At 45.7% G+C, this 134,836-nt stretch overlaps 3 long non-coding RNA genes across 3 annotated transcripts; all 3 read left to right on the top strand.

Moving 5' to 3' along the window:
• The first annotated feature begins 27,436 nt into the window (after positions 1-27,436).
• On the top strand, positions 27,437-33,815 carry LOC142765296 (uncharacterized). The gene is made up of 3 exons (XR_012884153.1): positions 27,437-27,612; positions 30,340-30,595; positions 33,171-33,815. It is a non-coding gene; the product is annotated as an uncharacterized LOC142765296 (long non-coding RNA).
• Positions 33,816-56,412: 22,597 nt separating this feature from the next.
• On the top strand, positions 56,413-70,472 carry LOC142764792 (uncharacterized). The gene is made up of 2 exons (XR_012883888.1): positions 56,413-56,598; positions 70,234-70,472. It is a non-coding gene; the product is annotated as an uncharacterized LOC142764792 (long non-coding RNA).
• A 902-nt stretch (positions 70,473-71,374) lies between these two features.
• On the top strand, positions 71,375-93,483 carry LOC142764791 (uncharacterized). Its single transcript, XR_012883887.1, has 2 exons — positions 71,375-71,622; positions 93,365-93,483. It is a non-coding gene; the product is annotated as an uncharacterized LOC142764791 (long non-coding RNA).
• The last annotated feature ends 41,353 nt before the right edge of the window (positions 93,484-134,836 follow it).

Genomic DNA, 134,836 nt, shown 5'->3' with positions numbered 1-134,836 from the left:
GAGAGTCCACGAAGTGAAAGCCGTCATGGTGGCTTGCCGGCTGCCACGCGAGGGTTGGGGTGACGCTCGCGTATGCAGCGGGCTACGATGAGTCTGCCGGCGTCTGCGGCAGAGACGAAATCACTCACCGAATTCTGGTGTCGTGAGCGGCCTTGGCAGCGCGGTCAGTGGCCTCATTGCCAGGTATGCCCACATGAGAGGGAACCCAATGTAGGAAGAGCTCGCAACCAAGCTGCCGGACGGCATGGAGCTTTTGGGCGAGTCCACGAGCTAGTAGTGTGCCGTTATGTTCGCGGGAGATTAAGTCCAGGGCCGTACGGGAGTCACATACGATGGCAGCAGAACGAACCGTCGTCATCTCCTGAAGCAGATCATGGCATGGCCAATATCGTTAGTTTCGTTTTTGTTGCTCGTCATTTGAGCAATAAGGGAACGGCTGGAATACGCATGCTTTTTTTATTGCCCAAAGCAAATACGCGATTGCACTTCCTGACTGCTAAATATCTGTAGCAATTCGTGCAGTCCTCCATCCCGCGGTAAAAGCAGTCCCGTTGCTCTGAAAACGAAGAAATACGTGACACGGGCACCCAGCAATTCTTGATCTTGAAAAATTGAATTGCTGCACAAACTTGAAGAAAAAAACAAGAGAGACAGGAAAGAGTGCAGTTTCCTGCACTCTTTCCTGTCTCTCTTGTTTTTTTCTTCAAGTTTGTGCAGCAATTCAATTTTTCAAGTATGAACCAACTAGTCTGCAAAAAAGTATTGCTTCAACATAATTCTTGATCGTATGGTGTCCGCTATCTCTTTCTTAAAACCGACGATGGCACGCACGTTTGTTGTAAGCATATATACTTTTCCCTCCGCTAATAAAATCTTGGTGGACAGAATGGTAAATTTGTCGGGCGACACGCAGTCTACTTTTTTCAGCGCTTTATTGACTTGCGGTAGTCCGACAGGCTTGTTTCCACGTTGTAATATAGCGACCAAGGCACCTGTGGGAAAAGCAATCATGCCCTTGGCGAAGCTGTGGCAATCGCTTGTGTTTTGCGTTTCCGAAATTCTTTTGGCAGCTTTTGGCATTTCTTGATATTACTACTTAATTAATGCTCTTAATTACACTATCTTGAACATTGATAGTGTATTTCACAATAATGCCACGTTCCATTTCCCAAGTTTTGTTATCGAAACGCCACACAATTCTCGGCGCAAACCGCGCCTGCAGGTTTCGAGAAGGTTCCGGACTGTAGTAGATCATTTCGATAAGATCACGCCCATTGTGTGAACGCTACAGATAGTTCTGGAACCTACGCCACCGCCAGCGCTAACGCTAGAACATTCGACGGCAAGGGTATAAATGCCGACGCGCTTCGCCGCTTGTCAGTTGTTGTTCGAAGGCCGACGCTGCGTTCGCCGCTATCAGTCCGAGACTGCTATCTGTGCAAGACTGCTGCTGTAATTAGACTTTCCCTTTATCGGACACAGGTTCGCCCAAATAAACAGGTAAATCCCAACACGAAGTTTCCTGTCTTCGGCCACGTCACGACCCCGTGACATCTCGTGGAGGTTCATGTACCGTTCATGTACCGAAAGCCCCTGTCAAGCCGTGAACCCAGCCCCCGTCGCGGAGAAGACACCGACGCCAACCAAGAGCAGGGAACGAGCCGCCGACAGCAAGGTCTCCCACCGGTGTACGGCCTTTTACAAGACAAGGCGCGGAAGACCAAGACCATGACCTCGACTGCAGCGACAATGACAACCGCAGCGTCCCCGCCCGCGATCGTCATTCATCAACCCAGGGAACCACCAACGTTCTATGGCTCATAGTTTGAAGACCCGGAAACCTGGCTAGAAACATACGACCGTGTGGCCGCCCTCAACCACTGGGACAACGAAGAAAAGCTCCGTCGTGTGTACTTCTACCTGGAAGACACCGCAAGGACCTGGCTAGAGAATCGGGAGTCCACGCTCGGAACGTGGGATATCTTCTGCGGCGCATTTCTGCAAACGTTCGCGAGCGTCGCTCGCAAAGAGAGGGCCACTGCTCTACTCGAGACCCTGGTTCAGCTACCAAATGAAAAGGTTGGAATTTTCACAGAAGAGATGGCCCGCCTATTCCGTCACGCTGATCCAGAAATGCCTGAGGAAAAGAAAGTTCGTTTCCTCATGCGAGGGGTCAAACAGGAGCTCTTCGCGGGACTAATGAGAAATCCACCGAACACCGTCCATGAGTTTGTATCCGAGGCGACAACCATCGAAAAAACGCTGGACATGCGCACCAGACAGTATAATCGTCGCCTGACTCCAGAATGCGCTGCTGCTCAAGCCAGTGACTCCGACGACCTGCGTGAAACGATCCGAGCGATCGTGCGGGAAGAGCTGCGCAAACTGTTGCCTTCGGCGCAGCCTCAAGTGGATTCGATCGCCGACATTGTCCGAGAAGAAGTCCGGCAATCGCTTCGGATTCCCGAAACACCACCACCCGAGCCAGAAACTATGAGCTACGCCGCTGCAGTGCGCCACAACGCTCCTCCCCGTCCACGCCAAAACGCTGCCCCGTCGCACTTCCGTCGCCAGACGCCACCGCCGCCACCACCCCCACCGACGTCCTACCGTTCCCCAGCGGGCCAGCGCAGTGCACCGAGGAAGACGGACGTTTGGCGTGCACCTGACAACCGCCCACTCTGCTACCACTGCGGCGAGGCCGGGCACACATACCGCCGTTGCCAGTACCGACAGATGGGACTGAGTGGCTTCGCCGTCAATGCACCGCGTCCACAGCCAAGAGATCGGCCACGTGACATCGCCGACTACCTGGCAGGAACTCAATGGACACCACGAAGTCCTTCCCGTTCGCCGTCGCCCAGCCGCCGCATGTCACCGCACCTCCGGCAGTACTCTGGCGCAACGCAGGGCCGGTCTCCTAGCCCGTATCCGGGAAACTAAGGGCAGCAACCGATGGAGGTGCGGTTGCTGTGCGACGAACTACCGAAGATCCTCTGACGACGACGCCGCCGCGACGGAGCTTTGTGAACACAACACCAACCAGGCAAAGCCCTGAAGGCAAAAGCTCATTTACCGAAGGTGGCCGGACGACGCAACATGGAAGCAGCGGAACAAGCCGACGCAGCCGTGACCCTACGCCACGCCCTAACTGTAATGCGAGACGGCGAACTAGTGACCTCGACGTTCTTATCGACGGCCACAGTGTGACTGCTCTCGTCGATACTGGAGCCGACTATTCTGTCGTCAGTGGGTCATTCGCCGCAAAGTTAAAGAAAGTTAGGACAGCTTGGAAAGGCCCTGAAATCCACACAGCCGGAGGTCATCTCGTAACGCCTGCAGGAATCTGCACAGCGAGAGTCACCATTAACGGCCGTATTTATCTTACAGACTTCGTAGTCCCACAGCGTTGCTCGAGAGATGTCATCCTTGGCATGGACTTCTTATGCCTCCATGGTGCTGTCCTCAACCTAAAAACAAGGTCGATAACGTTATCCACAGAAGAAGCACTACCGCCGCGCACGCCGTCAGCACACCATGCCTTGAATGTGCTGGAAGAACAAGTCACAATTCCGCCTCGCTCAAGCGTCATTATTTCAGTCAGCACTCCTAAATCACCTGGCTTGGAAGGCGTCGTTGAAGGCTGTCAGCATTTGTTGGTCACCCGAAATATTTGCGTCGCAAGAGGAGTTGCAGAGCTGCGGGGAGGCAAAGCAACGGTTATGCTCACGAATTTCAGCAATGAGTACAAACATGTGAACAAAGGAACAACGGTCGCACACATCGAAGAAATTGTCGAAGGCACCAGTGCTTTCGCCCTCGCCGATTCTGCGGAACCTGCTCAGAGGAACCAAGCTCCTCCCATAGCTTTCGACGTCAATCCCAGACTTCCGAACGATAAGCAAGAACAGCTCAAGGCCCTGCTCCTGCAATACAAAGATTGCTTTTCGTCGTCATCGAAAATTCGGCAGACCCCAATCACGAAACATCGAATCATGACCGAAGAAAATGCCAGACCACTCCGCCAGAGTCCGTACAGGGTTCCGACGCGAGAACGTGAGGCCATGAAGAGACAAGTTGATTAAATGCTGCGAGATGACATTATCCAGCCGTCCAAGAGTCCGTGGGCATCCCCCGTGGTGTTAGTTTAGAAAAAGGATAGGACCCTACGTTTCTGCGTCGATTATCGCCGCCTGAACAAAATCACAAGAAAGGACGTGTATCCTCTCCCACGAATAGACGATGCACTTGATCGGCTCTATAACGCCAAGTACTTCTCGTCAATGGACCTTAAGACTGGCTACTGGCAAATCGAAGTCGACGAAAGAGACCGAGAGAAGACGGCGTTTATAACACCGGACGACCTCTTCGAGTTTAAGGTGATGCCCTTCGGCCTTTGCTCAGCGCCTGCAACTTTTCAACGCGTTATGGATACAGTACTGGCAGTATTGATGTGGCAGACTTGCCTTGTGTACTTGGACGACGTCGTCGTGTTTTCCTCGAGTTTCGACGAGCATCTTCAGCGCCTTGAAGCTGTACTTCAAGCCATCAAGACGTCCGGACTGACACTGAAGCTGGAAAAGTGCAGATTTGCGTATCAGGAGCTCTTGTTTCTGGGGCACGTTATCAGCAAGTCTGGAGTTCGTCCCGATCCACGGAAAACAGCCGCCATCGCCGAATTCCCGCCGCCCACTGACAAGAAGGCCGTGCGCCGATTTCTGGGCCTGTGCGCCTATTATAGCGGGTCGTGAAAAACTTCGCCCGCATCGCCGATCCTCTCACTAACCTTACCAAGGCCGACGCGGAGTTCAAGTGGGAAACGCCACAGGAACACGCTTTCCAGGAGCTTAAACATCGCCTCCAGACGCCTCCATTTTTTGCCCATTTCGACGAATTTGCCCAAACAGAAATACATACTGACGCAAGCAGCATAGGTCTTGGCGCCGTTCTTGTGCAGAAGGCTGACGGACTTGAAAGGGTTATTAGTTACGCCAGCCGGTCGCTATCCAAAGCAGAAGCAAATTATTGCACAACAGAAAAGGAGTGCCTCGCCATCATCTGGGCTACGTCGAAATTTCGGCCCTACCTTTACGGCAGGCCCTTCAAAGTTGTGAGCGACCACCACGCCTTGTGTTGGCTAGCCACCTTGAAGGACCCTTCAGGTCGCCTCGCACGATGGAGCCTGAGACTTCAAGAATATGACGTTACTGTCATTTACAAGTCTGGCAAAAAACACTCCGACGCTGACTGTCTCTCTCGTGCGCCTGTCGACCAACCGCTACCCGACGACCCAGATGACGATTACTTCTTGGGAACGATAACCACCGACGACTTCCCTGAACGACAGCGGGCCGACCCGGAGCTTAAGGCCCTAATAGAATACCTCGAAGGCAGGACCACCGAAGTCCCGAAGGTATTCAACGCGCACTTGCGTCGTTCTTTCTACAAAACGGTCTTCTACAAAAGAAAAACTTTTCACCGCTTCGCGCTAGGTACCTCCTTGTGGTGCCTTCAGCTCTGCGAATAGAACTCCTGCAGGCCCTGCACGATGATCCGATGGCAGGGCACCTCGGTGTTTCCCGCACGCTCGCGAGGATACAAGAAAGGTACTACTGGCCACGTCTTACCACCGACGTCACTCGTTATGTGAGAACATGCCGGGACTGTCAGCGACGCAAGACACCGCCGACTAGGCCAGCGGGACTTCTGCAGCCAATTGATCCACCTTGCCGACCTTTCCAGCAGATTGGTATGGACCTACTGGGGCCGTTCCCGACGTCGGCTTTCGGAAACAAGTGGATCGTGGTAGCTACCGACTACCTCACCCGCTACGCCGAGACAAAAGCCCTGCCAAAAGGCAGTGCATCCGAGGTAGCTAAGTTCTTCGTCGAAAATATCGTCCTACGTCACGGCGCCCCGGAGGTCCTTATCACCGACAGAGGAACGGCATTCACTGCCGACTTAACAAAAGCGATCTTGGCATACAGCCAAACAAACCACCACCAGACGACAGCGTACCACCCACAGACCAACGGCCTCACCGAGCGGCTTAACAAGACGATCGCCGACATGCTGTCTATGTACGTCGATGTCGAACACAAGACGTGGGACGCCATTCTTCCGTATGTGACCTTCGCATACAACACGGCGGTGCAGGAGACGACGCAGATATCTCCATACAAATTGGTCTACGGAAGGAGCCCGGCAATGACGCTCGATGCCATGTTACCCAACGTCACCGACGAAGAAAACCTCGATGTGAGCGAGTACCTTCAACGCGCCGAAGAAGCCCGACAACTTGCGCGTCTCCGTATCAAGAATCAACAGACGACCGACAGCCACCGTTACAACCTTCGACGACGCTTCGTGGAATACCAGCCCGGTGAACGTGTTTGGGTGTGGACGCCGATACGCCGACGTGGACTAAGTGAAAAGCTTCTGCGATGGTACTTCGGACCGTACAAAGTGGTTCGACGTCTCGACCCACTTGATTACGAGGTTGTCCCCGACGGCATCTCGAACTCTCAACGACGCCGATCGCGACCTGAAGTCGCCCATGTCGCACGCCTCAAGCCGTTTCATGCACGTTAACAAACTGAAACAGTGTGTTTTGTAATATTGTTGTATTGTAATTTATTCATTGTACTTTCTTGCATTATTATTGTACCTTCATCTTTAGTTAAAGCATCGGGACGATGCCTTTTTTTCAGAGGTGGGCTATGCCTCGTTCCATTTCCCAAGTTTTGTTATCGAAACACCACACGATTCTCTGCGCAAACCGCGCCTGCAGGTTTCGAGAAGGTTTCGGACTGTAGTAGATCATTTCGATAAGATCACGCCCATTGTGCGAACGGTACAGATAGTTCTGGAACCTACGCCACCGCCAGCGCTAACGCTAGAACATTCGACGGCAAGGGTATAAATGCCGACGTGCTTCGCCGCTTGTCAGTTGTTGTTCGAAGGCCGACGCTGCGTTCGCCGCTATCAGTCCGAGACTGCTATCTGTGCAAGACTGCTGCTGTAATTAGACTTTCCCTTTATCGGGCACAGGTTCGCCCAAATAAACAGTTAAATCCCAACACGAAGTTTCCTGTCTTCGGCCACGTCACGACCCCGTGACAATACTTTCACGACTGCTTGCCTCGTTTTAGACAGCTAATGAACATGCAATTTCGAAAGTGGTCACGCCACAAGACATCCACGAAGGCATCAAAAGCGGGCCCTTAAATTGTTTCGCACTCAAATTTCACTTATTGCATATCTGCCGCAGAAATCACTTCTGTTTCTCCCAGTTATTAACTACACACGATCGCCCTATTGAAGACATGTGCAGTTTTCCGCTATCTACGAAACGATGCAAGATGGCTGTTCAGAAACACTATATCACGCTCTAACAATCGTTGCCGTTTTGACACCTACAGCGGCATGTCAAAATCAAACGCTACCATGCTGTTTTTAGGTGCACTAATTTCAAGCCTGACATGCAGGCCACACAATGAACTGAATGAATCACGCCAAAGAGATCCTAGACATCTCTCAACTCACAGTGTCATGTACCCACTGTCAATGATACTATGATACGGCGGTGAAGAATATCACAGAAAAGCTTTTCTGAAAAACAAATGCCTTGAAATTAATCCCTATGTACATGCGCTCCCTTACAGCGTAGCTGTTAGGAATTTTCCAAAAGGCATGCGCAGCCACGCAGCTTTTTACTATAATAGAAAGCCCACAACGTGCTTTTGCTTGTAGCACACGAGCGGCTGTCCTTGTGAATTCCGATAATGAAATGCTACTGCGATATCGATTATATGCACACACTCCACATATTCGGTGGGATTGTGCCATCGCAACGATCGCCGTGTCCTATGTATACAATGTATACGTATATGTTGGTTATATATTGATGATTTCACGTTAGGTCGAACAAAAGATCCTGGTCGAAATCTTGAATTTTTTTTTACATTTTTTGTAGTTTTGCGTGATCAGTGGAAAGAGGAAAAACGCAATTGGCTTTGCTGTACAAAATTTCTTTCGAAGCACACAGATCAATAATGATGGAGAGGTATATAGCCAAATATACCTTCTCTGCTACTTTTTTCGAGTTTAGCGATGAATTACATAAAATATAATAAAGCTACGTGATTCACAATTGTTCGACTACACAAAGGTGTACTGGCGCTTGCGTTCACTTATGTTACGATTGTCTGCGTAGAGGATATTTTTATAAAAGGTCGGATATTTGACCTAAACAACGTTTTTCTACCTTGAATAAAGGCCTTCATTTTACTAAGCACCAATTGCAGCCCGGTGAAAAGTTTACATCGTTTTCCACATATTTGTTACAGAACTGCCAAAGCTTACAATAATAACACTTTGCAGTAAAAAGATATACTTGCGCTAACTTCGAGGAAAGAGCAAGGAAGGAACCCTTCTGACGACAATGAAAAAACAAATTTTTGTGATTTTTATACTTTCACCACCTATTCCACTGCGCATGAGCTTTAACAATCAACAAAAAACATGTTCCATTATGTGGTTTCGCTTGCAGTTACGGTCCGTCAAAACAAGCCCTTGTGCAAGGATAGGCAACAGTAGATCTCACTTTCTGCCCACTAACTCTAGAATGCAGGCCTGTACTTCAGCCTATTATAAGGCAAGTAGCACTGGAATAGCTGTATATTGCACTGAGGATGCCGATATCGAAATGATTTGGTTATGGAAGCGGTCATGAGTGTGGTATTTTCGATAAAGCAAGCGCACACAGCCCATGCTCTTGTGCGAAGAGGGTCCGTGGAATAAGGCCTTTGCGCAAGACTGCTCACCATTTCTGAGTCTGAAGATTGCATGAAATTTGTGATCACCTACGACTTTTCAATTTGGCTTGATATTGTATAAAAGTAATTATGTCTCGCCACTGCAAATCAGCAGTCATAAAGACTGTAGTGAAAGATTGCAAGTTAGTGTGGTACGCGGGGGTTCACCCAGGCCCTGCGCCATCAAGCTTTGTCATCATCATCATAATCATCCTCATCATCAGCCCGACTATGCCTGCATTTCACACCTAGCGGGCAGAAAGTCCGATCTACCGTTGCCTATACTTGCGCAGGCGCATTTTTTACGGGCCGTAACTGCAAGCTAAACCATATAAAGCCACATGGTTTTATTGATTGTGAAAGCTGGTGTGCAGTAAAATAGGTGGAGAAAGTATAAAAATATCAAAAATTGTTTGTTAATCGTCGTCAGAAGTGTCTCATGCATGCCGTTTATTATGTTAGCACGATCATATCTTTATAATAAAAAGTGCTATTATTATACGCTTTGACTGTTCAATATATATAGGCATATTGAAAAAAATTGATGCGGATTTTCACCGCTCTGCCATAGGCGCTTTGTGACATAAAGGCCTGCAAACTGGGCAAAAAAACGTTTTTATGTCATTTTTGAGAATTTTCATAAAGATATACAAAATGAAGACAATCTCAATATATTTGAACGTAAGCACCAGTACGCCTAAATGTACACAAACAAGTTTGAGGCACGTGTTAATAATATATTTGGGATAACTCATAACCAAATGAAAAAAAAAAGCAGCAGAGCAGGTAAGCGGCACTCCACATCTCCTTTAATATTGATTCACTTTGCTCCGAAAAAAATTTTTTATAAGAAAACCAAATTCCAGATCTCTTCTTTCCACAGATTATTCAAGAATATAAAAATTTGTGAAAGAAATTTAGGAGGTGCTTTCTTGCTTTCTCAGATCTTACGTAAATCTCACACACACACACACACACACACACACACACACACACACACACACACACACACACACACACACACACACACATATATATATATATATATATATATATATATATATATATATATATATATATATATATGTGTGTGTGTGTGTGTGTGTGTGTGTGTGTGTGTGTGCGTGTGTGTGTGTGTGTGTGTGTGTGTGCGTGTGTGTGTGTGTGTGTGCGTGTGTGTGTGATCTATCAGACAATAGTGCCAAGTAAAGTATAAGGGAATTTATTAAACCGAACTGTAATGTAAATGTATGTGAAGAAAAAAAGTGGGGGAAAAGATAACTTGCCCGTGGGCACGATCCAAACCTGCGTCTTTCCAATAACTTGTTTGATCTCGACCAACTGAGCTACCAGGACGGTTCTCCCCTAACTAACCCCCCACTCCCATGTTTAATTCACATATATACCCAATAAAAAGGCTGGAGGGATAGCCGCGTAGAAAAATGCGTTTCCACTATGACAGAAGCGACCACTCGGGAGTGTCAGCGAGGTTCGAAGTATTATTCTATGCCACTAGAGTGCAGACCATACCGAGACTCGCCATCCACCAGTGAAACTATCGGTTGCCGGACAAGTCGTACGAGACACAAAGAACACAAGCGTGGATCAGCGCAGTTGAAAGAATGAAGTAAGTTTTAACTGTGTCTCACCTTCCGTTTAGATTAGAAGTTGCTTGAAATCATTTGTTTCGACCACATGATTCAGAACGTAACATGGCGCATCCATGTTACGACTGCAGTAATGATAACTTACTGTCTCCCGGCACTCTTAAAGTCATGTTACGGTTGTATGTGGAAAAAACTTTGTGTGTGTATTTCTTGTGGTTGTGAGACGTAGCATGATAGTTCAACAGCTGCGTCTTGCATAAGTCATACCGCGGTTAGCGTTGCGTTGTTGGTTCTTATCCACTGAACTACGCACACTGTTATAGCTTCGTCGCCTGCAATTCACGCATCGGGAAGGCTGCATCATCGCGCTAGAGCGAACGTCTGTGCAGTTTTAGCAAACTTTGACGTCGCCTTGCTGGATTGTTCTATATTTGTCACTTCATTGGGAGGGTGTTTCTTCGAGCAGCTGAATCAAACTGGCACAAATTACATTCGATGATATGCGGTATTCTTTCAAGCGTGCCGCGTGTGTGCGTGTTGCGCTCCGTTAAGTTCTTCCAGTGTGCATTTACGTGTACGCTAATTCCACGAGCTATTCATGCACCCTACATCACAACGTGCCTGAAATTCGGCACCTTTCTTGCTGAGCCGTGTTCGCGCAGCAGGCCTAATACAACTGTACAGTCGATTTTCTGATAAAATGGGAGTGCAAGGACGACGCAAGAATCGAAAAAAAACACAAAAAAACGAGGATAGCAATTCAACTTGCTTGTCAGCGGTGAAAGCTTAGCTAGCTGTATCGCGGCCATGTCAACGGATGATGATCCATAGGTACGGACAACATGACTCTGACCTTATCAGGCTTCTTGGTGCTATGACCGTGTCATCTTTGTCTCATTTTGCACGCCACGATTTTTTGTTCGAGACAGTCCGCGTTTGCTACTGCCAGCATGCACGTCTAAACAATCATGTTTTTTCATTCCCAACAATGTAAAACATTGACCGCGTGCGCTGCTTCATTTCGCACTGCGTATAGACCATTAGGTATATACATCGTATGAGAGAAGCAAGCTTGCCTCGACCTATCGTACTCGGTAATGCCATGACCTTGGGAAATATATTTCGTGTTAAGTAGAGAGTCGTTGTCTTGTCTTGTCTTGTCTTTTCTCCGTTGTCATCTGTTTCATAACGTAACGTGAACAACGAAGTTCTCTGATTTCATTACGTTCGCTTTTCGGAGTGCCTGTTAGGCTGAGACTTTTTTTTTTCGAGTGGTGCGTGGTGCTCCAAGTGTAGCGCGGGAGCCTTGTAAATGCACGGGCGCTAGCGGGTGAGCGGTGAAAACAAAGGAACATAAGTAACGCAGAACTCGATTTTAATTTTCTGCGAGAGATGGCACTGCCTGTTCATAGCCGTCGCGCCACCAAGCATTGCGTTGGGTCCCCTTATTCGGTGCGTGTTATCAATTGATGTCCAAAGAGGGAAAGAGAGCGAGTGGCAGGAGTGAGCGCGTGGGCACTGCTGTGCCCCTAGAAGACTACGATCAAACGAGAGCGCGTGCCAAATACAGCCCCTAGAACTTCAAAGTGGCGACACTCTCCTCCATGCACAAGTTTTCCTGCTCAATTCTCCTTCTATTTCTATTCTCTCATGGCTGGTATAGTGCACATGGCACACTGAACACTCCTTTGGCTATGTGTAGCCGCATTAAAGTCAATGTGTGTGCTTTTTTATTCGGCTTCTTCAAGAAAAAATTAAAACTGAAATAGAAAACGATGTTGAATAAAAAGCGGCCGCGATAAAAAAAGTGTCTCAGAGAGAGCACAGTGATAAGTATATTTTGTCATACTTTTCGACAAATACAAGCGGAAGCGTTTTGAAAAGTGAGTACCAAGTAGGGGCCAGACAGTGCACCTATGTCTCCGGTTGGGCTGTTCGTAACGTGGAGGCGTCTTGAGCGCCTACAATGTAAGCAGCATGCAGTTTGAACTGAACGTTTTTTCGTTGACTGCTATCATAAAGAATAGATTAATTTTTTTCTGTTCACTGCGATCCTGTTGAGCTCAAAGAAAGTAGCCAAGAAATATTGTGGCCGCTTATGCAATGCATTTGCCGAATGGAGTGGGCCTGCCACCATTTTTACAGCACTGATGTGAGAAATTCATGTGTGACTTAAAGACAATCTGTAGCGTAGGTACGTTGATGACACTTTCACCATTCCGAAGAGGTTTTCATGAGGCACTGAACATCGTACAAATTCCCCGCAGGGGCGTCTGTGTGAGCAGGCGTTTGATGTGTAGCGACACCACGGACCGAGCTAAAGGGCGGGGGGGGGGTCTCGATTTCTTTCCATGCCTAGCGGTGCGTGTCTGAGCCGTGTCCGGGGAAAGGGGAATCCTGGGGGTTGAGTCGACGCCGGGTCATTCGACCTTTAAGGACCCCTGGCAGAGGCAACACACCCCTTTGGCCCCGCCTTCACGCGGACAGCACTCCTGGGCTCACCCACCCAGGGGATATCGGCAGATGCCTTTTCCTTTCTCTCTGTCTCTACATCTTCATCTTTATCTCGCACTTTTTATCTGTCCTGCCTTCAACTCTCTTCTGTTTACTTCCAAACTTCTTGGTGACTCGGGTTAACCCCTTGCAAATAGCCAACCTTGGCCTAGGCGCATTGGGTTATAGTAGCGTTGTACGGCTGGTGTCTGGAGGTTTTAGCAACCGCAAAGTAGTAGCATCCCCTCGTTGGACTCCTTGGTGGGTGGCCACAAACGCTTCTGAAGAAAATTAAACGGGCACACATAAAGCCTTTCCCCTGATTGTACCGCCTTAAAGCGCGTACGCACCGAATACTTTGGCTTTTTCCACCAATCAAACGAAAACTTTCTCTATTTTCACGTTATACATAGTGATAAAAGTGGCAAGCAAGCCATAACTGTATCCCTCTTTCTAGTGGCCTGGTGTCTTACAAAAACTCTTGGGCCCGGGTACAAAGGTACCAAAAGGGACAGCGGAGACCTCCTCCTTCAAGTTCGAGAAAAAGAATAGTTTGAGAAGCTACACAATCTTTGGCGTCACTCCGATCACTGTAACACCACACAGATCAATGAACACAACTTGTGTAGTAGTATCTGATGCTGATTTGCTTGACCTGACTGAAGTGGAACTTCTGGAGGGGTCGAAGAGTCAGAATGTGACCAATGTAAAACGGATTAGTCATAATGTACAAAGAATTGGTCACAATGTTTCCTTCCAGTAATCTGCCAGAAACTATTCAAACTGGGTACTCGAAGACTTAGATCAGGCCTTACATACCAAACCCTCGTCGTTGCTTCCAACGCCAGAAGTACGGCCACGGCTCCAAAAGCTGTCGTGGTCACCCTATTTGTGCACAATGTTGAGTCCTAGGCCACGTGTCTGAAAACTACAAACAACCGCCACACTGTGTAAACTGTGAAGGAAACCATGCCGCATATTCACGCCCCGGCGCATAGTGGAAGAAAGAAAAACAGAGAATAACACCGAAGGTTAAAGAGAACATTTATATGAAGAAAGCAAGGAAAAGGGTCTCGCCATTTTACGGCCCAAAATTAGCTGATGCGGTGCGTCAAGGGGCACCGCCGCACTGGCCCTAGTCACTCCTTCAGCCCGTGCATACCGAGCTGGTGGTTGTGCAACCTGCCCTCAAGGCGGCTGTCCAGACTACACCACCTACTCCGGAACAGAGACCGGAGAATCCAGGTCTCAAGGCCTCAGGTCTCAAGGAGAATCCTCAGGTCTCAAGGCCTCACCTCACCAGGCGAGGCCCGAAATTGTAACTACCAGCTCGCACGTGCGGGTGTTCAGTGCTTCTCAAAAGGCAATGGATACATCAGTACCCTTGGTGCCGAAAGAGTAGCGTGGCTTTTTGGAGCGCGCCCGGTGACGGCTCTGTTACATGAACTCAAACTCTCCACCTAAACAGCCACTCGCTTTTCGTACAAGCAGCACTACTTTACATTCACCATCAGCACTCAAATTATACAATGGAACGTCAGAAGACTTCTCAAAACCTTGACGACGTCCAAGAACTTTTACACGAACACTCACCAAAAGCACTGGCGCCGACGTTGCTTTTGGAAACTTACGTCGAGTATTTCTTCAGTTAGTGCAGATTACAGTGATTGCCCGGGACGACACAGCGTCAGCGGTGTGTCTGGCTCTGCCGGACATTTCTTTGACGCAAGACTTCTTTATTGAACTTCCTTGCTTTCCTGCGGTCCGGATTGCACTCGACATGACGGCGCTGCCAGCGGTATTAACGTTCGGTTGCGAGCGGATATGCAGCTGGCAACGATGAAAGCACCGTGACAGCGAAGCACTACAAAAGCACAAACCACCATTCAACCACTTTGGGATCTGGTGCCGACATGGCTGCCGGAAACTTACGTCGAGTATTTCTTCAGTTGATGCAGATTACAGCGATTGCCCGGGACACCACAGCATCAGCGGTGTGTCCGGCTCTGCCGGACATTTCTGTGACGCAAGACTTCTTCATTGAACTTCCTTGCTTTCCTGCGGTATAAACGTTTGGTTGCGAGCGGATATGCAGCTGGAAACGATGGAAGCACCGTGAGCGCGAAGGACTACAAAAGCACATCCACCATTCAACCACTTTGTGATCTGGCGCCGACATGGCTGCCGGAAAGTGACGTCGAGTATTTTTTCAGGTTAGTTATTTTTACCTCCCTGTATACGGTAGGCCATATAAGAAATCGGCGCCAGATCCCATTGCTGTTCTTTGTTCGGTACTTTGCTACCTGTCGGCCTCACACGCGAATGCTGTAGCGTGTGGTCATATGATGAAAACGACTTTGCTGTTATCTGGGAATATAGAGCAAAACCAAGGCCCTCTACCACCGCAACAGGAAAAGCAGATATTCGACAGTATCTTGACATTACCATCAATGCATATCTTTCAGTCTGCCATTCTTGATGAACTGAGCTCTATCCGAGCTAACCACGAGGCGTTTCAACAAAAAATAACAGAAGAAACACATTCAGTGCGAAAACAGCAACAGGCGCCTGAGCATCGAGTGGCAGATGTAAATGATAGATCAACGCGTTTAGAAAATAACACCCCCGTAGGTAACACGGGCAAAAAAGAAATGAGCAACTTGCAGCTCAATGTGGAGTGCTTGCGCGTGCATGTCAGGCTATGAAAGATTGTCTGGATGACCTCGAAAGTAGGAATCGTCGAAATAACTTGGTATTTTATGGTTGCCCAGATAATGAGAATTAAACGTGGGCACAATCAGAGGAAAAAGTTATTTCTTTTTGTTCTAGTGACTTACAGCTTAAAATTGCCCCTGACGCAATTGAATGAAGTCACAGATTAGGCCAATATTCGGCGGCGAAGAAAAGGCCCGTCATAGTGACGTTTCTATCTTTTAAAGAAAAAGAACGTGTGCTGAAGTCTTCTGCCAAGCTAAAGGGAACCAACGTTGGAATTAGTGAAGACTATTCACCCAAAGTCAGGCCAGAGAGGCGAAAATTGATACAATACGATAAAGGAAAGGGCGGAGATTTTAAGCTTCGTTTCAATAAGTTCTTCATCAATGACCAAATATTCCTGTATAACAGTGCTGGAGATAGAGTTGTGCCTAGTCGTAGATACCAATCACCTCGAAATGCCGTTTTACTGACAAAAGATTTGAGAAAAAATGAACTAACGTGCATTGCAGTTAATCGTCGCAGTTTGAAAAACAAAATAACAGAATTTCTTTCGTTACTAGACATGACTAAACCACACATAGTTTTTGGCATGAACTCTTGGCTCGATACCACCATCGCAGATCATGAATTCTTTCCGTTGACTTATGCAGTATAACGAAGAGCCGCACGGCGCACGGAGGTGGTGTATTCTTAATGATCCATAACAGTATCAGTAGCGTTCCTATTCATGGTGTTAGTGACTTGTGTGAATGTGTGTGGTGTAAGGTTATACTGAGTGGTGGCTCAACTGTGGCTGTTGGTTCCTTCTACAGGCCTCCTAGTAATACAACACCCGAATTTTGATTTACTTTAAGCAATATTTTGTCAACCCTAAATACAACATACATAATGGTTGCCGGTGATTTTAACCTACCTGATGTTGTATGGTCCTCATTCAAACCGATAAATCACAGTGAGTCACTGCTACATCGAGCTATTCAAGAAATCATGAATGCCCATCAGTTATATCAGCTTGTGACAGCCCCCACGAGAGAGTGCAGTACTACTGCAAACGTATTAGACCTGTTTTTTTTTGCAATGATCAAACGCTCGCTTCCTCTGTTTTAACAATACCAGATATTAGTGATCACGAAGTTGTCCTTGTTAAAATGTGCTTAGCTGTAGCTCAACAACAAGCTTCGGGGCCCAGAAAGGTGTTTTTATATGAAAAAGGAGACTACGCTTCTATTTCAACAAAACTAGACGCTTGTTTACCTGAGTTTCAAGAACTATGCTCGTGTTCTGACTTGAATGGCTTGTGAAATGAGCTAAAAACAAAACTGTTATCTCAAACTCAAACTTTTGTACCATCGCAAGTCATAGCCAAACAACGAAATGATAAACCATGGCTAAACAAGGAACTCCGAGTGATCATAAACAAAAGGGACCGTCTTTCTCGCAAATATTGTCACACGTCAGACCTTGAAACATACAAACAGATGAAACTTAGGAAAGGATGAAACTTAGAGATCTTAGGAAAGCAGAGAGAGCATATTTGAGTGATCTGAGTATTAAGGTGAAACGTTACCAAAAACTCGTCTGGAAATACGTTAAAAGAAAGACGAAGGTTCCTGGCGGTATCTCTCATATAAACGATGGTACTAAATACTTGTCAGGCGGTACAAGTAAAGCTGAATGCTTTAACCGGAACTTTCAGTCTGTGTTTTCAGTTCCATCAGCGGTTAACACTACAATGTTCAACACAGTAACGTTATCGGAAATGGCAGAGTTTGAAATTTCAGAACAAGGTATTGCATATCTTTTAAAAAACCTTTGTGCAAACTCGGAATCAAGGCCAGATCAAATCTCAAACTTCATTTTAAAGAACTGTGCCCTTTCAATAAGCCCATTTCTTACAGCTGTGTTCAGAAATTCTTTATCGCAGGGTGCATTACCTGATGACTGGAAACGAGCAAATGTAACTCATTTTTTCAAGAGTGGTGACAAGTCAAGTACTTGCAACTATCGGCCCATTTCGTTAACGTGTGTGTGCTGTAAGACGCTTGAGCACATTATATACTCGAACTTGGCAAAGCATCTTCAGTCTAACAATTTTTTCTGTCCAAGACAGCATGGTTTCCGGAAAGGGTTTTCCTGCGATATGCAACTCGTAGAATATACACATGACATTGCCGCAACGTTAAATTCCAATAGCCAAATTGATTGCATTTTTTAGACTTTTGCAAGGCTTTTGACACTGTTACACACTCGCTCCTTTTACTGAAATTATCGTGTCTCAATATATCTGCTAACACACTGGCATAGCTACAAGCTTATTTCTCATGCAGGAAACAATGCACCATCACCGATAGCGCGTCGTCGTCGCATGCAGACGTCATTTCAGGAGTGCCACAAGGCTCCGTCCTGGGGCCGCTTCTCATTTTTATTTATATCAATGATCTTGCTGAATGCCTGGACAGTCAAGTGAGGTTGTACGCAGATGACTGCTACATATATCGTGAAATGAAGTGCACTCAAGATTCCGAACAACTGCAGAAAGGCATTGACTCAGTATTAGCATGGTGCAGTATGTGGAAAATGCAGCTTAACGTGTCAAAGTGCTGTGTCGTTAGGTTTACCAAGAAAAATCAGCCTTTTATCACAAATTACTTCATGGAAAGGATACCATTATTCATGATAAATGAATACAAGTATCTTGGCGTTGTCATCAACAGCACACTATCGTGGAATGATCATGTTCGCATGGTATCAGCTGAAGCCAGTCACGTGCAAAACTTCGTACGCCGCAATTTTAGAACTGCTCGCTCTGTTCTCAAACAAGTTCTTTACGTGTCAAATGTACCCCAGACTTTAGAATAAGCTTGCACTGCATGGGACCCGGCCACAAAGTTAAATATTGATGCATTGGAGCGCATTCAGAAACGTGCCGCCCGGTTTGTGACGGGTAATTACGACTTCACCAGAAGGTCAAGCGAAATTGTTAGCTCATTCGGTTGGCCGTTACTCTCTTCAAGGCGTAAGTATATCAGGCTATGTCTTTTCTACAAACTAATAAACGACAAAACTAGGATCGATGAAAAACAAACACATCAGACCACCAAGATACATCTCATCACGACGGGACCATCCTTTGAAAGTGTGTGAATATATGTGCCGAACATCAACGTATGCAAATACTTTTTTTCCCTAAAACTATTCACGAATGGAACGGTCTTCCAAAAAACATTGTGACTGCCCCTTCCACAGCGTTTCCTTCTCGTTTAAAGGAGTATTTGGTCGCACAATGATATTGTATGCTGTGATTTAGGTATTTTTCAATTGTTTTTATTTTTTGAGTGCCGTGCATTTCAACTTGTCCCCACTGATTTAAATGTACTTTGAATTTGTAAACCCTCCTATAACAATGCCCCCAGAGGGCGCTGTAGGTATATGTATAGATGAATATGTATAAATAAATAAGCACTGGGTGTGGAAGAAACACACCTAAATTCAAAACACACCAAATTTCTTCGTAAATACGTTATTTTCCGAAAGGACCAAGATGACGCCATAACATCATTCGGAGGTGTTGCCATTATAGTGAATCAAGGGATTGCGCAGACACTTTCAACACCAATCATCTCTTGAGGCTGTGGCTGTTCGCGCTGTGCTTTTTGACAAACTGATCACAATTTGCACTCTTTACGTACCTCCGAGCTATCAGCTTCAAAAACTCGCCTTGCAGTCCTTATTAGATGAACTTCCAGAACCTTTTGTGCTCCTAGGAGACTTAGTTGCGCATAGTAGGCTATGGTGCGACTCTCGTTGCGATATTTCCGGAGCCCTCCACTACGGCGTCTCTCATAATCATATGGTGGTTTTGGGACGTTAAACCCCACAAATCAATCAATCAAATCGACTCTCGTTGTGATGCGCGTGGTTGACTGATTGAACAGATCTTTCTTTCGTCAAGCGCATGTCTCCGGAATCGTAAAGAACCAACCTTTTTTAATTTCGCTAAGAATACATGGTCCTCTATAGACCTAAGCATACGATCTCCGCCTCTTGTGCCTCTACTCTAGTGGAAAGTCATCAGTATTCCCTATGTAAGTGACCACTTCCCGTAGTTTTGAGCACAACTACAGCAACTAAGTGCCCAGCACGGGTTCCCGAATTGCTTATAAACAGAGCCGACTGGGAACAGTTTTATACCAACGCTCGTGTAGGTTGGAGTTACAAATGTGCTTTGAGCATTGATGTTGCGGCTAACTACTTAACAGCGTTGTTGATTGATGCTGCAACAAAATGCATCCCACAAACAAATGAACACCCTTGAAAACGACGTGCGCCGAGGTGAAACTCTACGTGCCGAAACGCGCGCAAACAGCAAAACAGAGCATGTAGGTTGGTTCGGAACTCACCAACAGCCAAAAATCTTTATAGCTTTAAGAAAGTAAAGTCTCAAGGCTGGAGAGCGTGTCAACAGGCCAGAAGAGAAAGCTGGCAGAAGTTTTTGTCAGGGATCAATTCATACACACAGGAGGCTAAAGTCTGGAACATGATTTGTAGGGTAGCAGGAAGACAAGTGCACACACTCTCACTTGTAAACACACAGGGTGACACCTTGGAAGATCAGGCGAACTTTGTCGGTGCACATTTTGAACGGGTGTCCCGCTCGTCACACTATACTGACGCTTTCCAAAAATGAACAACAAAAATAGAAAAGCAGAAACTCGAACACAAATGTACTGGGTACGAGGTATATAACAAATCTTTAAGTTAAGCTGAGCACCAAACATCTCGAAACTCCTGCAGTAATTCTGCCCCAGGTTCTGTCCGTGTGTTGTCTGAAATGTTAAAAAAAAAACCTATCGATTGAAATACAAAAAACCTTACTCTGTTTATACACTGCTATCTGGTTTTTCGGCGCTATCCCTACTTCCTCGAAAGAAGCTTTTATTATTCCGCATTTGAAAGAGGGCAAGGGCCCTTCTTCAGCTTCGATTTATAATCATATTGCACTTACAAGCTGCTTGTGCAAAGACTTCAGAAATATGATAAACTGCTGACTTGTACATTTTCTTGAAACAAACAATTTACTCGACCTTTTTCAGGGCGGGTTTCAAGAGGGTAGATGCACCACAGACCATCTTGTTCATATCGAGGCACAGATAGAGACGCTTTCGTCCATAAACAATATTTTCTCTCAGTGTTCCTCAATATTGAAAAGGCTTACCATACAACATGGCACTTTCTTTGGAATATTCAGAGACTTGTCCCATCTTGGCGTGCGTCGAAGAATGCTTAACATAATCGAAAGTTAGTTGCGAAACCGGACATTTCGTGTCAGAGTGAGCAGCGTTCTTTCCCAAACATTTGCTCTACAAACAGGAGCGCCGCAAGCTGGTGTACTTAGATGCACACTTTATATTATCAAAATGAAATCTTCGCGCTTGCCTATCCCCCGAAATATGTTTTACTGAGATATATTGACGACGTCTAGTTTGGTTTTAAGGCTTGTAGTCTGGCCATGTGTGAGCGGCAGGTTCACTTGTTCTGAACAAAGTTTCGAATTGAGCAGAAGAAAACTGGTTCCGTCTGAATGCTCAGAAAATCACGCGTGTCTTGTTTTCCAGGACTAGAGGCCTTCCTTCCAAACCTGATATTCAACTGCATGGGCAACGTCGTGTTGTTAATACTGAACTTAAATCCTTAGGCATATTATGCAACAATGAGCTAAGCTTCATACCACAAAAAGTATTTAAAAGCTAGTGCATAAGAGCTATAAATGTTCTAAATGTGTTGTCAAGCACTACATGAGAAAGTGAAAAGAAGTGTTTAATGAATTTGTATGAAAGCCTCATACGTACCCTTCTAGACTATGGGGCAGTAGCATATCAGTCTGAGTCACGTACTGCCCTTAAAATGCTTTATCCTGTCCATCATCTAGGCATCCGCCTCTCTACGGGTACTTTTCGCACTAGCCCCGTAGAGAGTCTGTACGTAGAATTGAACGAACGGTCGCTTCACCTACAGAGATGTTACATGTATTTTAAATATTATCTTAATGTAAACGCAGACAAGAATGACCCATCACATTCCAAAATTAATGACCTGCAAGTCTTGCTGTGTTTGAAAAACGGTCTTCTATGAGACAGCCCTACTCACTCCGTGTGAAGGGCCTAGTGAAGGAAACTGGTCTGCCAATTAACACCGCTTGATCGCTCCCGCAGTATGCCTGCCACCGTGGCAGTGGCAGGCGTTGAATTGCGACGTGTTTTTCTTGGAGGTTACGAAGCACGCACCAATAACACATATCTAGACATACTTCCTTGAACTAAAACCTAAATACATAAGTACTGAGTTCTTTACGAATGCTTCAGAGTCTAACGTTTCTGTCTCGTACGCAGCCGTCGGCCCATACTTGTCGGAAGCTGGCGTTCTGCACTCTGATACAAGCGTTTTAACCGGTGAAGCTTAAGCGATACTTGCGGCTGGTAAACAAAATAAATAAATAAAACTACAGAAGGCAATAATATAGACAGATTCCCTAAGCGTAGTAAACGCTCTGACAACACCTAAAAAGCACAAAAAACCCTGTCCTTGTCTCGCTCAATCCAGTCTTATGCACAGTGTACTCATCTATGCAGCATGTTATAGATTGCTGCGTGCCGGGACACCGCGAAACACAAAACAACGTTCTGGTGGACTAGCTAGCTAGATCGGCCAACAAAAACGCTAGCAATAAATACATCAATACCAGTTTCGGCACTCGACTTGAAAGTCACCTGAGCTTTCGAAAACGAAAGCTCAGGGGTTATTTGAAGAGCACATGGGACACACACACAGGTAATAAATTGCATGTCCTCGAGCCGCAACTTGGTCATTGGCCGCCAGGATTAAAATCACGCCACACAGAAGTAATTCTGACAAGCTTAGGAACAGGACATACACACACAACACATTCATTTCTTTCGTCTGGGGGCTATTCACCCTTGCCTGACAGATGTGGAGAAACACTCACCGTACTTCACATTCTAACCCAGTGTAAAGCATTAGGCACGCTGAGAATACAACGCTTTCCGTTACCCTACCGACAACAGACACCACTTCACCCTGCAATGTTCTTTGGTAGGGAACCACTTTTCGCACATAAATCGTTGTTGGCATTTTTCAGAGACGTCCGTACTTTTCACGTCACATACCCGGTCATTCCTTAGCACGACCTCTCCAGAGAGGGCTTTGCTGTGGTGGCTACACTAAACAAAGCAGTTGCCTCATGACCCTTAGACGCAAGGGTGTGAACGATCGAGGCACTTGTGCTAATGCCATACATATCTACCCTAGTTTTTATTATCACAAACTTTTATCATACATTAACACCACACACTTTTCATGGAACGGTCGTTTTATTACTTCTCTGTTTTACCTGCCTTAGAGAGAGGAAGTTTAAGGCCCTTATACAGCCGCTTATCACAGTCATTGTCCATTTTTCTTGTTACATAAATTAGCGCTCTTTGTCGATGAAATGGCCCTTACGCCACAAAACATCAAACGTCATCATCAACATCGTACATATTGCCAATATGTTTGCTGGAAAGTCGAGAAACAGAATGACTTGCCTTTTTTTGGATATACTTCTACGCAGGGCTGGCGATGGCAGGGTATAAACAGTGTACTGCAAGCAAGGTGACACCGGAGCTTTTCGTCTTTCCACTCGCATCACCCGACCTAGCACAAACGGTCCGTCGTGAAGATTTTCTTGTCCAGTTGCGACACTGTGTGTTCCGATCAGCACTTGTGGCGACATGAGATGGAAAATGTAGTCGGTGCCTTGAAACAAACGGATTATTCTAGGACGTTTTTCAATGCCACCAGAAACGCATGCGAAGGAGTGTGCCACGAGAAAACACATCTATTGTTTCCAATTGGTATGGTCAGCTTGTGTGAGAATTCGTTAAAAAAACTTCACCTTCTGGGCGTTCAAACTGTTTTCAAGCGTCACTGTACCTTGGGAAACACGTCCACTAAGCCCAAAGACAACACCCCCGATGATCAAAGCGGGGTCGTTTACAAGGTACTCCATCCTGACTGCGACGCCACATATATATCGGCGAAACAGGCAGGAATTGGCCAACGAAGCTCAAATAAACCAGGACCAACGTCGCCAAAAGCACTGGTGCCACAAATTTCAAGACCGAACTCGTCAAACACTGCTAGACAAAGGGACATGCCTTCGACTCAGTAATGCTGTCACAAACAGAGCGCTCAAGAAAGCGCGCGCCTCTAAATTCTAGCGACGGCGAACATTCGCACTGTTTATAGACTGTCGCGCTGCCTAGCGGAATTCATGAGCGTCCTCACAAGGATGATCAGTAGGCAGACGCTCCCAATGCTCCCTGTTTTGGCGGTGCCAGACGCAGTGTTAACGCGTTAGCAAGAAACGAACACCAACCCATTTGTATGTTTTGTGCATCAATATATATTATGAGCGGCCCGAGACGCAATAAATCTAATTCTTTTTTACGAGACGCGAAGTTTTCGTGGAAATACGTGGCATATCGCGCTTGCAATTATAGCCTTCAGAGTACACATATCAGCTTCGCGAAATTTTCTGCAGCCACTTTGGATAGGTAAATGTTATCGTCTGAACATTTCAGTTAAAGCTCGCCTAAATTTACGTGTATATAGTATTCGTCAGTGCTTTTCTAATGCATGAATTTCATACCGTCCATTTTACGCAGAAAGTAGCGCAGGCTCGCGATTTGTGTTTCCAAGCCTTGGCCTACACTGCGCCGCTTGTTTTTTTAAGCTCAGATAGATGACAGCACACTGCAAGGGTTATCTTCCCTGTCGGGTATCGGAGCAAAATGATCTCCGACGTGTCCCAAACAGCGCACTGCCAGATAACTGTGGTGAGTGACGCCGTGTGAATGTTGTGCGTGGTGAATGACGCGTTGTTCGGGCTATCGACGCCGTTCGGCGGAGAGAATTCCTCAGGTCACTTTAGGCAGTGATGTTTGAAGTAATCGTCTTGACGTCGAGAATTTTTCACTTCATGCAGGTGGTTGTCAATGCGCTGAAAGTGAATATGACGATGAATAATCAGCCTCTAGCTCACAAGCTTAAAGCTGCACTTGACGTCCTGTCGTGCGCTAATGTCTTATATGCGAAGCGTTTCTTAGCGAACTTAGGCGACATTGAGTGTATCTATCTATCTATCTAGCCGCCTACGACTATTAGCTCTCTTGGCCGTTTTGTTAGTGGTAGTGGTAATAAACTTGGTATGGCATCACATGACTGTATCAGAAACGTATTCAACTTATCGTAGCATGAAAATCATGGTACGTATGTCATAAACGTCATGATTTACATTTATGATCCTGCCACTCTTGCGGTGGTTACGTTCACATGACAACTTGCAAAAGTAGTATGGTAAGACATGATTGCATGGCGAACACAAGTGACAGACTCTCACATGAAAATCATGGCATGCGTCTCATGTAACAACAGGACTACATGCCACGATCATGATGCGCTCGCTGCCGTATTGCTAGCGTCACACATGTCAAACTTGGCATTACAGTGCGTGAATGAATGACAAATATATGTAACTGGTGCCAAAATGATAATTATTAGATGCGTGTCAAGTAACAACATGACTATATGCCACGCTCATGATGCGCTGGCGGCCGTTTCGCCAGCTTCACTTATACTAAATTTGGCATTACAGGACGTGAATGGATGACGAAGGCATGATACTGGAGCGAACATAAAACATGAGATGCGTATGATGTAACAACATGACTACTTGCTGCGATCATGATGGGCTCGCGGCCCTTTCGCTAGCTTCACATGTACCACACTGAGTATTACGTGACGCGAACGAATGACGTAGGTAAATGACACATTCAAACACGATAATCACGCAATACGTGTCATGTAACAACATGACTACATGTCACACTTATGATGCGCTCGCGGCCGTTTCGCTAGCTTCACATATGCGATGTTTGGTATTATGTGACGCCAATAGATGACTAAGGTAATTGACTGGTGCAAACGTGATAACAATGAGATGTGTGTCATGTGAGAACATGATGTATACATGCCGCAGTCAAGGCGCCAATACATTTCGACGTGACGCGGTGTGCGTATTCACCGGCATTCATTTCGTCGGGTCACGCCGGCGTTGCCACGCCCGGTGCCGGTTGCCATTTACCTGCAGGCAACCGCGGCGCTGCGTTGCTTTGACGCATGTGCGTTTCAGCGCGTCCGGCGTTCCTCCGTCACGAAAAGAGGGAGACGCAGTGCTGTCTGGGTTAACGCCTTGGCACAAAATGCTCCATGGCGCATTTCGCGCTGGTTTCCATCGGGATGCGCCGACGGAAGCAGGCGTTTGGTGTGTAGCGACACCACGGACCCGAGCTAACGGGGGAGTTTTGACTCCCTCCCACGCCTAGCCGTGCGTGGCTTTGCCGCGTCCGGGGAAAAGGGGATCCTGGGGGTTGAGCCGACGCTGGGTGCTTGGACCTTTAAGGCCCCCCGGCAGAGGCAACACACCCCTTTGGCCCCGGCTTCACGTAGACGGCACCTCTGCACAGTAAACCGATTCTGACCCTTAAGGGTGTCAAAAGGGTGCCGACACCCTAAGCACACCCTTTTAGCACCCTATTCGCGTCTCAGCACCCTACAAGTGGAACCTAAAGGGTGAACACATCAAAAGGGTGGAAAATAGGGTGCAAAAAGGGTGCAACAACTAATGGGTGCTGATGAGCACCCATTAGGGTGCACAGTCGCCGACAAAGTTTTGTGAGTAACGTAGTCATAGAGCATAACCAACAGCTTTTAGATGTCTACTGGTTAGACACCATGGTCTCATTAATAGCCCCACCGCAGTAACGGATATCTGAATAGCGATAGTGCCCGGCTGAACGTAAGTTCTGCACAGGTTCTTGCATTTTTGCTGCCTTTTTCTCGTCGCCTCAAGGCCGGCGCTGACCAAGCCATGTGCTACAAGATCACTAGCCAATGGCGGTGTACGCAGCTTGTAGAGCTACAACAGGATTGTGACTTACACATATAGAGCTCTCGGCCTCGTTTGCGCCTAACATTGAAAACAAAGCTTCGTCCATGACAGTATATATAAATCATACATTTGTTAATGCAAAGAAATACAAACCAACAAGACCGTGGTAGATAAAATAGTTTTTGTGTAGTACAAATAGTTGTTAACCTTACAATGTATCAGTTGACACGTGTTACCAATTTTTATGGCGGGCTATGGACATTGACGTTCTAATATTATAACTTTAAAGAAACATTTTCTTGATTTTGTTCATAGAAATATTCTTCAAAGCAAGTTAAAATGAGCCTTGACTAAAACATTTTCCTAAAGAAAATTTACTAAGGACAGCTAAAATATTGTTTGCCAACTAATACGCTTATTTTGATGTGACAAACTTTGCTTGCTGCCTGTACTTTGTACTAATATACAAACGCTTTGACACTGTTTTTAACAGCCAGCTTAACCACTCAACCAATGTACAGATGTTAACAAGGTATCGGTATAAGAAATACACAAGCAAGCAAACGTTTCAAATTTCGCGCGCTCTTTCACATTTCAAATTTCGCGCAAATACGCGTTAGGTGATTTTGTCATTTTCAAAAGTAAAAAATATTCTATGCAATACGCACTAGAGTATCTTCTACCTTCACTATTTTTTACTTAAAGTTTAAGCAGAAATAATCTATTTACTTATCATATAAAAATTATGTGCGCAAATGCGGATCGGTGGCGTCAGCAAGACAGAAATGGCGGTATCTTCCTGGAGGCCGCAACGGCCGTGTGCCGAGCGTTTAAAGTCGATTTTTTATGTTGTTCAAAGTGTGTTTGCGCTGTCTTTCGTGTTCTGTCGGTGCTGCTTGTTACGAAGATGCACTATACTCAAGAGAGGACCGGCTGCTTTGTACCGTCGAGCGCTCGCCAAACTAAAAAGGTAGGTGGATGTTTCTGCTGTCGACGCTTTGTTTTTTGCTTCTCCGGCCAAGCCGCGGCATGGCCGATCCAGGCTGTTGTGCTCCCGCTCGCGTCCTCGGCTCCTCCCGCGGTTAACACCGAAAGCGCTATAGTATAATAACGTTGTGAACTAAGGTTTTTCTAGCTGGTAGACGATAAGTGAGTTTTTATTAACGTAGCGAGCCTGCTGGCGTGTCTGATTTCATTAGTCTCAAGTCTAAGCTCAGGGACGTTACGCGCGGATGAATTTTTTCTGTGGGGAAGGAGGTTAAAGCAATGTGCGCTGTGTGGCTGTGAGTCGGCGGGCGATGCTCTTCACGCTATGAATCGCTATATTTTTGCAATGCCGTTCGGGGACTGCGCATGGAAGCCGTAAGCGTCGTCTCTGTGTCGCGTGCGTTGGAGTATGCCGGTGATTCGCGTTGAATTTGATCTTTGCGTATTTAATTTAGAAGAATGGAGAAGAATAACGTGGTGTCTGCGTTGGTATTTACGCGGCCTTGTTCGTTTTCTGTGCCAAAGAAGTATATGAAGAAAGTTTTATATGTTACGCATCCTCTTTTCAACAGCTACATGATCATTAAATGTGTGTGACTACTATAAGGTAGATGTGTTTTCCTGTGTGACCATATGTGTTTGCATCCACCGGGCACGTATAATATTAAATTACCATGATATTCAGCTTAATTAAGTGTGCGTAAACTTGACACAGCGTGCTGTAGGTGCGGTTCTCAAAGCGTGCGATTACGCCTGGGTCAATACATTTTCTCTATGAGGGGCCGAATAGCCGTACCTTAGCTGTGCAAGCGCTAGGTTGAGCAGTAGTTCACTCGTTCGAGTGCAATTTTGGTGGTACTGCTTGTTCCCCCCTGTTCACATATCATTGCATTCTTCTGGTTTGTAAAAGAATTGTGGGCGCTGCAGCCGACTTTAGAGTTAAAACTTTGCCGAATACCTATACGTCTACAAACATTCTAAAACTAAGTTATACCAAAGCTTCCAATGACACTTTCGAATACAAGTGTAATGCTTTATCTGATATCATAAATTCTTTATGACCTCGCTGCAGATTTACAAGTGGCCTGTGATATGTGCAGTGTATGAATGCCTAATTTATTGCTCAAAACACAATAAGGTTATACATCACAGTATGCGTGCATATGTTGCTGCTGACATGCAAACTTATACATTGTATTTATCTAAGAATGAACAAATCTAAACTGCCGTTTTTTGAAGATGTACGCATCAGGCCAATTGAATAATATCAAAAATAATGTTCACCAAGTGATTGTTGTTTACTGCCTTGCACCAACGTCACTAAAACCACCTTGTTGGTACTTAGACCACATGGTAGGATGCAAGATTCATGACGTTATATTGAATGTTAATGTCAAATGATATGCAAGGTAAATTGTTATTAGCATACAGAGGCCAATAACGTTATTGTCTCATCGTTATCATAATGAAGCAGGTTAGGCAATATGTGATTCTGCTGCCTTTACGTCATGTTGGGAAACCATTACGTTATGTAGCTATCTGCAGTGTCTGAGATCCTGGTTGCCGGTCAATATTGCAGAAGCTTGCCTGCTTCATTGTGATGGCATGGGGTTCAAGATTGATGTTTTGTCTTGGCGTTTCCACTTTTCCTCCCCTATGGTCATTAGACAGCTTGTGCTGTTTGATTAGAAGTGAGGAGTAGTGCCTTTTTAGCCAACCAGAACAATTTAGATCAATGATCACTATGAAGCAGCACACAATATTCATTTAGTGAACTCAATTTCAGGCAAATTATAAACGTCCGAATGTTAGCCGTTTGAAGGAAGCTTTATTCGTTGAACTCATGAGAATAAATGGTAGAGAAGGAAAGGCAGGGAGGTTAGCCAGACCAGCAAAGATGGTCTATCACCCTACACGGGGGAACAGGGAGATTGAAGTCCTGTCGGAGTGGTCTGGTCGCTAAGGTACTCGGTTTCTAACCCGAAGGTCGCAGGATGACCTTCCGGCCTTGCTGGCTGCTTTTTCGATAAAGGTGAAAATGCTGTAGGCCTGTGTTCTCAGATTTGTGTGCACGTTAAAGAACCCCAGGTGGTTGAAATTTCTGGAGCCCTCCACTACCTTGGTAAAAAATTCATGTGTCAGTATTGCTTTAATTTTATGCTTTATCTGCAGTGGATGCATATGCGCATACGGACATGTATATGTAGTGGTATTGCAATTTTACGGTATAAAATATTCATATGGTGCATATTACATGGCATTTACATAAAAAACACATCACATGGGTATCATAACTACAGAAATGCAAATGTGCCTCTATGGATGCACTCGTGCATATATTTGGTCAGCTTCAAGAAAAGAATTTATCGATTGCAGGCAGCAGCATTAGTCACGCATGTTTATCTCTTAATTACGTGCAGTCGATACAGCTAAAAGGGGGTGTCTTCATCTAAAAGTTCTAACTTCATCTTCGTGCATGAGTGAGCTATAAAGGTGAATGAACATTCACATGTATGACATCGACATGAAAAGCTCTGCAGCAGCATGTTTTTCGTTGTATTTATACTGCAGCACGCCCTTTTTGTATTTCTCAGTTGCGTGCCACTAAATATATGTTGGCCATGCGTTTCTAGCCATTCACTGCAATTCGGCAAGCAGCGCATGCAGTCTAGACAAACCTCACTAAAATAATTTTTTTGCAATGGTGCAGAAATTCTTCGGCACGGTCGGTCATTTCATTTGAGTGAGGCTGCTCAAGGAAATTTCCTGACAAGATCAAGGAGCCCAAGCACCAGCGAACTCTGAACCATTGTTTCAAGCATCAGCTCTGTTCAACCTGCTTATGCGCTGTGCCTCACCAAGCTACTGGACGCTGCCTACTTATACGAAGTGCTCTTCATATTCTCCTCAGTTTGGCAGCAGTATGTGTGGTCTGCACAGTGCTTGCCAAAATCATTTTTGCACAGGTGAGACACTTATTTCCTGCTTTAATTGTGTTTGTATTACTGCATGCACTCCTGCCAAGCAAGAGTACTAATGTTTCCTGTGAATTGTTTGTCATGGTAAACAGAGGATTTCAAGCACAAAATTCATACTGAACTTTGGTCCTTCAAGAAGTGTGGAATGAAGGTGGTGACAGTGTCAACGCGCTCTCTTTAGAAATAAAGGCTTTGCATGAAAAGCCTGTCGCACCTTGAAACAGGCACAAAAAACTTCCAGGTGAAAATAAGCAACTTCAGATGAAAATTGAAGAATTTACACTGTATTCAAGGTTGAACTATCCGACATCAAAGGCATCTCGGATGAGGGTTCTCTTTTGACGCTGTCCGAAATTTTTGGGCGATGATGGAAAAACCATTACTCGTGATGATATTGACACTGCAGACAGAGTAGGAACAAACAAGCCTAGTTTGAAAAAAAATAGTAGTGCATTATGAACGATGTTACAAATGAAATGTTCTGGATAAGACAAAAAACTTACGTCTGTCTACAGTGGCCTTTCGTTTTAGATCAAGTAGTCCTATTTATGTCAACGAACACTTGACAAGACAAGGTAAGCAGTTAGTGAGAGCACGAATGCAAAAAAAAACAAGTTGGATGGAGGTACATTTGGATGCAAAGCACGAAATTTATAGCAAAAAAAAAATTGGAAACATTAGCAATTTTAAAGACTGCCTTCTTAAAAGATCTGGCAAAACGCTGTGTTGATGCCTTCAGAGCCACACTTTTCTTGAGCTTGCAATGTCAGTAAACTATGACTGACATGGCAGAATTTTGATACCTAGATAGTGAAAAATTGATACCTAGATAGTGAAAAAGGCCACCAGCTATCTTCAATGCCTTTACTTTAAATACTCTTAGCATTATAAATAAGACTAGTAGCCTGTGTCTCTATTTCGATGACATGCCAGTAAAATTTGATGCCATTCTTTTGACATAATCCTTGCATTTTTTGTGCGATATAGCCCACCAAAAATACCAGGGTACAATTATCATGGCATTGTGTAGTTCATGAAATGGGGAAATGGAATAGCACTGTACATCTAACGTTAATTTTTGGCCGATGTCAATAGACTTCCGTGTGTTAAGCCCTGTGTTGAGTGTCTAGTAGTCAACTTGGGGGTTTTGTTTTGCAGCAATTAGCGCGCCTCCATTAGGTCATAAATAGGAATTTTGAGTTTCTGGAAACTAGGTAACTTGATTTTTCGGTCACAGATGCACAGACAATTTTTCGCTCACAACCAACGGGGCAGACGCCGGCGGCGGGTTTTCTGCGACACGAGCTCTTCAACGCTATCATGTTAAAAAGCTGACATAGGCAGCATTGACCAAATGAATGCAAAGAATAAAGTCAAGTGTCCTAGCAGGAATCCAAACCTAGTATTCTGCTTGGTAATTAAGTATTCTACCACAGAGCCATGCCTGGCCTCGGTTATACTTTCCAAATAGTCTCAAATGTTTGTGTAACATCAACTGCCGTTGCAGTACTGGCTATCAAATTTTATAACTATTACATGTGCACTCCTATGATGCAGCCGTGAGGTCGAGTCAAAGTCAATTGTAGTCAGGCACCATCCTGTGAAGTATTTGTGTAGCAGTGTTGAGGGCTACCATCGTCGCGAGTGCCAGCGCAAACACCAGTGCTTCATACCAGCCTACCACTTCTAGTGTGGCTAATATCCATGTTTCTGTTGGCATCGTTACGAAACAGCAAATAACTGCTAATGTTGTCAAAGGTATGACATCTCCCCATAACAAATGAAACATATGCGGCTGTTTAACGTATGTGTGTGCGAGAATTCGTACTTATATTGAGCTCCACTTCATAAGATCGCTCAATAAAAAAATTAAAATACATGTTATGCGTGTTTCGCATAACATCGATTCCCAAAGTATGTGGAGTCTGCCAAATTTTTAGCATCAATTTTGTAACCTAAATGCTACCATAAACAATTATTTATTGAACATGAACAGCTGGACTGCAACATGATAAGTTTAAGGTATTAGGAAAACTGAATATGTTCATGACTACAGCATACCTAACAGGCAAATACCAGTACTACATACATGACACACTATTGTAGAGCTAGACTAAAATATTGCTTATTGGCACTTTACAATTCTTTAAAAACCCTAATTAACTTAAGTGCCTTATTCGGTTTGTTCAAATCGGATGTGCGCAATTACTTGATGAATAGCTTTTTTACTCAAACCTAACTCATGTTTCACGTGGGCATCATGCTGAATCATTGCTCAGATGTTTCTTGTGTATAAATTTCCTTTCTACTATGCTGTTTGTTTTTTATGTGAAGTCTGTTGTACGTGCTACCCTCTGTAGGCACACAGGTACTGTCAAGTTGTTTACACAGTTTTTTGCCTGGGGGACCTCCAACAAGCATGTTTTCCGTTGAAAACAAAGCGAATTTTGATGCTGACTTCTACTCACATCGAACTAAGAACACTCCAGCATGACAACGCATATTGTATCTTGGACAGTCTGTCTTGTGAAACTCTTAGTGATTACTTCTGTCTTTATTTTAGGCTTCCGGGTGCGGATGTGCTGTAGAGAAGGAGCGCCCTGACCACACTTTTGTAAAAGGAACCAAAGTCGCCTGGGCAGCTGAATATGGATTGTGCAAGTGTTTGAATGATCACATTATATTAATCCAACACCACTTGCATTACTTTGCCAATATTTGTGATTTTGTAACACACAAGTTTAGAAACACACACACATATATAAAAGGAGAGCTGTAAATAGGCCTTGAGCAAGTTTGTAGTCAAGGCTTTTAGCATGATGACCAAAGCATGTTATATAAGCCCACATGTTTTACTACACACCTACTCTCCTATCTATTTTTTTTTTTCAATTTTGTGGGCACTGGCAACACCCTCAATAAGCGCCTTTGGACTGCTGGTGCCTCCAACTTATATTTTGTTGTTCTAAATAATTTGTTTGTTACCTACTATGCAAGGAGGGAAGTCAGAATGTTAAAAGTTAAAAAAGAAGTCTCGTCACAAAAAAGATGTCTACTCGTAAGAAGAAAGATTTGAAAAAACAGAAGATTGATCCTCACTCACAAAGATCTCACCATTACAATCGATGCAGAAGGTCATAGCTCATGTTTACTATTGTCAATCTTTTTCGGTTGTATGCTATGTACAATAAAATAGTGACTATTGGCATCATGTTAATTTATTTGTCATAAATTTTTGTTGGGGCCTAATATCTTGCATTCTCACATGCGTAAAAGCTCACGTCTGCTACACATAATTTAAAAGAGCGCAATGTGGTAAGGTTCTGTATTTAGTGCATATTATCTGTGTGTCTTTCAAAGTGAGTATATGGCATTTGAAATAATCACCAGTATTCGAAACTTGTGAATTTTTAATTTGCAGGCATGCATGTCTGTATGATGACCAAGCATCCATAAATTGTGCATGCATGTGTGCAGCAAGGGGCCTTGAATAGATTACATTCATTCTGGACCAAAAATGGGTAGCACAGGCCATATACGCACTCTGGGATCAATTTCATGATTATTAAAACACACATATTTATTCAATATAGCTTGCTTTAAGGTATATATTTACATATTGTCTACTTCCACCTTGAACATTGCACCATGCATCCGGCACTCTGCCGAGCGCTTCTCGAGGGCACTTTGGTAACTAGTACACAAACGTACAGACAGCTGTAAGTGGGCCTCCACTTTGTTGACTGCTGGAGAACAACGGCTTCGCCAAATCACACTTCCTTTGTGGTGAAGCTAACTTTGCTCTTGCAATAGTACCAGCTTATCTAAAATTCGACACTGTTCTTTAGAAGTGCAGCTTGTTCTATCCAGAGCAGCCAAAAACGAAAACATGAGTAACAGCACCTGGACAGGGTAACACACAATTGCAGCACTTCTCGATAACAGTGCCGGATTCTCTATTTGCCTACACATAGAGAAAGCAAAACACTGGAGCCAACTTACCAGTAGCTTCACTGCAGAGACACTGTGTTTTAAAAGACGATGATGCAAAAGCCCCACCTAGAGCTGTCACTGTGTTTCAGTGCTAGTTTCATAAGCGCCTGCGGAAGGCACTCTGTGGAGGGCCGGCTGCGTGCATGGTGCACGTGTTCAGGGTGGAATGGACGACTTAGTACATGTGTTCAAGTACTAACAAACTGTATGTGGGCTGTCACTCAGCATGGTCTACAGAGTATACAGCAGTCTGCATTTTTAGCCATCTCCAGCGTCAATCCTAGATTTGGCCCACTGGTACGTCGATGTGGAGCACCCTTCCAGCACCCATTTGAAAGGGTGTTATGACATCACAGCACCTTTTTTTAAAGGGTGCACTCATTACACCCTTCAAAATTTTTGCTCTGCACCCTTTCCTTAAGGGTGCTGAGCTCTGCACCCTTTCTCAGCACCCTTTTTTGAACACCCAATAGGGAGCAAAGGGTGTTCGTCTGGCGACAAGCTCATTTACACCCTTAAGGGTCAGAATTGGTTTAGTGTGTGGGCTGACCCACCCAGGGGAAATCGGCAGTCGCCTTTTCCTATCTCTTTCTCCCTACATCTTCGTCTTTTGTTCTCACTTTACATCTTTCCTGTCTTCTCCTCACTTCATTTTACTTCCAATTTTTCCTGGCGGCAAGGGTTAACCTGGTGTAAATATCCAAACTTGGATAGATATATTAGGTTATGGCAGTGGCGTACTACTGGCGTTGTGCAGACATGTTTACATGTTCTGCCACGTCCCCTTGTTGGGCTCCGTGGTGGGTGGTAGGCGCCATTACTGAAGGAACTGAACTTTTCTATGGGATCACGAAACCCCTTATCCATTGATCGCCCCCTTCAAAAGGTGGCGCACCGAAGCAAATGTAATGCCAATTTCAGAAAAACAAGACCATTTTCCTAAGTACCACGTTATTCATTGCGAAAGCTCGGACAAAAAAGCTCGCAACATCTCCCCATTCCTCGTGTCCAGGTGCCTAACCGAGACTATCGGAACTGGCTATAAGGCTACAAAGATGGCAAGCGGAGACTTGCTAGTGGAAGGTAAAGACAAGACACAGTTTCAGAAACTAGAAAAATTAGTAGCATTTGGGGACAAGCCCGTAACCGTCTCTGCGCACCGAACGATGAACACTGTCAAAGGCGTTGTGTCAAACGATGACCTAAAAGACCTAACAAATGATGAGCTTCTGGCTGGCTGGAAGGACGAAAACGTCGTTCAATTTCAATTTTTCTTTCAATTTCAATTTGAGATTTATTTTCTGTACGTGCAACAGAAAAAACAAAGCAAAAGCAAAAGGCTACATAGCCTGATGGAGGCTTTTGCTCCGAAATACAGTCTGGCAAAATAAAATAAAATAAAAACTAAAAATAACATGTCATACACAACTTAGCCGCAATTAGAGAACATCATTATATACAGATACAATTTGCAACTTCTGATCACACGTGTAACCATCACAAATATAAAGAAAGAACAGGACAGTAAATAGTAATGAAATACCTAAAAAACATCACAATATATACAATAGGTGAGGTAAGGAAAGCATCTGGAGACACATACATTCCTAAGCACCTTGAACAAACAATAAGCAAAAAAAACAACAACAAAAGGACAGAAATAGTGTACTCTAAGCAATTGGGACACAGAAAGTAATAAATAATCCAAATTTTTGTATTAAGTGTATTCAATACAATTTTAAAGGAGAAATTTCTTGAACCTATTTTTGGAAGTTTTCTTATTTAGGTCAAGTACGTCACCCAGTTTGTTGAGGAGACTCGGTATTTGATAATCAATATGTTGTTGACCATAGGTTGTTCTAGTTTTCGGTGTTCTTATACTATGTGTACGGAGATAGTACTCAGCACATCGAGAAGAATCGTACATGGGGTATAGTTTATTATTTCGGATATACAATAATAACTTATAATAATATATTTGGTTTGCTTGTAATATGAGATATTTAGGGAATAATGGACGTGCGCTAAGACCTTGTGGCATACCGTAATTTCCATCGAATAGTCTTAGTACCTTCTTTTGTAGTGTAAGTAATGTTTTACAGTTTTGAGCCGTCGTTGTTCCCCAACATAAGACACAATAACTTAGCCTGGAATATATCAGTGTATAATATAACGCTTTCTTTAGCCAAAGTGGTAATAACGGACATAGTTTGTACATAAATGCAATGCTTCTACTTAGATCTGCTGCCAATTTATTTATATGTTCATTCCAGGAAAGGTCTTCCTGGAACCACACACCCAAGAATTTCTGTACCTTGACTTGTTCTAAAGTCTGACCCTCAAAGGAGACACTTAGACTTATATTCCGTGGCTTATCAATGGGTGCAAACAATATATATTTAGTTTTACTCGCGTTTAGCCGCAACTTGTTTAGTTTAATCCAGGAAGACAACTTATTTAGATATGTGTTTACAGACTTTTCAAGTTGAGAGATCGATGAACCAGCAAAAAATATATTGGTGTCGTCAGCATACATGATTAACTTACGAGAATCCGGAATGCTACACAAGTTATTTACATAAACTATAAACAACAGAGGACCAAGCATCGATCCTTGTGGGACACCTTTGTTGACCCTCACATGGGGAGATGTGTCTTGATTAATAGCGACATACTGATAGCGGTCTGTTAAGTAATTTTGAATTAACCTATTGGCAACGCCACGGACGCCGTAGTTATTAAGTTTTTCTAGAAGAACACTGTGGTGCACGGTGTCAAATGCTTTGCGGAAGTCAACAAAAAGACCAAGAGTATATAGCTTTTTCTCAAAGTTGGTTAGTATCTCGTTTTTAATATTGAGTAATGCAAGCTCGGTGGATTTACATTTTTGAAAGCCAAATTGGGCATCACTTATTACATTGTACTTCGCAAAAAATTTTTGTAATCTAATAATAATAGCGCTTTCAAAAACTTTTGACAGAATCGGAAGTACCGATATCGGTCGGTAGTTTCCAATCTCTTGGTCATTACCACCCTTGAAAGCCGGACATACGCGAGCTATTTTTAATTCATCGGGAAATTCGCCGGTAACAAGAGTTAAATTAATAATATGTGACAATGCAGGTGATATAACATCAGCGACGTATTTTATTGGTATAGCTTTAATATCATCGTAACCTGCTGCACAATTGTTTTTTATCTTTGTTATTAATTCTTCGGTTTCATGACATGAGATAGTGTGCAGAACTGTGGAGTTAGATAAGCGATGGTCATTTACAGGCAGTTGTGTATCCTCGTCATACCCCGCATCATCGAAATCACAACTTTTTATGAAGTAGTTATTCATTGCCGTTGCCACCTCTCGGTTACCAAGGCCACCAGAGTTTTGCAAAACCCTAGGAATGTGGCTTTGTTTTATTTGACCAGAAAGATTTCTAACCTCGCTCCAAATTTTGCTCGGATTATCACTTATTCTACTGAATAAATTCTCATTACACCTGAATTTAGCGCGCCTTATTTCAGCATTTAGATGGTTTCTGTATTTTTTTAACTCACTGAGTAATTTAATATCTCGTGTCTTTATAAACGCATAGTACATGTTGTTCTTCTTTGTAATTTTTTTAAATAGCGCATTACTTATCCAAGGTTTTCTAATTTTCTGGCGTTTTGCGTTCTTCACACACACCGGGAAAGCTTCATCATAACATTTTATGAGTTTATTAATGAATAGCTTGTATGCCAAGTTAGCATCCCTTTCTTGTAACACGTGGTTCCAGTCTGTTGCAATAACACGATACCGGAAGATTCCAAGCGTGTCAGCGTTGATCAGACAAGACCGTACTTTTTTATTGCTTTTGCAAGTACCATTGAAAGAAGGAATGGTGCAAAAGATCGGTAGATGATCGCTTATATCTACTGCCAGCGATCCAGCAACGCAAGACGTTGGGAGTGTGTTCGTCAAACATATATCAAGTAGTGTCGCAGTCTCTGCAGTTAGGCGGGTTGCCTTAGAAATTACGTTATCACAGGCAAAGGAATTTGCCAGCGCTATTAACTACAGCGTACCGTAGTGAGTAAACGTACAGCGTATCGTAGTGAGAAGAGAAAACAAAGAAATTCCAACCAAGCACATAATTGTGACCTTCGGGTGCTCCACACTACCGCAAGAATTAGTTACCGGCTATCTAAAACTGCCTGTGAGACCCTACATTCAGAATCCGCGGCGCTGCTTCCAGTGCCAAAGATTCGGACATGCTTCTCAGAGTTGCTGTGGGCAGCTTACCTGTGCACGGTGAGGTATCACAGGCCACTCTGCAGATGATGACTGCAAGGCCGAACCCCACTGTGCGACCTGCGATGGAGAACACGCGGCGTATTCTAGATCCTGCACTGCATGGAAAAAAGAAAAAGAAAAGAAATTATTACCAATAAAGTCACCCACAACATCAGTTTCCGCGAAGCAAGGCATCGGGTCTCCCCTTTCTATGCAACAAAATCGTTTGCTGAAGTGGTGCAACAGGGGGCAGCACTACGACAGCATCAGGGGGCCGCCCAAGCTACGCACAGCGTGCTGGAGCGACCGCCGCTTGCCCCTACTGCGGGAGCAGCCAAGGCTGCTCCGGCCTTACTCAACAAGGCCCCACCACGGGCGTCGACATGCATTGGCACGAGCCAAGGCAACAGGCAGACTGCGGGAACCCCGTCGACGTCCGGTGTAGAGGGTTTGAAGGCTTCGTATCTTGAGCCGAAGCCCACAACGCCCAGGGATCGCTCGGCAGAGCGACGGTCCAACGCTTCTCATGAAGCTATGGACACAACGGCCAGTCAAACGGCGCGTGCAGCGCCGAAGGAGCGGCGAGTTGCTCTCGACCGCTCCAAAAAAGACAAAAGACAAATTACAGGGCCTCCAAAAAGCCCTGTAAAATAAGTTTCGTTTTCCATAACCTGAAAGGTTATGGTACCATTCTGTTTTGACTTTAGTATCACACGTATGTCACCAAGGTTTTATTGCCAACAAATCAATTCTTATTCCATTTTTCTGCTCAACATCACTGCCCAAATTGGCTTTTCTCCTCCATTGGAATTGTAGAGGACTCATTCACAACATAGGTGACATAAAAGATTCGCCAAGTAGTCTCTCTCCAATGGCTATGTGCTTACAGGAGACCAATCTGGGAGAAAAACACACCAACTTCCTCAAAGGTTTTACCGTAGTACGTCGCGATCGCGTCCACGCTAGCCGGTTGTCCGGTGGCGTGGCTATTGTCGTCAAAAGTGGAATTGCAGTGAGAGAGATCACCATCAACAGTCACATCCAGGCCGTAGCCGTCACCATTTTCGCTCACAAAACTATTACCATATGTTCCATTTATATCCCCCCACACACGCATTTTTCAATTAAAGATATAGAGCATATTTTGGACCAACTGCCTGAACTGTTTGTTATCGCAGGGGATTTTAACGCGCACGGAATGCATTGGGGAAGCAGTACAACTGACACCAGAGGACAAACCCTCGAAGATTTTGTTCTGAACAATGACGTATGTCTTTTAAATACTGGTAGCGTCACCTACTGCTCCACAAGCACAGGAGCCACTAGCTGCTTAGATCTAGCACTGTGCTCACCTTCGCTCTTTTGCGTACTAAAGTGGAGCGTGATAGATAATGTCTACGGCAGTGAACATATGCCTGCTCTCATAAAATTAACACAAACCCTCCCCACCACTCAATCCCGACAACCGCGTTGGAAACTACATCTGGCAGACTGGCCACTATTCACTGAAAAAGCTGCCCTAGAAAAAGAGATGCTTGATGGCCTAAGCATAGAGGAAATGAACGAGACAGTCACCGCCTGCATACTTGCGGCAGCCGAACAAACTATACCACAATCCTCCGGCATTATAAAGAAAAAACTTAAACCCTGGTGGACAAAAGAGTGCACACAAGCTAAAAAATGCAACACAAGGATTGGGGCATTTTTCTTAAACATCCTTCAGGAGAGAACCTCCTAGCATTTAAAAAGGTGAGAGCAAAGGCAAGATTTATTCGAAGGCAGGCTGAAAAACTCTCGTGGAAAAAGTACATTTCGTCCATCAACAGCTCCATCACATCTAAAAGAATGTGGAATCAGGTGCACAAGTTTAACGGCAGCTACAGTTCATATACCATACCCATTCTCTCAACCCCTGGCATCCAGACAACTTTAGGCGAACAGGCAGACCTACTAGCGCAGCACTTTTGCGCTATTTTGAGCTCAGCAAACTATTCGGCAGCTTTCCTAAAACATAAACAATGTACAGAAAAACAAAAGCTTGCTATTACAGGTTATCACGACAGATCATAAAACTCCCCCTTAACCCTGCAGGAAGTTAACAGAGTGCTTTCTCAAGGTAAAAAAACAGCACCTGGCCCAGACAAAATACATTACCAAATGCTTGCCCATTTGTCCCAGGAAGCGGTGAAGGCATTGCTGCACTTTTTTAACGCTATTTGGATCACTGGCAGAATGCCAACAGAGTGAAAAAAGCCATTATAATTTCATTTCTCAAAGCCGGAAAAAACCCTACATTACCAACAAGCTACAGGCCCATAGCACTTACAAGTTGTATGGCGAAATCCTTCGAAAGCGTTATTATTATTAGGCTAACATACATCCAAGAAACCGATAACTTGATAGATGTTCACCAATGTGGTTACAAGAAAGGATGTTCCACCACCGATCACCTCGTTCACCTTGAACATACAGTACGAGAAGCTTTCCTGTACAAGCAGCACTGCTTAGCAGTATTTTTCGATCTTGAAAAGGCATATGACACAACGTGCAAGTACGGTATTTTACGAGACCTGGCAGATCTTGGAGTTCGCAGAAGGATGCTCAACTGCTTCTCCGACTTCCTATCGAACCGAACTTTTCAGGTTCGTTTGGGTACCACACTTTTAAAAACTTTTACTCAAGAGAACGGTGTGCCTCAGGGCTGTGTCTTAAGCACAACTCTCTTTGTCGTCCAAATGAACTCTGTGAACCAAGTCATACCATCTACTCTTATGCACTCACTATATGTGGATGATCTCCAAATAGCGTGCCGGTCATCTAACATGGCGACGTGCGAGCGACAGATTCAAATAGCACTAAACAAGCCAACACAATGGGCTAACAAAAATGGCTTCCGGTTTTCTGAGGAAAAGACGGTTGCTGTAGCGTTCTCCCAGAAACGAGGCTTACAACCAGACCCCGTACTGAAAATAAACGAAACAGTATTGCCAATAAAACGAGAACAGAAGTTTCTGGGGGTCGTATTTGATAAGAAGCTCAATTTTCTTCCATACATTAATAATCTCAAGGTGAAATTCAACAGCGCCCTTAATGCCCTCCAAGTCTTATCCCGAAAGCACTGGGGTTCCGACCGTAAGTGCCTCCTGCTCATCTACCGCTCTTTAGTACGCAGCAAATTAGACTACGGTAGTATAATCTACGGTTCAGCAAGAGACTCGTACCTTAAGCGCCTAGACCCTGTCCATAACAAAGGGTTACGCCTCGCAACAGGTACCTATCGAACCTCACCTATTTCGAGCTTATACGCCGAAAGTAACGAACCATCCTTGGAATATAGGAGAACGAAACTAATACTCACGTATGTCCTTAGAGTTCGTTCTTCACCAGATCATATATGCCACAGTATTGTCACACACTGTGACATACGACAACACTACGCCAATAAACCAAACGTAATTAAGCCACTAATACTAAGATTTGAAAAAACATTTCATGCCCTGAATATTCCTAACGAAGCACTCTCCATTGCCAGAAGGCCACCCAGTTTGGCCCCATGGAGTGATTTCTCCAAATTCTTGGATTTTTCACTCACACATATAAAAAAACAAAACACCCCACGTGAACTTATACTACAAGAATTCCTTACATTACAACAAACGTACAACACTTACGAAGAATTTTATACTGATGGTTCGAAGACATCTGCTTATGTCGGAAGCAGCGTGGTAGGAGCAACACAATAGCAAATAACTACACTACCGCAGTTCGTATCCATCTACACCGCTGAGTGCTATGCGTTATGGATGGCAGTACGATACATTATAAGCTCAAAACATAAAAAAAGCCGTAATATTTACAGACTCGTTAAGCGCGCTGAAAAGTCTCAATTATAAATCTCAGTATGAGCCATTCATAGGCGACATTTTAAACATGCTATCCCACACACCTGATGACCACACCATACGCCTCTGTTGGGTCCCGAGTCATGTCGGTATCCCAGGCAATGAAAGGGCAGACCAACTAGCTGCAACAGCAAAAGAGATGCGCGAGTCAAAAACCAACATACCTGCCAGAGATGGGATTCAAGCTGTTCGCCGGGCCACCACCTTTCACTGGCAGTAGGAATGGAAATTACAACAAAACAAACAAACTTCACCTAATTAAACCTGTTCTTGGTGAATGGAAGACCTGTCTTCATCAAGCGCGTTTTATCGAAGTAGTTATATGTCGACTACGAATAGGTCACACGCACATCACACATAATTACCTATTGGCAGGCGAAGAAGCCCCAACATGCGATAAGTGTCAGGAGCAACTAACTGTAATGCACATTTTAATAGCTTGCCCACATATGGAAACATTAAGAGAAAAACATTTCCGTATGTTTTACAGGTTAAATATTCCCTTTCATCCAATGCTACTCTTGGGCGATGACGCCCTAATACCTATAGCTGATGTGATCAGCTTTTTAAATGAAGCACAACTTCTGAACAAGGTCTAACTACACTAAACTATGCTACCGCTAGACATGGCAAAACTTGACTGATGTGACTCGTAGCACAGCCTCTTCGAAGAGGCATCTGCTGCAGCTCGAATTTACAACGAGGCACTTGCCTCCCTGCCCTTAGGTATAAGGACACGGGTATGGTATTAGTGCTATGTAAAAGCCGTTACGGTTTAACATAACCTCATGCACCAACCATACACATTGACCACCCCGAGCATCACACACATAATCTTAGAAGAGATATATACTTCACGCGTCTACGGAGCCAATCCTTTTAGGCCTTTATACAGCCACGCTTCACCGCTCATCATATTCATATGTCATCGCCGTTAAGACATTTCAGAGTCATTGTCATAGCCCTCTTTGCTGTAAGTATTCTCACCATGAGTTTGGCGCAGCATAGCCTTAGTTGCTCTTGCGCCACAAAACCCAACATCACTAACTAACTAACTGTATCCCAATTACAGCAGATAATACGTAGCACCACATGCCGCCAATGCGCTCGAGCTCAACTAGCAAAGCAAATTGGTTAGACCAATGAAACATATAGTTAAGACTAAAGTCCACACTAACTTCTGCTGCACTTCACAGGCGCCTCCCAAAGCCGACGCAGGCTGTGTCTGCTAGTAAAAACGGACTGCTCGAGCTGCACAACCGTTCACTGGCCACCCCATATATGTATGCACTGGATCGCACATCACCGTCCCACCACTGGTTAAAGGCAACGCTTCTTTTTCATTCACCAAATAAGAATAATGAAGACAAAATAACAACTACAAACTCAAGATTCATAGACTTTACTCAAAATTTACGCGATAGTCCACCACTGTGCGACGAATTCACTCCAGTTCCCCCCATGGGAAGAAGCAGGTGGAATTTTTATTCAAGGAACGTTCTCCATTTAAAACCGGTGCTCGCCACAGAGACCTCAGAGAAGAGGGTGGCAAAAGCATTGTTGTGTTCTTTGTAACAATTGTCTCTTGCTACGAAAAAGTAGAAATATCTGCTAGTTCAATCACCTCAGAAGTATCATAAAAAGCAACAAAACTGACTGCACACCTTGGCGAGGGATGTAGGGAATGGTAATGTAATGACGCTATGGTTCAGAAGCATTGCAAGCCGTCTGCAACTCACGTTTTTAAGGCCTCCAGAATTGACAGACAATTTCTTAAGAGACGAATGCATCACCACGTAATATAAAAATGTGTGATATCATACTGACGTACCACATTTTTCTGTCATATCATAATGTCATCTCCGTTCGTTCCACCACACATCATTTGCGAATGTGCTGCAAAACTGTTGCGGTGGAGAAATCTAGAAATGTCTTCCAATTCGTAGGAGTGCGAAAGAATAATAAATGAAGAAACCTTTCTGGGCTGCGTCATCAATAAAATGGACTCTAAATAAGAAATATTTTCTTGTTGTTTTAGGCGAAATTGAAGAGATCATAAGATTTGCCTAGTTATTCTGACAAATATTATGAGATCTATCTATCTATCTATCTATCTATCTATCTATCTATCTATATATCTATCTATCTATCTATCTATCTATCACTGTTTACCTCAATGAAAATATATCTTTACGATTATGTCGAACAAAACCAGCTAAAATACTACCCAAAAAATGTGCCTGCCCCATGGTTAGTAAATTTGTTGTTGACACGTCTTTATTCACATTTTTGGCCTTCAAGGGCTGCGGTGAATGTAGGGGAGAGACGGGATTAAATAAGTAAGAAAAAACGAAAACAAAAAAGGGGGCACAAAACATGCCGTCCTAATGAGCACATAGTTTTGTCGTAGATATATGAACAAAAGTAAGTGGTATATGCCGTTTTGTCTCACTTGCGGTGGCCTCTAAGTTGGTTCATGTTGTAATGAACAACGGTGGTTGTTCTTGTTGCCCGATCGATGCATCCGCGTACACTATTTGACAAGAGCTATCGCGGTGGTCTCCACGGCGTACCTCCTGCGCGTATTTCTCGTGGCTTCGGGCGTGAGGCTGGCTCCTTCCTGACTGTTCGTCTCCCATCTTCTTGGGGCAGACGTTTGGGGTGTGCAATTCGTATGTGCTCCCAAAGGGAGTTGTGTTTGGAAGCACAGAACGATGAGATACGCGGCGCCCGATTTTAGCCGAGTGCGCTTCCCCTGCACGCGTATAGTGAAGTCTTGTGACCTGCGTTACCTCGTGCATAGACGAAGGGTCAACGATGTCTCCCGAAGCAGAGAAGCTTTTGAATGCAAGGAGGGGCCTGTATTTTGGCAACCCTAGGATCCCTCTCCTTGCCTCGCTATTGCGTTGCTCAAGAAACTGCAGCTATGTTCGGGTGATGGCGTGATAGAAGGTGCTGTAAATAGTACGAGAACGTTTGAATGCCTGCACAAAATGCCTCATCTCTTTTTCTTTCATGCCCCTCGTGTGTTTGGCGATCCTACCCAGAGCTTGAGTGACCTGTTTTGCAGTTTTTACAGTTTGATTGAACCACGTTGTGGATATGCACTGCTCATCCAAGAACGTTCGGAGCATGCGTATGACACGCTTCCTAAGAACTGGTGCCCGACCAATGAAGAAATTGACGCTGGCCTTTACGTCGTCTTTCGCCTTTGACCTTTTCCATTCAAGGATGACTACAATTTCGGTTTTCTCTGGGGCTACCGTAAGGCCATTCCTTCTGGTGAAGTTATGGCCTCCTCTTATGGAGTTATGGTCCGAGGAAGCCCTTTGTAGTCTAGTGTCACAGCGTCGGCATAAACAGCATGCCTAATATCTTCAATTTTCTCCAGCCTTGGAAGAAGAGCAGCGAAAACTACATTGAATAATGTCGGTAAGATTACGCCTCCCTGCGAACATCAAACTGGTTGTGAAGATAAGAGCTGCGCTCATTGTCAACTTGAACCTGAAACGTACTGTCTTCTGAAAAAGCGGCATTAAAGTTGTACATGTGACCCCTGATGCCCATTTCACGTGCGGCTTGCGTGATTAAATAGTTTGGAAGGCTGTCGAATGCCTTTCGGGCGTCTAGCCGAAAGACTATGCGAGAGCATAACGACAGCGTGTGTAGCACGTTCTCTTTTAGGCGAAGTATGTTCTCGTGAGTTTAAAGACCAAGTCTGAATCCTTATTAGGTGTGAGGCAGAAGGCAACTCTTTAGAACCACCAAATTATTTTGCATTGACCACGCTCATAATAAACATTCATAAGCATGACGTGAGAGAAACCGGTCTCAAGTTATTCCGACTGTTCGGCGACCTGTTTGTTTTCAGAATAGGCTTGACAATGAAATGTCACCACTCCACTGGCAGATTTCCACCTTTTCATATATGGTTCGCCTCCGCTAGAAGTGCAATTTTACATCTTGCTGTGAGGTATTTGATGTGTGCTACTGTAATTCCATCAGCTCCTGGCGCACCACGTGCGTTCGTTCTGCTTAAGACGTCTTCGAGTTCAGTAACCGTGAAAGGATGATTTAAATTGTCGTCTTCTCCTGGAGCGTCATCCGTCTCATATGTTCTGTCCGTGGCACAATTCTTCTGTGGGAGAGAGACGTCTGCTGTTTTCTCTGCAAGTTTCGCATTGGTGATGCATTCTTTTAGCGCCAAAAGTAGCGGTTTGTCGGATGTCCTGTGCCGGCCCGAAATACCCCACGCTTTGCTTGAACTTGTTGATCGATTGATCTTCTCGCACATTTCCATCCACTGCTCAGAAACTAGCTGGCTAGCTTACTTCTCAATTTCTTTTGTCATGACAGCAATCGGCTGCGTAGAGTTTGAGGGCGTTACTTAACGCAACATTTTGACAATAGACAGAGCCTGTGGTTCCACAAATGCAGGAGTGCCTGTCAGCGTCAGGATGATCTCCGGCTACCCGCAGCATTTTTGTTGCTGCATGCTGAGCGTGTCTCATCGCTTTCGCTGGAGAGTCAAGGCAGGTATTTCAAACGGTTTCTTGTAGTTGCGTGTGATACTTATCCCAGCGCGTTACAAGGCACTCCCGCTAGTGAGATGAGTTGCGACACGACTCCCCATTGTTCTTCACTGTGATGAAATTTGGAAGATGGTCGCTGCCTAAAATATCTTCAAAAAGCTTCCAGTAGCATCTTCTGAGTTTCGAGAACCACGTCAAGTCGAGTATAGCGTCTGCTTGCCTTGCATGCTGTCCGAGCCTAGTATGAGCCTCCGGTAGATTCAGGAGGGTCAGTCCGTAACGATCAAAATCTTCTGTTAGATAATGACCACGTGAGCAGCACTTCTTATATTTCCACGCCTGATGTTGAGTATTAAAATCTCCGCAGAATATATTTGTGTTCCTTAAGTAGATCCTCTCGAAATGCTGAATGTCGCTGAAATCTGCCATGCTACGTTTGGCCTGCCTTTTTGTGCTTTCTGGATTCGTATACCACGAAAATCCAGAATCGTTCTTTCGGTTGTGAGCTGAATGCGACATCCCATGACGCTGATATTTCCTGAACACCAGCGCTCACTGTCAAGCTGTGTGAGGCTGAGTTTCGTGTCCACGTACACCACTGCACACGCCGATGTGTCAGTGTCTTCAGAGATGCCATAGCCGTCGTAACGTGGTGAGTGCGTAGTGGGACAGTTCATCTCTTGCGAAACGAAAACGACAGCTTTTTTTATTGTTACGGGATAGCTCCCATCATAGGATCATGTCTGTTTTTTTATTGAGCGACAGTTCCACTGAATCACTGTCGGGATGTCTCCCCCACCATCCCAACCGCCGTCACTTTGGTGCTTACCGCAATTGAGGAGCTGAGCCATGCTGCAACTGAGTAGACTGCGTCGGTACTGTTGGAGCAGACAGTAAAGTCTGCAACAGTACTATCGAGGTAGTGGTGACACCTCCAAAACAGAGCGCTCTATTGAGCGTAAAACTCTCCATGACTGTGCTAATGCATCTTTAGATAGATCTCTCAATCATAGTCTGCACTTTCACCATAATGTTGTGCTCCAATCGCATGAGACGAGCGAAGAAGAGTGCTTCGTAATCGGGCTGCGGCTCAAGCGTCGATTGAGATGCCTGTTGCTTATTGTACATCTGTTCGGTAGCACCAACATTTGAGTGGGATTGACGATGGCGGTGGAATTTTAACACGTGTTCTCTTTTTTGGTAACGTGGCAGCTGGTGAAGTCTGCTCTGCAATTTAAGCACAGATCGTTTTAAGCACGAAAAGACTGCTAGGGTCTTGAAAACATTAGCAAAGGTTTGTTTATCGTGGTCAAAATGCCCAGGTGCATATCCGGTTGATGGGGCATCGCGTGGTACAGTGTAACAACTGTGCCTTAAGATAGCTTTTTTAGGGCACTCCTGACCATGCCACTTTAATTTCAAGGTCTGCTGGTTGCGCTGACGGTTCGTAAACTACGTGAGAAGCTGTAGGTTGATTTTTACACGTTATCGGCAGTCTCGCGTACTTTCGAAGTGCTGACCACCATGGTTACGGCATTTCGGTACCTTGTTTAACAGGCATCATTGCTGTCATGTTGCTTTTTATTACACACGGTACAACGCGGGTTCTTGAGATTGAGACAGTGCTGTTTCTTGTGGACTAATTTGTGGTACGTCTTACAAGCATACACCTGTGATTCTAAAGGGTAAACTCTTATAGTAGAAGACTTGAGCCTCAATTTGTACGGAAGCTTTCTTTTTTCAAAAGTGACTACAACAGCGCCTCTCGTACCAATTAGACAATTAGACGAGCGCTGATTATTTGGCACGATCGGCAGTGCAGGTTTCTTATGAGGTGACTTGTACCAGTGGCATCATCTGAGGGCTAGAGTCACAGGCATGGCGGCACGTGGATGCAGGAAACAGACAGGAGACAGGAGACAACTTGACGTCTGATTATCTTGGTTACGTTCTATGCAGTTAACGGCATCTGTGGTGCAGGCCCGTCTTCGCACGACCAAGTTGCTGCTGCATTGGGAAGTCGAGTGAAATTGTGGGCCATGCGCTGACTTTTTCTGGCCTCAGAACGCTGCCACTTCTTTGATGACATCCACCGTGCTGCATTCCTTGAACATGAGAATGTTTAACGCATTACCTGCAGTAACTTTCACGATGTGTGCTGCTTTCTTGGTTGCTTCCATGCCACTGTCTGCTTTTCGGCAAAAGGCGAGCACGTCCTGTATGTAAGTCACGAAGGACTCTGCTGAGGTTTGCGCTCAAGATGCCAACTCTTTCTTGGCCGCTGCCTTTCTACCCACCGATCTCTGAAAGGGGCGTGCATCATTTCCTTGCACGCATCCAATCTTCTAATTTCTTCTTTGTGGTTCTCGAACAGCACTTTTGCTGTTCCTTTCAAGTAGAATAAAATGTTAGCCAACTTACGAGTTTCATCCCAGCAGTAATTCTTACATGCACGCTCGTACAACGGCAACCATTCTTTAATGCCGACATCAACAGTGCCACAGAACGTGCCAGAATCTTTTAGCCGCAGAAGGACAACAAATGTTGCTGTGTTCGCCCCGGTGGTAGCGGGTTCCTGGTCTGCCATGGTGGAAAAATCTTAATATCGGCCACTCCAGAGCTCCGTTATATTACGTTGCACCCAGCCCCTCCACCAAATGTGACAGGGGTTAGATAGAGTATCAATGAAATAAACATATTTACAAAGTATACAGACAGAATCAAAGACAGCGGCCGCCAAGATGCAGGAACAGCAGTAACAACCTCATGAGTGCGATTGCATTGATCATCTTCATTGTCTACCTAACACTCTCTTGTTGCCGATGTCGTGTAACAATATAAATCTTAATGTATGCAGTGTTTCAGATATTCATTCATCCTAAATATTTCGAAATTTATTTTCTGTGGAGATTTTTGTAAAATAGTTTGTTTTTACTTAGGCTCAAGTCTTTATTTTTTTTATTTTCAAGAAGCAGATCAGGGGCGCATAGCACAGCAAAATTGCGATCTTCATGCAAGATTGCGATGAAAAGTGACCGTGTAGCAGCACATAATCCGGGTCATGGTTAATACGGATCACCCTGATCGCGATTAAAAGGGCCCGTGTGACACCGGTATTAGTCTTCGAGCAAGTTGCCTTTTTTGTCTTGAACACAATATTTTTCGATGATAGTGCAATTTTGTTCGAGTTGGTTGAGGCATCAGTTTTCATTCAAGGTCTTTCTGCAGAGTGAAAGATGTCACCACCTTCTTTCTTTGTCACTGGCTTCCTTTGGCTATCGACGTGAGCATGTTCTGATTTAGCGCATTATTATTTCGCCACCAGCTAGGGTGTGGTAGAGGACGTAAAATGGCACTGTGGCCCACGCGTATGAATTCGCCTAAAGTATTGTGTTTACTGAAACCACTTAATTTAGGTACCACGCAACATTTTAAAATGTGAATACGTACAGTTTCAGCGTTATGGAAACTTCTCCTGTTCTTTGTAGATGTATGTTTCGCATATTTGTTAGATGACAATCTATATTCTTAGGCTATGTATAGCAAGAATATGTAAAAGATGGTCAGGCAGTTGAAGTTAACTATTCTCTAGGAGCGAAGCTTCTTCGCACGATTCCCTTCATCACCACCGTCGAAGCCCCCCCCCCCCCCCGCATAGCCAACGCAACCCCCTGCGCACCTACCGCTTTCTCATTTTTTATTAGGGGCGAAGCTCCTTAGGGCGTGGGCTGTGCGTCCCCTGTAGCCTGTATGTAGCCACCTCTAGTTTAGTTCTTGCAGTGTTCACTAGATGGCGGTACCGTCCCCTGTATGTAGCCACCTCTAGTTTAGTTCTTGCAGTGTTCACTAGATGGCGGTACCGTCTCCTGTATGTAGCCACCTCTCGTTTAGTTCTTGTAGTGTTTACTAGATGGTGGTACTTGTAGCTGATGATGAAAAGATGCAAGATGTTATAAACTAGAAAGCGGTACTTGTAGTTGATGAAAGACGCGAGATCTTATAAAATAGGAATGATGTCACATATGGCGCGTGTCATTGGTTGAAGGCAATCGTTCGATTTAGTGCGGCGACGTACGCTAGGGGGAGCGATGTAATAAAATCGAGTGGGCAAAATGTACAGAGGATTCATGGTTTACCAGGTTTACCTCCGGAGCTTCGCCCACTCATCATCATTCACTTCGTGGATATGGCGGAATTTTTTTTGTCCCTGTTTTTACCCCTAAAACCAGCGAACGCGAGCAACAATCGCTTCATTTGGTCGTCTTCATACCAGGGACATTTTCGGGGTTTCACTGCGACCGAAGGTTGGTTTGTAGCCAGGGCTGGCTCGCACTGCACTTCGCGGGCTAGACATTCACTCACTCAGTCGTTCACGCCACCGAGTGCAGCAGATGCTTTCCCCACCCGCTAAACACCCAATGCCCTCCCCGCTTCCGACCCTACCACCTTCATGAAAGCCAGTAGCGAGATGACGCGCATAGCCGTTTTTGGCCCATATCTAAAGAGCTTCGGTCATCAGTTCTAATCGAACGCGCTAGTGTTTTCTTCGAGGTGAATAATTTATCGGCAATTGCGCAGTTTGAGTAGAAATTGTAGCATACATTGGAAAATATGCCAGAGAGAAAGTCTGCAGCGGAAAGCTCGGATATGAAGTAGTGGTAGTGCTGGTTGGCTACCCAAACAAGGGTTAACAAATACCAGGACAGGTAGCAAAGAAACACAAACCGGACAAAAAAAGGGAGAGTAAGACGAGAATTGAATTCCAGATAAAGTGATCAAGTGACCTCAAGCTATTTTTGTGGGAGCAGCAAGGACAGTCGTGAGCAGTGCATTCAATTTCTCTTATGAAATTTTTAGAAATCATTCTTGGTGAAGCTAGTCTTTTTGCCTGTAGTTACCTTGTCACTAATGTACTATAAAATTGATTTGTGATAGATGCAGATTGTTCCTTTGCACTGAACGTGGAGGGAGAGCGGTAATGCTCTTGAACATTCTGTCTTCGACGCCTGTGATCATGATGATAGCAGGGCAAAAAGATGACAACACAAAAAGAACGACACACGACAGGCGCTGATCTAACGACCATTTGCTGTAATAAATAAGTACTAGCTGTTACCATCGCGTGCGGTACTACTATCATGCATGCGACGCAGATGGGCATTCATATCATTTGGTGTGTCCTTAAATATCATATGGAGGAACAAATGGGCATCGTTTATTTACAGCGGCCGTACTCTGGCCATTTATTGTAGTGGCAGCAGCACTGGCGTCGCAATGAAGAAGATCGAGACGCTCACTCTTCCGAGAGGCAAGTTCACCTGCCACGGGCCTGCGCGTGCTCGCCTTCGAGTCAGTCATTAAATTACTTGTGATCACAATGGTCATGTCACGCTCAGTCACTCTCTCTGAGGAAAGACCGACTCTTCGCCGGTGAGTGAGGTCGATCGTCAGCAAAATTAGGTGATGTGTGAACCTCCAAAACGCTCCGACTATGACGATCGCTCCTGAAGACGATGCCGCGCCTGCCATAAAGGCAGTGATCAACTATACTGACCTGAACAAAAGCTCTCATGTGCCGACTCCCGAAGGTGATTGCAGGAGTCCAGGTGCACTTCAACAGTTGTTTTAGGCGAAAGTCCATGTCAACTTCCATATCCGACTGACCCATTTTCATGATCTACACATCATGAGTTACAACATGTCTACCCCCGCGTTCCTGATGCGGAACACGAATCCGCATGCATCTAACAGGAATACAGCATACCTACGACAAGCCGCAAGCGTACTTTACTTCTACCCGGCGCGTTGGCCCCCCACTTGCTATGCCTTTCACCAAGCGTAGTGCACACGGCACGGTTGTTCGGGACCGATGTTTCCGCGTCCATCAACTTGACCTCTCGTGAATGTACGTCGACCACAAAAAAGCACACGCACACAAATTCCTGTAGGCGGAGCTGTGCCGCCACAGACGTGAGTACCAGAACGACCAGCGCACTGCTTCCAGTCGACATTCATGTCAGCGCCGTGTGCGCAATCGAAGACGCCATCGTGGCTGTTGCTCCTCATTGTTGTGAACGTAGATCGACTGCGACACATCGTACGATTTTGACCACACCACCCACACAAGCTCTTGAAGCACTCGCACAACTTTGTCTGCAGGCACCTATGCTTGAACTGTAGGGGTGCAACTATAACGCAAATGGATAATAAATACATTCACTAAAATTGTTACTTTACGTTGGTAGACCAAGATCACTTAGAATGAGATGGTATCTTGAAAGAACATTATTCGTTGCAGATTGTTGATCTCATAATAAATAGATCACAGTTAGTAATGTTTTGCGTAACGAGACTATATACTGACTGATGTCCTGCCCCAATAATACCATGATGTCGTTTGATCTATTGATGTCCTCAACACAATGGTGATGCGCACAGAACTTGGTGAAATATAAGGCAAAAAAAGTGAGAAAAACAACAGTAATAAAAGCACAAAATGGAGGATTCTCAATTATATGACTTTTAGATTATTCTAAAAACGATATCTAGGGTAGTTTTGACGGCTTACTGAGGCCAGAAAACAAAACTTGAAGTTTTTACAGTTTTCTACTCCATGCGGCTTGTGTCAACATCACACTGGCTGCAAATTATTGTTGGCAATTGAAACATGCCGCAAAGAGGGATCACTGTAACACCGCGTGGTACCTGCACAGGAATTGCAGGTAGCGCAAACTTCTGAAGGCCTATTTTGTATTCGCCAACTCTACTTAAATGGCAGATTGAGCGCATTCAGAGGAATACTTGATGTTATTAAGGGCGTATTTTGTCACTGGAGTGACAACCTAATGGCAATACTATGCTTTTCCAGGTGATTTTTCGAGACTTATTTTCAATGCATTACTTTCACGTCATTTGGGACGCCATGGTGCAGCCTTCGTTTGATGTATTTAGATAATTACTCGAAATATAGCCCTCCCTTTTCACCCTTTTTGCGAGTTAGAGTGAGAATAAAAACGACGGCTTGTCACGGATAGCCTCAAAGCGATCTACACTATAAAGATACGGTCAAACGCGTCCAATGTTGATTTTTGGTTTCTCGTTTTACCAGTCTGCAGAAACAAGGGAAAATGGCTAGCTGCAGCATGTTGTTTTACAGGTTATACGCATTCCTTCTCATTAGACACTGTTGCGTCCAGCGATCTCAAGTAATGGTTCGCAGCCGCATCGTCAGTGATATTCAATTGTTGTAAGAACTCAGTGAAATAGTCTAGCACACGTGAATTATTACAAATTGAATAGCATGCACTACGTTCAAAAAGAGCAGGGTATTTATCGCCATGGTCAGGTACGTTAGCAAAAGTAATTCTTAGCCCAACTAGATTTTTTTTAGATATAGGTATTGGTTCTTCGCTTTTCTTGGGTTTAAAATTGTAGTTCTCTATTGCGTGTTTGCTTGTGCTTTACAAATGGCTTAAAAAAACTGACTTGTGAATAAAAAGCGACAAATGACGTTCGAACTGAAAGACCTCCATGCCCGAAACACAAATGGGAGAAACACTGCGACATATAGGAAAGGCAGAACATACTAACAGTGTCTAATATGAGCTCCACGAAAGAATGAACTTTACGGCCGTCAATAAAAACGCCGCAGATAAAGGATTGTCTGAATAATACCTCATCACGGGCTGCCGTCATTGGGACTTGTCACAATTTCATTACAACAGTGGTTAATGGGCACGGGAATGCTTGAATAACGCCTTACTTATGCACGCTATTGCAATGAGTCATCGAATTGCACATTGCTGACGAGTGCGTCCTCATAAAGTCTAGCAGGAGTGGAGCAGACAGCCGACAGCAGCGTTGCTCAATGTCACATTGAAGTCATAGTTATAAACGCGAGAATATAGTTGTGAGCTCTTGCGTGTTTTTTGTTAATGCAGTTTCTCCCCCAACTCCGTTCTTCAATGTGATACTTGTTTATTGCAATACAAATAAATACGGATGTAAGGCAGATATACACGATCCCTCAGATGCTATTCAAAGCGTGTTTACAGGAGGTTCTAAGAGCCTTAGATTGGGAAGAGTTACGGATATGAGTTAATAGAGAGCACCTCAGTAACCGGCGATTTGGTGATGACATTAGCTAGATGAGTAACTGAGGGGATAAATTGCATCTCATGATTACTAAACTGGACACGGAACGCAGTAGAGTGGGCCTGAAAATTATTATGCAAAAAATTGAAGTGATGTGCAACAATATACTCCTAAAACAGCACTATGTAATAGGTGGAGACAGCTTGAAGTTGAAAAAGAACATGCATACGTACGACAAGTAGTAACCAAGGAGCCAAACCATGAGGGTGAAATGACTAGGAGAATGGAGATGTGGTGGATCGCATTCGGCAAGCATTCTCAAAGTATGAATGATAAGCTGCCCCTAACCTTCAAAAGTAAGGTATATAACAACTGCATCTTGACAGTACTTAGCTACGAAGCAAAAACCTGGTGGCATACAAAGAAAGTTTAGCTTAATCTGAGGACGACTCAGCGATAGATGGAAAGGAAAATGATAGGTGTAAGCTTAAAAGGCAAGAAGTGAGCAGAGTGGGTCAGAGAACAAACCGGGGTTTATAACATCATAGTTGAAATCAAGAAGAAGAAATAGACATGGGCCGGGCATGTAGCACGTAGGCCGGAAAATTGTTGGCCATTTAGGGGAAGTGACTGGATTCCCAGAGAAGGCAATTGCAAGAAAGCATTGCAGAAAGTTAGGTGGGGTGAAGAGATTAACAATTGGCAGATCCCACGTACAGTGGAAATCGATCATATGCGAAGCACGAATGAGAAGTGTTGATATGTCACTTCAAGATTCAAGATTCAAGATTGTTTATTGTCTCTTCTTCATTTTCACCAAATACATGCATGAATGTCTGGATCCTTAGCCTATTGGCTAGTAATGGATCCATTAAAAACATAATACAAATGAATCAGGGGCTATGTATGTACAACCACAAGTATGGGGGGGAAATGTAGTATATGCAGGTGTTCAAAAAATATTCCATAAAAAGCATGTGTATGAATAGGAAAGGCATATTCAAGATAAATTACAGTGCTAAAAACAAACGCTCGGTTTATACAAAAACTATGAATAAGACAGCTGTGTATAGTTCTCATTGCAATAACACACATACAGAAGACCACACGTCAGGACTGCAGTACATCGTCAGTGGTAGAGGCTGCAAATTTTATCGTCGTCCCCAAAACAGCAGCAGTAGGAAACACATGTACAAGGTATTATAAGTTGATGTTATTTTCAATTTTTATTTTTTTCCCTACTTTTTGTTCTTCGATAAGTTGGATGTTGTGTGATGCAAGAAAAAGTCTTTTAAAGCCTGATGTACCCTGGTTGATTGTAAAACGGATGACGGGAGATCATTCCAAACTTTAACCCCGGCGTACTTGAGACGGCGTTGTTCGTATGTGTTATGAGAGAGAGGGATTAAAAATTTGCCTTCGGAGGCAGAGCGACTAGTTTTACCTGGTGTTTGGAAAATAGTTCTAAGAAAGGGGAAGTTGTTACAAATTATTTTATATACCAAGAGAGTTATACGGTAATCTCGTAGCGTAAGCATGGGCATTATTGCGGTTTTGGAAACTAGAGGCTGAGAGGGTGTACGAGGGGGAACATGGTTTATTATTCTCAAGGCTCTCTTTTGTAGGAATATTATGTGCTTGATGTATGTGTGATAGGTGAATCCCCAACACTCGATGCAATATGTTATCTGAGATTGGAACAGAGAGAAGTAGATGGTGCGCAAGATATTAGTTTCAAAATGCTGTCGAGCTTTGGTCAGGGTAAAACAGACAGAGGAAAGTTTCTTCCCCAGTGTGTCTAAATGGGGCTTCCAGTTTAACGCATCGTCCAGCATTACGCCTAAATATGAGATCCTACCGACTTTTTCTATTTCTTTATCATTGACTTTCAGCTTGCCCATAGTGAAGTCTACAGGCTTGCAAGGGGATTTAAAAACTATATATTTGGTTTTATCGGTGTTTAAAGTAAGCCTATTTGTTGTGAACCACTCGCTGATTTTTAAAAGTTCGTCGTTTAAAATATGTGCCGCAGTATGAAGTGACGGGGTGGTGAAAACTAGCGCTGTGTCATCCGCGTACATTACAGCACTTACCCTAGAAAGAGAATTGGTTAAATCGTTAATATATAACGTAAAAAGAATGGGTCCGAGAACGAAGCCCTGTGGTACTCCCGCATCTACTGGTCTTAAACTGGAAACATGCTCGTCAATAACTGCAACTACCCTTTGGTATCGCCCATTTAGATAACTTTTAAAAAACTGGAGGGACTGGCCTCTGAATCCGTATCGCTCAAGCTTTTGGCTTACTATTTCAAGATGAACTGTATCAAACGCTTTTCTAATGTCTAGAAACACACCTATAGCAAATTGGTTGTTGTTGAGGGCCTCATTAATTACATCTGTCACGGAAAGTACTGCAGATAGAGTTGATTTGGTATTCTGAAAGCCATGTTGGTCCGGCGATAGAATACCGTTTTTATGCAGGAAACTTTTTACTCGCATCGCTAATAACTTCTCGAACAACGTATTAATGCAGCTTAAGACGGATATAGGTCTGTAATTGTTGAGTTCATTTTGGTTTCCAGTTTTATAAATTGGGGTTACTTTAGCTATTTTTAGAATTTTAGGCGATATACTCGTATGGAACGCTTTATTAAAGAGGAATAATAAGGTTGGAGCTAGGATTTCTATATTTTTTGTAAGGACCGAAATAGGTATGCCATCAATGCCTTTAGCCTTCCCTGAATTCAAATTTTTAGCAGTTGCTATAACCTCTGTTTCAGTTATGTCGATGTAACCAAATGACGGTCCATGCCAAGGAGGTAAAGAAGGTTCTTTTGGTGAACTTAGGCCACTATGCAGGTTTGAACCGACAGAACAGAAGTGCTCGTTGAACTGATTTGCAAGATTCTGCATTTTTGGCATTTCAGGAAGGACTGTTTTTGATGGAGTTGGCTGTATAATAGAGTCAATAACTTTCCAAAGTTTGCCTCAGTCATTGGAAGTTGAAGTTACTTGTTTCTTGTAGTAGAGTCGCTTCTGTTTACGCATAGCTGCAACTGCTTTGTTTCTATATATTCTAAACTGGTTTTTGTAATAAGAGTTCCCTCTGTTTTGTTTCATTTTGGTGTACCAGAAATCGCGCGTTTTTATAGCATTTAGTACGTTAGCTGTCATCCATGGACATATTGGATGCGTATGGTACGTTTCTTTTATTTCTTTACTGCTGTCCTTGATAATCGACTTTATCCGTTCGACTAGGGTCCGACAATGTTCGCTAACATCCATACCGTTAAGGTCCTCAAAATTGGCTGCAGAGAGCAGCTGCGAAACCCTGTCGTAATCAAGCCGTGTAGTTTAGCCATGAAAATTATTGCTGGTTATGTGGTTGTTGCCGAGGCGATATAGGAATGCTATTGGCAAGTGGTCAGCTACAGGAAAGTCGTATGTTCCTGAAAGGGAACTGACAGGTTTGAAGTTGCATAGGACATGCTCCAAGCATGCACAGGTGTCTGAAGTGATGCGAGTAGGATATAAAATGAGATTTCATATCCCACTCGCTGAATCGCTGAATCGTATCGTTGTGCTTCAAATCAGCACAACGATACGAGGCGAAAGTAAGTGATGCCGTACCTGTCTTCTGTGTCATGTTTATCATGTTTGGATGTCTCGTATTCCTTCGTTATCTATTCACGTCACGTGATACCAAATTTAGTATAGGTCGAGCTAGCGAGATGGATGAGAGCACGGTGTGAGCGTGGTATGTTCTCATGTTCTTACATGACACGCGTGTCAGGATTATCATGTTTGCACCAGTCATATATTTCGTCCCATAATACCGATTTTGGTACAAGTGAAGCTAGCGAAATGGCCGCCAGCGCATCATGAGTGTGGCATGCAGTCATGTTGTCAGACGACACGCATCTCATGATTATCATATTCGCAGCAGTCAGATACCTTCGTCATTTATTCACGTACTGTTACACCAAATTTGGCATATGTGACGCTAGTAGCGAAATGGCCGCGAGTGCATCATGAGCGTAGCATGTAGTCATGTTGTTACATCACATGCATGCCATGTTCATCATGTTTGCACCAGTATTATATCTTCGTCACCCATTCACGTCCCGTAATACCGAATTTGGTGTAAGTGAAGCTAGCGAAACGGCCGCCAGCGCATCACGAGCCGGACTTGTAGTCATGTTGTTACTTGACATGCATGTCATGAGTTTCATGTTAGGGTCTGTCATTTGTGTTCGCCATGCAATCTTGACATACCATAACAGTTTCGCAACATGCCTAGGTACGAAACCACCGCAAGAGCTGCATTGTGACAGTCACGACATACTTGTCATGACTTTCGTGTTATGACTAGTAGAATATGCTCTTCATACTGTCATGTTATGCCATACAAAGTTTCGTAACAATACCATTATCGAAACGGCCTGGAGATCTAAAAGTAGTAGTCGTCAGCTAGATAGATAGATAGATAGATAGATAGATAGATAGATAGATAGATAGATAGATAGATAGATAGATAGATAGATAGATAGATAGATAGATAGATAGATAGATAGATAGATAGATAGATAGATAGATAGATAGATAGATAGATAGATAGATAGATAGATAGATTCAAAGTCGACGAAGTTCGCTAAGAAATGCTTCGCCTTTAAAATAGGGTTAACCTTGCTATGCTTTGGCACAGACGGAAAATTTTCTGCTTTGGCGCCCTGCGTATTTTTAACCTCAACTCACATCCGATATTCAATACTCTCCATCCGTTCACAAAATTGAACGTTTTTTAAGGGCTTGGTTTTTAGGAACTTGATTTGGTGACGAAAGAATTGAGTGTATATTGGGGACATTCTAAGTTGCCTGCCTTATACCCGCTTGGATTTAGCGTAATATATACCTAAAGCTGCATGTTTCACGGATGTAGACTTTGTTACAATCGGTGCGAAGAATTCTGCTTACAATGCTCGAGAACTACTACTTTTCGAGTTTTTTATTCGCCGTCCACACAGCTTGTCTGAGCTTGCGCCTAGGCACATGAACATTGTCGGCCTTACACACATGGATGATTCGGGACAAGCTTTCTTTTACGGTGGTGACGTACAGCACAAGAACATTTTTTTCTCTTTTCCTTCTCATGAGTGGCTTGGAAGTGTTCGGTATTGGATGAGCTAGGCTCTCGTCAACGGCTTGACTAACCGAACTTGAGTAGCCCGAAGATAGGAGTTCAAGGCGTGGCGGGGCCTAAGTAGGCCGCTTGGTCCGCCAGGGTGGAGGAAGTTTCTCCGCAAGGCGCACGATTGAAGTGACTGCCGACTTCTTGTGACCCATGACATACGCAGAGCTGAAGCTATGGGACGTGCTGGTGTGTGTTTCCTTATTGAAGGTGCAAAATGACGATATACTGCCGTCGCATTTTACGACCGCAGCCAAAATTGTCAAATGACCATCAACTTCCTTCACTATCGAGAACTTCACAGCTAGTTCTTTGCTTTTAAATTGCAAAAGGGAAACGCTCAAAGCCGAGTTAGAAACAACGAAGAAACAGTCGTTCACGTAGCGTAAGAATACGCTTGCAAGCGGTGTGATATTCATCAGGGCACGTCACTCCGGGGCTTACACTGTCAAGTTTGTTATGGTCCCTGAAATTGAGGCCCTCATCACGGTTCTATGTTATTGTTTAAAGAACGTTGTTTTAATATGAGGCGTGCATTTCTCATACGAAAGTCTGTAGGTCTGCTGATAGCATGGAACTTGCCATACAGTTCACGACAAAACTATATGGTTAATTCTGCACACACAAATGCGTCTATGTGCGTGCATGGGTGTGTGCGTGCGTGCGTATGTGTGTGTGTGTCCATGTGTGTGCGTACTTGCGTGTACTTTATAAATCTTCGAAACTCCACAATAAGTGGCAGCTTCTACTGAATATTTAGAACTGTATTTCTAATTAACACGCACTCTACGAAAATCTGTTGAATTCATTGAAGGTTTATAGGACACAGAAATGACGCAGCTTAACAAGACATAGTGTATCCAGGCGCAATAACACAAACAGCAATCCTGCTTTTTTGCGGCTCTTCTGCTTCAGCTTGAAATATGTGCTTGAAATACTGCATCACATGCCAGAGGCCAAAAGTGGCACCGTACTTGGCGTGGACATTGGGGACTATCATGAATATAGTAAAATAGTCAATGATTAGGGCAGTTGAAATGATATACTTCATGTGTTGCAGAAGTACGAAGGACATTTGTACAATCAGTCATGAACTTCGCAAAGCATATTAGTGCTTCAAGACAAAAAGAAGCTTTGAAAAATGCAGACAGATTGTGGGGCCGATGTACATATTGAAATTTGCAACTATGTCTTCAGTGCAATATAAGGAGCAAGCCGTGTCGCCTAAAAACGACAGCCACATTAAAATTTTAGCAGAGCTCGAGCTCTTGAATATTGTGATTCCGAGTATTGCGAAAGTTCATACTTCTGTATAATGCATCATAGCAGCTTTTAAGAAATAGTGCATCATAAAACATTTCCAAATGTTCATTCCAATTTCATTATCGCTAAGAAATAAAGCGTGCTGATGCTTTTACGCGGCTGTTTTTTTTTACTTGTGTGAATACAGCACTCCATCTGGAATCACTGTTCTTCCTCACAAATAGAAAGATGCTGCATAAAACCATCACAATTATCTCGCAGGTATATTTAAAAAAATGAAGAAAATGAAAGGGGAGCTTTTCAATGGTCATCGGCACCTTTAGTACAAAACCTTGCTTATGAGAAAGAGGAAATCCATGTTGTTGTTAGACGTATTGGTTTCATCCCCTAGCTTTTCTGCACCCTCTGGCTTATTTATATAGTCAAATGAAATCTTTAGAGGCCAACTTAAATACCAGATTTTATTAACAAATCTTACTATCGTTCAGATTATCTGTATAGTAAAAACGTTTTCATGTGCCTGAATGAAACACTAATTATTGGCGCAGAGAACGTGTGAAAAAAATGGCAGCATATCCACGGAGGGAATGATGAAGGGTGGAGTGAAGCATGCGTCTGTCCATTCGTTCTTGCTTCCGTCCGTCCATGCGTCCGTCTGGGTCACCGTCCGTGCATCCATTCGCCCGTCCATGCGTGCATCTGTTCGTGCATCCGCACGTCCTTCTCTGCGTCCGTCCCTGCGTTCGTTCATGCATCTGCCCCTCAGTCCGTCCATGCATCCATCCGTCGATGCAGCCGTCCGTGAGTCCGTCCATGCATGTGTCTGTGTGCCCGTTCGTCCATCTTTTCAACACCCAAAGTACCGCCATCTCGAATCTATTCATCACATATTCCCGATATAGAAGCACCGCCATACAGCAGACATTTCAAGGACTAAACAAGAGGTGGCACATGCACACTTTCTTACGGCTTGCGCTTCGTGTCTACTTCCCACCTTTAACCACCTCGACTTCATGGTATATGCTAGTTCACTGTATTCATGGCACTGCGGCCCAAGGCTCGCTAAACCTTTTTAAAACGAAGGAGCTTACGCACGGCGACTATAACGTAGCAACCCTTTCTTGTCAGATGTTTCTCAATGTACATGCCAATAGCTGCTAATGGGGAATGAAAAACAAGAGAATTGGGCTTTTACATTCTTAAGGCTTGCGCTTCGTACCTACTTCCTACCTTTAACCACCTTGAGTTCATGACATATACTACTTCACTGTATTCATAGCACTGCGTCTCAACGCTCGCTAAACCTTTCTCAAGGTTGTTGCGTTGTTGCGAAAGGGTTGTTGCGTATAACGCAACAACCCTTTCTTGTCAGATAGTGCTCAATGTACATGTCAATGGCTGCTACTGGGTAATGAGAGACAGGAGAATTCGGCTTTTAGTTAACGCGCACCCTACGAAGGTTTTATTGTTAAACGACGCACAGGAGAAATCTCCCACCGGCACCACTTTGCAGGACAAAACGTAAGACTGGTTACACACTACGACTACGACTACGAGGGACGAACGGGTGCCGCTATAAGGAGCTTCTCCCCTAAAAAGGGCTGTGATTTGTACGCGCACAATATTTTACACTGATTTTTTGGTAAGCACATTAGCTGACTATGAACACTTAAAGGCAAGTTCACGTAGCTTACTCGATTTACTTATGAACATAATTTCGAAAGTTCCAGCTCGTACCTCTTTGTAAGTGCATTCGATTTCATTATGAGTATTACGTACCATAGTAAAATATGCTTTGATATCTGGAGTTGAAGCAAAAATAGAGGTTGTTTAACTCGACTGCCTTAGTTAAGGAGCCTGAAAGCTATTGAATGCGGAGCGTTCTATTGTCGCACCTACTCCCAAAATTGGCCTCAGTGTAGGCATTGGAAACTCCCCTGCGCATGCTCGCGTTTCTCGACTTGCGCCGCATGCTTGCGTTTCGTTTCAACTGTTGCTCCCCCTCCTCCTCTCACCTCGCAATGCGCCCACAAGCAGTGTCTGCTAGTAAAAATTGACCGGTCGTGCTGCACATCCGTTCACTGGCCACCACGTATATGTTGGCACTGGATCACACATCAGCGTCCTACCACTCGTTGAAGGAAACGCTTCTCTTTAATTCAATAATAAATAATATCAAAGATGAAAGAAGAATAGAGCAATCTCAAACCATATCTCATTGCGTAACATTCACGCGATACCCCGAGTACTCCACGTAGCATTTACTCGAGTTCCCCCCGTGTGAAAGTGCGGGTGGCTTTTTGACGTTTTAGTCATGAAACATCTGAGTGCCCCCGATTGTAGGAATGTCATACCGTCGCCATGGTCCTCAACCATCAGCGCTACTTGTCACGTTACGGTACATCATGAATAGGTATCTAACGTGATAACATGATAGATACCACCACTCACCAACGGGGGTCCACATGATGCACAATATGAGTTCAAGGTTCATGTTACTGCCTAGAAGACTATATTTGTATCCGCGTGCTGTCGCAATCCCCAACTAATATAATAAGTTGTAGAAGCGAAGCAGCTCTCTGTCTAGCCCGTGTAAAGCTGTTCTTCCGTATCTCCCTACCAGCGCGCCCCACCGAGTTTCCCCCGCCTCAGTTGTTGGAATGATGCCCAGTAGGTCAGGTCGCAGCTGCGCGTCGACTTCACTCTCTCTCTCCCATGCAGCAGTCGCCAGCTTCTCCCAGCACACTTAGGGGGTGTCGCTCCTCCGCCCACTCTCAAACACACTTCTCTCTCACGTCGCTCACTTCACGCCGAGTGGAAACCTGCTTTTGGCTCCTTTGTCGGCGTTGAAAAATACACAAAACTGAACCCACCTTCCGTGTCTTTGCATTTGAAAGAAACGTTTACTCGAGTAAAGGTTACCCCGAGTGTCGCTCCAATTAGTTCTTCCAGCCCCCGCGTCGACACCTCTTTCACCAGGGTCGACGGTGTGCACACCGCTGCCGCTTGGCATTCGATCATGGTTCTCTTCGAAAAGATAGTCAGTAAATTTCTTAATGCGCTTAGGTTTCTTATCTAAGACCAGATAGAAAAAAGCGCACCACAACGGTAAAGTAATATCAATGAAAGATTACTTCTTGAGACATATCTACACAGTTACAGTACATTGGTGTGTGCGTGGCTAGAAAATAATTCTGGTCTATACTATGCCTACTGTTAATAAAATGTGCTTCGCTACCACACAAAAACATAAATTTTTGCCTAGCAGTGGTCTGACAATTCACGACGGAATTTGAAAAGGAGCTAAAGTTTCTGATCGATCCACCGCGGTGGTCTAGTAGATATGGCACTCGGCTGCTGACCCTTAGGTCATGGAATTGAGTCTCGGTGGGGGTGACCGCATTTGATATGAAGGCAAAAATGTTTGATATTCATGTGCTTAGACTTAGATGCACAGATGCACGTTAAAGAACTCCGGTGTTAAAAAGCTCTGGAGCACTCCACTACAGCGTCTCTGAAAATCATGAAGTTGTTTTCGGGCGTTGAACCTCAGTTACTCTAAACTACCTAATTTTGTGATTTAGGCCAAATTGAGAAGTTCGGAGAGCCAAGAAATTGTGACAGCCTCAGCCCAAGTAACTGAATTGTTGCAGCCATTCACGTTTTCGCCTAAAAAAATAGTCCCACTGATTCATTTCGCAACGTTCTCCGAAGCCGAGGTCACATGTGCAGCAGATAATTTTATCTCGGAGTGCGTGCTCGTTGGTACGCGATTTTATGCGTGCGCCTTTGATGAATAAGTTTGGAGGCCTTCTAGCATTGCATTCTACTAATAAAGCTAACGATTGGTTGCCCAAAATAGTACCAGTTTACTGAAATGTCAAGGTTCACGTTGCAAATAGTGCAAGTAGTGAGCAAATAATTCTGTAACCACTTTGACTGGTCCTCATACATTTCTAGACAGATAGAACTGGTGTCATCTAAACGCTGACGTTTCAGCCTTTTCTCAAAAGCAATGTGCATTAAGCTCACACGTTTGCCCTTTCAGCAGGCTTTATACGATATTTATATGCGAGATCACGTACCCACAAAATTTTACTCACTGCTTTTAGAACGGGAGCGCTTTGTGAAGAGTTGCTTGCGTGGTCACATCATGATTATAATTCTGCAGCGAGTCACGTTTAGTGTCTGCACAAAAAAAAAGAATGTCGTCTTACCTCAAAACTGCGCAATGGTTGTTTCAGTGGTATTTCTTTCTGCAGAGAGCAAAAACAATCCTAATGTCAATGGTTCTCAAATACAGTCAGTTTAAAATATCTAGCAATGCACTTTATTCACTACAATAATCACTGCAGAATTACGCTGCACAAAGGCGTTAAATAAGAGCGGGTTTCTCACTAAAGAAACGCGTGAAAATATGTGTGCCGGCCGTTTCAAGCCAGTTTAAGTACATCACGCCCGAGGAAATCTGCATTTATTGTGCAACAAATGCGTACAGTGTCACTATGATATCATAAATTACACACTCATCCTACGCCTTGGCGCAATGGGCTCATGCAAAGAAGCCGGCAGTTATTTGTCTCTACAGCATATTTTAAATTTCAGCTAATCGCTATGTGGTGGTAAACGTGTTTTTGGAGTGTAGTGACACTGTGCTATCGTTGAGCTACCAGGAATGTCGACAACATGGACGCTTAAAAGGTGACGCAAGGTAAGACTCAGCATCACCACGCACATAGAGACTCAGACATTCGTAGTATCGAAACGTAGTCCACTTTTTGGTGCGATGTTGTGCAGTCGATACGTGCTTTATGTTAGCGAATTTCTCCGAAATCCTTCAATATAGTATTAAAAATTATTAGTACACGCTTTGGCCAGCGTTACCCTGACATTAGGCCTCCGCTGTGTTTTAGATGAGAAGCAGATTTGTGTCGGGCTGAATCCGGTGTGCGGCGTCAGCACTCTCACTGCGCACGTTCATCCTCTCCCCCTAATCTCCTCTCCTACGCTCCCCCACTATCACTCTCGCAACTCCGCCTCAGGGAGCGTCTGCTAAGCTACACTCACTCACCCCACTCTTTCCTCTTGTCATTATTTCTCACGTCACTTACACCACCATTGCTGACACGCGTACCGGCCTCTCTCTCCTCTCCTACGCTCCCTTTCCCTTGCCTCTTAACGCCGACGCAAGTAGCATCTGCTAGCGGCCTTCTCGATTAAAAAAAATGATTGCTCACGCTGCAAAACCCTTCACTGGCAACTCCTCATATACAGCCTCTGGATTTTGACGTCCAAGGTAGTACCAATGGAAGATGTATGCAGTGCTTAGTTAAAATATAGAAATTTTCTGCGTGTGCGTGAACGAAAAGCGGACTGTCCATGTCCGCTTTTCGGTGCTCTGTCTCGCACTGCTGGTGAGCAGCGATTGGCATGTTCTAGTTGGAAACACCAGTTCATCAATGTGTGCTTTGTACCTCTCCAGGTTACTCTCCTGCGCAGTTCTGTGATGATCGTCATTGTCCACGTTAGGCGTCACCGTAAGCGTCATCGCCCACTGCATCACATCTACACGTGGTTCCCTTTAGCACGAGATGATGTATTTTTTTTAAAGGCAGCGTCTAGAACTGGCGCGGGTTTTCGCTTGGACACGTGAGTGCAACACAGAAAACATATATCTTTAAGTCCTGCTTGAACATTGAATTTTATTCATTGTATGGGTCGGCTCATTGCTACCGACGTCGGTTTTTCCTAATGCCAATGACCGATGTCTGCTCTCGCGGTTCAAGGGTAGATATAAACCGTCGATAACATCAGCATACCGCGGCCTGTGGTATATGGGTACCTGTCACACGTCTCTAGCAGAATGGGTTTCACAAATTAATTGACAAATTTTACCCTTTATTTATTGCATGACCAGGCAGTCACATTCACCAAACCATTTTACCTTCCTTTTACAACATGTTTCTAGTAATATTTCAAAAAAGAATAATAAAATCACACGGGCGTAGGTGCTAGATTGGCAATTTGGTTCACTTTGAAATGCATCGCAGTTAAATGTGTACTGCTTGCAATAACGGTCCAACGCTCGAACCACCAGCAGACGTTGTGTTCCATAAGTAGGGGTTGCAGCGCAAGCACAAAAGTGCTGGTAGAAAAACGAACGGAAGGCGAGGATGGTGGATGGTAAACCTTTATTTCGTCAGAGAGCAACTGCGGATCTTTTCGTGTTAGACGGCCATCAAACCAAAGTTGACGGCGACCTGTGTGGCCCACTCTACAACCCTTCTCTGGCCGACTAGGTCTGAGCTGGTCAACACGGGCTCCCAGTGCTCAAGAGAGCGGGCATGCATAATATCCACCGGCGGTGGCACTATTCTACATTCCCAAAGTATGTGATTATATGTTGCCACAGCCTGGGGCCGTTTGCACTGCGGCTTCATCTCCTTTGGGTATATGTTGTTCAACAGCTAAGGGTTGGGAAAAGATCGCGTCTGCAGGTTTTTCCAGACACACTCCTGCACCTTGGTAAAGCGCTCGTGCGGGGGCGGCTAAGACTTCCATTCTAGTTTATAATGATTCGTTATGTCATGAAAAGACACCAGCCCATCTTTCGTGGACCTCTCCGGAACGGGCGGCTCACCTGCCCGGCAGACGAAACCTCGTGCATTCGGTGAACTGCCTTTTCGCAGGGTTCCCAGAGTGTGCTGGTACCTAGACAAATTGTATTTCTTGAATTTCTCGTCCTGTGGCGCCATGGAACCGAAGAAAAAAAGGAGAACACGCACGCTTACTGCCAACTGACTGTACTTTTCGCTGCAGTGCTGCGAAAATGGTGCAAACAACTTTCTCTGCTTATAAATGCAGTGAAAGTAGCTTTCATGCGTGACAAACACAGGACTCATGCATACATGCTTTACAATGCAACATGCAATGTTGCAGCTATAAGTGTTCATTGCCAATGTGCATCATATTATGTGGTTATCATAATGGCTCCGCGGTTGAAAGCCAGTACCCCACTACAGAAGGCACACATGCTTCTGCACATATTACCTTAACGTAACAATATGGGGTGCATAGCAAGTTCCAAAGGTTTCATGCAATAAGTGTTTGAAATACGCACTAGAAACGGGATGTAACTATCGCGTTTAACTCCTAAAGGAGAAGCTTTAGGGTCCCCTAACTTTTGTTACGGCACAGCTTTTTTAATTGTGCAGTGAATTCAGACATTTATTCTGGGTAGGTGATACTAGCACCACGTCGATTCCGTTCGGCTATTTCCATCTGGTCATATGGTTTACCTCTTACATGGCTGCTTATGAAGTGATATTACGTGGTTTTTGTCACATGTTGTCTAAAAGTTACGTTGCGTATTCTTAGTGAAGTTCCTACTTAATGTAAAATGTTACTTGAATTCAGTCACATAAACAATATACTCGTCAGAGCTCTAATAATCTATGGTGGACAAATAAGGTGTACCTGTGAGCGCGACGCATATGTTCATGAAAACGAAGCGAGAGCGTACCGGTACGTGATGATCGTTACTGTTCGCACTGAAAGAACATCTATTATTTTTATTCCTCCTACAACACACTTAGCCGTGTTACCAACGGGCAGAAAAAAATTAGTGTCTTTTTTTTCTTGCGACAATAACCATATATATAACGAACACCACAAATGTTGTACAGCTGCACATTAGTGCTGCAAATATTGAGACTACAGTGGCGATATTGCCGTTCCCATCATTTTTATCCTAACCGCCCCATTGTTACAAACGGCAGTCTTTTTTGTGTACTTTAACGCAAAAGTTTTCGTTTGTTAATCTATCCCTTGGCCCGCCTTTTAAACAGTTCAGCCACCGGCGAAAGTTTAAGTCCTTTCTTGACCCACAATGATCTTGTTCTGGTGGCTGATATTGTACTTGTCATAAATAAATCTATATGTAAATTATACCAGTAAATTAAAAAAGCAAATAATACGCATAGTTAAGGCACAGTATCAATACGTAAGTATTCAATAGTATTTTTCTTTTAAAAATTTTGAAATACGCACTTCCAAAGACCGCAGTATTTGTTGCACTGCGCTGACAATCCGACGCTATGAAAGAAAAAGCGAGAGTGGCTGCACTTTGCTAAGTAGACAAGATTTTATCGATTGCCTATCGCTCCACATTTAAAAAAAAAAACCTTGGTTGCGTCACACTACTTGTTCTCACAATCCACTTCCAGACAGCAGACTGCGGTCTTTCGAAGTCCATTGCAGCAAAACATATAGATAGGTAGCCAATTCATTTTTCTTTTTCTCTCTATTTATTACTTTTTAATGTCAAATCTTTTTTTGGAAATTTTAAGAATTGCTTTCGCTTATCCCCACGACACATAGATACATGAAGCGCTCAATGGGGATCCTGCCAAATGTGTACGTAGTGGTCTTCGGAACGAATGGAGAAAATACCACAGTAACAAGAACGATGGAAATAAGAATTGTGAGGAGGAGGGCAACTACCAAGAAAAAGTGTGAACTTCTGAGATGACACAGACAGTTATCCCATGAAGAGGAGACAGAAGAGGTCTCAAATTGTAGGACGAATTTTGGATAATAAATAGTTTATACTAAACGTGGCTGGATCGCCTGCTTATTCGTGTAATTTCACCCGGCTTGAAAGGCCTCTGTTAAACGGGTTTCTGTCGTGGATGGCGCGAGCGGGTGATTTGTTTAGTGCCACAATTTATCGCGTTTGCATACGTATGGCTAGTAGGTAGCCCGCTGGCATACGTCGTAATCACCTGCAAAAAGTCTTTTTTGTGGTGACAAGTGTTTACCTATACCGTTATACTAATTTGTGAATAACATATTCATGACGCAGTGCATTGAAGAGTGCCTAGTTTTCGTTCATTATTAGCGGTAAAATGGTTCATAAACAAAACGAAATAATAGAGTAGATTAGAATATCGCAATCCGGTGATAAATGTTAGTGGTAATATTTGAAATTCTTCATTTCATAATCACATAGTCATTGAGTACCTTTTCGAAATGCGTAACTGTAACATTCATGCGAATTTCGTTCTATATGGCTTCGACAGTATCAGTATAAAAATCGAATAGCTCACTTTTGCTGTTCTAGCCAGACATAGAACTACGCTAACTTTGTATCATTCCTTAGTTGTGATGTACTTCATGACCGCAGATGACATATTCTATGGAAAGTTGACGTGGTATGCTTCTTAGTCAGATTGCCTAATGGTCGGATAGCGCAGTGAAATGACATAATTCTGTCATCATTCTGGGTACATGAATGTACTAGTTATATTAGGTCTCTTGACAACTGCTGTCAGTACTGTAACATATGCATTCGTGGCAGCTAGCCCTACGAAAACGCAAGCAGTGATTTAAAATATATATTTCTCTTCGAAAGATTGCCAAAACGTCCTACTTGAGATTGATAATATGTCAAATTGTAGTCAGCATTCTTCTTTTCTTGCATGCTTTCGATGGCAATGTACTTATAAACGTGTCGGGTGCATTCTTGAACATGCTGCCTTTGTGGTGTAATAAGCATGACGAAGATTCCAAGCTTGTCCATTTTGGTCTTCTGGGCCGCAGTTGCTTGTCTTGCAGTGATTCTCTACGACGGCCAGTCACGAGCCAATGCAACCCCTATACTTCAAGGTTCTCGTCGCACCGGCCCATGGTTTGGCCCACAAAATCGTCGGCCTAACCGTCCCCGTCTTGTACCACCTATAAGACTTGGCGCAGGACCTGGTCCAATTGGTAATATGCAAGCATAACTCCACGCTTATTTATTTATTGTGATAGCCATTTTATGAGCATCTCCATTACGTCTTGCCGTCGCGTTCACCGTCATGCCTCGCATTGGGCCCAAGCTGATTACTTGCCCCGCGCATTGTGCGTTTTAACTTAGAGAAAATTCTTCGAACTGGACTATGAACATGGCTGAAACAGAGATAGACGAGCCGGTGCACCTCTGCGGGTGCATATGATAGCTACATACCGCATTTTAGTCAAATGCCTATTTCGTTCCTTGATTTCGTATTATGTCATTTTTATATAGGAGGACGAATTAAAACTTAAGGAGGGTATCTATACTCTTTTATAGGGTCTGTGAATGCCCGCTTTTTCCATGCGTGCCTAGATACACACAATTAAATGCCTGTTTTCCAAATCAGCGTCAACAAAAAACTAAACTGCACTTTCGTTTTTTACTTTTCTCTGAGACCATTACTCAAGTCACAGGGCAAAATACTGATCTTTTTGAACTCTGTGTTACACTAAGTTTTCCAGTTAAACTAACGTCCGAGAAGCAAGCACTAGCAGCCGCAAAATGGGACGTGGCGGCCACCACACGCCAGAGCCCTCACATGGCGCGAATAGTTGGGGGAGTAGGACAGGTTTCGGGAAAAAAAAGGACGCTATTTCTGTAGCCTCAAATGGCAGCACTACTCAGCGTCTAAGGAAATGGGGAGAGAAGAAAACATGTGAAAAATAAAGGATAGTATAGTCCGTGACTGAGGACGCGGTGAGCGCCTACAGGCGGCTGTTCAGTGCCCAAAAGGAACTGAACAGGCTACGTTAAGAGCTAGATGTGGCGGTGGGAGAGGAACAGGAGATCCCTCAGTGTAATCGTGGAAGTGGATAACGGATGCGAAATCTTAGGGAGCCGTCCGGGGAAAGGACAGTTTTCAATGAAAGAAAGAAAATGTGCACAAGGCTTTGGTTTTGTTTGCAATTTCATTCTTTAAGGGCCCCTCACCAGGGCACATTAGAAATTGTAGTTATCCGTAGTTAGGCAATGAAAGTGGTTCCACGCCAAATGAAGAGCACCGCTCACAATAATTTTTTTATGTTGGTTAATTGTGAGCCACAAAATCGTGGTGCGAAGAGGCAAAAATCAAACGCTTGGCAATCGCAAGACTTCTTTATTCCCTGCCCCCTTCGGTATCAGAAAGGGAGGATCAGATGCTGCGTATGAATTAACATGTCATGCGCACGCAACGTCATGCGCATATGACGTGCTCGAGCCTGCTCGTTCACATACGCCATCATTGTCCCGCTTTCTCAGTATAGTATCACCTGCTTCTGTGAGATGAACGTCATAGCGAGCGGACGTTTGGAGAGGCTGGTATGAATGATGCATTCTTACTGCGATACACCAAGTCAATCTGCTGAAACTGCTCTCATGAATGGTGCGCGAAAAACAGGCGAAGTTTTGTCAGGTCCGGCACCAGCACGACGCACGAACAGCGAGAAGAAAAACGCATGCAAAACTGCGATCGATTAGTGAGTGATATCATCCAGCTATGATTCGAAGTAAACAATAGAAATCAAAATGTGTTCACATCCTGTTTGTGTGTTTTGGGTATTCCGGTCAGCTAGGCAATTATCTATGCTGCCCTGAAACAACAGACTAAGAAAATTACCCAGATAGCCACACATCATTCTCGCTATGTCACGTGCTACGCTCTCGATGAAGTACCGCTTAAAGCATAAGCGCCTGAAATGACTACACAGCCGGGAAACAGCACATTTTTAGGGGCGAAGCTCGCTACGCCGTGGATCATACGCCTCATGTCATCTAGTCGTCGCAGTATCCAGTTGCGTCGTATTGCATGACAATAAAAACGGTGTCACAGCATATCTGCAGAGTCAATGATGATGACTGAGGCGAAGCGTCCGTCAATCTGTCCGTGCTTCCATTCGTGCATCCGTCGATGCGTTTATTTTGGGTAGCCTGGCCTCGTACTTCTGAACGATAATGAGCTTCCAGACGTCGGTGAACGAGGCACTGACGTTTGCTAATTTTTTGTTGGTCTTACGCACACGCTTGCGTATTACCACAAGCAGGGGCTGCGGAAAGCTTCGTCCCAGTCGTCATCATTCTTTCGTGCATATGCTGTCACCTTTTTTTTGTTTAGTTTTCATGATATAGCCAGCATTTTACCAATGCTTCGTTACTATGGTGCAGTAAGAGACAATACTGCACCAACGTTCACGTAAAGGAACGCTGCAAGAGCCGGACCATTTCTTGTGTCATGCATTCATCTCAAGGGCGGGTCCCGCACCAGAAGGGCGAACAGCGTTCAAAATAAAATTTCCGTTATTCTGCCGCGTGTAGCATCGAAAACCTTGACAGACGTGATTGTGAGTGCCCACAGCATGCAATACACCTGTCAGCTCGAATCGATAAAACCTTGTAAGGGGCCCTTTAATGTGTTAACCGACAGGGGAGAAATTGTGCCTACGTGATTAGACCCAGCTACTATGAGACATGTTTCGCTGGTGTTTTTTAACGGTCTGACAATCTCTTGCTGCACTGGCCCTTTCCTGTCACAACAAAAGAAGACCCATGAGTGTGTTGTTTTGATGGGGGACCTTTTACTCGTCATGCCAGACAATAAAAGGAAAGACCATGCTTGCAGCAAATGCATGGCTATGTTCAACCGTTGGCACCTACTTGCCGTTGTAAAAAATAACCATTTTTGCTTCCTCTCCTAGGTACAGGTCGCGTTCGTCTCTGTTTGCAATTATTCGAACTTACGTAAAAAAATTTTGCGCCTCAATTTATGATTTCGGAATCCTAAAAGACTGCTTGCCGGCCTATTTACGGTGCCGAAAGTTGGCTGTTTGAGTTCTGAAAAACTGTAACATTGTCCCGCCTCGGAGGCCCGCCATGAAATCACAGTGGAAACTCCCTGCTCATCTTCAAGGGGAGTGAGAATATGCTAAGAGAGGAGCAGAGGATGTGACTTGAGCAGCAACTTTAGAGTTCAATCTATGGCGTCGTCGCGATGGTTGTTTACGTGCTAGCTAACACCGCAATCTTCAGCGGGCGGCTCGTACAGCCTTCTCCACACTGCTTTCTCAACGCGAACAGGCGTGGCGGAAAGGGGATCGTTCCCTGCAGTGGTAGTGTTCTCTTACACCGACATTTCGTAGGTGTTACGCAAAATCGCATCCAACAGGGTTAGCAGTCGGCGATACTTCATACGGCAGTATGATCTGTCATCATCGAGTTCATTGCTCTGCCCTTGCGGTGAAACTGTGATTTTTTTAAAGAGCAAAGCTGCAAGCCGCCGTCAAAGCTGCCTGCGCCGAGCAAGCGCGCTGCGCAAAGCAGCAGGTGCGCGCTGCTGGCGACACGGGAGAGCCGTAGCGACGACAAATGACTCGCGCGCCACACACTGTCTCGCTAGTCGTTCCCGCCACCGAGCGCAGCAGACACTCACCCAACCTTACCGCCTTCATGAAAGCCAGCAGCGCGATCACGTGCAGGTAGTCTTTTGCGTCCCGTTTCTGAGAGGAGATTCGCTCACTGGCTGTATCTGTACACAGAACTGCTAGTCATTACCCATTAACTCCACTTCCAGACTTAATACCTTGAAAGGGTACTAAACTTAATGCTAGTGTTACTAGCGTATATTTGTAGGTATCTTTGTAAAGTAAATGATAATTAGTCGTATTCATTGAAAGAAAACAGAATGGTGCTCCGGTAGTGTTGAAGTGCCCTAAAGCTTGTTGAATATAGTTCAAGAATATGCACTCATGTTAGCTAAGCGTAATTTGAATTAAAGTTAAAATCCTTACATGCTAGCTTTTAGAATGGTGCAGAATCAGGTTACATGTTATGAGTTAACTTAGTTGCCTGTCGCATAGCCACTTTCGTTCGCTCCTTCTCACGCTGTCCTCACTATCAGCGTATTTCGTGCTTTGCTTCGCGTTGGCTCTCTTTCGTCCTCGTTCATTTTGCCGTTTACGACGACGATGAAACAGATCAGCACAGAAATGGGCGACTATGAACGGCGCTCTGAAGTAAGGTTGTTTACGGCTATGAAATTATCTTTTAGCTGGGGTGTACCTGCTGTTACCATCTCTAGCACTCGCCAAGCGAGCTTAAAACTGCGTTTTTGAGCAGCCTGTATGTGCCTGCTTTGTTCGACGTGTGAGAAAATCAGACGGCATGTCAAAAGCGAACTTAAATTTATTGCATGTTAAAAATCCACGGGGGGCCAACTTTGACGAGCCTGTTCACTACAAGATTCTGATATTATTGACATCGTTAGGGAACGTTTCAGCATTTTTTATGTTATGCACTGAAAAAAAAAGAAGCTTTACCTGTGTGGGCTTGGGAAATTGACTGAATAGTGATTTTAATTATATGCATTGCCCGCAGGATAATACCCAATATCGAAGTCATCCTCAATAAATTATTCCTAAATATATCTATATGTAGTGAGTTAGAAAAACGAACGTCTAAAATCCTTAGTTGGTGTATTTCATACATATTTCTCCGACACATATTGAATTGGATTTTATATTGCTTTCTTGAATTTTGATACCTTCATACTACTGCGTATCTTAGGCATTCTTCCCGTGTTCTGCAATACTATTGACGCTGGTGTAGCCTCTGCAGTGCAGTTTATCTCTGACAGGAACTTCATCGGGCATGTCAACTTTTTCGCTCTTGCCGGTAAAATCCTACAAATTCTATTAGGGTGCCGAAATTTAAAAAAAAATGGTACGTTCTTGCGTGCATTCTATGTTGCTAAGACTTTGACACAGAAGATCATTTTCGCATGGTGACCAGTTCGAAATTCAGTGAGATACTCCTGGGACTACATTTAAAAAAATGGCGTAATAGATAGAAAAGACACGTACTGAAACACTCCAGTTAGCATTGTTGCAGCAGCGCAATTTACATGTTCAAAAGATGTGGAACTTTTAGGCCTGCGTTTGATTTCATTTCTTGCTCCCAAATTTATGTTCGGCTGAGCGTGCCTCGCGGCTCTATAGAGGTCAGAAGGTAGTCGAAATTGTGGTAGTTCAAGGTCGTACAAAGAAATAAATTATTCTGCCTAAATGAGCCGTGAAAACGCGAAAACACGTAAAACAGTAATACACAAGAACCTGAATTTACAGAAAGTGTGTGGTTCTTCGAAAAGTCTGCCATTATATGAGTGATCCAGACGCGCGTCGAGCATGTCACGCGCGAGTGGAACAGTTTGACGTGAGTAGACCGTAGCATTAGAAGTGAAGAGCTACTTACTAGGCTTCTATGTCGTGTCTTTAGCTTCTGGGAAAATTCTGAGGGATCGTGGGGAGGCTGCATTGTTTTAGGCACATGCTATTTAACATATATCTTCACAGTGTCCATTCCTTTGATCGCGTTGTGTTCTCATCTGCCTGAGGCGGTAAAACTTGAGGTTGTATGCATTGGAGCGGTATACAGAAGGAATGCCACCTCGATTGCTTCAGAGGCCAGTTTAGCTTCCACCCGCGTCTTATTAGGTTATGTCAGGTAACATGCTAAAAAAGTGCAATGACAGCTTCACCACGTGCCATGTGCAAGTTTTTGCCAATGCATTCATTGTTTTCTTGTCAAAAAAAAAAAAATCAGACGCGTTCATTGCTTGAGTTCATAGCTTACGATATCATAGCGATAATTATGCCGAGAAAATACGCATGGTACAGAAGAAATGCTAGCCAGCATGACCTGACAGGGAGGAAATAAAGTCTACGATCCGTACAGGACACTAAGGTTATCAGTGCACATCACTGTGAGGAGGAGGAGAAAAGTTGCCCCACCTTCCCATAGAGAATCATAATGAAATGCGACTGCATTTCTTGCGCAGAGTGTACGTGGCACAGTAATTTTTACGGTGTAAATTAAGGACGAGACGAGGATTTGCATCGTAACCATTTATTGACATGTTGATCAGTCAGCGAAAGGTCGAGAGTGAGGCGTGCGCTCCATTCATATATAAGTACGCGCGAGCGGACGGGAGAGTCGGACGCAGGGAGGAAAAAAAATGGCAGCATATCCACGGAGTGAATGATGGAGAGTGGGGCGAAGCATTCGTCCGTCCATGCGTCCGTCTGTGTGACCGTCCATGCGTCTGTTTGTGCGCCCGTCCCTGCGTTCTTTCATGCATCCGCCCCTGCGTCCGTTCATGCGTCCATCCATGCATCTGTTTGTGTGTCCGTTCGTTCATCTATTCAACACTCCAAGTCCCACCATCTCGCATCTTTTTATCATATATTCCCCATATAGAAGCACCGCCATCCAGCGGACATTCCAAGGACTAAACGAGAGGTGGCACACGCACACTTTCTTACGGCCTGCGCTTTGGGTCCACTTCCCACCTTTAACCACCTCGAGTTCATGCTATATTCTAGTTCACTGTATTCATGGCACTGCGACCAAACGCTCGCTAAACCTTTCGAAAACCAAGGAGGTTACGCCCAGCGAGTATAACGTAGCAACCTTTACCTGTCAGATAGGGCTCAATTTACATGCCAATGGCTGCTAATGAGAAATGAGAGACAGGAGAATTCGGCTTTTACTTTCTTACGGCTTGCGCTTCATATCTACTTCTCATTTTTAACCACCTTGAGTTCATTCATGGTATATACAAGTTCATTGTATTCATGGCACTGCGGCTCAACGCTCGCTAAACCTTTCTAAAGCTAAGGAGGTTACACCCAGCGAGTATAATGTAGCATCCCTTTCTTGTCCGATAGTGCTCAATGTACATGCCAATGGCTGCTAACGGGGATCGCAGCGTGCGCGTTGACTAAAAGCCGAATGCTCATGTCTCTCATTCCCCATTAGCAGCCATTGGCATGTACATTGAGCACTAATTTTTATTGTTAAACAACGCACAGAAGAAATCTCTCACTGGCACCACATTGGAGGTCAAGTGTTAAACCTATTTCGGGTATGTGCCACTGGTGGTTACATACGAGGGACGCCCAAGCCACGCCATAAGGAGCGTTTTAGCGTCTCACGGCGTCGTTAGCGTCTCACGGCGTCTCTGGGCTGGCGGACGCCCGTCATGGCAAGCCAGCCCCCGAAGAAGGCGCTAGCCTTCGACGTAGTCGTCCCCGAGGGGACTAGTCCCGAAGACGTCGTTGACGTGACGTCTTCAATAGTAGGAATCGAAGAAGTATACTGCGTTCAGCACTTTGGAGGCCGGAACTACCAAGTTACCGTCAACAGTGAGGCCGCACTGGCCCAAATCGTAGACGCGTCGCACCTCATCATCCGAGGAGAGCGCGTCGCCATCGTACCCCTGAGACCCCAAGTGACCCAAGTGACCGTCCTGTTCCTGCCGTGCCGCGTACCCAGCGAAGTCCTCGCACAAGCACTCTCTCCCTACGGGAAGGTGCTGCACATCACCAGAGGACTCATGGGATCGCGCCCAACCGTGACCACTGGGACGCGATACGTCCGCATGGAAATGAAGGCTTCGTCACCGGTGCCCAACTACCTCAAGGTCGCGGGCCATCGAGTAACCTGTGTTTATAAAGGCATCCAGCGAGTGTGTCGTCGATGTGGAGACAGTGGGCACTTCCGCATGAACTGCACAGCTCCGTTTTGTGGAAGGTGCGGCGTTTATGGCCACGACGGGAAAGGCTGCTCGCTGCCGTGTCGCCGTTGTGGGGACCCGCATGCCACCGTGGCCTGCACCATCAGGCCATCGTATTCCGAGGCGGCATCCAAGGATTTCCCCCCACTTCAACCAGGAACGCCATCTAAGAACAAGTGCGACGATTCGTCAACGCGAGCCGTGGTAACCGACCACGACCAAGGTATGCCAATCGCGACGCTGCACCAGACGCCCACTGCGTTTCCAACGATTCCGGGCCTGGTAATCCCTCCAGCTACTGAAAACTTAAGTTCCCCGCGTCCCGTGGCCATTACTGAGGAATCGCAGGCCAAGCCCTCGTCAGAAGAAGCGCCTCGTGAGGACGGCGTCTCGGATGGGAATATTGCACCTGAGGCCCCTCGCGTTGCTGCTCTGTCGACAACAAGTTCAGGTGTCATCGAGGAGTCTACATCTCAAGACGACGATGCCTGCATCTACGAGGACTCCAACAGCACCGCGAGTGAGGCGCCCCTACAAATTGACGAAGACACCAGCCCCAGTGACATAAGCCAGGACAGTGGAGACGTCTTTGTACCATCCTCGCTCAAAAACCCGAACACCAAACGCCACCGGATAACTACTCGTGACTTAGAAGCCCCCACCAGAGACAGAAGTCCCCTGCGGACTTCGACGCGATCCCGGAAGCCCCGAGCCTCCGGTGGATCGCCTGGCCGGAAAAAATGACTCCGCCACTTGCGGGGCATTGGCTCCCGCACCTGATAAAGGTACCCCTGCATTCGCGTGATTCTATACTATGTTTTCATTTTCCCCATGGCTCTTACTCTAAAAGTTATTGCTTTTAACGTTCAAGGTTTCCGAAATCCACAAAAGCAGGCTGAGGTATTGGCTTTTGCACGTTCAGTGCACTGTGATTTGCTGTTCGTGCAAGAAACAAATTTTTTCAAGCTTTCTGATGTACTCGCTTTCAAGTGCGCGTTCAATATTGATTGTTTCTTTTCGTACGCCAGCACGCATTCGACTGGCGTCGGAGTCGTTATTTTTAATTGAGGTCTTTTACGTGACCATCATGTTTCCTTCGATGCCTTCGGACGCGTGCTGGCGTTCGACTGCACCTTTTTCTCATTAAGAATAAGATTTGTTGCCGTGTATGCCCCAGCGGCACGCGAGAACTCAAACGCATTCTTCCAATCTCTTGATGCGTTTCTTTTAAATTCCCGACATGTGGTACTTTTAGGGGATTTCAATTGTGTCTTAGACTCACACGCAGACGTTCGAGGTCCGGGTCGCGGCCGGTCAAACTGGAATGCCAGAGAACTCGAACGTCTAGTGCAGCAATTGGCATTGAGTGACATTCATCAAAGTGTGCATGGCAGTAATTATGCCTATACTTGGCGTCGAGCAGCGTCGAGCAGCCGAATTGATCGCGTGTATGCATCCCCCAGTCTCATTACCTACGTTCACGACACCGGGGTAATGTCATTGCCACCGACACCAGTATACATTAGCGACCATCGGCCGGTTATGTTCTCTCTCCGCCTGCCAGCGGGGACGCCAACGGTTCACAGATCATGGCGTCTCGATTGCCGCGTCCTCCAGGACTCTCAGGCTACGGAGAAATTATCCCGAGCGTTACGCGCATCGCTCATTGGAACCGATGTAGCTGACTGAGAACGCCTCAAAGAACAGTGGCGGCATCATTGCAGTGCGTCGGGCAGAGGACTTTGCACCCGTATGTCGAAAGATGCGTCATTGTTAATCCAGAAGATACGCATTGCCAATCGAGATCCCAGTCCTTCCACTGTAATGCGGGCATGGCAAGAGGAGCTCGTTGAACGGTACCAGCGTATTATGCGCGCTTCTTCACTCTCGGCTGCAGCTTGGCGCTGTAGACGTGCACCCTGTGCGCACCCTGAGGTGCTAAGGTATGCACGCAGAGCTCTGCTTTGTCCACCAGGCTCGCCTGCCCACTCGCTGAACTCTATCACCCCAGCTGCTGCGGGTACACGTGACTTTCAGGAATTCACTCAACACTTTGAGTCAATGGCTAAATCTGGTACTAATGTCTGTTACCCAGGATCCGTTTCTTCGCATCATCTGCTAACAGATTTACCTCATGATTCCAACATGTCAAATGACGTCCTCCTATCACCGCCATCCGATGACGAAATCAAAGGCGCATTAGACGCAATGAAAAAGGGATCGGCCCCAGGACCTGACGGACTCCCTGCAGAGTTTTATGTACAGTTCTGGCCTATCATTGGTCCAACTATGTCACGCGTGATTCGCAAGTGTTTCCAAGATATTACACTTCCAACTCCTTTCCACAAAGGCCGTATAACACTAGTTCCCAAGAAAGACCCAATGTCCACGCGACCAGAAGATTGGCGCCCTATTACCCTGCTCAATGTAGATTACAAGCTCTTGGCTAACATTTTGGTGCGCCGAATCAGTCCATTTCTTGCAACATTAATCGCTCCCCACCAGGTCTGTTCTGTTCCGGGCCGAGAAATACACACCCATACGTGGTTAACGCGGGACATCATTCAATACACCATTAGCCGATGTGCGCAAGGACTGTTGGTTTCATTAGATCAAGAGAAAGCTTTTGATTTCATAGAACATGGCTACATACTAAATGTTTTACATGCATACGGATTCCCGGATAAGTTCATTGACCTTATCAACGCGATGTACGCTAATTTAAAGAGTACCCTTTACTTAGATTCCCGTGAGAGTCACGCATTTAGAGTCACGCGTGGGGTCCGTCAAGGGTGTCCCCTCTCCCCAGTGTTATTTATCCTTGCATTAGAGCCCTTCTTAAGGGCCGTTGAACATCACCCGCAGATTCGTGGCTTACCTCTACCCGGTAACACTCAAGTAAAGGTCGCTGCATATGCAGATGATATCACTCTATATGTACATAATGAACAGTCGCTGCAGCATGCTCTTGATACATTCCATGATTTCGGTATTATCTCCGGTGCAAAGTTAAACTTTTCTAAAAGCCAGTATTTTTTTATTGGCAACCCCAGCGGTCGTATCAACATCACGTCGCCTTTACAGTGGTCTCCTGAGGTTTTAATACTCGGAGTTACTTTCACTGTATTTGGTATACAGGATAGCATCTGGTCATCCGTTGTACAAACTCTTCTAAATGATATCAAAGCAGCCAGGCACTTCGAATTCCCCCTCTTGGAACGCCGATACTTAACTCGAACGGTGTACCTAGGAAAATTTTGGTGCCTTTGCCATTCTGTTAAACCACCGCTCCACGTCTGCAGGAAAGTGCAAAGCTGCATCAGTTCATTTTTTTGGTCTGGTGGCACAAAATTGTTATCGCGTCCAGCGTTAGCTCAACCGCGAGATCAAGGCGGTTTTGCATTCCCTGACGTTTCCGTCGCGGCTTCTACATTGTGCCTCCGCACTCTATTGCGAATACTAAGCAATGATGACATGCCCGCTCAGACACTGGCTCGCTACCATCTGGGGTCATCACTACGTGTCTTCTTGCCGGATAGCCAAATAAACAAAGGTCCCCAATCAACTGAATTACCATCTTTGTATCGAGCCCTTCTGGCATTTCACCGACGTTTGGAAGCTACGTGCCCAGAGATAGAGGTGGCCGATTCTAAAGTGGTGGACACAATGGCCGCCCTTCTACGGCCCTTAGTGCCCCAGCATCGTCAATCTGTACTGAACCGCGCTTGGAAACCAATAACTGCCGCAGTGTTGCCAGGGCATCTCAGAGACTTTGTCTGGAGGTTGGGCTGGGGCTTGCTCCCCACGCGAGATCGGTTGCAGCGATGGCAGGTAGTTCGCACTTCCACTTGCCCCAACTGCGTCATGGTAGAGACCAATCGACATGCGACGTTTGAATGTGTGGTTTCCCGCCTTTTTTGGCGTGCGGTTAATGCTGGTTTTCGGGGACAGGGTGTGCGAACTTTTGTGTCCAACGGCCGATTTCCGCGTAGCCGCTTCTCCGCTCTCTTAATAGTTGCGGGGCTGCTGTTCAGCCTTTGGAGAAACCGATGTGAGGCCGTAGCTGCCAATTGCCGCCGGCGTGCCTTGTGGCCGATACTGGGGAGAATGAGACGAGAGATCCTCGCGTTCCTCTCCGAAGAGCTTTTCTTCCTCGGGGAGCAAGAGTTTCTGCGGCATTGGTCGTGCCCTTTCGTCAAGGTGGAACACGAAAGGATACAACTCATTTTTCGACCGACTTGGTGCTAAGCAGCGCCCGTTGAGTTGTTATATATGATCTCATTTGTTACAAATTGTGTTTCATTTGAATCTATTGTATCGTTATACCCTTGTATCGTGATACCACATTGAATTTTTGTGTACATGTATGCCAACATAATCATGTATATTAGAGCAAATGTCTTCAATGTAACGTAGTGATGTTAGTCGTAAAATATAGATGTGCCGAAGTGTATGTGCCCTGTTACTGGAATGGTATGAAGCCTTTGTGTTCTGTACATGCTGTAAATAAACTTTTTCTAAACAAAGAGCTTCGCCCCTAAAACAAACACCCAAGCATTTCCCCAAGGGTGAACATGGTTAAGTAAGAATGCACGGGGTGATGCTATGAGGAGGAGTAAAGATAAAATCCGTTGGAACTCGCCAGTGAGTTACCGTCAACTCCCCCGTGTGATCACATTGCGATTCCCAGGAACCATGAGACACTCTCGGGAAATCTTGGTGAGTTTACGCGTATATGTTAGAGTGTATTTGCACTAGAATGATGTTATGTCCGCGGCCTGCTTCGCCCGCTTGCGCTCGGCATCACAGGCCCTTCGCCGCGCTGCCTTGTCTTCAAGCGGCATGACATCTTCAACGACACGTGCGATGCTCGCATTTGATTGCGTTGTACTCGTTGTTGGAGGTATCGCAGTCCAGGTTGATGCCTGCGATGGATCCATACCTATGACGACTTGCCGCTCTCGAGCCCGCGCAGCCACGGAGCAGAGGGCAGAGCGCGCGCAATCACGTGGTGTGTGACGTCGCTGTGCCGTTGCTACAGATGCTCCTTTCCGCTTCTCGCGCCGTTGCTAGGGGAGAGGAGGAGGCGAACCGTGAACGGTGCATTCAGGGTCGCCTATAAAGTGCATTCGCACTTAAAAGAGCGAACGGCGAGAGAAGGAGTAGCAAGGCACCACATCTACCCTCTTTTACACTAACTCCACACACGCGAAAGCTTCACCAAGCTCCGCTAGAGCGTGCTCCTTCCCTCTACTCCCTCTCCTCTACTCTACCCGCACCACCTTCTTCAGTTGGTGTTGGTGTTGGTTGTGGTTGTAAGGAAGAGGAAAAAGGCACCTAACTTCTGTCTGCCTTACAGGGCGACACGGCTGAGTGCCTTATAGGGGGGGGGAGGGGGAGGGAGGGATAAAAGAATAAATAGATGAAGAAATAGAGAGGCAAGTGACGGAAAATAGAAGGAGATAGTTAAGTGGGGATCCGGTCGAAGCAGTCGAAGGATGGGGCACCACAATGCGAGAGCTGCACGGCGGCAGGAAACCGTGGAGGGCGAACCAGTCGGCGGGAGGTACGCTGTCGTCGGAGATCGCGAAGGCGCGACCGTCGAGCTTTAAATCCTCCAAGCAAATAAGAGCGACAATAAGTGAGTGCGCCCGCATCTGTTGCTATCCGAAAGGGAGTGAGAACGGCGAGAGAACACCTGCTGGTGGGTGGACGCCACCTGACGCCTCACATAGCCTGACCAAGAAATGCATATGCATTTGAAACTTTATTGATTTTGAAAAGCCGGCAGGCACGGTGGTGCGGATCCCACGCCGAGGTGTCAGTCAGGAGACCTTCGGCTCTCGATGGGCCGAGCAAACTACTGCGAAAACATTTCTTTCAATTTCACTTGTTAAAGTGAGCTTAAGATGTGCAGTACAATGAGATTGCTTATAGGACGACGTAGCTGATGTAAAAGGTCATCTTAGACAATTCGACAGTAAAGTAAGTGATTCTCTCCGTTCTCCTTCTCCAAATTCTTTCTGAACCTTACCTTACTTTGTACTGCCTGGAAGATTGAAGGCATTGCGAGCTTATAATACCTCACCTGGCAATTTACTGCCCCTGCCATGGGCTCACATTTCGTCTAGAATGAATAAGGTTAGGACGTCATTACGTGATTACACAGGACCGTAAATATGACGGCAAGATGTGGCGTCACTAAATTTGACAACATGGCGTCAATATGATGGTACGCAGTAAAGTCATTCCATGTGGACCTAATGTTTCACTCGAATTGACACGGCAGCTATCGATCAATCTCGGTGCTTGAAAAGGCATCGAGAGCTATCGCCGTATAATTACACAGTAATGCTAAAAATAATTACTTTGTAAATATACTTCCCACATTTTTGATAAGTACACGAAATAAATTCTGAGCCGATGCGATAAGTACACGAAATAAAATGGTGAGCCTATGCGTTCTTCTGAAAACAACTATGGCCTCGTCAAATCCTCAGTTGGTTGGTAACAATTTTATTGAAAATCCGGCAAAGCTTTCGCCGACCGGGCCTTAGGTCTCCCGCGTGGGGATGTCAAGACCTTGCCCGACCGCCACCTCACAGGCCTTCATTGATTACTTTTAGTCAGTTTTTACCATTGATGACGGGATCATGCCGCCGATGCAATCTTTCGACCATTCACCATCAGAACTCCTGACAGTTACCGAGCAAGGTGTGTTCAACCTGTCATTTAAATATTGATAACAAGAAAGGCCCATGTTCTGACAACTTATGAAACCTGTTCCTTAAAAGGTATGTGGAGTAGGTAGCAAGAGATTTATGTCTAATGTTTAAAAAATCACTGCAGGCATGCACTGCCACCATATAAATAACCGCTCAAATTATTCCAATATACACAGCAGGCGGCAAAACCGGGGTTGTAAATTACAGGCCGGCTTCACTTTTTTGTGTGTAAATATTACAGCACATGATAATAAAACACCTAAATATTCACCTAGAATAAAACATATCTTGTCTCCTGTACAACATAGTTTCCGAAAGAACCTCAACAATGGTTGCTCATCTTTTAGAATTATTACACAATGCAGCCCAGTCTATTATTCTTAAGTTTCTGAAAAACAATCGGCCGTGTTTGACATTTCAAAATAATAAGTAAAATAAAAATTACTCCTGGTGTAGAGAGGAAGAAGAATATGGGCCGCAGTGGGTCACGCTTTTAGCAAGAGGAGCGAAGCGCGAGTGTTTGCCCCGATTGCTGTGATTCCTGAGTCCGTTGCTGCCGCCCGCTTTCCGCATCAATAGACCTACTGTGCAAGTGCTACTTGTGCAAATAAACCCCGTTTCAGAGTGGTGGAGGTGCGGGGTACTTCAACCTAGAACTCCGCAACAGGAAACTACCTGCCATCCCAGAAATGGCTGAAGAAACCACCCAGCAAGGTACGACCCAGCCTCCGATGGTCATCGTGTCCACTTCGCTACGCTTGCGTTATCCACCTTTTTTCGACGGTACCGATGAGCAAGACGTAGAAGATTGGCTGTCGACATTTGAAAAGGCAGGCGCAAGCAACAAGTGGGACGACCCTTCGAAGCTTCAATATATACCCTTCTACCTGAAAGAGGTGGCGAGTCTCTGGTTTAACGACGACCACTCGGAATTCGCCACTTGGGGTGCCTTTAAGCTACGCATTACCGATGTGTTCGGTCGCCCCGAGGTACGCAAGCTCCGTGCCGAACAGCGTCTACGGGGACGCGCACAGCTTCAGGGGGAAGGCTTCACAAGCTACATCGAGGATGTACTCGACTTGTGCAAGCGCAGTGACCCTTCAATGATCGAGGCAGACAAGATCAAACACATCTTGAAGGGGATTAACGACGCCTTCCAGATGCTGCTGGCCAAGGGCCCCCGTACCGTGTCTGAACTCGCCACTCTTTGCCAGAGCTTCGAGGAATTGCGCAAGCAACGGGTCATGACACGGCGGCCAGCGACTACCGACGAAACTCTCGCGGCATTGACCCTAGGTGGAGACAACAACACAATCATGTCGGAAATCAAACGATATGTGCGCGAGGAGGTGGCCCGACAACTTTAGTGTCTGTCGTATCAACGAGCAACGGAACCCACTTCTGAGCGTCTCGCGCCCGCCATCAGACAGGTAATACAGGCGCAGGTCTCTGAGGCACTGCCGCCCTTCTCTCAGACAACACCTGTCACCGCGCCATTGACTTACGCTGCTGTTGCTGCTACTCCACTACGACCTCCACTTCGGCCGACTTCCCAGCCTCTACGAGTACCAACGACGCCAGTTCCAGCAACACAACAGCGATACCACGGAAACCCTTGGCGCACAGTTGACAATCGTCCAATCTCTTATGCATGCGGATATCCAGGTCACGTGGCGCGCTTCTGTCGCCGGCGCTTCGCAACGGGCCCGGCTGCAGCTCCGAGGTACTCTGACGACTCTTTCCCGGCCCCGTTCAACGCACAACGAGAAATGCCCCGTCAATACGACCGACCATCAGTGCAACGCGACCGTCCCCATCCGAAATAGACCACCACCCTGCTGCCGACTACCGACCATTCGGTCCCCGTCGCTCATCCTCACTACGCCGCTACCGTTCTCCGTCCCCGCTGCGTCGCCGACCGAACCCCGCAGAGACGGAAAACTGACTGCCGCAGCTCCGGAGGCACGAGCTGCGAAATCGTCGCATTGTACAAGTCTTCGCCCGTCCCCCACAAACGTTCTGGAACTGTTTGTTGAAGGCCTATGAACTCTTGCGCTTGTTGACACGGGTGCCGCCGTATCTGTGATGAGTCAAAAACTCTGCCGTTCGATACGAAAAGTAACGACGCCGCCTTCCGACGTATTGCTTAATACCGCGAGCACGCAACCTATTCGACCAGTCGGAGCATGTACAGCGAGAGTAATCATTCAGGACGTCCAGTACCACATCGAGTTTCTCGTGTTGACTACTTGTGCCCACGACGTGATACTAGGATGGGATTTTTGTCACGGCACCACGCCGTAATTGACTGCGCTCGCGCGCAGGTAAAATTATCTGTGTTATCAGATGCGCCATCTACCGACAATGAGCGCACTCACCTGGGCAAGCTTCTTGTTGCTTCCGACGTTGATGTTCCTCCTCTTAGTGCCATCGTTGTCCCCGTCAATCGCACTGAATTGTCCGGCTCTACCGTTGTGTTCTCCCTATCTGACGTTTTCAGTCGCCGCGACGGTACGTCTCTGCCATACGCCGTTCTTCCACCTCACCAAGATACTTTCGGAATTGTCATTTGCAATCCTAGCTCAAGCCCTCTCACCTTAAGAGCTCACGAAACACTGGGCTATGTTCATCCTGTTGATTGCAACGTTATTGTGCCTATTGAGTCCCACGACCCTGGCCAGCAACTTCAAATGAACGCCGTTACTCCTCTTTTTACGCGGGATGACTACTCCTCGGATATCTTCAATCGTTCCATCGACAGCAAGCTTCCTTCGGATCAACGGGACCAGCTAATAGTCCTTCTGCATGAATTCCGAGATTCATTTGACCTTCCTCAAAAGGCACTGAGTCAAACTAACACCGTCGCTCACACAATCTACACCGGAACGCACCCTCCTTTGCGGCAACGCCCCTACCGCGTATCACCCAAGGAACGAAGTGTAATTGCAGAGCAGGTAGATGATATGCTTCAGCGCGGTGTCATGAAACCATCTTCTTGCCCCTGGTCTTCACCTGCTGTGGTAGTGAAGAAAAAAGACGGTTCGATTAGATTTTGTGTCGACTACCAGCGACTGAACAAAATTACACGGAAAGATATATACCCTCTTCCCCGCATCGACGACGCTATCGATTGCCTACAAGGTGCCGAATTCTTTTTTTTCGCTGGACTTACGTTCAGGTTACTGGCAGGTTCCGATGGCAGAGTGTGACCGTCCCAAAATAGCGTTCGTTACGCCGGATGGCCTATACGAATTCATGGTTATGCCATTCGGTCTGTGCAATGCACCTGCAACGTTTGAGCGAATGATGGACAGCATTTTACGCAGCCTTAAATGGCAGATATGCTTATGTTACCTCGATAATGTTATCATATTTTCGCCTGATTTCCCTACTCACGTCGACCGTCTGCGCACCATCCTTCAGTGTCTTACCAAGGCCAACCTTCAGCTTAACCTAAAGAAGTGTCGTTTTGGGGCTCGCCAACTTACTATACTTGGTCACGTTGTGTCAAAGGATGGAATTTGCCCCGACCAAGACAAACTTGGAGCCGTAGCCGGCTTTCCGAAGCCGACTTCACTCAAAGAACTTAGGAGCTTCATCGGCTTGTGCTCGTATTTTCGTCGTTTTGTTCACAACTTTGCAACAATAATAGCCCCACTTACACAACTACTGAACGGTCCAGCTAATCTTTCTAACTGGACCCCGGCATGCGACGGAGCTTTCCTTACACTGCGCCGTCTACTTACGTCCCCACCGATTCTACGCCATTACGACCCAAGTGCCCCCACTGAAGTGCACACAGATGCCAGTGGCGTTGGTCTGGGAGCAGTACTCGCGCAACGAAAGCCCGGTATTCTAGAGTACGTCGTCGCATACGCAAGCCGCGCACTCACAAAAGCGGAGATGAACTACTCCGTAACCGAAAAAGAATGCCTCGCAATCGTTTGGGCGTTAAGCAAGTTTCGTCCTTACTTGTACGGACAGAGTTTCGACGTTGTGACCGATCACCACGCACTTTGTTGGTTGGCGTCACTAAAAGATCCTTCAGGTCGCCTTGGACATTGGGCTCTTCGCCTACAAGAATTCGACATTCGTGTCGTCTACCACTAAGGACGAAAACACTCTGATGCGGACGCCCTCTCACGATCACCAGCGAGATCCACCGCAGACCTGCATTCGGACACCAACTTCCCCATCGCTCCCATTTCCGTCACAAGCATGTCGTCTGAACAGCGGAAAGACCCATGGATAACATTTCTCCTTAACATTCTTTCCGACTCTTCAACGTCTGCATACCCACGCGCTCTTCGCCGCCAAGCCACACATTTCGCGATACGGGACGCGCAACTATACCGCAGAAACTACCACGCGGATGGTCGTAAATGGCTCTTGGTTATACCACACCACATGCGATCTGATGTCTGTGCGTATTTCCATGCCGACCCACAACATGCTCACGCTGGTGTGTTAAAAACATATCAGCGCATCCGCCAGCGTTACTACTGGCGTGGTATGTACACTTTTGTACGAAAATACATTCGGTCTTGTTCATTATGCCAACGACGAAAGATTGCTGCTCATTCACCCGGATTATTACAGCCTCTACCGTGTCCGGAGCGCCCTTTCGACCGCATTGGTATTGATCTATATGGTCCCCTTCCTTACACTGCCACTGGAAATCGATGGATCATTGTCGCCGTCGACCACCTGACGAGGTATGCTGAGACAGCTCCACTACCTACGGCAGGTGCACGTGACGTAGCCAATTTCGTTTTGCGACGCTTCGTACTGCGTCACGGGGCACCACGTGAACTATAAATGATCGAGGGCGTGTCTTTTTATCCGAAGTTGTACAACAACTCCTTCAGGCATGCCGCACGGTGCACCGCACCTCTACAGCCTACCACTCGCAGACCAACGGTCTAACTGAGCGCTTCAACCGAACGCTAGGAGACATGCTCGCCATGTATGTCAATTCCGACCAATGAAACTGGGATGTCATTCTCCCATTTGTGTCCTAAGCGTACAACACCGCGACGCAGTCAACCACAGGCTTCTCGCCTTTCTTTCTTCTGTATGGGCGTGAACCACGCTCCACCCTTGACACCATTTTGCCGTATCGTCCCGACGTCTCAGAGTTCAGCCCTCTTTCTGAAATTTTGCACCACGCTGAAGAGTGTCGTCAGTTGGCCCGATCATTCACCTCGGACAAGCAAGCATTCGAAAAAGACCACCACGACCGCGACCAGCAAGTCGAGACTTTTGCCGTGGGCTCGCTTGTCTGGTTCCGACTGCCCTTCCACTCCCCAGGTCTGTCCGCTAAGTTTGCCCCCAAGTTTCACGGTCCTTATCGCGTCGTCGAACGTCGATCTCCTGTCACATACGTGATCGAGCCGATCACGCCATCTACAGACAGGCGATGCCTTGGTCGTGAGACTGTCCACGTGAGTCGTCTCAATCCATATCACGACCCACTCCTTATCTCGTCACCTTAACTTGCCAGGATGGCTCGTCTTCGTCGCTGGGGTATTGTAGAGAGGAAGAAGAATATGTGCCGCAGTGGGTCACGTTTTTAGCAAGAGGAGCGAAGCGCGAGCGTTTGCCCCGATTGCTGCGATTCCTGAGTCTGTTGCTGCCGCCCGTTTTCCGCATCAATAGACCTACTGTGCAAGTGCTACTTGTGCAAATAAACCCCGTTTCACTAGAAACAGTGCCATTGTACACTGATTTAGGGAATACTTAACGAATCATTCACAATGTGTACAGTTACAGGACACCACCTCCAGAACAGCAGCAGTCAATTCAGGCGTGCAACAGGGCAGCGAAATAGCCCCAGAAATATTCTCGATATTTATTTATGATTTGACCCTCTCAACTTAAGTAAAACTAATGCTTTTTGAAGATGACTGCGTACTTTACCAAGAAATCAATACTCCTGCTGATCACTGAACTCTGAACAGAGCATTAGATAATGTAAACAATTGGTGCAAAAACAGCAAATCTCCCTTACTATCGGTGAATGTCTTTCCATGAAAATAACCTCCAAAGAACCCAGGTCACACTTTTTTCTGCCGTTGACAACTGCCCCTTAACAACAGTCATAACCACTAATATCGAGGAATAACAATTTCAAACGACCGGAAATAGCATACTCACACTGATAACACAGCTAGCACAGACCTGAAAAGAATAGTTTCACTGAAATGGCGTCTTAAGAACGCACCACTGAATACCAAACTAATAGCTTGTACAGCCCTCGTCAGATCTGTACTAGAATATGCCAGCCCCGTCTTGTTCCCGTTTACCCACTAACAAATTAATGAAATAGAAACGCTTCGTAGAGAGCAATAGGATTTATTTTTGACAAGTACAGACTGACTGACTCACCGACACACCTACTTACAACGCCGACATTTCGACACTGCAAAACCGAGCGAAACTAACAAGGCTAAAACTAGTGTGTCAGCTACAACTCAACATAAAGAAAGTAGATACTTTAAGGTAAAAATCTTCTTTTTCTCACCATACCAAACCGTCATAATCATTTCCACACTCCTGCCGTTTACTCTTTGAACACTAGTTGCTTCAAACATTCATATTTCGCTTCAACCAATAAAGATTGGAATGCACTGAGACATATCCTAACCACTGAATCATCCATAAGCTTATTTACAGCTGCGATTAAAAGCAAACTGTTTGCCTCACAAATCGCGCTATTGAAACTACCACATCAATCAATACAATAAGCAATGAGTCTACATAATGTTTTTAAAATAGAGTTTTTGATTTATATGATCGTAATATTTTCGGTGACACGTTCTTGACTAAACATATTGGTGATAAATGATTTGAATAATTTCTTCAACAATAATGTGTACTTGTTGACCCTATGTAATCTTACAAATCTATACCTTACCTTCTTCCAGTTGCGTTTATCTGCAATCTAGTCCATGTTTACGTGGTTATCACAAATGTTTGATTGTTCCAATTATGGCTATGTGTATTGTATTAGTTGTAAGTCATTTTGCAATTCCACTTTTTCGTGATTTTGAAGGTAGGATTTTGTGTGAGCAAGTATGTTTTCATATGCCCTCCCTGCTATGTTCTGTGTTGACAATGGCGTTATTGTTAAATAAATAAATGAATAAAATTTACGGGTTCGCGAAATCTGGAGGATGGTATCTGATTTGGCCTAACAAAACTCCAAACTCTTTTCTTTTGTTTTTCTTTATGCAGCCACTGGAACTCTGCTTCATAATGATGCGGTCAATGACAATAGTAATATAAATACATTTTCTCCATTCTTGCATTTGTACAGACCTAAATACGTGTATTGCTGTTCATTTACCCTTTCAGTTTGGCAATAAACCCATTGTACCGAATATTCATTCGCTTTCCTTGCAGGGCGCCGGCCGAAAGCGGTACCAGTGATGAATGGCTAGCAGTCCTCCATGGAAAAAACCCGAAGGAGCGCGTATTTATACGAACACGATTGAATAAAACAATGTGTTTTCTGTAAGTAACGGATCATGATTCTTGGATTTGGTGCCTAGTGCGTCAGACTTAGGTGCATTCGGCGCGAAATGTAACCATCAGTGGCGGTCAGCGTCGGGGTCAACACGTTACATGCTTCAAGCTAGAAACGCAACTGTCGGTGGAAGCGTCCATCCTCGGTGTCAGCATGAACAATAAGGTACATCAAACGCGAAGTGTGACCGGCGGTGGCGTCCAGTGTCTCAATCAACAGGAACTAAGGTGCATCAAGCGTAAAGCGTACCTGTCGGTGGCTTGCAGCGTCAGTGTCATCGCGAACAATTACATGAATCAAACGCCAAACATAACTGTCGGTGGCCTCCAGCGTCGGTGTCAGCCTCTTACATACAGCAAGCTCGAAGGGTAACTGTCGGTGGCGTCTTGCAGCGTCGGCATGCATCAAGTGCAAAATGTAACCACTGGAATGTTCTACGTCGGCGCCAACACGTCATCAAGTATTCTTCAAGCTCGAAACGTAATCCTCAGTGGCGTCATCCAGTGTCGGCGTCAACACGCTACATGCACACAAGCATGAACTACAACCGTGGGGGTATGCATCATCGGCATCAACATGATACGTGCATCAATCTGGAAACGTAACTATCGGTGGCATCGTTCAGCATTGGTCTCAACACGTTAAATGCATAAAGCGAGAGATGTAACCGTCGGTGGTGTCCTGCGTCGTTGTCAACATGTTACCTGTATGAAACTCGAAACGCAACCGGCAGTGGCGTCGTCCAGCGTTGGCCTCAACACGAACACATAGGTGCATCAGGTGCGAAACGTAACCATTAGTGGTGGTCAGCGCCCGCGTCAACACGTTACATGCAAAGGTCCAGACGTAACCGCGGGCATCGTCCAGCGTTGGCGTCAACCCGTTACACGCTTCAAGCTCGAAACCTAGCTGTTGGTGGCGTCGTCCAGCGTCGGTGTCAGCACAAACAGTTAGGTTCATCATGCGTGAAATGTAACCCTACAGTCAAGTTCGGCGTCGTAGTTAACATGAACAATTAGGTGCATCAAGCACAAAACATCGGCTTTTAGCGTCGGTGTCATCATCTTACATGCATCAAGTGCGAAATTTAACCGTCAGTTGCGTCGAACAGTAGCATCAACACAAAGCATTATATGGATCAAGTGTGAAGCACGACCGCTGCGCAGCTAGCACAAAAGCCACATTGAACTGCTACGGGTGCTTCAAATACGTTCATCACCAATAATATTCGACGTGAAACTCTTCGAAGATGTTCATTTTTCCTTCTTTCAAGAGGTGCCGAAAATGATTTCTAAGGAGACACCCCAGCTAGAAGAAAATTGATATAAAACCATAACGAACTTTTCTAACGTTTGCGTTCGGGTGCTTGAAATGCGTTCATCTGAACAGAGCAGTCCTATCTCCACTAATCTCCGAGCTGGGGATAATAATATGAAGAGTATTATTCTTTTTTAAGAGCTCACAAAAATCTGTTCTTTTATGGGAGTACTCGACGATTACCATAAACCTTGACGAGTAGAAATAAATACATTTACAACCCAGAAATAGAAGTCCGTTTTCTCGTTCTCTACATACCTCTTAGATCGTCTAGTTTTTCTTTCGCGTGCTTCTGTGGTTTTGTCGCTTCCTCGCTAGAATATGCGATTTCTTTCTGATACATGTTCTTGGTGGGTTAACGCGTCACAGTCTGCAGGTTATCCGCACTTAAATTAAGCGTATTTGCAAGAGGCACACGTACAGCAGCAAAATCTTACATCACAAGTGAAATTATGAGAATGGCTCTAAAAAACACGCAAGCTTAGTGATACAGCAGCAAAAGGGCCGCAGATGTGCCTGGATTTTCGCCTACTGTAATGAGCTCGCAAGTATATTATTGTACAAGAGTGATACAACTCGAGCAGCATGGGTGAATAAATTATTTATAAGCTCACTAGCTACAGAGCTTTGTCGCGACTATTCAGGCCCAGCTGTATTGTTGTCAGACCCAGCTGTACGTATGCGCTGAAGCAACAATCGACGAGAAATCATGTTGTACAAGCGCTGCATCCGTAATATAACCTAATTTGATAGAGCATTATCATACAACTGAATATTGAAGCAAAGTACGGAGATGATGAATGCAGTTTACCGAGAAAATGTTTACAAATAGTGGCAGTGGGACCCTAGCTATGCGTAAACAATTCACAAAATAACAATTAAAACGATTCAAATCAGGCACCTGCCTAAGTGAAAAAGGCCGAAGTGTATGCCCAAACTACACAAAGAAACGTAAAGCGTATGTTCCAACATTTAACACAAGAAATTTCGCGCAGCTTGAAGTCAGTTATGTAAATGAGCGAGCACAGATATGACCCACCTTACTAGAACCCCTTGTGAATGACGTCAGGTGAATACCTCCTAATGAATGGCGCTTAGCAACTACAAAAATTTACAAAGCGTACTGATAATTGGCTGAAACGGCTCACCAGGGCGCTTTGCGGTGCGTTCTGTCGACGTTGCCATCACAAAGAGGCACTTAAAAATTTTACAAATGCTTGATTCCACACAACTGCTTCTTACAGACCGCACAACTTATTATTGTAGAGTGCCTCTTTGTTTGCTTAGAAATTCCTCCCAAAAATGCAAAAGACTAGAATGTTTAGACATCTACTTTTATTCATACAAAAACAGCATATAACATTAACAATAAAGATGTAGTAATTAGGTTGGCGTAGCGCTTGTTAATAAGCATCTAGCGTAACTACACATGGCGAAAAGTAGGAGAAAGGAGAACTTTGTTATATACATCATTACCTTATAGACAAAGGCGGGAAAACGTAAAACTCGATTGCACTGTACGACGAGAGAGAGCGAGCAAGTTATAGTTAGCCAGGCGTGAGCGATGCGTTGGAAAATTTTTCAATTCGGTGTGAGGTTGCGCGTTTAAACAGATAGGAGGAGGTCAACCGAAAAGGGAGAATATAGGCACAAGAATCAACACGCATGTCGGGACGGTCAAGCTGCAGTGTCATCACAATGCTGAGAAAAAAACACCGAACTCCTCCGCTTAAAAAGCGCCTTTGGCTATGAAGGGGAAATATTCACAATAATAAAGTGCATCCAGGCATACCTGTGCGAAGAGCGCCGTTATCAAAGTACTGTTATCCACAAATATGCTGCAAGGACACAAATAGCACGTGACAACGTGACATACGTGTATTTTTGCGTGACACAAGCAGCTATAAAGCTAATGTACAAATCTCAAGTTGCTCTGTCAGGCGGTCAAGAAGATTATATGTGGTCACTTTAGCGAATGCAAGTTAACTATGTTGAAAATAGTTTTGTTCATGTGCGTTCAAACGTTAACAAGAACTATGACCTATATTTATGTTTCAAAACCTAAGTAATTTATTCTGCACTAGTGAAGCAGTTACACACTGACGAAAGACGTCGCGCAAGCTATTGGTGTTACAATGCAACACAAGTATGTCGTTCTTGATATAACATTTTTGGTTGCTCGAATAGAGAGTACAACGCAACAAATATTACTTACCTTTCGATATGACAATAGCCTGTCTTTATACTGAATCCGTAAAGCCAAAGGAAAGGAATCACAGATCAGGGTATATTGTATATATCCAGTATAAAAGAAAGGAAGTTCAGAGAGCACTCCACTCGCAAGAGGAGGCGTGCATCTCTGCGCTCGGAATCTAACGGCACTAGGCCTAATCGTTAGTCGGCGTAACAATCACTGCACAAAAACGTACTTGCATTTAATCGGGCCCATAGGTTGTACATGCGGTGAAGTATTCACGACATGTGTTTCGAACACCACGTGCTTTTTCTGGCCATTTTATCAGGCGCAACTATCACACACGCCACACTGTCACGCACTCCGCATTGAGCTAGAGGCATAGTCGTCCGCCAAGCAGGTCTGGCCATCCTGCATAGCACCTCTGGACACTTGTCACGTAACCGCTTATAGTGCAGGCCCGGTTACAGTGCGATCATTTTTTACTCCTCTTTACCCACTTACAGAAACCAATGTATACGCATGCCTCTTATGAGCAGTCTCCCAAGAGATCGGAAGCGTTTTCTGACCATGCTCAAAAAGTGTTGCAGGCCCCCTTGCTAAAGAGAGAGTGGGAACGCAGCTTCGCGTACCCAGGCACCCTCTCTCGCTCTAGACAGAGGGCATGGCGCTGCATCAGAAAGCAACGCGCTGACGCGCTGCAATGGATGCGGGTGGTCTGGACTTGAGAGTTTTCTGTCGGGAAAAGCGTCACTGTTACAGAGCTTGCTACTTGTTCCGTAAATGTAAAAGTGTTACAGCGTTATAAAGCGAGCTTTCTGCTTCGCTGCCAATGCGTGCTAGTATATAAGCTTGGCGGGCCTTTTTCGTAATTTATCTCCCAGCTGCTAACACAAACTTGCTTTCACGCACGCTGCTCTTAGTTGAGTGCTTCAGTGCGATCTTTTCCACACTCCGTGTTGAAGTCTTGCACGAAATTCTCTCGGAACCATGCCGAAGGGCAGGCTAGGCTTAATCAGCGTAAGGGCATTTCGGTAGAAATCGCATGCAGTGTAAGTTGCGGTTTGCTTCGTAATAGAAGAAATGCTTTTCTTTGGCTGCACTTGAAGACAAGGGATAAATATTGTTAATGAAAACGAGAGTGGCCTGTGTAGCAATAGAATGGTGGTTCGTGATTATATTGCGATGTCCTTAAATCTGGTGTGTACTCGTGGAATAGGATAATGGGCGTCTTTCAAAGCGCTAAAATTCTCCGTAATTTGACGTAGTGTGTGTAATGAGAGTAATAGAGGATGCCGGAGAAGCATTCGGCAAATTTCAGAGATGCGACTCTCTTTTCCTGAAATACCCTCCCCCCCCCCCCCTTTCGCGTTCATTTCAGTGCCAACGCAGCTCTTGGGACGTTATTTTTTCGGTCATTCGGAAATTCAAATGATTCTACGCACCATGCATCGCAAGCTTCTATTCTCGAACAGGCTTGGCTGAATACTGAAGTTGGTTTGAACAACTGCGGTCTTTGAAAAAGGTTTTGCTCATAGTAAGTGTATTTGCAACTCCATGACTCGCGTTATGAATTGAATGTGAGTCTATTTATTGATATGTGAGGTTTTACGTACCAAAACCACTAATCATTATTAGAGACGCCGTAATGAAGGGCTTCGGAAATTTCAACCACCTGGGATTCTTTACGTGCACCCAAACCTTAGCACACGGGCTTACAACATTCGCGCCTCTGTCGTAAATGCAGCCGCCGCATCATTTACGCCACTGCGGAATATACTACTTTTATTCGTTGCTGAGTTCTTGAGCTGGGGACTCACTCAGTGAATCAGGTGCTCTGCAGAAAAATAGCAAAGTAGTGAAAATAGTCTGGCTCGTCAAAACTTCAAGGGAAAAAAAGCTACAGTACAAGCCTCTGGCCAGCAAGCGCCATTAAATACGCATTTTACCTGACGTAGCTTCTTTCTCCTAATGTTATGACATATTATATTTTTGTTTTACATGTTTTTCAGCACAATTGCATAGTGAAATAGTAAAACTCAACTTTGTACCCACTCCCTCTGTTCCCTTGAGCAGAGCTCTCTCAGCTGCGTAGCCGCTGTTGCTACAGAAGGGGGTGGAAGGTTGGTTGCATGGTGTCCGTCTTGTCTTGTCGTGGCTGCTGCTGCTGATTGTTCAGAGATGGAGACAACCGCATTTCGGACGTTACTACAACTCGACTTTATGCACAGGAACTTATGTACAAGTTTACAAGACTCTTCACCTTTGCAACCGTCGCATGTTGCCTCAGCAGAGCCAATAGTGCACAGCACTCTTTGCTGCGACCAGAACGACTGTGAGGAAACGGGAGCAAGGTTTTAACCTCTCGGTTACCCCTTCCAATCTTCCTCACGGCCAACCAAACCAATTCAGTTCGTTTATTGGACAGACTAAACACACTTGTAGCAGTCCTCTCCTCTCGCTCTCTTATTCAAGCACTCGACCTTTTGGTCGGAGAGAGGACGAAAGGATCGGCCTGCACATGACGTTCCACGAACTGTGCGAACGCATACGATGGTCACGCTGTTTCGGCTGCGCCCCCATACCAATACTGTGAGATGACTACGCTGTCCAGCGTGACAGCCGTCCCGCGGACTCCAGTCCAGATGGATGGGTGTCGATACACCCGATGCCCTCACGTCGCCCAATGGCACTCCGCTGACCGGGGACCACCTGGCTAGTTGTTAAAAGCGGTGACCGACCACAGTCTTCTTACCAGAACGGCAGTCCTTATGCAGTGACTATCGTCGCCCGAGAATCGGCTCGTCGGGAAGCACACCCTTTTGCGACAAAGAAGTCTCACCCCCTGGCCTGCGACGTTAGACCTTACAGAAGTATTAATTGCTACAAATTTTATGCGACCCGAATACACCCTTGTTGATATCTCAAACTGGGTCTCGGTGTGCTACAAAGTGGTGGCTGCTTATCCCCCTGTTCATGGCTCGCCTAGCTGAGTAGCTGTGCAGTGTAGCCAGTATCCATGCAATCTAAGCCATGGGTTGTTCTGCACACATTTGTTTCATCCAGCATGCCATTTACCTAAGTAATAATGATGAGTATTGGTGGCAGCCGAGAGATCCCATTAAAATTTATTTGTGAATATCGGGTGCGTTTGTTGTTTACGATTGTTTCCCATACTGAACTGAATAATTGAAATGTTTGCTTCGTAAAAAATGATTGCGAGCAACAGGTGCACTAATAATTTGCGAATGCTTTTTCTTTGCTTGAGACTGCCCGTTTGCTTCTCTACATTTTATGAGGAGGTGGTTGTTTTAGAACTCTTCAAAACTATAAACAATAGCTGTGCAATGTCAAGTAGTGTAACGTCAGTAGCATAGCGATGTAATTCATGACTTCTCACACTTAGTAAAGCCGAGATGAAAGACGCTTTATTAACTTAAGCATCGCTACTCATCAAAGGTTTTCGCCTTTATGAGAGACAGAGAAAAGGGGAAAAAGAAAAACAGAGAGGTTAGCCGGATGCTTAAAGCGGGTATGCTACGCTGTACGGGGGCTTGATAAATTACCAACATAGTAATGCACTTATATCAGAAAATGTATTTTCAGTTTTTCGTCTCAGTGTCTCCGTGTTGACATTTCCATCTTTTTCTAATACATCTTCATACTTGTCAAGGCTTCTGAAAATTAAAAAAGATATAAGTGTTGGCACACATTTATCAACTTTACGCTTTTGCATGTAGCATGCTTGTAACAATACTCTGTATTTTTTTTTAGTTTCAGCAGTGCCATGGAATCAGGTGCCCCACGGTCGTGTACAGGTAATCTTGAAGAGAGAGCGAAAAATCAACAAGTAGAGAGCACCTTCGAGTCACTGCGTTCTGCTGGTCAAAGTGTACGCTGGCAGAAAGAACGTTTTGTCATTGTTGGAGTAGTTTGTATTATATAGGAACATTCCACGCAGCTGCAGTAGATTTGAGCTGTGGATCATTAAGCAGCTCCTTTGCGCTTGAACATTTCAAATCAACTAAATTTTGCATTTGATATACCAAATCATGACACCAAAATAAAACATGCTGTAGTCGTAGTGTGCGAAGCAGTTTGAGCTCCTCGAAGTTTTTCAAAGGGCCTGTGTGTCTGTGCACTTCACTGGCTCAGGAAGCAGGATCCATGGTTGACATTGACAGCTATGTTTTCATTATTTGTAATGTAAGAAATAAACCCATTTATGCGTTGAATTTGTACTTGGTCGATGTAATTGATCAGGATTCACGCAATAGTATAGCGCAAATAAATTGATATATATATATATATATATATATATATATATATATATATATATATATATATATATATGCGCATCGGAAAGTGCTTATATGTTGATCATTTGGGAAGAAATCTCATTCGTTACTCTTAGTATAGGCTACACTAGGCCTTCGTATTTCTGTAATGTTATCCCATTGCCACTCCATCCTTTTCAATGGCCTACTTCTCTGTTTCCAATGAGAAAGTTGAACTTTTTCAATGTAGTGGTCGCGCGGATATGATTCTCTCGTAATGCGATGCCGTACTCAGCACATAGCTTATCATTTATGTAGCTCTGCTCATGTTTCTACTGCAAGTATGCATTTTCGTTTAGATGTAGCTATAGCATGCATTGAGTCACCTGTTTTGATGCATCTGTACCCTGGTTTAGCCATAAAAATGCTACTGGTGTACTCCATTATTGAATCTGGCCACATAAAAGAAATTTGAAAGTGGAAGTAACGATGTGCTTACTACCATTATTACAATATTCATGGCTGTGAAACCTTCGTAAAGATGCTAGTCGGCGAGGCACGTGTAATGGCTTCGCGGGATCGCCTTCTATTATTTCTTCACAGCTGCGACCCCTACCACATCGGCTGTTAAGCGTTCGCACCACTAATGACGAAATGTTCCTTCTACGCCTCCCAAACTCGAAGCGTTGGCGCATCCTCGCGCAAGCATCAGTGCCCTCGACAGTGTCTTTTAGATGCGAGGCAGCTCTTTGACAAGCCTGTGCAACGCTGTCTCTTCGCACCGCGGCGGTGCCATGTAGGCCGCGCCTTCCCTCGCTATGCACGCGCGTGATGTCACTATCTCCCTAGCCTGCCGCCGCTCACCACGTGTCGTCTCTCTCGCTTTACCCTGTTCACCACTCGTAATGCTCTAGCCCACTTCTCATGTCGGCATCATCTCCTCACCCACGTCATCTCTCTCCATCTGTTGGTGAGGAGAAGTCGCAGGTAGGCCGGCTGCGCGCACTCGCGCACCGTCGTCCAGCCCAGGCGTGGTTCTGTGGCACCAGCAATGTGGACAGCGCACCGCTGCTTGCCGCGCGATCACGCTGAAAGGCAGGACGCCACCGGGCATGCTTCCCACTAGTGTGCACGTACCTTTCCCGGCCGTCGCCAGCGTAGCAGGTTAGCGAAGCCGATTGCGTTCGCGAATGGCGACGTTGCGTCTGGAACACATAGGAGGCGTGAGCGAGGAAAGCCGAACGGAAACGTCTGCACTTGAAGACCAAGGGCACCAACGAAGTGTGAGTCAAGAATGCCGATCGTGTTCGATAATATAGATGGTGCACGGGTAACACCGACGAGACGCGAGTCGAGGAGGTCCAGCGCAATCGTCTTCAACGTGTCCCTCCTCCCATGTCTTTGCGCTTCAAAAAACGTTTGCTGCAGTAAAGGCTACATCAAGTTTCACTTCAAATGGTTATTTTCAGCGACAGCTTCGAGACCCGTTTCGACCGGGTCAACGACTTGCGCACCACTTCTGCTTCGCATCCCATCAAAGTTTCCTTCGGAGAGATGGTCCATAATTTTTTTCCTGCCACGTGACACCGGAGCAGATTGATCTCCGGCGAGCACTTCACAATGTTACTGCGCACTGGAATAATTGCTTTTGTGACACCCCTACTTATGCCAGTAGGTGATACCTAGCCATAAAAACAGGTGCAAAAGAGGGCATGGCAACTGTTCTGGAGACATTTTTATGAACAGCGTGTAAACGAAACAGTGTTTCATGTGTTGCGCATCAAAATGAAGAAATATTTAATTGTGTATGTCAACTGAACAATGAAATGCCTTCAATGAACGTAGTGTGGAGCTATGATATATCATTTGCGATAAGATCTCTGTTGTGGCAGGGTGCTGTAATGATTTGACCAGATATGCGCCCTAAGTAGTAAGACAAAACTGTGCCTGTATGGCGTATAAAAACGTCGTACCTGCACCAAAATCACAGATACAGTCACAGTGAAAGATGGAACAGCGGTATTTCTAGAGCCCGTTGTATACTGATTGATTGATATGTGGGGTTTAACGTCCCAAAACCACTATATGATTATGAGAGACGCCGTAGAGGAGGGCTCCGGAAATTTAGACCACCTGGGGTTCTTTAACGTGCACCCAAATCTGAGCACACGGGCCTACAACATTTCCGCCTCCATCGGAAATGCAGCCGCCGCAGCTGGGATTTGAACCCGCGCCCTGTGGGTCAGCAGCCGAGTACCTTAGCCACTAGACCACCGCGGCGGGCAGCCCGTTGTATACTCTTGGGGCTGTTATTACAGGTGCATGTTGATATACCTGCTAAGGCCCAAATACTATTTTCTGTCACGTTAGGAAGCACCTAATGCGCCAATAGTCATCATTATTTGGAGGTTCGAGATACCCGCTACTCATCTGGCGAGTAATATGTGCCCTTTGTTAATGCAATGGCTGATGAAGCTGATTAAGTATTGCTAATCATATTATAATTAGTTGGAGTACTTAAACTACCTACCAGTTAGGTGATTTGCATTGGATGACGAGTGGTCTTCTACACTCTTACCATGCGATATTACATAGGTTAACTTGACGAAGGAATTCCGGAGAAATGGAATGATGGGAGCCTGATAGCCTCCTTAATGCCTAATACAAGTACAAGTGCCAGGTACCCACTACGTCATATTTTTTCATCATTCTTGTGATATAAGGAAGCGTTCATTGTATCATTACTCGTCATCATTATAAAAGCTGCTACTTGCGACACACCTATAGGCATTATGAGCAGTTTGTCGGTGTCGTGCCTGATGACGAGAAGGAACTATAATAGACTTGGTTAGTTGAACTAAAGTGAGTCAGCATTGCTTCATTCAACTCCTAAGGCACGAAAGATTGTTTTGTTTGTATTGTGTTCGTGAACCGTATTTTATACAACATTTGTCATGTGGTTTTCTGCAGATGCTCTTACGGCCAGGTGTTTTCTCCTGCCGTAAACGGGTGGTTGCCACGCAAACAGGTATGTAATTTGAAAGTGGCGCACTATCTGTGGTTCATAATACTGTGTTCTATTTATACTCCCAAAAGCACCTTCTGTATTACCTCTTTAAGCTCGGAAAGTCTTCCACGTTGATATGAACGATTGTTTTTGCAGACTCTTTTGCTATGATTTTTGGTATTGATGGAATGGAATGAAAAAACTCTATTTCAGTCCTGCAGCACGCGCTTAGCGCGTAGCGGGCGTCTCCCATGTAGGGACCGACAGGGAGTACCTGGCGGCCGCTTTGTGGGCCTGCTGGACGGCCCATTGCTGGTCGGCGAGAAGTGAGCTCCTGAGGGACCTCTCCCACTTGCTTGAGGCAGAGTCGGAAGGAGTTGTTCTACACTCCCAGAGCATGTGTGCGAGTGTCGCTGCGTGTCCACATGATAGGCATGTGTCGCTGGGGTATGCATCGGGATAATAAACGTGAAGCGTGGCATGGTTTGGGTATGTGTGTGTGTCTGTAATAGGCGTAGGGTGTGCCTGCGGTCGGTTATGTTTCGGATGTGGGGGTGAAAAAATGCGTCGTTCCAGGTAAAAGTGCTTCGTAATTTCTTTGTACGTAATTGGTGCATCCCGGCTGGTATCTAACCCAGCAAGATGAGGTTGCCCTGTGGCAGTGCGGTCGGTAAGTGCGCGCGCTGCATCATGGGCGATCTCGTTGAGGTTGGATAGGGCACCCGGCACCTGGCCGAGATCGGCGGGGAACCAGATGACAGTGTGGTGCTTCAGGGCGCTCGGGTCCGCATTGCGCAGGATACGCAACGCCTGGTCGGGGATGACTCCACGTTCGAAGGCTTTGATGGCCGGCCTGGAGTCGCTGTAGATGAATTCCCGTTTGCTGTCGAGCATAGCTATAGCTATAGCTACTTGCTCCGCTACTTCGAGGTTTCGGGTGAGGATTGTGGTTGAGTTAAGAGTCTGCTGCGCGGATAATACCGCGACCGCGGTGAAGGCTTCGTTGTTGCGGTAGGCAGAGGCGTCCACGAACGAGACGTTGTCCGCTTCTATGTCTATGCGCTTTAGAATGGCGGTCGCCCGCGCAAGGCGCCCGCCTCTGTTGTATTCGGGGTGTACATTTCGTGGTATGGGAGCGATCGTGATAAGGTCGCGGATTTCACGGGGAATTAGAGTCAACTCTGGGGGTCCTTCGCCCTCGAGGAGTAGAAGCCGAGCTCGCGCAGAATATGGCGGCCCGCCTTGATGGTGGTGAGTCGGGTCAATTGCACGCGTTCCTGAGCTTCGGCGATCTCTTCTAGCGTGTTATGTACGCTAAGCTCGAGGAGTTTGTACGTTGGAGTGGTGACAGGGAGGCCAAGGGCTCGTTTGACCACCTTGCGAATAAGCGCATTGAGTTGATCGCGCTCAGCACGTAACCATTTGTGTATAGCGGCAACGTAGTTAAAATGGCCCAAACAAACGCGTGTACGGGACGCAGCAGGTTGTCTTCTTTGAGGCCATGGTGCCTGTTGGCTACTCTACGTACGAGTCATATGGCATTCTTAGTCTTAGTCCTGAGCTCGTGTACTGTTTGGGTGTTGGTTCCGCGGGACTCAATGATCATGCCAAGGACCTTGATGGTGTCTACCCTGGGTACAGTACGACCATCTCTGGTGTGGAGGGTGATATTGCGTTCCGCCGGCGGTTTCCACCCTTTCGGCATGGCACCCCGGCGTTTGGGCAAATATATCAGCACCTCCTACTTCGCAGGTGAGCACCTGAGACCGGTGTGGTCGAGGTAAGACTCGGCGGTGTCGATAGCCTCTTGCAGGGCGGAATCAATCAAGCCATCCGACCCTGTGTAGCACCATATGATTACATCATCCACATAGATAGTGTGATTTAGCCCGTCTATTTTTGAAAGTCGTTCAGAAAGCCATATCATCACGAGGTTGAAGAGCGTGAGCGAGAAAACAGATCCCTGAGGAGTGGCATGCTGTCCGAGCTCCACTTCTTCCGACACTAGGTCTCCTACGCGGAGGACGGCTCTGCGTCGAGTGAGAAAAGAGCGGATAAAGTAGTAAAACCGATGACCTAGGCCGAGGGCTGCGATAGGCCATGCTGCCTAATAGGCCGTTCCTCTGCGTTATGCAGGTCCTGCTGGCGCAATTGGCCGCTCTTCAGTCGGTCGGGATTCAGCCGGACGGGACTCAATTTGATGCACGCGCGGATCCAACAGTTCTTCTGGCGCAGTTGGCCGCTCTTCAGTCGGTCGGGATTCAGCCGGACGGGACTCAATTCGATGCACGCGCGGATCCTACATTACGCTCTGCACCGCATCGTCAGTGCTTCTGGCCTCACGTTATCAACCCGCCATACCACGTGACTCCTTCAGACGCCTTTATAAGAGCCATGCCGCATCGCTTCAACTTCAGTGGGTGTGGCGGACCAGGCCTCGCCATGCTGCCTAATAGGCCGTTCCTCTGCGTTATGCAGGTTAGTGTTTATTATAGCTCTATCAAAAGTGACTATCGTGGCCTCCTGGTCCTGCCATGCCCACGCCAGTGTCTTGAAATTTTATGCAATGTTTTTTGTGCATGCAAACTTTTGTTATGTGGGGATGTTGAGTTGAACCCTGGGCCGAGCACTGAAGCCTTATTGACTAAACTGCTGGAAGGCCAAAATAAGTTGGTCACAGAGATGGCTACTTTGAGGGATCAGCAGTCCAACATGGAAAAAATGATTTCAGACCTTAACAAGCGTTTTCTCGAATTTGGAATGCATATCGATCGAATAGACGGTCTAGAACAGGCGGTCAAATCGCTACAAGCGAAAGTAGCTGACATTGATGATAGGAGCAGGCGTTCAAACCTGGTTTTGTTTGGCATTCAGGAGGGCAGCACTGAGACTGAGACAACTCTTCGCGCTGAGGTGATTGAAAACCTTTTTTGGGACAAGCTAAACGTAAGATGCAGCTCTGTTGTAAGAATCCACCGCATTGGAAAGCCGGGTAAAATGAGGCCAGTAATTGTATCCTTTCAAAATTATAACGAAAAGCAGGATGTTCTTAAAAATGCACGAAAGTTAAAGGGAACAAAAATTTACATTCAGAATGACTATTCGGTGGATACTCTAAGGAAACGCAAGCTTTTATGGCAAAGTGCAAAAGAGGAAAAAAAACAGGGCAAGAAAGTGATTCTTCTGCATGATAAACTGCGAATAGATAACGAACTTTACGTATGGGATGATGTCACACATTCGAGGGTTGAACTGGTTACTCGGCGAAAAGTTTCCTCCAGGGATTGACAGATACCTTCTCGCCTTGAGGAACTGCGCCTCTTAAATATCAATGCGCGTAGCATTGTGAACAAAAGTGATATTCTTGAAGCTTTGATCTTGGGATACAGCCCTCATGTTGTTGTGATCACTGAAACTTGGCTCCGAAGTGAAGTTCACGACAACAGTATATTTCCGCCTTCGTACCAAGTTTTTCGTCGAGATAGAAGTTCAAAAGGAGGTGGCGTTGCCGTCCTGATTAAACAAAACATTTCAGCAGCACTTTCAAAACAAATCAATAACCATGAAACTATTACCTTGAAATTGTCATGCTGGGGCTTTTCCTTAGTACTAGTAGCCATTTATCGCCGTCCCGATGCTCCACCAGAGTTTTTGCAGGATTTATGTGATCACGTCTTGGGTTTTAGACAACAAAAAATAATTATTGCTGGTGACTTCAACCTTCCTGGTGTAAATTGGGAGAACCCGTTTGCTTCTAATGAACCCAGTGCTCATGTTCACAGTGTACTGGACTTATTGATGTGCTGTAATTTGGAACAGGTGGTTAGACAACCTACTCGTGTTCAGGGTAGTTCCTCTTCTATATTAGATCTTGTTTTTTTGAGCCGATGCATGACCGACTTTTCTGTGACAATTGAACCTGGTCTTTCAGACCACTATATGGTGAAGTGCGTATGCCACTTCTTGACAAAGAAAAGTGCTCCTTCTAAAACTGTCGCAGTCAAAGATTACCTTCATGCAGCGGATGAAGGCGTCTTAGACTTTCTTGACATAAACTTGAGCAATTTTGGTGGGTCTGATGTTTCTGAGCTATGGGAGACATTTAAAAGGTTATGTCTATACTGCATAGATCATTTTGTGCCAAATAAAATGAAAAGGATCGCGAAAAAAAATCCGTGGATCACCCGTGACATCTTGCATCAAAAAAGGAAACTAAAACGATTACGACGTCACCGCGCATCTCAGACAACTATTCACACAAACCAGACACTTTTAAACCAGTCTATCCGATGTGCTAAGCAATTTTATTTTCAACACACTCTTCCAGACTTCATACGGACGGCTCCTGATAAATTCTGGTCGCAATTATCTCGCAAGAAAGAAGGTACTCTTCAAATAATTCACAATGATACAATCGTTGTAGATGAAACAAGCATAGCGACACATTTCAATGAGTACTTTCAAAGCGTTTTCCAAAAAGATTGCGACAGCGCACGGGCTTCTGCTACCTCTCCTTATCTCGACGCAGACATCGTGTCCTTATCTGGAGTTGTATCTATGCTTCTGAATTTAAAGACTAAAGCTTCGCCTGGTCCCGATAACATTCACAACGCATTTCTGCTTCGATACGCTGAGATGGTTGCTAAATTCCTTGTGATCATTTTCCGCGCCTCCCTGTCTTCTTCTTCTGTTCCGATAGATTGGAAAATAGCGCGAATTGTACCAATACTCAAATCAGGAGATAAATTATTGATTACAAATTATCGCCCTATATCTATTACCTGTTCTTGTTGTAAGCTTCTCGAGCACGTCATAGCTAACTACATCACTAATTTTCTTAATGAGAACAATATATTAACCCCATTTCAACATGGGTTCAGAAAAGGTTTGTCCACTGTTACTCAACTGGTCACAGTCATACATACTTTCGCATCTATTCTTGATAAATCCGGGCAAATTGATGCTATTTTCTTAGACTTTAGGAAGGCTTTTGATCTAGTTCCCCACAATAAATTGATTTTCAAACTTAAAAATATTGGCCTTCCAGAGTTTATTGTAAATTGGGTATCCGCGTACTTGTCAAATCGAACACAATTTGTTGATATAAATGGTCACTGCTCATCTAAACTTCAGGTTACATCAGGAGTTCCTCAGGGAAGTGTTTTAGGGCCCCTACTTTTTTCAATCTATATAAATGATATTGTTGAAGTTGTCCCTGAATATGTCGGAATAAGGCTATTTGCCGATGATTGCGTGCTGTACAAGGAAATTGTTACCATGAATGATCAACAGCTTTTAAATACCTGCCTTGATAACGTTTACCAGTGGTGTAAGCAATGGGATATGAAGCTAAACTCAGACAAAACAGTGTACATGAACATCACTAGAAAGAAAAACTTCTTTTCTTTTCCATATGCGCTACAAACTCACGTACTCAGGGAGGTCAGTGTGTATAAGTACCTTGGCGTAACGATAACCAAAAATCTAAGTTGGAATATGCATGTATCGAACATTTGCGCATCCGCCTTCCGTAAGCTATGCTTTCTCAAGTACAAACTTCGTTTTGCCCCGTCATCAGTGAAGCTGTTAGCCTATGATACCATCATTAGACCTTCTCTCGAGTATGCGTGCGTCATTTGGGACCCATACACTAGGAAAAACATCCATGCCATAGAAATGATTCAACGTAAATGCATCAGGTTTATTTTTTCTAAGTACCGCATGACAGACTCCCCTACAGCTATCATGAAAGAAAATAATATACAAGAACTTCAACTTCGTCGCAAAATTCTGAGATTAAAATTTCTTTTTCAGTTAAAACACAAACATTTCGCACTAGATGCCTCTACGTTTATACAACCACTGACGTCACGAGAAACTAGAAATCGCCATGCTGCGTCAATAACACCATTCCAGACACGTACCAATACATTTAAGTTCTCTTTTTTTCCCAGGACCATTGTAGACTGGAACGCCCTGCCGTTTGAGTCGTTACAGAACATTGAACACTTTGATTTTATCACTTCATAACGTTAAGCCCCAAAATGCTCCTATCGCTGCGCCATATGTTATTGCGAATATGTATTGGTGTGTATAGTTTTGTGTAAATATACTTAATTTGGTCACGAATTGTTACTAATTTATGTGGTGAAAATTGCTGTTGAATATTAATTGTCATGCGTACATTTATTAATTTTGTGTGCCTTGACTGCTGATTGCTTGTGATTTTTTTCCTTTTTTTTTTCCACTCCTGCATGGGCTCTGAAGAGAGCCTGCAGTATTCTGTAAATAATAATAAAAAATAATAGCTTTTAAGATTGAAGAGAGCGTTATTGTATCGAAGGCCTTTTCTAAATCGAGACCGAGTATTGCACGAATGTCCCGAGTGTTTCCGCCATCTAGAATTTGATGCTTTAGGAGTAATATGGCGTTTTGAGCGGATAACCCTGGTCGGAAGCCAATAATGTGGTGCGGGATGCAGTCGTTATCTTCGAGGTATCGACGAACCCTGTTGGTATTGATCACTTACGGCTTTGCTGGTGCCCACATACGTATTTGTCAATACACCCGTAAAAATTGTCGCTTTCACTACCTTTATGTCGTGTCGTGCTGTGACTATGATTTACATTTGATACCAGAGAACATCTTTGTCGTAGGGCAGTGACGGCAAGGGGTGGAAACTCTAGCAGGAAAGCATGAAACTTCACAGCATCGAAACACCATACATGCTATGCTATGGCGTTCTCTTGCTTGATCAACGTCCACGTGCATACATGCCGGGAATCGGTAATACATACCACGCAATAAAAAGTTATGCAGCTACTTCTTGCCTATATTTCTCTTTCTGCAGAAATGGGCATCCTGGTATCGACCCAGCCCGTACTCTTCATTGGAGGTGTGCCAGCCCACACTAGCTTGACAATCTTTTTAACGAGGAGCCAGAAAAAGCTCACGAGCAAATCGCCATCAGAGCACAGTGCTGTCTCTTTGACGCCATGAGCATACATAGGTGCAGTCCCCTTTGCGGAGCTTCTCCCCATTTTTCAGTGATTTCCCGGCTGTGTGACCTTCGGAGAAAGTTTTTTTTCTTCTAAACTACAGTGCCATTGTACTCGCGGAATGAATTCTCCACCTGTTCGCCCTAAAATCCAGCACGGGAACAGTGTACGTACGTGCTCTCACCGAGCTGTACTGCGGCCGGTCACCGGGGCGCGGGCGGCTGAGTCGTGAGTAGCAGGCAGTTGCCTTTTTGAAATGCCAATGCATTCTTTGATCAGGTTATATGAGGCATCAGGTGGTGTCCGCGTGCCGGCAGGTGTTCTGACCTTTGTCACTCCCTCTCCCATAGCCACCACTGCAGGCGCGTAACCTATCCTCGCCCTTAGCAACCTGAGCAGGTGTTGCGGGAGGAGTAGTGGAGAGTGAGTGGAGAGGAGGGCGCTCTGGCGTGTCAGAGCACTTGCATCGCGGCCGCTCTGGCGGAGCTCCCGTGTGTTTAGGCAGTGTTAGAGAGTGTAGGTGCAGTACTTCGCCGCTCTTTCTTCGTCGTTCGCTCTCTCTTCTCCTTGCACCTCTTTCTGGCATCTACTCGCTCGTACGTAGATATAACAGGAGTGAAGCTTGCGGCTCACTCTCGACCGTTCGCTGGCTCATGAATGTATGAATCGCGAATGAATGGTAACGGTAGAAATCCTGTTATTGTCATTTCTTTACACCAATGAAATTACTACACAGTGTGCTCTCGGTGCGCGTATTGCTTTTGCATTCCTCAAGAGCCCCACGGTGGAGGTGGGGCAATTTTTCCGCGTGCCGCTTTTGCAGCGATGCTCTCTCATAGAAGAGTCATGAAAGGAGGCAAGGCACGAGTCACTCGCAAACGTATAATTGCGCACATATTATTCGGCAAACATACCGTCTGCTGTATGGCCAACTGGGCTAGTTGATCAATTATACAGCAACCAAACTGCGCCAAAATGCCTGGTTAACAAAAGCAAACGCGCAGGACAAGGGTTGACGGTGTTATAACGCTTGTCCTTTGTGCTTGCTCCGCATAGCCGTGCTTTTCTCCACCCTTTACTTTCTAAGTGGCCTGTAGTGCGTCTTCAATTATATAGAAGTAGATTACTATTGTGCGAGCTTGCTACGCATATTCACTTTCCTAAAAACCACAAAAAAACGAGCAAACCAAAAAACTGCAATTCTGCAGCATTTGCAATACTTGAACATACAAAATAAATATATTGCATTAAAAACAACACTTGCCCAACTTGGACCAGCAACCACTTCAGGACTTGAGGCGGGTGAGGGCTGCAACAAGCATTCGTATGACGTGGTACTTGAGAAAAGCCGCAGTTATACAATCAATCACTTTACATTCATTTGAATATGTGTAAAACTGCTGAAAAACAATTACAACAATCACCAAGCTTCAAACACTCAGTGTGTTCCCTGCAGACCACGAGAAATTCTGTGACGTTTCTACCTACGAAGGTGAGCCAGGTGCAAGCAAATGTGCCCTCACGCGCCCGCATTAAGTGTGACATATCACTTGAGGTTAACCCAGATAACAATGCGGCTCTAATTTCTTCGATTCAAGGCACAAGAAATTGTCACATTTCATTTGGGAACGTTCAACACCAGCATCTGAAAGCTCTATCAGCCTCAATTACTGTGAAGGCACCCAATTTTTATAACGAAAACGTATAAGAGACACCGGCCTCTCCGCACCTCAAGACAGCGTAGGCAGTTGAAAGGTTTAGGACGAATTCATGGTGACATTGGAATGAGAATAATATGTCCGGACATTTTTAGAAGCGAGCCACGTCTGCCAACGTTGACTTTTTTACAACCACCTCTGCATACTACCACTCCGATTTGCTCTCCTATGCCTCCAGCAAATAAATCTGACGTAGTTGCCAAAAGTGGTCACACCATGCAGAGGCGCAGCCAGGGGACCAGGCCCATGCCCCCCCCCCCCCCCAATACGTTTTTTCGTTGTACCATGAAGAGTGAGAAAGGGCGATATTCAGGGGGTGCCTCTCCCGAAATCAAGGTGGTGCCACCCCGGAAAAAAGTTCTGGCTATGCGCCTGAATTCATGTAAGGAACGCCTCTTGTTGCGGAGCAGTGCACCACCGTGCAAGTAAGTGCCTGCATGGTCAGTCAGCCCTACTGCCACTGCCGAAAAAAGGGAAAGGAGAGGTTCATATAGGCGGATGAGCTTAGGTGGCCTCTCCAGGAAATCGGGACCGAAACAACACGTTTGCGTGTCACCCGAATTCTGTGAAACCTGACTGTATAGTAAAGACGATAGTCTTTGTTTGATAATTCAACGCAATCATTTTGGTCTGTCTGTCTGTCAACCATAACGACTCAAGTTCGACTACATCTACAGCGCCCGCCAATATTGCTCAGGCGTTCATACCAGTGCGATTGCCAATTTACAAGCAGATATCGCCTATATGTGAGACACAATGTGAACATATTCATATTCTGTGGTGTGTTTTGTACTAGGAAATGCATACATGAGTAATTCTAGAAACTTTAGCGTTTTCTAGGCATAATCAATTATTTTGCAAAATAAAATATTTTGAATGTACCAAGCGCCTAGCGAGTTTGTCCATAAAAGCAAAAAATGAACATACGCATAAATAGTCGGCTTTGGTGAAAATATGTTAAAAACGTTGCCATATCAATGGCCTGTTACCAAGTTGAACGCTGCATGCGGTGTTGCTAAAGGACATCCTTATATGCAGTGACATTTCTATTCAACGGACACTAATTAGATAGCCAAGCAGGTCATTAAGGATAAAGTAACTAACACAAGAATAGCGTCGGCTACTGTGCTGCATCTATTAAAAACAAACAAGATAATTTTCTAGGCAATAAACTTCGTGCACTCAAACTTGCCTTCTTGTTTTGCGTTCCTCCTATGTAAAGGTAATCCACCATTTAGAGTAAGCTATACAGTATTACGCCAATTAATCATGTTCTATCAGGTGTTCTGTACAGTTTTTGTACGGCATTCAAAGCTGAAGTCATTTCACAGTTCATTTAGCCATGTTAAAATATGTTGTCTGCATTAAAATAAAAAAAAACTTGCCCGACTTGCACCAGAAGTCCCAACACGGAGACCTCGCTGTGCCAAAAGCTGGAAAAACAATAGTACAACGAGCAAAAATGAACATATCGCTTGACACAGGCTCATGCAGGAAGGTTCACTTCATGGAAAATGCTAGCAAAAAAGTAGTATTCTACAGCTACTATCATTTTACAAAAGTCACCCTGCAAGAGTAGGCAACATGCAACCGCAACTTAAATTAAACTAGACATGGGAAGTTTTATTGCCTGTCGTACCAGTAACAACAGTTCAGGTGAGTACCACTGGACAGGGTAACTGAATTTTTTTAGCGGGACGTAAAAATAAGCGAACATAACCATGGTGTAACTAGAACAGTTGGTTCTTTCAGTGGAAACAATCAAAATCATGGCATATAGAATGCAGATGTATGTTTTCTCAGTGAACCTTCCGAGTGATACTATTGTTAATTGAATTCTTCCACGCTGGCATCAGCCCGATCTGAGCGACCTGGTGTTTACTGGTTTTGGCATTGTGATGTCTGCAGTGTATGTATTTTTCCCTATACTTACGTATATTTTGCTATCGTTCAGATATTTTCATCTGAACTTCATGTTATTTGCGCTATGTAGTTTATAGGGGTACTTTGCAAAATCATTCTGTGAACCACCGACTAAGCCAGTGTAATGTAAGGTTATTGTTAGTTTATTATGAAATTGACGAGCTGTGATAGAGCGTTAATTTATGATGATATTCCTAACATCCTTGTCTTTCCTTCTTCCTTCCTTCTTTCCTCCTCCTCCTGCTAATAATGGATTCGACATATTGTCACGCAGCAAAGGACGACGCAGTTGTCTATGAGAAAAACAAGTTTATTGGAGTGAACCTGTGCTCCCCTAACAACTGAAAAATACACAGGCGGCGAAGCAGCGGCCAGCAAAACGACGGACACGCTAGTGAGTATCGGCGATCGAATGACGCGGCATCGGCTGTGCGGGAATTTATATCCCTCGGCGCGAGGGTTTCTGGAATAGTCCAATTGTATCGGGAACGCCGTGATAGCGTTTGTTAGAAACGCTATTCGTTCGAACAGCGTTTCTAACAAACAACGCTTGAAGCGTTGTTTCTATCGAACAACGCCTGAAGCGTTGTTCGATAGCGTTTGTTCGAAACGCTGTGGTAGCGTTTGTTCGAAACGCTGTGAAAACGGCGATAGCACAGGCCGGCGCAGCCAGGCCGAAAAAACAAAACACAAATAAACAAACCCAATGCATGGTTCGCGGCATTACCCCCCCCCCCCTCTAAGAGTGCATCGACCCGATGCTAACATAAGGAACAGTCCACACAAATTAAAAGTTCGTCATCGTCCGTAGAAAGGTTTTAAGCGAACCACATGGACGACTTCGGGCCGCGTGCGTCGCCGTGATGTACGGGAGTCCCCATCGGGGATCACTTCGTACGTTAGTTCGCCAACACGTCGTAGAATCTGGTAGGGTCCGAAATAGCGTCGTAGAAGTTTCTCACTGAGTCCACGTCGTCGAATGGGAGTCCAATCCCACACACGATCTCCAGGATGGTACTCGGCGTCTCGGCGTCGGAGATTGTAGCGTCCGGCATCCACCAGTTGCTGGTCCGTTATACTAGCTCGAGTGAGCTGGCGGGCCTCCTCCGCACGTTGGAGGTATCCTTGGACATCGGCCTTGAGGCCGTCGTCTTCTACGTGCGGAAGCATGGCGTCGAGCATCGTAGTCGGCCGACTTCCACAGACGAGCTCGAACGGTGTCATCTGCGTGGTTTCTTGAATAGCCGTGTTGTACGCAAACGTGACGTACGGGAGGACTTCGTCCCACGTCTTAAGTTCAACGTCGACGTACATAGACAGCATATTCGCGATTGTCTCATTGAGCCGTTCCGTTAGTCCATTCGTTTGGGGGTGGTACGCCGTCATTCTTCGGTGATCTGTGTTGCTGTAGCGTAAGATTCCTTGCATGAGCTCCGCAGTGAAGGTCGTTCCGCGGTCCGTGATTAGGACCTCAGGGGCTCCATGTCGCAGCACAATTTGGTTAATAAAGAACTTTGCAACTTCTTGTGCAGTTCCCCTAGGAAGAGCGGTGGTCTCTGCGTAGCGCGTCATGTAGCCTGTCGCTACGACAATCCATTTGTTCGCGGGTCGGGATGTAGAGAACGGGCCCAGAAGGTCCATTCCGATCTGTTGGAAGGGCCTCGTTGGGACGGCGATCGGCTGCAGAAGTCCGGCTGGTCTCGTCGGTGGTGTTTTTTGTCGCTGGCAGTCACGGCAGCTCCGGACGTAGTGGGTGACATCGGATGTAAGGCGGGGCCAGAAGTATTTCGCCTTGATTTTTGTAATCGTGCGAGCTGTTCCGAGATGTCCGGAAGACGGGTCGTCATGGCACGCTTCCAAAATTTCGTCACGAAGGTCTGCGGGGATGACAAGTAGATAATTCGTTCTCGTTCCTTGAAATTCTTCTTCACTAGGATGGAGTTTTTGAGGCTGAATGCTGGTAAGTTGTGCTTGAACGCCCTAGGCACAGCAACGTTGCGTCCTTCGACGTAGTCGATCATGGCGCGGAGGTCAGGGTCGGCACGCTGCTGGGCGGCTAGGTCGCTCTCTGTCACGACTCCGAAGAACGCGCTGTCTTCATCGAAGTCCTGTGGTAGTGGGTCGACGGGGGCGCGGGACAGGCAGTCGGCGTCGGAGTGTTTCCTGTCGGATTTGTAGAATATTGTAACGTCAAACTCTTGCAGGCGCAAGCTCCACCACCCAAGACGCCCAGAGGGGTCCTTAAAATTGGCGAGCCAACACAGCGCATGATGGTCTGTCACCACCTTAAACGGTCTACCATAGACGTATGGGCGAAATTTTGAAATGGCCCATATGATAGCCAGGCAATCTTTCTCGGAGGCAGAGTAGTTTCTCTCCTCCTTCGACAGACCACGGCTTGCATAGGCGATTGCCTTTTCGTAACCGCTTTGCTTTTGGACGAAGACGGCACCTAAACCGATATCACTGGCGTCCGTGTGCATTTCCGTTTCGGCGTTTTCGTCGAAATGAGCGAGCACGGGCAGGTTTTGCAGGCGTTGTTGCAGCTTGCAGAATGTCTTTTCTTGGTCGTTTTTCCAGCTGAAAGGGGTGCTTTCTTTCGTCAGGCGCGTGAGTGGCTCTGCAATGCATGCGAAGTTTGCGACGAAGCGCCGGTAGCATGCACACAGTCCGAGAAACCTTCGCACACCCTTCTTATCTTTCGGCCTTGGGAAGTTCGCAATGGCTGATGTTTTTGCCGGGTCAGGTAGGACTCCCGCGGCGTTCACGACGTGACCCAAGAACTTGAGTTCCTCGTACGCGAAACGGCACTTCTCAGGCTTCAGCGTTAACCCCGACGTACGAATGGCCTCGAGTACAGATTCCAACCTTGTGAGGTGTTAGTCGAAAGTCTGGGCGAATGCGACAACGTCGTCGAGGTATACGAGGCAAGTGTGCCACTTCAGGAATGCTAGCACAGTGTCCATGACTCTCCGAAACGTTGCGGGGGCCGTGCACAGCTCAAACGGCATCCCTTTGAACTCGTATAGACCGTCCGGGGTTATAAATGCAGTCTTTTCTCGGTCTCTCTCGTCCACTTCAATTTGCCAGTAGCCGGTCTTCAGATCCATGGATGAGAAGTACTTGGCGTGGCAGAGGTGGTCGAGGGCGTCGTCGATTCGTGGCAGGGGGTACACGTTCTTTTTGGTGATTTTGTTTAGTCTCCGGTAGTCAACGCAGAATCTTAAAGTGCCATCTTTTTTCTTCACGAGTACAACCGGCGCAGCCCACGGATTTTTGATGGCTGTATTATGTAGTCGCTGAGCATGTCATCAACTTGAGTCCAGATGGCTTCGCGCTCGTGTGAAGAAACGCGGTACGGTGACTGTCTGGTAGGTCGGGCTCCATCTTCAGTTATTATCCGGTGCTTCGCCAAAGGTGTCTGACGTAACTTCGAGTTCGAGGAAAAACACTCGTTGTAGCGATGGAGCAACTCCAGTAATCTGTCCCGATTTTCTTGCGACAGCGCCGGGTTCACGTCAAGAGGATGTGGCAGCCTGGAAGCATCTGCGCGTGCGCGTTCAAAGGTGGCGACCGCGATCACTTGACTCGCTTCTTGCGTTTCTTCGAGGAACGCAATGGCAGCGCCCTTGTTTAGATGCTGGTACTCCTCGGTGAAATTGGTGACCAAAACTTGGGATCTGCGTTGCTTAAACCACGCAATGCCTCTTGCGACAGACACACCGCGGTCTAGAAGCAACCTTTGGTCAGTCTCCACGATAGCGTCGACGTCAGGAGCAGCACCTTCACAATAGACGGCGATCATCAATCTCGCGCGGGGTGGCAGGGTGACGTGAACGTCGGCGATCCTTACAGCAGCACGGTGTCCGAGGTTCGGCTGCGGCGTCGTGGAGTGATCGGAAGAAAACGTTATCGACCTGGTCTGCAGATCAATTATTGCGCCATTTTCCGTCAAAAAGTCCATTCCGAGAATTACGTCGCGGGAGCAGTTAGGCGAAATGACGAACTCCGAAGGGTACGTAGTGCCGTCTATGGTGACGCGCGATGTGCACATTCCACTTGGGGTCACGAGTTGGCCTCCTGCTGTGCGCATGTGCGGACCGTCCCATGTGGTCGTAACTTTCTTTAGCTTGGACGCGAATGACCCGCTCATGACCGAGTAGTCGGCTCCCGTGTTGATGAGGGCGACTACGTCAAGGCCGTCGATGGACAACTGGACGTCGGATGCCGCTTTCCTCGAATTTCGGGTGCGCCGGGGCGTCGTATCGCGGCTTGCACGTGTTGATGGTCGGGCACTATGCGTCGTCATCGTCGTCTTCTCAGCGGCAGGCTTCGTCATTTCGCGTACGCGTCGCGCAGTGTAGCTGTCGTCGTTTTCGGGGGTCTCATCAGGGTGTCGTCGGGTCGTCGGGATGAGGGAATGTCCTGAGTCACGGTCTTGCGTCGTTCGAGGGTTTTCATTTTCTCGCCGTTGTGCAACTTCACCTCGAGAAGTTGCTGCTTTTAGTTTCCCCCTCGTGGGCTGGGGGACCATCCACGGGCGAAGTCAGCATGGCTGCGACGGTTGGGGGATTGGTACGGGTAGGGCGACGGCGAACGGTTGAAACGGGGTGGTCCACGGCTGGTGTTCAACAGGTATTCTTAGATCTCAAATGGGCGCTGGCCGGCTCGCGGGCGGGGTGCGTCGACGGAGAACCCACGCAAACCCAGCCTCTTGTACGGGCAGCGGCGGTAGACGTGGTCGGCCTCTCCGTAGTGGTAGCACAGCGGACGATTATCTGGCGTTCGCCACACCTCGGTCTTCCTGGGCGCCTGGTTTCGGGTTACAGGGGGTCGGGCGGGTGACATTGGGCGGCGGTACGGCGGGGGCTCTTGATAACGGGTTGGGACGGGTCGGGGTCTACGAGCAGCAGCGGAGTAGGTCATCGCTTGTGGTTCGCAAGATGCTTCCGACGGCGTGGAATTCCCCAGTGCTTGCTGAACCTCCTCGCGGACTACGTCAGTGAGGGAGGCGACTTGGGGCTGCGGCGTTGCTGGGAACAATTTCCTCAGTTCCTCGCGAACGACGGCGCGGATGGTCTCCCGCAAGTCTTCCGTCACCAATCCAGGGACGTTTACCGGGTTCACCGAAAGGGTGTTGAATGGTCTACCGTATTGCCGCGAACGCATATCTAAGGTCCTCTCGATCATCGAAGCCTCGGTGACGAACTCAGCGACGGTCTTAGGGGGGTTGTGGATGAGTCCAGCGAAGAGCTCTTGTTTAACTCCCCGCATCAGAAAGCGCATCTTCTTCTTTTCTGCCATTTCAGGGTCAGCTCTCCGGAACAGCATCTTCATCTCCTCAGCGAACAGTACAACACCTTCGTTAGGGTGTTGCATTCGCGTCTACAACAAAAGGGCGGCTCGTTCTTTCCGCACAACCGTAGCGAATGTTTTGAGGAATTCGCTCTTAAAGACAGTCCAGTCGGTTAGGGAGCCTTCATGGTTCTCAAACCACGTTCGAGCTGCATCTTCCAAATAGAAGCAGACATGACGAAACGTTTCTTCGTCATCCCACCTGTTAAAGATGCGGATGCGCTCCAGCTTCTCCAGCCACTCTTCCGGGTCTTCACCAGGAGATCCTCGGAATGATGGGAGCTCACGAGGTTGTTGCAGAACGACGGGAGGGTTTGTAGCACTTGTCATGGTGCCTGCGTTGATCATCGTGGTTTTTACGTCTTCTTTCCTTTTTTTATTCGGGAGCAGTCCAAACTCTGGCTGAAAGCCTTGCTGTCGGCGGCTGACACGAGTTGGGCGTGCTTGTCGGCTTGGCAATGGCTTAGGGTTCATGTACCCCGCACCTCCACTAGATGTCACGCAGCAAAGGACGACGCAGTTGTCTATGAGGAAAACAAGTTTATTGGAGCAAACCTGTGCTCCCCTAACAACTGAAAAATACACAGGCGGCGAAGCAGCAGCCAGCAAAACGACGGGCACGCTAGTGAGCGTCGGCGATCGAAGGACGCGGCATCGGCTGTGCGGGAATTTATATCCCTCGGCGCGAGGGTTTCTCGAATAGTCCAATTGTATCGGGAACGCCGTAATAGCGTTTGTTAAAAACGCTGTTTGTTCGAACAGCATTTCTAACAAACAACGCTTGAAGCGTTGTTTCTATCGAACAACGCCTGAAGCGTTGTTCGATAGCGTTTGTTCGAAACGCTGTGGTAGCGTTTGTTCGAAACGCTGTGAAAACGGCAATAGCACAGGCCGGCGCAGCCAGGCAGAAAAAACAAAACACAAATAAACAAACCCAATGCATGGTTCGCGGCAATACGTAGCATTGCCATTTTTGTGTGTGTTGGTAAATGTAACTCGAAAACTTGTTCAGCGCTAACACACAGGGTCGTAAGATTGCGTTTTGTTTTCATCCTTTTCACGTGGCTGTCTTTTAGTGCTGAATATATTTTTGACATATTTATTGAGTTAAATACTTTTATTGCGAGAGCTATTCTATGGACATTCTCTGATGAATTTCGCCGCCGGCGTCAGCGTAGACGACACCGTTACTACTACATATATGTATACGTATCTATATATGAAAACGCACCAACTAAAATACTAAGAAAGACACCGGCGTGCGGAATCGAACGTGGAACCTCCAAGTCGTGAATACAAAACTTTAACCACTGCGCCACCGAACAGCGCGTCCTTCTCCCTTCAATTAGCAAGATATTTATATCTACCGCTTACCGCTGTGGATGGTGTAGAGGACGGAGAGACGAGACGACGGCTATGAGCCCGTGCCGAGGCTACAGTTTTATTTGGGACGTGAGCGTAGGCTTAGTCGCCGCTTCATCGTCCGGCCAGGCCAGGAGCTAGACCATTCTGAAATTCCTCATGGCTAACGCATCACGAGCCATGCGGCTAACTTCTTCTTAAGCGCGGCAGCGGGCCAAGACTGCCGTGTCGCTTCATAGCTCCCCCTAGCGCTTTGCGCGATTTCAAAAGTATATACAGAAGAAAAACCAAGTGAGTGTGAGGATATGTACATAAACGGCAAACCTAACTGTTCGTAATAAGTCGGAGTCGTGATCTTGAAAGGCACAGGGTCTGTGTTGTAGTTCTGGTGGGCGGGACTGAGAGCCGCATCTGGACAACGGTAGCGAGGGACGGACATTGCTAGGAGAAGCAATGGTGGTGTTCGTTTGGGCAGACGGCGAAAGTCGCATGCCCACGACGCAGGCGGGACTTTCGGCGATGACCTGAAGCCACACTTTGCGTTGCGTGGCATCATCGTGGCAGGCATGCGGACACAAGCCTACACTGGTTGGCATGTGACGTAGTATGTTCCCACGACGCATTTCGTAGGTGATGAGCTGCACCTCAAATAGCGGGGCGGCGTTGAAAATGGGGCGTTGATGGTGTTGGTGCGGCGCACAATGTCGCATACGTGCATTACTAACCGCTGATGTGTGGAGCACCGATACCAGTCTGCCTTTCGCATTTGACATCGTGTCAGGGGGTGTCTTCGCCGTACTTGCACCTTCTTGCTGCGAATTCCCGCACTCTGAGGTACTTCGGAAGGGCGGGTCGAAAGCAGCCCGTCCACTTGGCTCTGGGTACGATGATGACGCCGTCTCTGAGACACAGCCAGGAGACATGCTAGGCGGTGGTCGGGTGTCGGCGTATTTGGACTCCGGGCGCTTGCATTTCTGGGGACGTTAAGGAGAATCGTGCGCTGAGGGAGTGCAGACACCGAGGTAGGACTGGGTTTCGAACCCGTGTTTGTCGCGAAGATCCAGTGACGAGCAGCACACGTGCAGGGCAGCATGTCAATTGACTGCTTGCGTGGCGGTTTAGCATACGCGGGTAGTTGCAGTTTTTGCTGGCCTGGTGCATTCTACGCAGTTGTCACTGTCCCAGTGGTGGCGTCGGTGGTTGTGCCCAAGAAGTCACCAGGCAAATCAGCTGGCTCGTCTGTCATCGGCGAATCCGAAGCCGGTGCCGCAGGACAGGACTCTGTGATTGATCAGATGGTGTGTAAAGCCGGAACCGGCGTCAAATCTGCCACGGAAAGAGGTGCAAGTGGCACTGGTGGCAAAGCCAACACCTCGGAGACAGGAACCGGAGCCACTGGGGTGGCGGGCCTTTTGGTCGACGGGCAGCGTTAAGCGGCAGGATGATCTTCGTCACCTACATAGCCTGGGGTTCATGGCAGGGCGTTAGTCTGGAGAAGCCATGGTGTGGGAGGCTTACACGAAGATGAGCAAGGCGTCGCGGTGTCGCTTTTGGGAAGGCGATGTTTGATGCCGTAATACTGAAGCACGGCGTTGCGCAGATGATTCTATGGAGGAGAGTTCCACGCAAAGTACGTGGAAATCTCGTCTTTGTGGTCCCGCGGAAGATGGTATTCCAGTACCTCAAACATGAATTTCTGGAGCCAAATGCCATTGAGCTTCAAGACTGCCTCGAACTCTTGGAACCATGACTCCATGCAGGAGGTCCGGAACGGACCTAGAGGTGGGTCGAAGTGCGTCTGCAAGGCTTCAGCCTGCTTGAACATGACCATGAAGCTCAGAGGCAGCAGTGCCGTGCCGGTCGCTTGTCCATACGCTCGTGGTCACCAAATGTAGAGGAATGGGAGGCGAGACGGGGGCGATGAGTCCGTGCCGAGGCTACAACTTGATTTGGGACGCGAGCATAGGCTGAGTCGCAGCTGCAGTGTTCAGCTAGGCCAGAAGCAAGACCGTTGTGAAATACTTCGTGGCTCGCGCATCACGAGCCACGTGGCTCACTGTAGTGTGGCGGCTGGCCAAGACTGGCGTTGCGCTGCGGTGTTATCTCGGCGGGGGGGGGGGCACTACCGTGTTTGCAGCATTACCAGCAATATGGCGCAGTGAGCGCGTGGCAGGGCACGTTTTTTTAGGGTGCGGGGGGGGGACTATCGCGCTTTCAGCATTACCGGCAAGATGGCGCAATGAGCGTGTGGCTTGTCACACGTGTTTGGTCCCTATAGAGGAGAAAGTAAACGCACACTCGCGAGCCCTTATCTCGTTGTGGGCACAATCGTGCGTCTCATAGGCGCTGCGCCATGCTCCTTTCTGGACTGCAGAAATTAGGTGCCTTCTTCCTCTTTTAACCACTTTCACAACCACCACGTCGTGGCTGGCGTTGGAATTTCACGAGAACATGTCTGTTGTAGTTACCGGGGGCACAAATGTCCCTTGTTGCGAAGCGCGCCTCCGACGACGTTACGAAGGGCGCCACAAATCTCGCCGCTGACTCCACTGTTACGAAAGACGGCGACGCCAACATGGTCGCGAAGGCACCACTGCTTCGAACTCCGCCGGGAAGGTCACCAGCCGTTTGGTAGCGTAGGTTTCTCAGCTCGCGACTGCTTTTGCGCAGAGCTGATAGACGAGCGGACGAGACGACGGTGAGTTAAACAAAGTTTATGTACAGCATATATACAGATGCGTTACAAATTCGGCACTGGGGCCGACAGCTTAGAGACTGAAGAGCCGAGCTCTCTTCTCTGACACATAGGTCTACTGCTCGTGACGCACCGCAGAGATTTTTTTATATGCACCGGGAGGATTCTTTGAGTAACCAAATGTCCAACCAGAAGCGCCGCTGGCCGTGAGGTCAAAATCCTCCAATAGGATCGCCACTGGGCCACGTCATTCTCATCGAATCCGGAGCCGGTGCGCGTGGTTGTAGCCAAAGACGAGTGACGTCGCCACGCATTGTGTAAGACTCGCCAGACAGGAAGGCGCCTATTGCTGCAACGAGCTCGCTGTGCGTGCGCGACAGAAAGGCACCGCCGCGTGATGACGCCGTTGAGTTGTCCGCGTCAGGCGGGCTCGCGTGCTGACCATGACACAGTGTGCCCTTTTCAGAGGCCAGGACGTTCGGTGTGGACTTGCAGGCATAACACCCTGCAATTGTTGCAGTCTTCGTTTGTGAAAAGCGGCACGCTTTCCAGACACAGCAAAGTAACAACTGAGCCGCTTATTCGCGTTCATCTGTACCAGTGAGTAAGTTTCGTGCGTCATTTGTGCGTAAAAAATGGGGGACACGTTTTCATCTGCTTGCCATTCTGCGCATGACCTTTTGATTTGTTGCTATCGCGTTCATAGCATCGCTTTGCGGCAAAGCTGTGACATTTTTTTCGAGATGTGCATCCGAAGATGAGGCTGAAAGCATGCTATATGAACCGATACACCGCAAATCGCGAAATGAATTCCTGGCGTTGACTACTTCGGTTCAGAAGTGCATGGTCTAATTGGTTCGGCAAGCCTTGAAACAACGACGCCCGCCCTTAAAGTTTCCAAATATACACTAGAGGGCACTCTGGCGCTAGTGTCTATGAAAGCTGCAACGCACAGCACTTCAGTGAGCATGGGACTGATGGGTACTACACACACTTGTCTAATCTTCGTACTTCTGGCCTTCTTTTGACTTCATGTCTGTTCGTGTGGCTTAGAGCTGTTTCTCACGAAATAAAATTTAGCAAATATTCAGCGGTTGCGCTTCACCACCTTATCCTTTTGAATTACCTTTTCAAATCGGGTAACAAAGTTCAAAAGTGTTGAATAGTTTTTTGAAAACAAAACTAAACACAGCAATAAACAAAGCCACAAGTACGATAGCCACCCTCAAGTACGAAGACCAGGCAAATGTGTGTACTACTCGGCATTCCCATGGTCGCTCTAGTTAATTTTAGGAAACACCATGCGCCCTCCAGCAAGTCTTGGATTTTAAGAAAATATTGCGGAAAACTGGCTTATGATTCGTAAGCTTTTAACGCGATAGCGTTGAGAGATCGTGTCGCAAAGATTCCACCATCGGCGTCGGCAGCGTTGGTTGTGAGTGAAAAGCCGTTCGTGAGCGAAAAACTGAGAAAGAAACAAACAAAATGAAGAACTGAAATTTCGGTTCTATTGAGGATTGAACCCGGGCCGTTCACGTGGCAAGCAAGTCATTTACCACAAAGCCACGATGTCAGTTTCAGCTGCTTTGGGGAGAAAATCACTATATAAAAGCCATGTAGAGGAAGGAGTCTTCTTAACGCATTTTGTTCGACAGGGGTCACGAAGAAAACGAGCCATTTCGGCGATTTGTAGAACCATTTGTGAGGCCACTAAACTACGTCGAAGAATGCCGGAATGATGCAGCCGTCGCCGCTAAAAACACACAGGAACCCAAACAGCTCTCAATATGAAGAACTAGGTCCATCTAGCGGAAAACATATTATGCCTTTTTCAGAGGCGTTGATCAAGCAAGCAGCGAACTCTAAATGATGTGCTGCCATCTGTCAGGCATTGAGGGAGTCTTTTGGCCTTCGAGATGGCGAGCGCGCGGCGTGCATCTTGGAGGCCACGCGACTCCTGCTTTAGATGAAAAACCTGTGTGTAGCATTCGTGCGCGCGCGCGCTTGTGTGTGTGTATGTGTGTGCCATCTGCGAGACATTGTGAAAAACGTATCCTGACTACAGCAGAGCCTGTTCAAGCAGAGGTAAGGGGCCACACTGCAACACGCAAGGCGGATTACACAATACGACCATTTACGTATGCAAATGCGACCATTTACGAACGCGCAGTTCATAATACAGGACCATGTGACTATATCACTGTAGAATATTTTGATGAAGTTGTTATGAAGGTGCTGTTATATAGATAAAAAACTTGTACCATTAGTAGAGATACGTCACACTTGCGCGCGCGCGCATTTGTGTACGTGTTTCTGTGTGTTTGCTTGTGTGTGTAACAAAACATATTAATAAGTATGCACTTAGCGGTTGAAGGGTGCACTGGTGGCCGCATTTCGCTATCGCGTTCAATTCTGAAAGGCGAAGCTTAAGGGTTCCCTAATTTTTGAACTTTCCCTCGAAGCAATAAAAAGTTAGAAGAAACACACTCAGAAGCAATAAGCGGGGTAGCTACTACAAGGTACTAGAATCGGGGTAGTGGGCTCTGAAGCATGTGCCGCTTGAAGCACCTCATGTTGCCTCCGGCTAATGGCATCACAAGCATCATCATCATCAGCCTGACTACGCCCACTGATAGGAAAAAGCCTCTCTCATGATCCGCCTATCAACCCGGTCTTGTGCTTTCTGTTGCTACGGTATACCAGCAATCTTTTAATCTCATCGGCCCACCTAACTGTCGCCCTTGCTTTCGTGCGTTTGCCTTCTCTGAGAATCCAGTCAGTTACCCTTAATGACCACCGGTTATCCTGTCTATGTGCTACGTGTCCGGCCCATGTCCATTTCGTTTTCTTGATTTCAACTATGATATCCTTAAACCCGGTTACACCTATCATGTTCCTTTCCATCGCACGCTGCGCCGTCCTCAGTTTAAGCTGGACTCTCTTTGTAAGCCTCCAGGTTGCAGTTACGTAGGTAAGTACTGGCAAGATGCAACTTTTATGTACCTTCCTCTTGAGGGAGAGTGGTAATCTGCCAGTCATGATTTGAGAGTGCTTGCCAAACGTGCTCCACCCCATTATTATTCTTCTAACACTTCAATCTCGTGGTTCGGCTCCGCGGTGAATACCTCTTCTAATTAGTTGTATAACTGAAGAACTTCCAGCGCCTCTCCACGTATCACAAATTGCTGCTTCCTACCAATAATGTTGCGCGTCACTTCAGTTTTCTGCATAATATTTTTGACACCTAATCTTCTGCGTCTCGTGTCCATTTTAGTAACCATGAGCTGCAATTCATCCCTTTAGTTACTAATCAAGGCAATGTCATCAGCGAATTGCAGGTTACTAGGGTACTCTTCATTAACTCTTATTCCTAACTCTTCCCAGTCAAGGGTTCCGAATACCTCCTATAAACACGCGGTGAATAGAATCGGATAGATTGTGCCTCCTTACCTTAAACCCTTCATTATTAGGACGTTTTCACATTTTTATGGAGAACTATGGTGGCTGTGGATCCTCTGTATATTACCTCCAGTATGTTTATGTAGGGTACTTTGAGGCCCTGATTCTGTATTGCCTGCATTACTGCTGATGTCTAGACTATGTCAAATGCCTTTTCATAATCTATAAAAACTATGTATAGGGGCTGGTTATGTTCAGCCCATTCCTCTATTACCTGATTTATAGTATGAATATGGTCTATTGTGAAATAGCTGGTATGAAATCCTGCTTTGTCCTTTGGCTGATTGAACTCTAATATCGTCTTAATTCTAGTAGCTATTATTTTTGTAAATATTTTGTAGAGAACAGAGAGTAAGCTGATTGACATGCAATTTTTCAAGTCCTTGATGTCTCATTTCTTATGAATTACGATGATGTTGGCGTTCTTTCAAGATTCTGGTACCCTTCCCGTCAAGAGACATTTTGTATATAAGGTGGCTTATTTTTTAAACACAATTTCTCCGTCATCTTTCAGGAGGTTCGTTGTTACTTTATCCTCACCAGCGGCTTTGCCTCTAGGCATACCTTATAGAGCTTTCCTTACTTTCTTTGTCGTTACTGGTAGGATGACCAATTCTCCTGGACCACTATAGTTTTCTCAATACCATCCCGGTTATTTTGGCTTCTGTACAGCTCTCTGTTGAACTCCTCCGCCATCTTGACAATCCTATTCATATTAGTTGTGTCATTGCCTTCCTTGTTTCTCAATGCATACATTCGGTTTTTGCCTATGCACAAGTCTGCCTTTGCAGCTTTTACGCGTCTGCCGCTTTTTACAGCCTACTCAATTCTTTCCATGTGGACTACTGATGTGGACTACTTTACGCATGGACTTTTTCCTGATGTGGACTACTTTACGCGTATTGATTAACTTCGAATGCTCTACTAGCTTATTTCGCCAAGTGCATTTGAGGCAGCTAGACTAGCCTCACTACTAGCCTCACTACACTACAGTGAGGCAGCTAGACTAGCCTCACTACATAGCGTTCTAGTGTTGAAAGCTGCCATGTTCAGATTCCAATGACAGCCTGTCCGTGCCCAGGGATTATTAGCATCCTCCGACGTGTCACAGGTCTGACCGCCGCCTTGGACAGTTGCTTCGCAGCTGCTAGAGGCTGAGGGCCTAGGGTTAATTGCTGTGTTCACAAGAGGTTGTGGCCAGGGACTGCACCAGGCTGGCCAATCCTGCTTGTATGAGGGAGTCCATTATAAGCAAATAGTCACCAGTGAGGCCGCACCCCAGACCTCTCTTTTTTATCGATTCCTTGCTGGCGCATTTTAAGTAACTATACAATTGGGAATGTTTCGACAACTCTATTCGAAACGAATTTTGTCATGGCGTGCTTGGATGCTGTGCTCTCTCTAAGTAGATGGTCTTTTGCTCTTTATTAGCAATGTAAAAAACCACCTGACCGCCTGTAAACTCCCAATTTCACCTAGCTCGTAGCTCGCCTGACCTTTTTTCCCTAGTTGTCTGAAAATATAATTTACCTGTCTTAAAAAACACCCTGTGTGGTTTCGAACTTCTGACCTAGTGAGCTTGTTCAGGATTAGTGCCCTGAATGACCCTTCTTCTCACGCATTTGTTCTCTCCTAACGTCTTCCTGTCATGCTCGATATTGACATTATGGGTTTTGAAAGTGTCCGCAATGTCGAAATTTTGGTGATTTCGAGTGGTTACACTCCTACTTTGATGTTTTCTGTAAACAGACGAGTTGCGCGCACCTGTTTTCCGACTAATCGGCTACTTCCATTTGATTCTTACGTTGAGCGTATACGTGGTGGGTGGTTGAAGTGCATGAAAAGTAAACGCGAACAGTGTTTAGCTGCTAAAGAATAGACAGGCGCTGCCTTTAAGGCCGTATGCTATTTTGCTGATGTTTTGGGGTAGTAAATAAAAAAATACTCAGGAAAGTAGACATAGAATACAGTTGCCCTCATACGAGAGCGAGCTATACGTATTATTAATTACATCAATGGTTAACCTGATAACGTAAAATAAAGGAGGGAAGGTAAGGAGCGAATTATTACTAGTTTTAAAAAGCGGCAAAAGGAAAAAAAGTTCGTAAAAAAGCAATGTCGTGTTCGCATCACTCACCACAGGCATCAGTTTGAATTCCTAGACTCCGACGACTCTTAGCACCCACTCTCGCACATAACAGTAAGTCCACGTCATATTTTCTGGTCGCACGTGCTTCTAGGTATTGTCCTACGTATGGCGAACTGGTGGTAGTGAGCGCAAATGCTTTAGGATGAATATTTTAGGTTTGTTTGTTTGTTTAGTGCAGTGTACAATTGTAATAGGGGCCGGAGGTAACATAGCGTAGAACTTTAGTCAAATAATAATACAAATATTCTTAGGGTAATTATGCTCGTTAAACAGGTGCAAGGCAAAAATATAGAAACAGCGCACAAGAGAACCTTTCCACGTTTAAGTGATTGCAAATTTATGTGGTAAAAAGGTTACCAAAGATAATAAGTTCCAAAGAAAAATAGCAACAGCTTCATTTACAAATCCACGCTTGTTGTTTCAAGCTCTCTACCATTATTTTTTCTTCTTAGAGTGCTAAATTTAGGTAGAGTGATTCGACCGTGAAGAGATATAGATTTGTTCGAATGCAGTTCAAGTGTAACGAACTCCTCAAAATGCAGGAGTGTGGGCCGCATCAGTCAACCTATGTTGCGGGTGAATTAAAAAAAGAAAACTAGCTTGAATTTTCTGCAATGGGCGGCATGACTACTTTGACGTAAATTTAAACTTTGCGAGCGTTACACAATACAAAGCGACATAGTGCAACACGCAGAACCCCCTGTATCAAGATATGTTTGAAGATGTGTGCCGACGCAGATGCATAAATCGACGCACGTTAGGTCCTCCACAAGAAAAACACGTCTGATAGCATTCATAATATATAATGGTCCCATAGTTGTTTAAATGAGGACGTACCACTACTGAGGCTGTTTCAGGCACGTTAACTTACAAGCTCACAATGAGCAAGCGTGCTAAAATAATGAACACAGGATAACACAAAGTCCCGGCTTGCGCGCCTTAGGCACGATCAACGCTTCCAGTTAGTGTAATGCCATCTTCGCCTAGCAATTCTTAAACCAATATTTATTGCAGCCGGGCCCCCTTCTCACCCTACCGACGACAGAGGCGGGCGTCACTACAAATCAGCTCAACTCCTTCACAGAATTCAAGTTCTGTATGCTCTATATGCTTCACACTCCGGACAAAAGGAAAAGTCGCTCACCCTTAACTGCGCCCAACTTTGGCTTTATCCTAATGATATGATACACACAACCCACGTAATCCAGAACACATAGCTCAGTCTATAGTCCTCGGATCACCCTCCTTCTCATGCGTATGTTCTTTCTTAACTTCTTCCTGTTATGCTAGATTTTGACAATGTGGGTTTTAAAGTGTCTGCAGTGTCGGAGTTTTGCTGATTTCGAGTAGTCGCACTTCAACTTTGATGTTTCCTGTAGACTGCCGAGTTGCGCGCGCCTGTTTTCCGACTAATCGGCTACTTCCATGTGATTATTACGTTGAGCATATAGGTCGTTCGTGGTTGGAGTGCATGTAAATAAATGAGAACAGTTCCTAGCTGCTAAATAACAGAGAGGCGCTGCCTTTAAGGTGGTATGCTATTTTGCTGAAGTTTCGGGGTTGTATATAAAAACACTCTAGTAAATACACATAAAAGAAGACAGTGGCCCTCAAACGGGAGTCAGCTATACGTATTAGTAATTACAGGCATTTTCTCTCAAGATTAAAGGTGGTTTTACAGCTTTGGCACCTATTAAATTTCGATCTTGCCGGTTATTTGTTATACTAAAGCAGCTATTACTATATATACGGTGAGAACTGTGTCAATATGCATTTGCATTTATTTCTTTTTAAGAAATACAAGAGTAAAACGTTGCCGCTGTAATTGTAGCACTATTTCAAAAGTTGGGAGCTGCCTCCCCGAGAACCCCGATTCAGTGATGACTTGTCACGAAAGTAATAGGGTAATATTTTGATGGAGCGTGATTTTCACACGTGTTGATGCGTAGCTCTATCAGACATTTTTGAATATTGTACATTTTTGAATATTGAATATTGAGCGCCCGCTCAATGTTTGCCTTGATTGGCTTGGCGGTGACTGTAGGCCCACCTCTACGGAGCTCGCCAGTGAAGATGAGGAGAACAGTGCGCGCAAGAAAAAGATTTACATGCACGTTTACGCGCAATTTGTTATGAAAACAATAAAACGTATCCACAATATTCGTGTGATTTATCGAAAATAATATTTTAAAATATGAAACATGCGCTACTCCAGCTGTGTAAGTCAAAACAGTTACAATATAAAAGAGTTTTCTAGTAGGTGGACGCATTGCATTATGTAAACGAAACACAATTTTATTTTGAAGTTTCAACATTATATTGTTCAACTTATTACGACTAAGATTGGCACAAAAAACACACAAGAACACCTCCCACGAGAATAATTTATTCTTAACCTGTTTAAAATCCAGAAATAATACATATTTATGTGTTTGAAATTGGTGTGGCAATATCAATGTTACTTTTCATTCAATATACTTATATAACAATATGTCTACAAATTTCAGCGCTATCACAAAGTTCAAAGGCGTCTCCGCTTTCGGATGCAGCTCTCTGCTTCTTGCCGTGACACGAACGCTATTGTTTGTGTTACCGGCAGCACAGTCATTCTTCGCATAATGTCCAAGTGCAATGAAGCGCGTAACCTTTCAGGAAAAGAACGCATCGTCTCGCACTCGAGAGGTGTTTTGAAGTGGAATAAAAAATTTAGAACGTCCCGTACCTCAATTAAAGCCGGCTGCTCTTTGTGCTTCTCGCCAGCACAATATATATACATCTGTCATTCGGTGGCGACAAGCCGTTAAGGTTATTTCAGTGGACGGTCCTTAAGCAGTTAGACTTTTGTTGCTGGTGGTCGGCTGATCTTTTTTTGTTTTTTTTTTTGCTCCAGGGCTTGATAGTCATTTCGCTGAGGTAGGCGGCAAGATTCATAAGGATTGTCAGCACAGTGCTTTCCGGCAGCGTCGATATTGCACGATTAATACGCATTATCACCGTCAATGATATGAGTGTAGTCCCTAAAGGCACAATGTGGCCCAGAATGACAATAAGTTTCCACACTCTTCTTCTTTATTTGTTTTGATGGACGTTAAAATGGGACGGTTTGAGCACGCCTTTCACACCGGTCTAACCAGTCCGGCGCCAAGACAAGAAACAGTAATTGTGCCGCTCATTAGGCATATACTTGCTTAGCATACGTCAACATGAGCACGTCAGCGGAAAACGAATATCAAGGCAGTTGTTGATGCAAACCACGAGACTACTTGATAACAACAACAACAACAACAACACTACAACAACAGAACAGTCAACTTGCAGCCTTGTATAACACGCGCGCCGCAATGGAGTGCATTTCTAGCTTCCAAAAACTCGGACGATTGGGCGTGCACCATCGTCTCCATTAGGTTTCCAACACAAGAAATAAGGGAGCTGGGGCTGAGGTTGTCCTCGGTAATAGATCTTCCCGCTTTATGTGTAAAAGGTACTAGGAATATCTTCCACACAATTGAGAGGGGTCTCTCCCCGAACCAAGTGGGAGTGTTGTGTGCAAGTAGCATAGTGTAGCCATAGTGAGGAAGGTTGCAAAATAATATTGTAACGTAAAAATGACACGAGGCGTGTCTATTTTGAATCTATATTGTAACTGATGCGTATAGCATCGACTATGATGGAGGAGAGCACGCACAACCGACAGACCACTTCCTCATTGTCGTCTACTGAACCTTGATATGTCAGCTACGTAGCATTACCCCCCGGCGGTAAAAGCGCCGTCTCGGTGCACATTAACTACGGTCTTCAGTAGGCAGGTGGTAAGGTTTTAGCCTGCTGACGTGCACAACACCACTGGGAGTGGTTGCAGGCAGGCTTGGGGTCTCAGATGCAGGAATGATCTCATAAGTGACGTCGGTTACCTGGCGAATGATACGGTAAGGACCACGTAGTGAGACAACAACTTCTCTGATAAGACAACTCGACGAACTGGGCACCACAGGGGAACGAGAGAACCGGGTGAGAAGTGGACGTCAACATGCCGGCTGTCGTAGATGGCTTCCTGGGTGGCTTGCAAAAGCCGAAAGTCTAGAGCGGGCGATCTGACGTGCGTGGTCGGCACGAGCAATAGCGTCCCGTGCATATTCGGTTGACGGCGTTGTAGTAGTTAAAAGTAGAGTGTCGAGTGGTAACGTCGGATAACAGCCATAAAGCAAATAAAAGGGTGAATAACCAATGGTGTCGTGACGCAAATATTTATACGTGAAGTAGCGCCAGGTCCCATTCATTATGGTCGGAGGACATATACATTGCGAGCATGTCCGTGAGGATGCGATTTAGCCGTTCGGTAAGGCCATTTGTTTGGGAATGGTAGGAAGTGGTCAACTTGTGCTGCGTCAAGGAAGAGCGCAGAATATCGTCGATCACACGGGGCAAAACTGCGCGGCCGCAATCCATGAGTAATTGGCGAGGAGCGCCATGGTGTAGGATGACATCGTGGAGCAAAAAGTCTGCAATGTCAGTAGCGGGGCTGGCGAGGGGTGCTCGAGTGATGGTATACCCAGTCGCGTAGTCAATAAGCAACGGCGACCCACTTGTTGCCCGATTTCGGCTCGAGAAAATGACCGAGAAGATCTATACCAACACAGAAGAAAGGTTCGGTTGGGATGAAGATTGGTTGAAGAAGTTTAGCCGGGGCACAGTAGCTAGCTTCGTACGTTGGCATTTATCGCAAGAGGACACGTAACGGCGAACGTACCGGGCGAGACCAGGCCAAAAGAAGCGGCGATGCACGCGGACGTACGTCCGAGGTACACCCAGATGACCAAGAGTTGGTTCATCGTCAAGCTCGTGCATCACGGTTGAACTCAAATGTTTCGGCACGAAAAGAAAGAGCTCAGTGCCA

Source organism: Rhipicephalus microplus, chromosome 6 (assembly GCF_043290135.1).
Source record: "Rhipicephalus microplus isolate Deutch F79 chromosome 6, USDA_Rmic, whole genome shotgun sequence".
NCBI classification, from domain to species: domain Eukaryota; kingdom Metazoa; phylum Arthropoda; class Arachnida; order Ixodida; family Ixodidae; genus Rhipicephalus; species Rhipicephalus microplus.
Note: the sequence above shows the minus strand (reverse complement) of the source record. Positions and strands in the feature narration are given on the sequence as shown.